Consider the following 144,179-nt stretch of genomic DNA (forward strand, 5'->3'; position numbering starts at 1 on the left):
AATTAACTTGGTCACCAAAATAAGCTACCAAGAGCTTATTTGAAAAAACTAAGGGATCAACTTATTGAGAATGCTACTAAAATAGCTTATAAACTCACTAGCATATAAACTCTTAAGGGTTTGTTCTTTTTGTTGTTTTCAATTTTTTAAAACGATGAAAACATGTTTATTTTACTGTTTTCAAAAACGCATTTTCGAAAACAAGAAAAAAATTTGTAAAGGAAATTCAAAATGCCAAAAAGTCATTTTGCTGTTTTGAGCAAAAACAAGTGCAAAATCTGAAAATGCGAAAAACAGTTGTTTTGAGGCTCAACCTTCTTTCTTATCTTCTCTTCTTCCTTCTCTCTTTTCTTCTCTTCTTTCTCAAGGCTCTGCCATCGACCATGCCCTTCACCACCATCACCATTGCGAGCCACCGTTGATTGGCATCACCTCTATAAATCATTGATTTTGTGTTTAGCTAGAGGTTTAAGTTTAGATCTATGGAGATTCATCAATTGGATCTTGCTAGTTTTTGGGTATGTTGGTCAATGGAAAAAAGGGTGTCAGATGATTGTATCTGATTCGTCGAATACCATTGGCCACGGTGGCTGGTGGAGACTGGCAGTGCGTTTACACTGGTGTTTGGTTTGGTCGAAAGTTTAAGATTAGATTTATGGAAATTTGACCGTTGGATGTTGTTGATTTTTTGGTATGTTGGTCGATGAGGATGAGGGTATTGGGTGGTTGTCTCTGATCGCTGAAAACAACCGGCCATAGTGGCTGATGATGACTGACAGTGCATTTTTCAATTTTGACCAAAAATTAAAAATTAAATCTATGAAAATTTAACTGTTAAATTTGACTTATTTTTGTGTACGTTGACCCCCTTGACTTGACATATCTAATGGTAAGCTCTAATTGTGGGAATCTTTGATTAACGGTAGTACGATTGTGGCTAGTTTAGGTTGTTCAATAGATAAAATATCATAAAATATTTTTTTTTTAAATTTTAAAATAAACTTATTTTTTTAATTTCTTTGTTTTAAGAAATAATTTTTCAAAATTACAAAAAAAAAACGTATTTTTCAAAAATTTTAAAATAGACACTTAAAACATAAATTTTAAAATTAAAATATAAAAAGAATATAACTTTAAATTTCAACAAATACCTAACAAAATAAATTATATAAATTATAAGCTAAAAGAATTAGCTAATAAGTGGTCAAACCGGGAAGCCAAACACCCTCTCAGTTCCTTGAACAGTGTACCTTTGCCCTGGACTTGCGAGTTGAGCCAGCCTCTCTCCCTTTCTCTCTCGCTCTCTCTTCCAGATCTGCCGTCGGCTGGGCCTGAGTATTGCTCTATTTCTGCAAATCTCAGGTGCGTTATGTTGATTTCAATCTGCAGTCCTAATTTCTTGGGCAATGATTCGGTGTTGAATCGGATTTGTTTATTCATTTATCTTTTTCTTTGGTACCACGAAGGTAGGGTTCGCCGTTCATCTCCCTGTAGTTTTAGGCATTTTGACGATGATTCTTGCTTTCTTATTTTTTATTGATTACATTCTTTATATTTTCTGTTAGCTACTTCCATGTTTATGTAACATATTGGAAATTAGGGCATAGGGGTACTATTCTACAATTCCCGCTCCCGGAATTTGGGTAAGGTTCTTCAAGAACGTGTCTTCGCGGAGATATTTGTTACTGTAGCATCATTTCCCTGCTTAAAACTGAATCATGCTTTGAACACTGATATCGGGTTTCTTACCGTTCATTGAATAACTGGATTTCCCGTAATGATGTGGCACTAGTAAGAATTTCGGGAGAATTTTGTATTATTCAAAAAGTAAAGATTGTCTCAATACTCCCCCTTTTTCTGCCTAAATGGCTTGTACTATTGCATTGAAAATGACGCTGTGAAAGTAATTTGATTAGTTGAACTACATTTAATCACGTCTCTACAGAGTTTTACATCAATAGAGATACTAGGAACTGTATAGTAGTAGTTGAATCCTTAACTTTCTTACAAAACAAATACAATTGCTATTAAGGAATAGAGACCTCAATTTGTTTGCTAATAAATGTATTGGGTTTGGTATGGGAGGTTAAACGACATACTGGAACAGGTATAGAAACGGGGAAAATGACGGGGATTTGGAAATAGGGAGGAGTTTTTTTTTTGGGGGGGGGGGGGGAGGTCCCCTCCCCATTCTTATCTCTACTCAAGAAGCAACGACACCATCTCAGGCAATCTCTATCCCATATCGTGTACTTGAGACCCTTCATCTTCTTTAGAAGCACTACAGATTAAAACAATTGGAGCACTATAATGGATCCCTTTGGTTCTTAAAAAAGAAACCTAAAGCCACATTGCATTTATCTTGCCAATGCTGGGAATGAAATATTGGAGTTGTAAAGTCAGGAATCCCTTCATTTTTTGTCAAAGCTGGGAGGTGCAACTATCAGATTTGCATCATTGATGTGATAGAGAAATGTTTGTTCACTTGGTTTTTGGATGCGAGTTATTTTAGTGGTACCTAATCATTTAATCATCTCCAATTTGCAGAAATATATAGGCAGTCATCATGTCTTCATCACATCTCCCAGCAACAACTGAGTCGCTTGATCAGGCTCAAGAAGCAAAAATACCATCTCAGGCAATTTCTATCCTGTATCGTGTACTTGAGAACCCTTCATCTTCTACGGAAGCACTACGGATTAAAGAAAAAGCTATCTCAAATCTGTCTGACCTTCTTAGAGAAGAGAACAGAGCAGAGGATCTTAGGAGACTTCTGACCCAACTAAGGCCTTTCTTTTCCTTGATCCCCAAAGCAAAAACTGCAAAAATTGTTCGTGGGATAATTGATTCAGTGGCTAAAATACCAAGAACGTCAGATCTCCAAATCTCTCTCTGCAGGGAAATGGTGCAGTGGACCCGTTCGGAGAAGCGAACGTTCCTTCGTCAACGAGTTGAGGCAAGGCTTGCGGCTCTTTTGATGGAAAACGAGGAGTATGCAGAGGCACTAACCCTCCTTTCTGGCCTAATCAAGGAAGTAAGGAGATTGGATGACAAGCTGCTGCTCGTAGACATAGAATTATTGGAGAGCAAGCTGCATTTCTCTCTAAGAAACCTTCCCAAAGCTAAAGCTTCTCTCACTGCAGCAAGAACAGCGGCCAATGCTATTTATGTGCCCCCAGACCAGCAGGGTACCATAGACTTGCAGAGTGGGATTCTTCATGCTGAAGAGAAAGACTATAAAACGGCTTACAGCTATTTCTACGAAGCATTTGAAGCTTTCAATGCTCTTGAAGATCCCCGGGCAATATACAGTCTCAAGTATATGCTGTTGTGCAAAATCATGGTTAACCAGGCGGATGATGTTGCAGGAATATTATCGTCAGCGAAGGTGGGACTGCAATATCAGGGGCCAGAAGTAGACGCGATGAAAGCCGTTGCCCAAGCTCATGCAAAACGCTCGCTGAAGCTCTTTGAGACTGCACTTAGGGATTTCAAGGCACAGCTGGAGGAGGACCCCATCGTCCACAGGCACCTGTCTTCTCTTTATGATACACTGCTGGAACAGAACCTTTGCCGGTTGATCGAGCCTTTCTCAAGGGTTGAGATTGGTCATATCGCTGAGCTGATTGAACTCCCCAAGGACCACGTGGAGAAAAAACTGTCGCAGATGATCCTTGACAAGAAGTTTGCAGGGACCTTGGATCAAGGTGCTGGATGTCTCATCATCTTTGATGATCCTAAGCCGGACGCAATCTACCCTGCGACACTGGAGACAATATCAAATATTGGGAAGGTTGTGGATAGCCTTTATGTTAGATCTGCAAAAATTATGGCATAGTGGGGGCTGAGGTCTTGTTTGGTGAGAATGAGAGATACCTACAACTAAAAATACATGTCTGGAAGTGCTGGTATCTTCTCTGTTTTCTTGGGCCGGTGGTGGGTGGGTTTCCAATTTGCGTTTTTACTCGAGGAAATGTCTTGCTTGACTTGACCTCCTAAACATTTTAAATCATGTCAGTCAGTGTCATGGTTAGCTGCTAACAATCAGAAACAATTTTCATGGGTAAGCAGCCATGCCGTACTGTGAAGACGAAAGAGGAAGAGGAGTGAATTGTATTGTTTGTTATGGAGTTGTGGGATGGGTTTGAAAATTGACAAAAACTCATTTATAATTCTATTCGATAGCATATTGGAATACAAATATATTGCATTATCATTTATGTTAATGTTTGGAGTTATCATATAAAAAATGTAAGTAGACATTTCTTTGAATGCCGTCCCGTATTCAATTTTTATTCTCAATAGAAAGCAAAAATTAAAAATAAACAAATAAAAACTCCACATGAATTTTACTTTCATTTTACCATCAACCATGCGCATCCACCTTATATTTTTGCCAAATAAAAGTATAAATAGTTACATATATAATAGTTCTAATTGTAAACATGACATGTTACAGAGATTACAATGATTTACTATTTTAGTTGACATTTTTATGTAACATTTTCCCAAGTTTTTCTCAAATAAAAAAAAAAAAAAAAAAAAGAATTGGCAATGGCATCCCAAACAAATAAAAAAAAAAATCCTATATTTTCTAGAATTTTGTTGTAATAAATAAATGTAATTTATGAGGCTCCGAGTTTTGACTAGTGATTCAGTCAGATTCCGAGAAAAATATCCGCGCCAACCCCCTCCCCTTCAGATTCACATTCCTTCTTCAGCTGAAAGCTTCCTTCCTTCTTCTTCCTCCTCTCTCTCCCTCTTTTGCTGCAGTTGCAGAGTCCTTCACGCACACAACTCTCTCTCTCTCTCTCTCTCTATATATATATATATATATAGATACAAACAGAGATAAAGCAACATACAAGTACGAAGCTAATTGACTCCAGAGTATTTATAAAGCCGGAATGGATTCTCTCTCATCTGTTTCGTCTTCAATCGTCCTGCCTCCGAGTAATTCTCACTTCCGGTGCCGCCACCGCCACCGCCACCGCCGTAGGCTGATCTCTGTGGCCGCTCAGCCTGTCCATCCCTCCCGTCTTTCTTCGTTTCTCTCCTCTTTCCTCACTAGCGTTCCCCGATCGCCTGATCCGTGTGGAAGGAGGTTTGCGCTGGAGATTTCCTGCAAATCCGCCGGTGGAGGGCCCGACGATGATGATGGTGAGGGCGAGGGTAAGTACGGGAGAGATGAGGAGGTGGAGCGGGCGCTTCGCTTGGACGGCACCATTCCTGGGACATCCAACGAGTTCGTAGAGCGAGTATCGTCGCGTGCATACGACATGCGGAGGAACCTGCAACAGACGTTTGATTCTAGCAGTTATGACGGTAAGTGCTTTGTTCTTGCCTTGAGTTGTGTTGCTTGGACAAAAGGAATTAAGCAAAAGAGATATGGAACAGAAAATACTTGGGATTCAAGCTTGAATTCGTGCGGGAAAGAACAAGAGGAAGAATACAGTTGATAGACCTGAAAATGGGAATTACAAAACGAACGAATTGAAAATAGATTCATTCATTCTCTTCAGTTGGATTAGAAAACGAGAATAAATGAATAAGGATGGAAACAAAAAGAAGGTATTGAATACAGATTCATTTATTCATTTCAGTTGGATTAGAAGCATCCACAATATACCAATCCCTAAACCTCATTAGCAGGGGTTGGCTGCAGGGATAGGAAAATGAGACCAAAATCAGCATGCATCTGAAACAATAAAGCTCGTTTTTAGCTTGGATATCCTAATTTTGTTTCCCATCCCCTTTAGTTTTCCTTGAGAAATCCTTATTTTGAACATTGTGTTAGTGATCTTTGCAACTACAGCCGGTTTTTGAAATTTTGGAATTTGTGTTTTGGGTTTGGCTCGTTGTTTTCTTTTTCTCCTTTGATGGATGGCTTCTTATGCTAGTCAATAGTTGCATTAATTGACAGTATTGGTTGTCAATCATAGCCATTTGAGGTCCATTTCCTGGCATGCTGTATTGTTACGACTATTATTGGCAAAACCGGTTAGGTGCAAGGTACTCTGCTTTCGCAAATGTTGTAGCAATTTGTTGATTCTTATGAATCTCCTCCTCTCTTCATGCTGATTATCTAAACTGGGGTTTGCATTTCTTCTTGTCTCTACACATCTTGAGAAGTTGAAATTTTGAACTCATCAGTTCTTTCAGAGTCCTGAAATTTGCCTTAAGTGTCTACTTTAGCATGTGCGTCATAAGTGGTCTATATCCAGATTTTTTTTTTTTTTTAGATTTCTTTTTGGTAGATCAAAGAAGCTAAATTCATGGGATCGCATCTTTTTGTCATTGACTAGAAGTGATCTAGACTTTTTGCCTTCCGCAAAGCCAATGCAACAGTAATTCCCTTATCTCACTGCAACAGGGGCTCTGGATAATGAAAACTAATTCTTCTTTTTTCTTTTTTTTCACTTTTTATATATTCATTTCAAACTGAAATTGGTTGGTACAGTTAAGAAGGCTTAACCTGTATTTTTGGTTTGCAAAGATTCAGGCTAGTCAGGAAAATGTCCTGATATATGCAGACTGTCCAGATTGACCATAGGGAGAATATTTAATCTTAATGATAACAAGAAAACATTCTGAATAACAATATTACTTGAAATGAAAAGAATAGTATGCCAAAATTCTTGATGAAGAGGCAAAGGAAGGGAAATTACACCTGGCTCTTGGATATAAGTGTCTTTAGCCTAGTCATCAAATAAAAGAACCACAACATGTATATGGCTTGCAAAACCAAATCTGAAATAAGTTGTTTCTGGATGTGGAATGCAGTGCTTCAACACACAATTTTTTTTTTTTATTATCTTGCATGTGCTGGAGTGTGTGTGTGTGTGTGTTTATTTTTTTTTTGGGGGGGGGGAGCAAATTGTGTGCATATTTAGTTGCCAAGATTAAATTGGTTATTCTTGTGTACTTAGCATTTATAAGATTCATTAGGAAATGTCTGAATTGGCGTGGTTGACATTCAGTTCCACTTTTGTTTGACCAGTCATTTAAGCATTATCCTCCCTGTATATAGATCTTACATAAAGTAGTTCCTTAGTTACATCTGTTAAATATTTTTTATCTAGCATTTTAACGGTGCATCTCTAGGAAGAGATACATCATGTCATGGTGCCGTTTAATTTTTTTTTTTGTTCACTATCTGGCTGGACTCTCTCTCTCTCTCTCTCTCTCTCTCTCTCTCACGCACACACAAATAGAGAGAATGTGTGTGTTCAAGGACAGTCCTATGTGGCTGGCAAAATTTAGTGATACTCTCGCTCATATATCATGATTGTCTATGCGTTTTGGTTTTTTTTTTTCTGTAAAAAAAAATGTGTTATTTAGTTTTGGTTTTAGTTTTTGTTTCCTATTCTTTTTCAGTATTGGAGAACAACCCATGGAGAGAAACTTCAAAGCCTGTATATGTACTAACCCAGAGGGAAAATCAGTTATGCACAATGAAAACTCGAAGGAATCGCAGGTCTGTTGTAGTTTTTTGCAATTTTTTCTTGCATAATTCTTAGCCCACTCAGCAACTGTCCTCTATGACAGTGAAGTTGAAAGGGAGCTGGGTTTGTTGTTTTCCAAAGGGGGAAAATGGAGGTCTGGAATAGCAAATCAGTCTAAGCAGTCAAGACCACACACAAAATTTCAGATGCTTGTGGAGGATATCAGAGAGGGAGTGCTTGTAAGTTAAATATCTATATTTAAATCTTTCAGTATCATTGCCCCTTAGTTGTTTTAATGTCATTCAATTACTAAAATTAATTAATCCTTCTTGGAGAAAAAAAAAATCTCCCAACTCACTTCTTTCTCTCTGCTTTGCAATCTGGGTACTTCCTACGTGAAAAATATCACTTTGATTTTGGCACTTTATTCAGCTGCGGTGAAGTGTGTGCCTTCATGTATGGTGTCAGGTTGGTTTTGAGTGGGTTGGGGGCAAAGAGGAAGAGATCGTTGGTGCTGATTGGGTAGAGAATTGGGAGAGGACAGGATTGTCAAGGTGGTTAGTGGGTGCAGGGGTTGAAAGATTGAATTGCGGTCAGTGGCTGTAGAGGGAAAAGATGGTGATAGTAGATGGAGGGGATGGTGACATCGTTAACGTAATGGTCTCAATGCACTCTGGCAGTGGTTAGAAAGATTTCTTCTTTTTCCTTGGCTTCTTAGATGCGTTAGTGATTGCACTCTATTTATCTGATAGTACATGTGTATCTGTATAGATTCTAGAAACAGCTAATGGATTGTATAAAAGTGAAACAGAAGAGAGGGGATGGGAAGAGAGAAAAAGGTGAACCCAACGCACGAGGGCCTCGCATTAGCCCTACCCTTGCTTAGCAAAGAGGTCGTTTCCTGATTTAAACCTGTGACCCCTAGATCACAATGGAGCAACCTGTTCCTTGCTCCAAGACAGGAAGAGAGAAATAGAAAATAAGGTTTAGGTTTGAAGAATTTGTGGAAGATGGGCCAGGAAGTAGTGGGAGACTTGGTCATGCAGGTCATGCAAAGGGGCATCCCCAATGCATAGGACTCCCTGCTTTGCGAGGGTCAAGAGAGGTTATATTTGTACCTAACCTTTTCTTTGTTTCTTGTATAATAATAATTTTTATCGTCTTATTTTGTGCTATTAATAAAGTTATTTTTGTGTAAATAAATTGGACAGAGAATTTTAATGTTGGAAATTTTATTGTCTAACCTATGCAAGAACGGTTAGTTAAGAGGGCGCTCTTTTCAATATTAGCATAATATAATATTAATGTTTATTGATTTTACTTATAAGGTTAATTGTAAGTTCACATCAATTTCCCCCTCGTTAAGCTTTATGGGATAATTTATTAATTTTTCTGTAACAAATAGACATTTTATATGTACCTTTTATGAATGAATAGATAACTTGTACCTGAAGCATGTCTTTCAAAAAAATGGGCAAAATATTTGTTTGACTACCTGAATTAACCTCGTCTTTAAACAAGCTCTACAAGAGAGATTGATGTTGTTTTCTATATGTCAAGGTATTTTGTGCGGCAATTTGAAACCAAAACCGTGGCTAGTGTTATTTACCCAGAAGCGAGAAAAAAAGCAAGAAATCTGTTTGGGTGCGTGAGTTTATCAAGTATTGACTTCATAAATACAATGAGAATATTTCCTGCTTAAAAAAAGTTTGAAATAAGCATCCGAAGAATCGAGGCTTCTTGACTTATGTTTGGTCACTATAGGGAAATGAATTGCTCCCTTCCATATGGCATTGCCTTTGAAAGTATTGATCCATAACCTGTCAAAAGATTTGAAGCAAGAAATTGAGTTGATGGGGAGGGCTAAGTCGAATAAGTCACAATTCCAGATATTTACCATCCCTCTCTGTTGACGGCTGCTATTTCCTGTTCCCATACCAGAAGGCCTTGTACAAAAATTATATTCTTAACGCACTGGGTAATAGTTAAGTTTGTTAAGGTCTCTCTAGCATGCTCAAGGGTGTCGTAAATGATTATCATAAACATGTTCGTGCTAAAATACCACTACCTTAGTCATGTTCAAACAGGTTGTTTCTTTGGAGAAATAAATTGTATCCTTCTCCAACATGGGTATTTTGATATCCTTTTAGTTTCTGGTTTCCGTTTCCGCTATAGGAACCGGGATATTATCTGGGAACCTGAAATGTGTTAAAAAATGCATCTGGATTTTTGTAACCATAGGCCGTATCCATTTTTGGATTCTTTTTATTTATTTATTTATTTTATGGGGTGGATAAATAAAGAATATACTGATCACTGCAGGTGTTCGAAGATGAGAATGAAGCTGCAAGATATTGCAACTTGCTGGAGGGAGGAGGCCAAGGTTGTGAAGGCGTTGCAGAGATAGAAGCCTCTTCAGTAAGAAATCCTGCACCAACCACGTCTACGGTTTACCTCATTGGACGCCGTTTTCTTACATCTTCATTTTTATCTTCCATTTTGTACAGGTGTTTGATCTTTGCCAGAAGATGAGAGCCCTAGCAGTTCTGTTCCGGAGAGGGAGGACACCTCCCCAACCAGAAAGCCTTATGCTCAACTTGAGGGCTCGGAAACGGTCCCTTGAAGACCAAGAGGATTGATCAACCAACCGCTGTAAAGTAGCTCTTTGTTGTGGGTGGTGGAGATGTTATAAGAATGTGAAGTCAAAGCCCAAATGATTCTTATACATAATATATTCATGGAAGATTACTTCTTCTTCTTCTTCTCCTGCTTCTTTTTGGTGATTTGCAATGAAGCAACGATGGTTAAAATCTTCATTGCCTAATTACTGAACTTGATGAGATAGCAATGATACTGCAATTAGTTTATGCATATATAGGTGGACCGAAACCTGACGCTCTCGTACATTCTGATGCTAGAGGGACTTCAAGTCATTTGATCCTTAAAATCATTGTGGTGTTGTCTTTGAGCCGCATATATATATATATATATATATATATAAAATATAAAGTTGTTGGGGTCAACTCAACCAACTTCAACAACTTTAGATAGCAACTTTTTGCCTAGTTTACTATTATTTCGTCTTTGAAATAGCAATTATTACTTATCATTCCTCATTCAAAAAACCCCTGTATTGACGATAGATGCTTTTGTTCTCATCTTCTTGATTATTATTTTTATTATTATTTACAATAATATAATTTATTTGTTGGAGAAGAATTGCCTTGAATCTTCAAACACTCTACAAGAAATAAAATCATCAAAAGTCACAAGATATTTCTTGTGTAAATACTTTAATGTTTAAGTTAAATTTGTCGAAAGAAAAATGAGTTATTAAATGGGTAAAAAGTGACTTACTTTGGGAAATAGATTCTCCTCTATTTATAGTTGAAATTAATAGGAATGATAACAATTTTTGATATTTCAAGATTAACATTGCTTTAAATGATCCTCATTAGTTACACAATTTTTAGTGGAGATTTTAAAGGTAATTGTTTGCACGTCTATCATGATAGTACTCTACAAGAGGGTTTTTGGGAGATCTTGCAGACTTTTTCAAAGACTCTTGGTCCTCCCGGAGTCTATTGAGAGATCCTTAGAGAGTCTCCCAATGACACTTTAACTGAAAGGATCTCTTAGCCCATTAGCGAGGCTTTAACATTTATGCTTTATTTTTAGCTTTTAGGCTTATCCTTCATGAGCTTTTGGAAATGGGTCTTAGTCCATATACACATCAATTATTTTTTATTTTTTCTTTTGAGTCTTCTAGAGGGGAGAGTATTATTTTTACTAAGTAACTTACTCATTCTCATGATTGGTTCCTTTTGGGGGACTTTTCTAGGGAAGGGCTTTTTTAGCCTTTTTTTTTATGGTGATTACTTTTGGATTTTATTCAAGGTGTGTATAGGATGGTTGTTGCCAATGCTCAAAGTTGGGCTTTCTGTTAATGCACCAAGAAAGAGATTGAGAGCTATTGAAGGGAGAGAACGGTGGGACCAAGAAGCCCAAAAATAGTAAGGTCTCTTATCATAGTTTGGAGATGGACTATGCGGCTCTCCACAAGTAGTTAGTGGATGTCAGTAGTGACTATGCCTAGCAGGTTAGTGCCTTCCAAGACGATGTCTGAGAGCTAAAGAGGGTGAACAAAGAGTAGAAGAAAATCATTAAGGATGTTATGAAGTCTTATTCTACCTTATTTAGGAGATGGATCAATATGCCAAAGAATTGTCCTCCAGTCACCTCCATGAGTTAAAGCTTCAAGAAGATCTTAAGAGTGTAGAGCGGTTATTGGAGGAATATTACTTGAGGCTTCGAGCCGAAGCCATTCGTGAATATCAGTTATCCCAAGATTATTACCAGAGGAATGAGAAGTACGCGAGTAGCTTTATCAAGTATGGATTTTATTTAACTTGCTTATTTCTCGATTTGAAGAGGTTCGAGTAGTTTGTTGATTAATTGGTCTATACTATGAAAGCTACGTGTTTTGAAGCTCTTGATTAGCATATCTATTGATGTGTTCAAAGTACAAAAGAAATACAAGCACCCCTTATTTGATCAGAAAATTTTTCACAAATAAGAAAATACTAGTTTTGATTTGCTACACTCAAAGATAGAAAAATGAAGACTGATAAGAATCAAGTAAATTCGTCACTAAATAAATGAATTACTTAGATAAGAATTATGTTAAAATCCTCTTTGCACTTTCTTGATAAAAATTTTCATTATGTAAAACATTATAAGATTACATATATAAATACTAATCTTGGAACATCCCTCCAACCATGGGTGACATAATAATTAAAGAAAAGTGTAAATTCAAATGTGGAAGACATAATAATCAAAGAAAAAAACATTCAAAGTCAAAGTCATAAATGTTTGGTGGACAAATATTCAAAAGATGCCCAAAAATTCGTAATTTCTGCTCCACCTATTGAGTACTGACAACCAAACTTGAAACGGTAATAAAATACAGTTAAAAAGTCAAAAAAATGCCTATGAATATAGAAAGTTGTAGTTGAGATCTTGAGCTTTCTGTTGACATATGGCACGTCTCATAATTCCAAGCCATTCAAAAGTTATGGGATTCCAAAATTACCCCTATGATCAGTTTTGTGACTGATCTTCCAAGCAAGTGAGCAATGTGATTAATTTGGATTTCAACTCCTTCACTTTGAACTCTTAACTCCTTCGAATGAGCTGAAGTCTTCCCAATAAATAACTCAAGTTCATTTTAAAATTATTTAGCCCTTGAACGAGTAATTGGTTCAAAACTTAGAATTACATGCTCTTGGATAGCTCTTGCTTTCGTATCTTTACCGTTCACATAATCTACGATCTAGATCTTGAGAGTTTGGATACCTATCTCAATTCTTACCCAATTGATAATTTTTAGAACTTCTCAGTCCCTAGGAGCTTCATTCGAGTAGCCAAGAGAACGCAAAGATGATTGAAGCTCTCGTGGATTTGGACATTATGACCTAAGATGTGGTGGAAGACCTTGTACTTGCTACTATGAAACCACCCTTGACCTCTCTTTGGGTCTCCAAATTTTAACCTTGTACCTATGTACATCATTACATGTCTTAATAACTCTTTGTGTTTTTATATTGCCTAGCATTAGAATAAGCTTGAAGCTCACTGCATGTCTTAATAGTTCTTCATCTCTGTGGGTGATGGACCCTAAATTATTCTTGCGCATTTTTCACTTCTAATACTAGGTTTTGTTTGTCCATTATTCACTTCTAATACTTTTTGGGACCTAGACATTTGAGTAAGGCCATGATAAATGATCTCTTATATAATATTCATTAATAAGAGTAAATCGTGCTCCCCAAACTTTCATTCATTTTGCCTCTATTGAATTAGTAGGGAATTCTCTCATTGTTAGGAATTTTCGAGTTGGGTTCTTCAATTAACAATAGTATCAATAGCGAGCATTTCTTTTTCTTTAATGCTTAGTTGCTGAAGGACTTCCGTGTGCATCACTCTTCTAGTTGTTCCTTTTGTTTGTGCTAGCTTCGATAAGGCATTAAGATGATTGTTTAAGAACATGTTGATTTGTAAGAGCTATAAGTTTTTGAATAGCTATGCTAATGCCTATATCTTCTTTAATTAAATATTGAGCAATCATTGGTTCTTTGGCTTCATATTAACCTTGAAATTGTTGAACTACAAATTGTGAGTCACGATGAGCCATTAATTTTTTTGTTTCTAGTTTCCTTGCTAAGTTCATTCTTGCAGTAAGAGCTTCGTATTCAGTAATATTATTTGAACTTGGGAAGGCAGATGAATATTCTAATATTTCTCTTTTGGGGGATATCAACACCATTTCGACTCTGTTCCTCTATGAGCTTAATGCCCCATATTTCCAATTTGGTTTGTCATTTATTGAGGTTTTTTCTTCATGTGTACATTCCACGGTAAAATTTGCCAAAGCTTGGCACTTTGATTGTTTGACATGGTTGGAGATAGATGTCATATTCACCAAACTTTATTGTTCTTTTAGCGAGTCATCTTAAGCATTTTGTCTTTTGCAATATTTTTTGGAAAGGTTGGTTTGTTAAAATCGTGTTGGACTGAGCTTGAAAATAAGATCGAAATTTTCTAGAGACCATAATTTGTGACAAGGCAACTCGTTCAATGTAAGGATATTGAGTTTCTACTCTTTGTAGCATCTTAATAAACAATTTGATCCACTTGGTTATCCTTTTTCAATAATATTGTGCTAGTGGTGTCACTCACTCATAAAACATATACACTGGCTCCTTAATCTATGGCCTAGTTAATAGTGGGACTTCTTTTAAATATTCTTTTAATGCCTCAAAAGTTTTTTAACATTCATTTGTCCATTTTAAATCTTTTCCAACCCTTAAAGTTTGGAAGAAAGGAACACTTATTTCTACCGACTTAGAGAGAAATTTATTTAGACCAACTATACTTCTAGTTAACTACTGGACATCTTTAATTGAATTAGATGACTTCATATCTAGGATAGCTTGTATCTTTTTAGGATTAACTTTTATTCTATGTTGTGTTATCATATAACCTTAGAAAATTTCCAAATTGTACTCCAGATGAACATTTGATAGGGGTTGAGTCTCGTATTGTATTTTTGAGCACTTTAAAGATTTAGATAAGTTTTGTTACGTGCGACTTAGTTTTTCTACTTTTAATGATCATGTCGTCGACATAAGTCTCAATAGTATTTCCAAACATAAATAATAGATTCTTGTCTATTTATAATTAAAATTGCTAGGAAGTGATAGTAGTTTTTAATATTTTATGATTATAATTGCTTTAGATAATCCTCAGTCCATTACGCGATTTTCAGAAAAAATTTTGAAGGTAACTATTTGCAAGTCTATAATGAGAATACCCTATGAGAGGGCCTCCATGAGACCTTAGGGAGTTTTTCATAGGCTTTTGGTCCTCCATTTATGATAATCTATCATGAGGGTCTCTTGGAGACCCTCTTAACTAGAGGATCTTGAGCTCTTTTATGCAACTTTAACTCATATATTTTATTTTTAACTTCTAAGATTACTTTTCATAGACTTTTAAAAATAAACATTATGCATATACACATTAATTAACATTGTAACTCTCTCTATCTCAAGTTTATTGAACATGACTCAAAAGAATGGAATATAGAATATGAATAATTCATTATTATTATTGCCATATTATCTCTTAGTTTTTAGAAATCAAAGCAAAATATGATATTGGGTTGCTCCTTTTTGTTTTCATTGATGGATTGCATTGCAATCTCCCATGTTTCATTCAAATCATTTGGGTTAGCTCTTTCTTTTCTTTTTTTTTTTTGTTTTCCTCACAATTAATAATGAATGGTAGTGTCTATCCTTTTAGTATAACAATTACAAAATAAATCAACTGTAATTTATTGTTAAATCCTAACTTTATTGACAATTCTTTATTTTTCATAAACATTTTTTCTCATAAATTTGTTATAAATACAAGCACATTTCAATCTCAATTCTACGATTGCTTGTTAATATAATTAATTAAAAAACTAAATATAATCATTAATTACAATTCATATACAACATATACAGAAATTTAAATGAAAAAACCCTAAGAAAATTCTGCATTAAAATTAATCCAACATAGACAAAAAAAAAAAAAGAAAATGAATAGCGAAGTTAAAACCCTTTTATATTAAGTTTTGACTTTTATAATAATATATTAATTTTTTATTTTTCATTTAAAATAAAAAAAAACTATTTGAACCATCAAATTTAATATTGTAAATATTTTTTTATATTATCCATATAACATAAAATATTAACAAAAGTGTCATTCAGACCAATCATGCGAACGCAAAGTAACGCCCCGTTTGGCCACTCCTTTTCAGTTTTCCCCAAAATGTCAAGTCGGTGATCTCCCGAATCCGACCATCGAAACACAGTCAAAACAATCATCAGGCAATTAAAGAAACGAAAGAAAGCTCTTCCCCCCGTACTTCCAAAATTGTCGCTCCGACCAAATCGCAATGAGCAGCAGCTCAGGAGGGTCCGGACCTTCGCCGACGGCGTCTACCTCGACGGAGAAGAAAAAGGACAAAGCGAGTGTGAGCAGGACGTCTCTGATACTGTGGCACGCCCACCAGAACGACGCCGCGGGGGTGCGGAAGTTGCTGGAGGAGGATCGCTCGCTCGTCCACGCTAGGGATTACGACAATCGCACTCCGCTCCACGTCGCGTCGCTTCACGGCTGGATAGACGTCGCCAAATGTTTAATCGAGTACGGGGCCGACGTCAACGCCCAGGATCGCTGGAAGAACACGGTAATTCATTCGCACTCGCGTATGAATATGTCCTCGCACGTTAGGCCTTTTGTTTCAATTGTATTGAATTGAAATTTTCCGTGCCTTCATTACCAGAGAAGCTCTGATAGTTTATGATTGGGACTTTACTGTGCTTCTAGAAATCAAATCTTCATTGCATCCCTCTGCCCTTCTCTCTCTCTCTCTCTCTCTACATGCTTACAGGTCTAGTGTTTTTAAGCTTTTGCAATTACCGAATAACAGAGCTTTTTAGCGAGTTGGTATAAACGGTTTTATTAGAAAAAATTATCAAAATTTATGCAAAATATGGTACACCATTCCAACTCACGATCCATGGGAAAGGGTGTTTTGCTAGCAGAAAATGTACCGAACAGAACGTTTATTCATTCTCTTAGGATTTGGTTTACATAATTGATTTGGAGAAAAAAAATGTGAACCCTTTGTCAGGATCCTGGATTTGACAGTGTAAATTCTCAGCCAACGGTGAGAATTAGGGCAGAAAGTGGCGAGAAGTAAGGCAGAAAATAGGGAGAATTTGAGAGGAAAATTGAGAGAGAGAGAAGAACAAAAAGATGTGTGTGTGTGTGTGTGAGAGAGAGAGAGAGAGAGAATTAGATAGAGAATTGAGAAACTGATGTTTTAGTAATTCATTGAATGCCTCCAACCATATTGATTAGCTTTATATATAGCTAATCAACTAACTGTTATGATTCAGTTACAAGTTGTAACTGCTCTCTACAGAATTAATATGCTACAACTGATATACAAATTAAATTGCTACATCCTACTGAAAAACAAGCTGCAGACAGTGCAAGATTGCAAGCGCTTACAGTAGAAGCTCTAATAAGATGAACATTATTCTGTATAAAGGAATTGAGTCAGGTGAAGCACAGATTGGTTGCCAGGAACTTATAAGGGAAAATTCTTGCCAAAACCTCCCTAAGATCCATCATCTTCCTATTAACCTAATATGACAAAAGTTGCTAGTTCAGAACAACGAAGGTAGCTGGGACTTTGTTATAAATGTGGAGAAAAATATTCTCTTGGACATCACCATAAAGAACAACTGTTGCAATTGGAAGGTAGAAATGAAGAAAAAGAATTAATAGAGGAAATAGAATCCACTTATGAGAATGAAGATGGGGAAATTTTATTGCATGCTTAAAAGGGGTATTCCTCTAATAAAATCATAAAGGTGGAGGGTATGTCAAAAGGTAAGAAGTTGGTGATATTGATTGATAGTGGCAATACACAGTTTTCTTGATGAAAACATTGCTAATCACTTGTGTTGTAAGTTGAAGAATACTTTCCCTTTGTTGGTCACTTTGGCAAATGGAAGTAAATGTACAATAAATACAAGTGTGTCGACTTTTGTTGGGAAATACAAGGACAGGAATTTATCACTGACGTGCGGTTATTAAAATTAGGTGGATGTGATATTATATTAGGAGTGGATTGGAGGAGAACATTTAGTCTAATCATATTTGACTTTAATAACTTGGAGGTTACTTTTGATAGGGAAGGAAAGAAGGTAATTGTCACTGGTAGCTTGGAGATGGGAGCTTGTAAATTGATTTTTGCAAAGAAATTACAAAAGTTCTTCAAGATTTCTCCATACAAGCTTTGGAAGGAAAGAAATAGAAAAGGTTGAGATTTGAAAGTTGTGGAGTCTAAAAGCTACTTACCACAATGATACTCAATCTTTAATTGAGGCTTTTATAGGAGATCTTCGTTTTTTCTTGAGGACAAGAAAATTTTGAAGGGCAGGAAAATGTCAGGTTCTTAGGTGGTGTTTTCTTCGTGTTTCAGTTTTGAGTTTTGAATTTTGAATTCATTTTCAGTTTTGTATTTTGAGTATTTGTTTTGAGATTTTTAAAAACGCCTTCTTTTTGTCATTTTGAAAAATAGTTTCTTAAAATAGAAAACTAGAAAACACGTTTGTTTTGAAATTTTGTGAAATGTTATTTTATGATACTTTATTTAAGAAATTTGATTATTAAATAATAAAATCAGCTCTTTTTAATATAACATTTTATATTAAATATTATTATACATAATATGTGTAATACACTTACTAATATACTATACCCAATATATATTTTTAATTATAATATATATACTACATTTTTAAAATTTTAAATAAATATATAATTTTATTTTCTAAATTTAAGAATAAATTTTTCTTTTTTTTCTTTTTCTATTCTTTCCAGCGCCTGCTTCTTCTCTGTTGTCGATGACTACCGCCGGTCGGAGATTCACACGATCAAAGCCTACCATTAGAAAGGCTAAGCCAAGAGGGTTAACATATACAAAAATGAGCCAGATTTAACGGCTAGATTTTGACACATCTGATTTTTAATTTTCGGCCAAACCTAAAAAACACAATCAGTAGCCACTGGCCACCGTGGCTGGTGGTTTCATGGCTATCGGCCGTCGTTTGGATGTTGCTTGGCCGGCTGATGGTCATTAAGCCATCATCGCCTGCTTGCTCTGCCATGGCCATCGTCTGCCAAGCCTCATCAAGCTACCATCAACATCATCAAGCCATCATTGCCAGCTTCATGTGGTCGTCAGCGATGGAGGATGAAGGAGGAAAGAGGAGGAGTCGGCGGTGGCGACGGTGAGCGAGGTCGACGGCAGTGGGAACAAAGGAGAATAGAAGAGAGGAGAGAGAGGGAGACGATGGGTTCTACAAGATTGGGTTTTGGGGTGGGAGGGGGGTGGGGGTGGTGTTTTCCGCGTTTTTTGTTTTCAGTTGGTTTTGACTAAAAACACCCAAAACAACAAAATACAAAATGTTGTTTTTGGGTTTTCTTTACAAATTTTTTTCTTATTTTCGAAAATGTGTTTTTGAAAATAGCAAAATAAACGCGTTTTCAGTATTTTTAAAAACTAAAAACTCAAAACAGGTTGAAAATAGTAAAGAGAACAAGACCTTAGGGTTTTAGTAGGATGTAGCAATTTAATTTGCATATCAGCTGTAGCATATTAATTTTGTAGAGAGCAGTTACAACTTGTAACTAAATTGTAATAGTTGATTGATTAGCTATATATAAAGCTAATCAACTTGTTTGGAGGCATTCAATGAATTACTAAATTTATGTTTCTCAAATCTCTCTCTCTATCTCTCAATCTTTCTCTTTGAGAATTCTCTGTCTTGCATATTTCTGTTCTTCTCTCTCTCTCAGTTTCCTCTTAAATTCTCCTTATTTTCTGCCTTTAACTCTCGTCATTTTCTGCCCTAATTCTCGCTATTGGCCGAGAATTCACACTATCAGGTCCAAGATCTTGACAAGAATCCACTCGAATTTGTAGATCTGAGACTGTTGCATTCATCTGTTACAACTGAGACTCAAACTGTTTCTTACAAGTTCCATCCGCCATGACTAATTTCTTGAAGGAGCTAATTCGTGTCACGTTCTTTGGCTATCAGGCCTTATGAATAAAGTAGTATATTGCATTGCTTGAGGAGTGTTCCAACATGGCAAGTGGTGCAAGTTGTATTAGATGGGCAAGTGGTGCAAGTTGTATTAGATGGGTAACCGCTTTGGCGCCTAATTTGTTGTTGAGGATCAGTATAAAATGATCTGACCTAGCCATACCAAAGCATGAAAGATCAATCGAAGAATTCAAATTCCCTCCTCAATTCTCTCTCTCTCACATCTTCCCTCTCAATTCTCTAATTCTACCCCTCTCCCTCTCATTTTCCCCACCAAATTCATTCTCAAATAACAGAGACTTCTTTTATTAGATCTCAGATATGACATTTTGGTATCAGAGCAAGTTCCTCGCTAGCGAACTCTCAAGCGATAATATCCCATGACTGATGGTACCCGCATGAAGCAAATGGAGTCACAGTTGCAACAAGTGACAACAATGGTGGTAGAGATGCAGAATTGAGTGGGATCCATGGAGGAGATGATCGGATTGGTAGTAGATAGGAAGTTGGAAGTAGTTACAGAGAGATTGTGAGAGGATATGTGCGATCACATACGGGAGGAAATGCGAGAGCAAGGTAACATATTGCACGATCAATTGCAACAATTCATGCTCATGTTTTCTAGCCAAAATCAGGTAAGAATCTCGTCTGATTTCCCCCCTAGAGATAGGCTGGAACCAATCCTACCTAGAATTGGAACTAATAACCGGAATGCTAGATCATTGGAATTTGAGGTGGATCTGACCATGGTGGGAGAAAACGTAGTTGAAGGGAGGCAGGAGACACAAATTACCACACATCAATTCGGTTTTCCAATGCCAAAACTAGAATTACTTGTATTCGAGGGACAGAAGCCTCGATGGTGGATAAGGCGATGTGAGAAATTATTTAGCATCCACCAAGTAGCTAAAAACTAGAGAGTGGCCCTGGTATTGGCCTATCTCAATGATGTTGGTGATGTGTGGTTCCAGGGATGGTCCAAGGTTAGGGATAACTATAATTGGGATGATTTTACCAAGGGGGTATGTGGAAGGTTTTGTGAAAGGGGCTTGATGGACATAGTGGAGGAATTTAACAGGTTGAAACAAGAGGGAACAATACAAGGATACCAACTGAAATTTGAAGAGTTGAAATCCTTTATGTTGTGTCGAAATCCTTATATGATAGAAGAGTACTTTGTATCAAATTTTGTAAGGGAATTGAGTGGTGAGCTTCGATCTACAGTAAAGATGTTGAAACCGAAGATTGTTTAAGAGGCAGCAGAGGGGGCTTCTTTGTAAGGAGTTAACAGTGGAGGCACTGATGAGGAAACAGAGGGGACATAATAAAGGAGGGAATCAACGGCTAATACAATCTGGTGGAAAGATACAAGGAAGGGAATTCCTGAAGGCAGGAATAGGAACTCGATACCAAGTAGCCTTATCATCCACCCCAACCTTGCAATAGAGGGACAAACTCATAGAGCAGAGGAGATAAATAGGATTGTGTTTCAGATGTGGGGATAAGTACTCTCCCAGACATCAATGCAGAAAGCAGTTGCTTCTATTGGAAGGGGAAGAAGATGAAGGTCTGGTAGTAGTAGAAGAATTGGAAGAAGAAGACAATGGAGCAATATCCTTACATGCGATAAAGGGAATGGCCAATAGTGGCCAGTAGTAAGATAATCAAAGTAGAGGGAAGAGTGCAGGATAGCACCCTAATGGTTTTGATTGACAGTGGGGGCACTCACAGTTTCATTGATGAAGGAACGACTAAGAAGATGAAGTGCCAGTTGGCGAGTTCACAACCACTATCAGTCACCATGGCCAATGGGAATAAGGTAGTGAGCAAATCCACTTGTTTGGGTTTCTGCTAGGAAATGCAGGGGGAAGTCTTCGAAGCTGATTTGCAGTTATTAAAAACTTGGAGGCTGCCACATAATATTGGGGGTCGGTTTGATGAAAGGAGTGAGCCCGGTTAGTTTTGATTTTAACAAGATGGAGGTATCTCTTGAAAAGGAAGGCAAGAGGGTGGTTCTCTAGGGAAATATAGAGATGGGAACTTGTAAGTTGATTAAAGAGAAGAAGTTGCAACAATTATTCAGGAAGAAAATATCCCAGGTGGCATAATTGTTTTGATGAGAATCATGGAGAGTCGACTAACAATGACGCAATCAGATCAGTCAACCCAATCAACCATGTCGGAATTGGAGGAATAATATGTGTTTTCCAAGAAGAAACGAGCCACTAGGCAAAACTCATGGGCTAAAGCCCTTGAGCCCACTAGTTTTGTGGCTAAATTCCATCATTTAGCATGTTAAATTGGCATTTTAATTATTCTGGGGGGAATTTGTTATTTTTGCTAGATTTTCGAATTTTTGATTGATTAGTTGATTGCAAGATTTGGGCGCATGGTTGATTGATTGATTGACAAAATTTTAGGCGCATAAAGGGAATGATTGAGTGATTGACCACTTCCCTTATTTGCTTTATCGGTTTAGGAAGGGAAATCAGGAGCATAAAGGGAATGATTGACCACTTCCCTTATTTTGTTTTCCTATTCTGTTTTCATTCCTTTTTATTTTGGATATTCTTGTTTCCTTATTATCAAATTATGCTATTTCCTTTTTATAATCTAAACAAAAACAAATATGACCTAAGCTTAACAGCCTTAGGTATGAAGGAGGATGGAATCAATCAAACTCAAAGTTTGTATTGAATGAAAGTCCTATATATACAGGTGTAAGACTATAGCTTTTACTCCTAATCCTATAAGATATGGGATACAAATTATAGTTTAAATAAGTTACAAATAAACTAGAATACAAAAGAGTTAATCTTTAAGCAAAACTTATCTTCTTCTTCTTCTTCTTCTTTATCTCCTTTAGATTTGTTAGGCCTATTATTCGGATGCTTTATCCTTCTTTTATTCAAACACCAACACTCCTTATCCATACCCTTTACTTGGATCTCCAACACCCCTCCAAGTTAGTGAATAGATATCTCTCATTCTCAGCTTGCCAATAAGTGACTTAAATCCGGGTCTTGACATGGCCTTTGTAAATATATTTGCCTCTTGACTTGCTATAGGTAGATAGGTTAGTTTTATGCCTCCTTGTTCGATCTCCCTTTGAATAAAACTTCTATCAATCCTATCATGTTGGATAGGATTATTAACGATACTTATAGTTGACTTGCTATCACTATAAAGTTTTGTTGGTAGGGTTAGAGGCATTCATAGGTCTTCCATCAGTCTTGCCAACCAAATCAGCTCACAAGTGCCTTGGGCAATTGCCCTAAACGTTGCTTCAGCACTACTCCTTGCCACGACTGACTATTTCTTGATTCTCCAAGTGACTAAGATCTCCCAAAGTTTAGTGCTAAACCTGGATGTTGATTTACTGTCCACTATGGATCCTACCCAATCAACATCAACAAATCCTTCAACTCCTCTATTATCATTCTTTTGAAACAATAGACCCTTTCTTGGTGCCCCCTTTAGGTATCTTAAGATATGGTAGATTGCATTCATATGTTGTTGAGTAGGTGAGTGCATAAATTGATTCACGATGCTCACAGTATATGCAATATCTGGACGAGTGAGTGACAAGTAGATTAACCTCCCAACTAACCTTTGATACCTTCCTTTATCAACAAGAGGATCCTTATCAGTTATTGCACATTTCCAATTTCTTTTAAGAGGTATGTAGGTGGGTTTGCTCCCCAACATACCAGTATCTCTTAAGAGATCAAGAGTATACTTCATTTGATAGATTAAAATACCTTGTTTGCTCCTTGCTACTTCCATCTCGAGGAAGTACTTCATTGTTCCCAAGTCATTAATCTCGAATTCCTCCCTTAATTTGTGTTTAAGTGCAGTAATCTCCTGAGTATCATCTCCAATGATAATAATATCATCTACATACACAATCAAAATAACTCTCTTTCCATTTGCTCCATGTTTAGTAAATAAAGTATGATCTGCTTCCCCTTACTTATACCCAAAGTTGATAAAAGTAGAACTAAATTTCTTAAACCATGCTTTTATAAATTGTTTTAATCCATAGAGTAATTGGTACAGTTAACAAACCTTGCTCACGTTCTCTCCTTCCTTAAATTCGGGTGGAATTTTCATATAAATTTCTTCTTCTAATTCCCCTTTCAGAAAGGCATTCTTTATATCTAACTAAAATAATTCCCAATCAAGATTAACAACAAGAGATAACAGTACTCTTATGGAATTTAGTTTTGCCACATGAGCAAATGTCTCCTCATAATCTATTCCTTAGGTTTGAGAGAACCCTTGTGCCACCAACCTTGCTTTATACCTGTCTATGCTTCCATTTGACCTATATTTGATAGAAAATACCCACTTACATCCAACAATCTTCTTATTCTTTGGAGTTTCAACAATATCCCATGTATGATTGCCAATGAGAGCCTTCATTTCTTCCATAACAACCTCCTTCGACCTGGGATCTTTCAAAGCCTCTTGAATATTTTGTGGGACTGCCACTTCATTAATTGTTGTGGTGAATGCCCTGAATTGGGGTGACAATCTAGAGTATGTTAAGTAGTTAGAGATAGGATATTTAACACAAGATCTTACCCCCTTTCGAATAGTAATAGGAACATCTAGCATGTTATTGTCAGCTTTGGTGCTCTCCTCACTTGTTGGACCATCCTTCGGTTCTAATAATTGGCTAAGTTGAGGAGTAGGACCTTTTGGTCTTCTAGAGTAGACTTTTATAGGTTTATCTAAGTGTGCTTCTCCTTTTGGATTAGAAACCATAGGTTCAGCTGGTTGAGTGATATGGTGGTCTGAAGGGTAATCAAGAGAAGAGGTAGGTTTGGGACTTTCCGACCTTGATTGTTCAGCTGTAACTGATTAAGGTGAATTAGTTACATTAAGTTGAGTTAGATCAGCACTAAGTAGGGGTGTGCAATCGATTATAATCGAATCAAACCGATCGAAAATCATGAACCAAACCGATCCAAATCGACCGACTAACCCCAACAAACCAAACTAACCGAAACCTAAACTGTGATAACCGAATCGAATCGAAAATAGAACTGGAACACAAAATAACAAAGAGATCAAACATTAGTTCGGCCTTGCTGTTGCCGCTAACCATCTAGCCAGTTGGTGATTCCGATGATCGAATTCCCCCAACCACGATGACCCACATACTCAAAAATCAAAAGCATCTAATAGTTTAATTTTAGTAGATCTAGGTTTCATTCAATGTAAAATAGAAGTACTCGGAAAACATACTGAAAAACCATTGGCATCGTCTTCGTCTTTGCCATCGGCGAGGGATTCTGGCCTTCGTCTTCATCTTTGCCATCAGCAAGGGATGGTGGAGGGAGAAAGAATGGACAAAGAGATGAGGAGATGAGGCAGTGCGACCAGTGGCTGATCTATGAAGAGAGGACGAAATGGCGAGAGAGAGAGAGAGAGAGTCAGAGAGAGAGGAGGGATGAAGAGAAGAGAAGACAAACATCGGGGAGGGGGGGTGGGTGCATGGTTTGGTTGGTTGGGGTGCTGCTCTCGAGTGTTTTTTTTTGGGGGGGGGGGGGGGGGTGTGCACGATTCGGTTTGGTTGGGGGGGCGGTTATGCCTACATAGTTCGGTTCGGTTTTTCGATTATTTATACCAAAATAATCGAACTGAACTGAATAACCAATTTTTAGGGAAAGAGATAATTGAACCGAACCGAATTTGTCGGTTCGGTTCGATTAGTTCTGTTTACCCGAACTCTTGCTCACCCCTAGCACTAAGGAGGGTAAAAGAGGAGAAGGAAAAGATATAGGCATAGAAATAGTGGGATCCCAATGGCCTTCTGTCACGAACCTAGGGTTCGTGATAGGTAAAAGAGGAATTGGGGAATGAAATTAGAATTGTAGGAAGGGGAAATGGGGCAGAAATGGGGGGAGAAATCTGTAGAAGGGGAGAGAGTAATAGAGAGAAATGAGAGGGAGAATTGGAGAGAAATGTAGAGAGGAAAATAGAGATTCAATATCAATTTTTCAGCATACCTCCCCTCCATTTACATCAGCCTTATATAGGCATATTTGTCCCTAACAGCCTTGCACATGCAGCCATGTGCACCTAACTAATTGCTAGAATATCCCTAACAAACTATTCTACTCTATTACAATAATACCCTTTTATTACTCATAGGGTCATGACAATTCCCCCCTCCATAAGAGAGTTCTTGTCCCCAAGAACTTGCTGCAAGTAGCCATTGCTCTTCATCCAATTCCAACCTTCTCTATGCGAATAATCCTCCTTTCTTTCTTTCTACTTCTAGGTCTCTTCTTCTTCATTCTTAGGTTTTCAAGAGCAATTCCAAGTATGAATTGGCCTAGAATTTCAATAGGGAAAACTTCATTACCCTCCAAAACAAGTAAGAAGGGCAGATCTTCAGCCATTATTGCTGTTACTCTATCCCCATTCAACCCACAGCCATGTTTTGTAGCAGAAATATCAACAGCAGCCTCAAAATGCAGCAATGGAGGTTTGTATTCTTTCCTTGAATACTCATACCAAGGCTGTTTGTGAGCATTAACATTAGGAGCTGCTGCAACTTCACTTCCAGCCAACGATTGCTCAATAATTGACACCTGGCCAAGTGTTTCAGCACTAGTAAGAGTGCTTGAGAGGCTGTCAATTGATTGAGTGTCATCCTCCAATCCCTTTTCCTCATTTTTTTCTTCCTCTTCCTCTTCCCCTTCTTCCTTAAAGTTGGACTGCTCTTGTTGCCAGTGTTCTAAAAATTGGGCTAGGCGCCCGCTGGCCGCCCCGAAATTGCCCTAGTCGGGCCTCCTAGGCGCCGGCCCGAGTAAACGTCCGGCTTGGGCGCCCAGGCGGCGCCTAATCGGCCAGCGTGCCTAGGGCTTTTTAGGGCTTTTTTTGCTAAATCATAAATCGAACCTGTTAGCGTCTCCCCCTCTTCACTCTTTTCTCACCTCAACGCTGTTGCCTCAACGTCGCCAAGCTTCATTGGCCCGCCAGTAGCTCACCGTCGTTGCTGCGTCTAGCTCCATCCTCGTCGCCAAGCTTCATCGTCACCGCCTCTTATCTGTCGCGTCCTCCTCGTCCTCGTTGCCTCAGCGTCGTCACCCCCACCCCCGTCCTCGCCGTCGAGCTCCATCTCCGCCGCAGCAAGCTCCATCTCCGTCTACTCGTAACCTCTCTCTCTCCCTCTCCCTCTCTCTCTCTCTCTGTGGGTTGTGCATTTTTGCTGCGTTTCTGGTTTGTTTTTTATGTTTTTTATTTTTTATTTTATTTCATTTTCTTTTCTATTTATATATAATTATTAGATTTATATTTAATTTTTATTATTAATTATATATATTCTATAATATTTGCAAAAAATCTGCCACTTGCTTATAGTATATTGATGTTTTTATTATTGGTTTATGTTGCATTATTAATGCTTTTCAATTTTGATTTAATTAAAAATAACATCAAATTACATTATAAAATTTAAAAAAAAAAAAAAATAACAGTTTTCTAGGCTCCGCCTAGGCGCCCTAGGCGCTAGGCCCCAGCTTGGCGCCCGACTAGCGCCTAGCGCTTTTTAGAACACTGTTTGTTGCAGAATCCCAAAAACATCATCATCGAGAACTTCTTTTCCAAAGGAATCGGTGTGTTCCTTTAATTCTCCTTTTGCCCACACACCTTGTACCGAACCCCTGCAAAGTCTACTATTGCTGCCAGCATTGTCATTATCGTCACCTTTCTTGTCCATTCCACCTAGGCCGACATACTTCTTCCACTCCGTATTGGAGGTAGGCAGTGAATCTGCTTCTTGCCTCCTAAATTTCTCTTTCGGCTGCTCCATTTTAAGGAATTCATCTTTGTTAAAACTGCCGTGATAATCATCAAAGTATTCCACCGGAAAGTTGTAATGATACTTCTTAATAAGTATCATCGCAAAATCTTGCAACTTCTCGCGAAACATTCGACCGAATTCCTTGCATTCTTCATCAAACCCACTACTGGTTCCTTTGTCCAATTGGTTGATCCCCTTCTTATGTTCCTTGTTGCTGCCAACTGAAAATGTAGCCTTCTTTGGCTGCCATTGAGGCTCCATTCCAGCTGAAAATGAAGCATTCTTTTGCTGCAATTTAGGGCTCATTTGCTCCATGTATGCACTGCTCCCCTTGGCTGCCTTTGTTTCCCTTTGCTCACAGCCTCTCCTAACTTCATGAGTAGGACACCCCACTGAAAATGCAGCCTTCTTTGGCTGCCATTGAGTCTCCCATGGCCTTATGTACGCACTGCCTGCCTTGGCAGAACTTTCACTAGCAAAACGAGACACAGGCCAAGAATTTGGTGCGCTGTCCACCCTGCTTCGCCCCCCAAATTCAAACGTTTGAACGAAGGGTTGCTCTCTCTCTTGGAATTTAATCATGTCAGCTGGCAATAGACTAAACAGATCAAACTTTACCTGGCTACGTTGCCGACGATGTCCGCCTCCCGAACTCCAACCCACAATGCTATGACAGTCGTCTATCAACCAGACATCGGAATCAATTTTCGGAAATCAGCCTATTTCTACTTCCATTATCCGTAGAAGTATATAATTGCCGGAGTTGAAATCACAACCAAAGCGACTCACGATCACTTATGTCCACGGTCACCGTCAAAATCGCCTTCAATTATGACTCAAAATTCCTCCAAGTCGGCTTGCCTCAAACGGAATCCGCAGAGATTTGGGTTGGCTTCGCCTCCCTTGCTCAATTGTGCTGCAACTAACAGAATTCTCCAGAATTGAGAATTTGATGGCTGCAGTATTTTATGAATTGGCTTCCAATTCCGCCAAATCTGCTTCAGCTTGCTGACCCACACTGCCCAGCCTTGGAAATAGCCGCAATCCACCTGCTCTTCTACTTCACAACAATCGCCCAAGACTAGCGATTGCCTCATCACAGCTAGCGATCTTCAGTCCTCTAGCAAAATGAACCGCTAAGCAACGGATCCGATTCCGCCTTCTTTTTCGCCTGTTGCAGAAGTCCCTACACTCGCCTCGCCTTGCCTCCTGATCGACTACAGCAACTCGGAAAACAATAGCGATTCACCCTACTGTTCCACTTTCAATAGTCGCTCCGATTCCGATCCAATACCTGTTGCACCACTCTGATTTGACTTCAGATTCAACTCGGTATCACCGTCGACACTCTCCTAGCTTGTGTCGTCTTCAATTCTGAGCAAGATTTATTAAAATTCGTTGTCGTTCGTCAACATCTTGCCTCGCCCATTCCGAATCTGTTGCTGGATCACCTTCGATGGACTCCGATTGCGAAGGCTCCTCAGTTCGCGTTGCCTCTGATGCTATCCACGTTGCCAACTTCAGCGGATCTCCTGTACGAGTCGTTCTCTCTAGTAGCGAATCCTCCTCTGGTTCTTCCTACCCATTGGTTGCGTTTGGTAATGGTCGCGACACCTTCCTCGCCCCTGTCGTCAACTCCAGCGGAGCTCCTGCAACCTGTCTTCCGCTTCAGTCGCACAAGCCTAGGCCGTCTGCTTCACCTAGCTGGTTAGCATTTTGGACTTTGAATCCAGCGACCTGGGTTCGACTTCCGGTGGGACCTCCAAATCAGATTGGACACTATTGAATTTACCAACTCATAGCCGAGGATGACTGCTCTGATACCATTTGTCACGAACCTAGGGTTCATGATAGGTAAAAGAGGAATTGGGGAATGAAATTAGAATTGTAGGAGGGGGAAATGGGGCAGAAATGGGGGGAGAAATCAATAGAAAGGGAGAGAGTAATAGAGAGAAATGAGAGGGAGAATTGGAGAGAAATGTAGAGAGGAAAATAGAGATTCAATATCAATTTTTCAGCATACCTCCCCTCCATTTACATCAGCCTTATATAGGCATATTTGTCCCTAACAGCCTTGCACATGTAGCCATGTGCACCTAACTAATTGCTAGAATATCCCTAACAAACTATTCTACCCTATTACAATAATACCCTTTTATTACTTATAGGGTCATGACACCTTCTTCCCCTGCTGTTTCCCTTTGAATGGAGGCACTTGAGTAATTGGATTTATGCTCAAGAAATGTTATATCACAAGAGATAAATAACTTTTGTGATAGTGGGCAATAGCATTTGTACCCCTTTTGGGTTAGAGAGTAACCAAGAAAGATAAATTTAATAGCTTTTGGTTCAAGTTTATGATGGTTAGGTCTGATGTGATGAACATATACAATGCAACCAAATACTTTTGGAGGAAGGGAGCTTAGGATTCGAGCATGAGGAAAGATGCTCAGCAGGTTGTGTAAAAGGGTTTGAAAATTGAGCACTTTAGATGGCAGCCGGTTTATCAAATAGGAAGTTGTTAGAATGGCTTCTCCCCAATGCCTATTAGGAAGGGAACTGAATATCAAGGAATGGACAACCTCAAGTAGATGGCTATTTTTCCTCTCAGCCACCCCATTTTGTTGAGGGGTATAGGGACATGTGCTTTGATGAAAAATCCCATGTGTGGTAAGGTATTGGGTAAACGGATGAGAAAAGTACTCTTGGCCATTGTTAGTCCTAAGGATGCAAATAGAGGATTGAAATACATTAAAGATTAGTTTGTGAAAGTTTTGAAACACAACACACATCTCAGATTTTTCTTTTATAAGATATTCCCAACAAACCTTACTGTGGTCGTCAATGAAAGTAGCAAACCATTGGGCATCAGACAAGTTTGGAACTCTTGTAGGTGCCCATGTCACTATGGATCAAATAAAGGGGTTTGGATGGTGTGTGTGGATGAGGTAGGTAAGTGCTATGTGTTTGTTTGGCAAGAAAACAATGTTCACATTGAAGCACTAACTCTTCTTTATTGATAAATAAACTTGGATACAAACGTCTTAGGTATGAAAAACATGGATGGCCAAGGCGTTTGTGCCATAACAAAATTTCAGAATTAGAACTAACAGTAGCAAAAGAAGACTTATGTAGCAACTAATCCATAGGAGAAGCCTTGTTCTCTAAAACCCAATAGAGCCCATCCTTTTCCTCAGCAGCCAATCACCTTCCTTGAAGACCGGTCCTGAAAAACATAATGAGAGGAGGAAAATATTATGTTGCAATCCATATCCTTGGTTAATTTGCTAACTGATAGCAAATTACACTTTAACTTTGGCACATATAGGACAGATTTAAGTTGCAAACCAGACACAGTTTCCCCCTAACTGAAGCTATAGTACCATCTGCCATTAGAACTTTCAACTCCTTATCATTGAGCTAGAGTTGATTGAATGTGGTTGTAGACCCGGTCATATGATTAGATGCACCTTGGTTGACAACCCAACAACTTCCCTTTAGTTTCTTAAACCATAAAGAGTATTTTAGATTACCTTTTTGAGTCACTGATGCTGTGGGATTGGTGGCTGAGGTATCTAACTCTTTTGCTAATTGGGAATTGCTCAGAAGATTCTACAAAAAAATCCACTTGTTTAGTAGTTAGGTTTAGATTTATACCTTTATTAATGTTAGGGGCTATTGCTGGGACATAAGCTGGTTTTTCTTTCTCCCTTTTACTCCTTGCCTTCCAGTTTACTGGCTTCCCATGCAGTTTCCAGCATGTATCTCTAGTGTGGTAGGGTTTATTGCAGTGTTCACACCAATGTTTTTCCTTAGGAAGATCTTCACGTTTGGTTGAAATCAGTGTAGAACTTGCCCCTGGTTCTACTGCTGCGCGGAGCATCACTCACTTCCTGCTTTCCTCCCTTCTAACTTTAGCAAACATTTCTCGGAGGGATGGAAGTGGTTTAGTACCAAGTAATTGGCCCTGGACCTCATCTAGATCAGGATTAAGGCCTTGGAGGAAGTCAAAAATCCTTTCTTTCTCCAACATCTTGCTGTACTTTAGGTTGTTTGTAGAACATGCCAAACTTGGATTATAGAAAAGATCCATCTTCAGCCATAATTCCATTAGTGCATTATAGTTTTCAGTAACCCCAAGAGTACCTTGTTTAGTGGTCCTTATGGCTGGTCTGATCTCAAAACACTGGGCTGTGTTTTCAAGATCTGAATAAATTTCTTGGACAACGTCCAATATTTCTTTAGCAGTCTTGTAGAATAGATAAGTGCGACCAATTTTTGGCTCCATTGAGTTTATAAGCCATGCCATGATTATCGAATTTTCTAGCTCCTATCTTTGATATTCAACCGTATCTTTTGGTGGAGGAGAAAACATCCCCTAATAGATAGCCAAACTTGCCCTTGCCTTTAATTACCAACATAATAGATTGAAACCATTCTCGGAAGTTTCTTCCATTCAATCTGTGTTATGTGATCTGCAGAGTGTGGCTATCGGTTGATAGAGGGATAGTTGAAATTGTTGCAGCTGGAACTGCTACCAGTTGATGGTTTGGAATGGAGGAGGATTTTGCAGTTGTATGAATTGCATCCTTAGGATTTGAAGAGGCCATAATATCTTGATTCTTGGCTAGGAACCGAGCTCTGATACCATGAACAAAAACAAATTTGACCTAAGCTTAACAGCCTAAGGTATGAAGGAGGATGGAATCAATAAAACTCAAAGTGTGTATTGAATGAAAGTCCTATATATACAGGTGCAAGGCTACGACTTTTACTCCTAATCCTATAAGATATAGGATACAAATTATAGTTTAAATAAGTTACAGATAAACTAGAATACAAAAGAGTTAATCTTCAAGCAAAACTTATCTTCTTCTTCTTTATCTCCTTTAGATTTATTAGGCCTGTTATTCGGCCGCTTTATGCTTCTTTTATTCAAACACCAACACTTCTTATCTATACCCTTTACCCAGATCTCCAACATAATCAATTCCTACTATGCCTAGGATTTGATTTATTTCTTTCCAGTTTAGGCTTTGGTGTTTGGCTATATAACCCAATGTAACCCTGAGGGGAAAGAGTTTTTTTTAAACAGATCATGAATTGAATGTGAGAGATTTCTTTTTTCTATCTTGTTCTTCAATGAACAAAACTTTGAACTTATCAAAGGATTGATTTCTTTGTGGCATTTAAAACCTGAACTTATAAAAGATTTGAGTAGTCTTTGTGACATTCAACAACACAATTCTCGGTTCTTGTTTCCGCATATCAATGGATTTAGATTTTAACATAGTTTAGGTTCTTGGTTCATGAATCAATGGGTCGGGAATTCTTTGCCTTATATCTGATTTTGGCTTTTCTGGGGTTCGTTTCAATCTTTTGTGGGTTCCTTTGGCTTCGTTCCATCATGGGTTCACATCATGTTCTTAATTGAAACCAAGGGGGAAATTGAGCACTAAGAGGAAGAAGAAGGGAAATACACTACAATTGGCCACAGATAGCAGCCGACCTCATGGCAGGTACATGAATTAGCCCTTCTTGATATATTATTAGTTGAATATCATGATGTTTTTGTAGAGCCTAAGTCACTACCCCCTGAGAGGTCTTTGGACCATTCCATACCCCTACAACCAAATGCTAATCCAATAAACATCCGATCCTACAGATACCCTCCTAAGCTTAAATATGAAATTGAAAAGCTTGTGAGAGACATGTTAAACCAATTTGTGATTAGGCCTAGCCATAGCCCTTTTGCCTCCCCTGTCCTTTTGATTAAAAAGAAATTTGTGTTGATTAAGAGACAACTCAATGCCATCACCATTAAAGACAAGTTTCCAATCCCTATCATCGAAAACTTGTTAGATGAGCTCAAACATGCATCCATATTTTCTAAATTGGACCTAAGGTTTGGCTATCATCAAATTTGGATGAACTCACTCGATATACCAAAAACAGCCTTAAAGACACACCATGGCCACTATGAATTCACCGCGATGCCCTTTGGCCTAACCAAGGCCCCAACCACATTCCAAGCTTTCATGAACCTTATATTTGAACCATACCTTAGAAAATTTGTACTAGTCTTTTTTGACCAACACCTCGAGCATCTTAGGACTACTTTTGAGATCTTGAGATTCAACCGGTTGTACATCAAACGATCAAAATGTGCCTTTGAACAGAAAAAAGTGGAATACCTTGGGGCACATTATTTCTAGTGCAAGAGTTGGAACAGATCCCAAGAAGATTGAGGCAATAATTGCATGGCCTAAGCCCACTAACATCAAGGCACTAAGGGGATTCTTGGGGCTCACCAGTTATTACAGAAAATTTATAAAGAATTATGGGTTGATTAGCAAGCCACTAACAAAACAATTGAAGAAGGATGGGTTCAAGTTGGACCACAAAGTAGAAGAGGCATTTGAACAACTTAAGAAGGCAATGAGTGAGGTGCCCATATTGGGATTACTAGACTTCAAGAAACCTTTCATGTTGGAGATAGATGCTAGCAACACAGGGGTAGGGGCAGCCCTATCATAGGATGGTAGGCCATTAGCTTTCCTTAGGCAGGCCCTAGCCCCAAGACACCAAGGGTTTAGCATCTATGATAAGAGTTGATGGCAGTCCTAATGGACGTGGAGAAATGGTATTACTTAGAGGGAGGGCAGTTCATCATCGAAACATATCACGAAAGCCTCAAGTTTCTACTGTAGTAGCGATTACATACCCACTTACAAAAGAAAGGGATGGCCAAATTAAAGGAATTAGATTATGTAATATAATTTAGGTGAGGGAAGGAAAATGTGGGAGCAGACACATTGTCTCGTTGCCAGGAAGAAGGAATGACAACTATAATTACAGTAGTAGTACCAGATTGGTTCTAGGAAGTGACAAATAGCTATCAAAAAGGGGTGTGGGCAAAGGAGTTATTGGAGCAGTTGGGCATTGATACTAGTAGTAGGCCAGACTATGCTTTGATCAATGGGTTCATAAGATACAAGGGCAGGCTGGTGATTGGGGATTGTGAGGTATTGAAGAACAAAATCCTTTAGTCATTGCATGGATCACCACTGGGAGGACACTCGGGCATACAAAATACTTATCAAAAGGTGAAGCAAGTTTTCTATTGGCCACAACTGAAGAAGTATGTGTGGGATTATATGATGAATTGTGACATTTACGACGCAACCATGAGATGGTGGCTTACCTAGGCCTCTTATAGCCCTTGGCCATTCCGAAGCATGCATGGACTAATGTGACCATGGATTTTATAGAGGGGTTACCAAGATCAGAAGGGAATGATTTTATTCTGGTGGTGGTTGATCGATTTACTAAGTTTAGCCATTTCCTTGGCCTATCTCATCCTTTTACAGCACAGGAAGTTGCTAGAGATATTCCCGATAATGTGGTGAAGTTGTATGGGGTACCACACTCCATAGTATTGTCACAACTCAAGGGTAGTTAGAAGGTTATTATTGTAATAAGGTTATAGTAGTTAGTAGGAGGTATTTTGTGAGTTGTTAGGAGCACATGGGTGCTATTTTCCAGATTTCATTTACTGTTGAATAGCCTATAAATAAACCCTAGTATGTAGAGAAAGGTAGGCTGAAAATAACATAGTGAATTCATATTTTCCCTCCATACTTTCTCCCTCTCATTCTTCCTAATTCTCTCATTTCTTTTGATTTCTACTGTATATCTCCCTCCAATTCTTCTCCGTTTCCCTCCTGAATCCTCCTCAATTCCTTCCTAGACCCTAGGTAAGCCCTAGGGTCGTGACAAATGGTATTAGAGCCAATCCTTCCTTGGCTGTGATTTCAATCAAACTCTGGTGAAGACGAGGCTAAGGTGATTTCGGAAATCTGTAATTCATGCACGCTCAAGCAACATTTGAGTCTGGAGAACTTGCATGCGATTGAGTTCGGAATTGAGATTTGGATATGTCTGATCTGAGAGGTGAGGCGGAATTTAGATTGATCCTAGAACGCGAATCTTAATGGCTGCGTCGGAATAGTTAAACGGAGGAGGGCGGCTCGAATTGGTGTTGAGATTCGGCAGATTCCGAGTGATTCGAGATCAAGCGAGTGACTCAGAATTGAGTTGTGTTGAATCACAGAAGAAGTGACGAAGTGTGGTGAAGCAAAATCGTATCCGATCAGGCAGCTTTCAGAATCGAGGATTCGTAGCAAGGTCTGACGGAGGTTGATGCTCGGAATTGAAAGACCATCTTTAGCTGCGGAATCAAAATTAGGAAGGCGTTGCAAGCTAAAAGAGTTCTGACCGGACATTGAATTAAATTTTCAAGCGAATTAGAGGGCGCAGCGGAAGTAGCACCGAAAACGAGAAGCTGGTCGGTGATTGGGTGTGGAATCGAACAAGTTACAGAAGGAGATTCAAGAAGCAGCAAACTCTGGGAAATTCTAGAGCCAATTGGACGGTGATTGGGTAGCAACTCCGCTGGGGGAATTTCATTCGCATCAATCGGGGTAGAAAGCGACTAGTTGCAAGGCGGAATTGAACTCGAATTTGAATGGAGAAGCCTAGCAAAGCAAACGTTGATCGGAAGTGAATCGGATTTGAAAGAGGAAGCTGAGGCGCAATTGAAGCAGAGGCGTGGGCGATTCAAGAATTCAGAAGAATTTTAAGTAGATGTCGATGATTAGGTGAGACTGGGCGATCCTTGAATCACTTTGATTCCGGCTCGCTGCATGTAGCTGAGGCAGAAGGCAGGCGCAGTCAGGAGCGGAAATTTAGGTCTAGGTCACTGCATGTGACTGAGTCGGGAAAGAAGGTGCGATCATAAACGGTACAGGGGTGAATCTCAGCGATCTAGAGGAATTACAGCGAGCGGAATGATACTTCTCTGCTATTAATTTCTAGCGGTGAGTTTTGTTTGAGATTTGGAGGCGACTTTGAAGTACTGCAATGGAACCGATCGTTCCTCGGCCGTGAGTCAGGCAGCTCCCAAAGCAATATTAGCAGTGATTAGTTGCAGTTGAGGCGAAGTAACGACCGGGGCAGAATAGGTTGTTCAATTCAGGTTCCAGTGAATTTAGCTTGGTTGAACGTGAAACTGCTAAGTTGCAGTGATCAATTATTAGTAGGTCTTGGTGATTTATCGAAGCAATTTCAGTGACTGAATTCCGTTGAGTTTGGAGTATCGAAATAAGTTTCCAGAGGGTCTTTGGAAGCTGATTAAGAGGCTGTTGCAGGGTGTAATTTCGGGGAAATGAACTGAGGAGATGGCTGAAGGACTAATTGCTGCAACAAAGGAAATTAAGGACCTCCGTAGGCAGCTGGATGATTTTTTGATCATGTGTTCACATAAATTTCAGACTGCTAATTGGACTTTGTCGACTTCAGTTCTAAGTGCCGATTTGCCCACTCTTGCTCCATTGGCTATTCTGGTGTTTGACAAGGATAGGCCAAAATGGTGGATCCGACAATGTGAACTGGTGTTCTACCAACACCGAGTAGCTGAAAAGGAGAAGGTAAAAATGGCTGCAACTAATCTGAGTGGAATTCCATATGTTTGGTTCCAGAATTGGAGCTGGGGAAGGGTGGAATTGAGCTGGTCGCAGTTTGTAATTGACTTGTGTAACCGGTTTGGAGAAAGGACCAAAACCTATATGATCAATGGAGCTTCTAAGGCTGTTAATCTAGAGATGCAAGAAGCTGATGAGGAAGAAAAAGAAGCAGTAGAAGGGATCAAAGAATTGGGGGATGGCAGTCCAACGGTTGGCAGCATCCCAAGCACTCTCACTGGTACTGGAAATCCAGCTGCTAAAACCCTCAATATAACACCGTTGGAGGAGGTAACTGTTGAGGATGAAGCTGAGATGTTTGCTAGCAATCCGGGAGCCAAAGATCTTGGAGTGGAAATAACCACAACAGCCTTAGATTGTGGAGATCTTAAATCTATTTCTCTTGAAGGAATAGGAATGGAAGGAGTTGCTAAATTACCTACTATGGATTAGGTAACTCCAATTGAGAAATCAGTCAATTGGGAGGAAACTTATGCCTTAATCGAAGTGGATAACCAATGGAGGGCAGTTCAAGAATGGTTAGAGGTTAAGGGAGGATGCTTGCATGATATTGATTACACTAAAATCTTTCAGCAATATGTTTCTGATTTGGAGCAATGGAGGAAGCAGAAGGATAAAGCGAAACAAGATGAAAGGAAAAAAAAGGAAAAATAAGATAAGAAAGAAAAACGAAGAAGAAACCAATGGGTGAAGATGGGCATTGGATAAAGAAACGATAGCTTGGTTGTAATAAGTTTCTTGGGGACAAGAAACCTTTCAAGGGGAGGGGAATGTCACAACTCAAGGGTAGTTAGAAGGGTATTATTGTAATAAGGTTGTAGTAGTTAGTAGGAAGTATTTTGTGAGTTGTTAGGAGCACATGAGTGCTATTTTCCAGATTTCATTTACTGTTGAATAGCCTATAAATAGGCCCTAGTATGTAGAGAAAGGTAGGCTGAAAATAACATAGTGAATTCATATTTTCCCTCCATACTTTCTCCCTCTCATTCTTCCTACTTCTCTCATTTCTTTTGATTTCTACTATATATCTCCCTCCAATTCTTCTCCGTTTCCTCCCGAATCCTCCCCAATTCCTTCCTAGACCCTAGGTAAACCCTAGGGTTGTGACAAGTATTTGACAGAGACAAGGTGTTTACCAGCCTATTTTCGAGAGAATTACTATGATCTATGGGTATGGGCACTAAATTACATATGTCCACCGCATATCACTTGGAGATGGATGGTCAATCGGAAAGGGTTAATCAGTACTTAGAGTCCTACCTGAGATGCGTATGTTTCCTACAGCCAAAGGGGTGGCATTAGTGGATATCAATGGCTCAATGGTGGTACAATTCAAGTTACCATAGTTCAATCAAAATGACTCCGTTTGAAGCCTTTTATGGATATAAACCAGCCCTCTTACCAGTTATTGGGGGGGCAATCCACAGTGGTTGTTGTTGGGGTATATATACAATAGAGGCAAGATGTTCTATGATTGTTGAAGACAGAATTACCTGAGGCACATAATAGGATGAAGCAAATGGTAGATAGAAGGCGAAGTGAATGGGAATTCTCAGTGGGGGAGGAAGTTTACTTGAAATTGAGCCACCCCCATCTTAGAGCCCTAACTCGCCAGCCAATATTTAAATTGAGTCCCGAATTTTATGGGCCCCTTTTCAGTTCTTGCAAAGATAGGACCAATGGCCTACCAATTACAATTACCTGAAGGATCGCAAATCCATCATGTATTTCACGTCTCCCTACTCAAGAAAGCAGCTACCGGAACACAAGTAGCCAGCCAAGCACTTCCTCCTATCCTTGGGGGGGAAATGGAACCAGTGACACCAACCACTATCCTTGACAAATGGGTTGTTTACAAGCAGGGAGCTCCTTTGACCCAAGTGCTTGTCAAATGGTCTTCCCTCCACTCGAACAACACCACTTGGGAATGCTTGCAAGATCCCTCAAGGCAGTTTCCCAACACTGCCAGCCTATTACACATTTCTTAAGGATAGGAAATGGCTAAAGGGGGGGGGGGGGGAAGTTGTCATGTACTTTGGCTATTAGGCCTTATGAATAAAGTAGTATATTGCATAGCTGGAGGAGTGTTCCAGCATGGAAAGTGGTGCAAGTTGTATTAGATGGGCAAGTGGTGCAAATTGTATTAGATGGGTAACCGCTTTGGTGCCCAATCTGTTGTTGAGGATCAGTATAAAATGATCTGACCTAGCCATACCAAAGCATGAGAGATCAATCAAAGAATTCAAATTCCCTCCTCAGTTCTCTCTCTCTCTCGAATCTTCCCACTCAATTCTCTAATTCTACTCCTTTTCCTCTCATTTTCCCCACCAAATTCATTATCAAATAACGGAGAATTCTCTTGTCTGATCTAGGATCTGACAATTCGGTGGCCAAGGAGCAGCTTTGATACCAATATGTCAGGATCTTGGACCTAACTGTGTAAATTCTCAGCCCATGGCAAGAATTAGGGCAGAAAGTGGCGAGACTTAAGGCAGAAAATAGGGAGAATTTGAGAGGAAAATTTAGAGAGAGAGAAGAGTAGAAGGATGCAAGAGAGAGAATGAGAGAGAAACAAAGAATTCTGAGAGAGAGACCAGGAGAGAGGGAATTAGATAGAGAATTGAGAAACTGAAATTTTAGTAATTCATTGAATGTCTCCAAATGGATTCATTAGCTTTATATATAGCTAATCAATCAACTGTTACAATTCAGTTACAAGTTGTAACTGCTCTCTATAGAATTAATATGCTATAGCTGATATGCAAATTAATTTGCTACATCCTACTGAAACCCTAGGAACCTGACACCCTTATATTTGTGAACTGTAATCTGCAAAAGTTTTAGATGAAATGTTATGATGTGATGATATGTCTGCTTTTTTCACCCGTGAAGGGTCCATTAATTTGGCGTCAGTCAGTTATGGAGCTGGGCATGCTTGTTTTGTGTAGATGCAACTGTAATGTGGGTTTACATTATATTAATTCCATTAGTTTTTGAAATTTTTATATTAAATTAATTCCATTAGTTTGTGTAATGTGGGTTTGAAGAACAGTCTTCCATAATCTCAACAGAATTTTTTATACTAATCAGTGTCTTTAACGCCCGCACTCAACCACAAAGACCACCTTCTAGAGCTTAAGCAGGAAGAACAAAGCACAAGCGCACACTCAATCAAAACAAAGCACTAATGTTAGAAAAAAAAAAAAATAAAGAGATAATATAATAACTGCAACCAAATTACTAGATAATACTGTCAAGACTAAAATTCATGCTAAAAGAGAACAAAACAGGGCCTTCTAATTAATTTCGATGATTTAGTCTAGATTAAGAAAGTCATCTTTGTCATTAGAGTTATAGTTCTCATCATCCAGTGCCATACTGCCATCTATTGACTTCTTCAACCAAAAATGGCCATGAACTAGATGTCCAAGTGGGTGTTCCAGTTGTTACATTGCCTTCTTAATTTGCCTCTAATTTTAAATCTAAACTCTTCAACTCTAGCTATGTTAGCAACAAGGGTGGAGCCACCTTTTGTTCAGGGGGTCAATTTACCCCACTGAACTTTTATCTTCCTTTGCTATATGTAACTAAAATTTGAGGTTCATTATAATTTGACTCCACTAAAAAATGAAAAATTTCATTGATCTCACTCATTAAAATATTACAAAAAATAATTAAATGTGAGGGGCATTTGACTGTTCTAACAAAAAAAATCAATGGTTAAATTTTGTGCTTATAAGTTTCTGACATTAAATTAATGTAACCATGTAATTTTAAAAGGTTAATATATACTTTGTAACTTTAATTTTGTGCACTTTAAAGGCAAGTACGACTCATATTCAAGGCAATTTTTTGTCTTCAACTTTTTGCCTATATTTTCTTCCAGGACACACAAGTCCCAAATTTTCTTTTGTAAGTACAATATTAGGGATCAATTATTGCAATATATGATTTGATTTTTGTTAAATTGATGTTGTTGAATGTCTATTACTAATTAGATATTTAAGCATATGCTCAATATTGTTGATAATGAAGTGATCTGTGTACACTTTCAGAGTATTAAGACTTGCCATGACCAATTATAGTAGTATCTTTTAACATTAAAAATGTTATTGTAAGTATACTTTTTTATTATTACTCTTTTAGGTAAATTATTGTTTTACATTGTTTGATATGTATTCTTAATTGACCCCACTGGCCAAAAATCCTGGCTCGCCAGTGGCTGTCTTAGATGGCTTCGTTACCAGTTGCCACTTTATTATATATTCTGAGCTCAAGAGAATCAAACTTACAATACTCAATTATTTTTTTATACATTATTGTTCTGCGTGTGCTTGTTGGTGGTCTTACATGCATTATTGTTCTGTGTTTTTTGGTATTTTCTACTAACTTGTTGGTCTCAATACTGTTTTGTAATCTAAATTAGATTGGGTGAGTTTGTTTTCTAAATCATGACAGCCTCTAGCTGATGCCGAAGGAGCTAAAAAGCATGAGATGATTGAGTTATTAAATTCATATGGTGGTCTTTCCTTTGTAAGTTTGATGCTTTCCCTAACACGTATTTTATTTATTGTTATTTAATACTTGGAAACTTTGACCTCTTATGCCATGTTGGCTTTATGCTTGCATTATTTTATTTTTCTTCTTCCCCATTTTCATCATCATTGTTTCAGTCTTCATTGTAAGCTATATATGTATTCAAAGTTGTGAATTCTTATTATTTCGTTTATTATTGATTTTCACTGTTTTTAATAAGTAAATATCATTACAAGAGAACAGCCAAAATGGGGATAAATGCTGTACAATAAGAAGAATAAAGCTAACAATCTTCAGCAGAACTCGTCGCTATTTGTCGTCAATTTCACAAGCTGCAATACGAGAATGGATCTCCATATTGCTAATAATTGCTTGTGATGACTCATGAAGCATATCTTTGTACTAGAATGCATCTCCATATTTCTAATAATTGCATATCATGAAGCATATCTTTTGAGTACGAAAAGCTTATGAACCTATGGTGCCAAGTACATTGGTTACGTTCTGTTGACTCTTTTCCTAAATTTCTTTTGGAAACATGAGCGACTCCTATGGTTCATTTCATTTACCACGTACCTAGTTGTGTATGTGCTTTACAAATAGTGTTCTTACAATTGTTTGAGTTTCATATATAGATGAAGAAGATAGAGTGGATCATTGGTCAAGTGGCTAACCATATTGAATGTGCATAGTCAAGGCCTGTTTCATTTTAGGATGGTTTGATCATCTGACCAACTGACTGACTATCAGGTGATCCAAACAAGTTTAAGCATGAATCGAACTGAAAGGATCTCATTTGATCAACTAGTTAGTCATTGATAATCAAAGTGATGCAAGTATGAGAAGAAGAATGATTCAAACTGCCCACTGACCAATCCTTGATGATATAACAAGGAGTGGACTTGAATCGTTATGGATTATAAGTGCATAAATTCTGGGAAGTGGTACAGATTTTAGGTCAACTTCAAAAATTAAACCATCCTAATGTAGATGGAATTGCAAGGCAAGCTAATGTAGATGTGCCAATTAGTGGTGCCTAGTTTTTTTCGAGAGTCTTCTTAAAAATAATGTTGTCCTTATAGAAGGTTGAATACTTTCCATTTTTGTGCCTATTCTTGGAGAACAACCAAGAACCTCTACAAATACCTTTTAAGGTTGATGAAATGGGTTGAGTAAATTTCAGAAAAATCAAGTTTGAATAGCTTGAGGCTATTTGTCTCTATTCTAACCCTATATCACTATGGTGGATTTCCTTAGTTTGGTGAATTATCCAATTGGAATTGCCCTGTATCTCTTTAGAGTGGTGAGCTGAGGTATCAGTTTCTTTATCTCTCTGAGTGGTGAGTAATAGTCCTTTTTAAATTTTTTGAGCACTTTCTCTTCTTCCTTTCTCAGCCCAGTGTCTTCTAAAAGCTTAAAGCTAGTACATAGAGGGTTAACTTATCATTTATATCTTAAGTTTTTAGATGGGATGATGGTTAACAATTAAATATGGTATTATAGTAAGCAAAGGTCTTGAACCTCAGCTAACCTGTTGGAAAGTCCGAATGTTAAGCTAGGTAAGCTAGCTTATGATAAAGGTATGGCAGCAAGAAGATTTATGATGAATGCTGCTGATTAAAATAAAAGATGAAGAAAAGTAGTGCTTAAAGATTGAAAGGATAAGGATGAAGAGGCTTCGAGATTATAGGAGATAATCTATTATCTCTATCTTAGTTCAAATTCTGTATATCTGTAACATATTCAAATTTAGATTGTATTCTATCTCTTGTAAATTAGGGTTAGCAACATAACATCATATCTGTATAAATATAGGTTCTTCAATCAATACAATTAACGAGTTATGATTTCTTCTTCAAACTCGGTTCATACCTAAGGGTTTCTACTTAGGTTGTCCTATTTTGTTCATGGTATTAGAGCTTTGCTTGAACCTAGCCAGAATATTCAAAGATCATGGCAGCCTCAAATTAGGAGAATGCAACTCACATTGTAGAATCCTCTCTTAGTCCGAGACCTCAAACTACAATGATTCCGATTGTTCCTCCATCATCAATAGCCACACCTTGCAGATTACACCAGTGTTTTAAAATGCGCTAGGCGTTAGTTGGGCGCCAAACTGGGGCCTAGCACCTAGGCGAGGTCTAGAAAAATTGTGTTTTTTTTTTTTAATTTTTTGATGTATCATGTAATTTGATATTATTTTCAGGTAAATTAAAGTTAGAAAGACAAGTGAAATAATGGAATTAAGTTTGTGAGAAAACAAATTGTTGTAGATTAGTTTTGGGTTCAGGAAGGCAGAAGCAGCAATAATGCAACATAAACTATATCCGAAGAATCTAACTATCTAATTGGACTTCTTCTTTTCCATATTCTTCCAACACACGATCTTTATCGGACTCAAAATCAAATTCATTGATTTCTTGTTCATCTTCTTCTTCTGGTTGGAGATTGCACAGTACAAGAAAATGATGACGAAGAGAACGACGACAGGAATGATTCGAAGAAGAAAATGACAACGGGTTGCAAACTTACTTGCAGTGGCGGCGACAGGGGAAAGAGATGACGGCTATAGGCTGTAGCGGCAACGACAAAGGGGGAAGAGTGAGGAGAATTAGGGATTTCTTTGAGGAGAAGGTTGTAGTATCACGCGAAGTAGGGAAGGGGGGATTTCTTTGGGGATCGGTGTTGTTTTTTGCTTTGGCCGCCTAGACGCCACCTGGGCCGCCTAGGCCTAATTAATCGGGCCTGTCGCCTAGGATGTTGACTTGCATGTATTTGCAGCGGCAAGGAGCCACCTAATGCCTAGGCGGTCACCTAGGCTGCATTTTAGAACACTGGATTACACAATATCGATTGAATGGAAGAAACTTTTGGGAATGGTTTCAATCAATTATGTTGGTAATTAAAGGCAAGAGTGCGTATGGCTACTTATCAGGAGCTGTCTCAACTCCACCAAAGGATACTACTGATTATCAAAGATAGGAGCCAGAAAACTCAATAATCATGGCTTGGCTTATCAACTCAACGGACTCAAAGATTAGTCGAACATATCTCTTCTACAAGACTACTAAGGAAGTGTGACATGTTGTCCAGGAGATATATTCTGATCTCGAAAACACACCACGTGGGAGTATCTACCGAAGCTGCTCACACAGTTTCCCCAAGTGATCAGACTATTGTAATTTCTTGAGGACAAGAAATGTTTTTAAGGAAGGGGGTATTATCACGCTCCTAGGGTAGAATTGTCTATTACTTTAAATTCTTGTAATTTCCATTATGCTGAGTAGGAGTACTAGAGCCGTTACAGGCTGCTGGGTAGAGGGATACCTTTTAGAAGGCCCTTAACCGCCTATATATGTAAGGGCCACACGCTCCCAAAAAGGCAATCAATGAGAATATTCTGATTTGCCCCTCTCTCTCTCTCTCGTTATTTTCTCTCTCTCTATTCTCTCTCCCTTTCTCTCTTTTCTTCTCACAACAACTACTAAATTCCTCATCGGAATTCTGCCATCACCCTTGTCAGTACATCCGGCACTAACAGAGACAAACCACTTAGCCCTAGAATAGCTAGGAATTTTAGAAGGCCCCCACACATCATAATGCACCAAAGAGAAGGGAAACCAGGATAGTTTATTACTGATAGCATAGGGAACTCTATGATGTTTAGATAATTCACACACCTCACAGTGTAATTCTTTAATATTCAAACTAGAAAACAAACTTGGAAACATTGTCTTTAATAAAGGGAAAGGAGGATGTCCTAGTCTAAGATGTTGAAGCCATACATTATTTTGGGTAGAGGTTGATTGGGAAGAACAAGCTAGAGTGGGTTGATCTCTTGCAGGTAATTCAAAGGCCTTTTGGAAGTAGTACAACCCTTTATGTGCTTTAGCAACATCAATCTTCCTTCCCGTGGCCAGATCCTGAAACACACAATCATGAGGAGAAAAGGTTACACAACAATTAAGATTTTGGGTAAGTTTGTGCACTGAAAGAAGATTGGTAGATAGGTTAGGCACATAGATCACATGTTGTATTTGAAAATAAGCATTTAAACACACTTTTCCTTGCCCAATTATAGGAACAGATTGGCCATTAGCAACTATAATTTTTTTGGAGCTATTTATGGGTTCATGGGTCTCAAAAGATTTTAGGTTAGGTGTCATATGGTCAGTAGCTTTAAAATCCAATATCCATAGTTCATTCCTAGTAGTTTTAGAGGCAATTGTGATTTCAAAATTAAAGCACATACCTGCTTGAGCTAGAGAATAGGATTCCCCTTGGAAAGTTTTAAGAAAGGTTTTCAACTTACTCATCTCCTCTGCATTTAACTCCCCCAGGTCTAGGATGAGAGTAGGCTCACTCTTTTCTGCAGATTCTTCTGCTTCTTTAGCTGACATGTAAACTCTTGTGGAGTTCTTAGGTGGCAGGTTCTTGAATCCCTCCATTTTGCTTAATACAACCTCCTTACCATGTAGTTTGAAGCATGTCTCTCTCGTGTGTCTTGGCTTCTTACAATAGGAGCACCATACTTCTTCTTTGTTTTGTTTAGGAACAACCTGATCCTTTCCTTGAAACGTTTTTAACCATGCACGCTGCATCTTATTAGAAATCATAGCATAACCTTCCAAATGATGGTCATTAAACATGGTTGTCCTCCTATGTTCCTCATTTCGAACTATAAAATAGACTTCATTTAAAGATGGCATTTTTTCACGACTAAGGATCTGTGCCCTGACCTGGTCAAATTCAGGATTGAGACTAGCAAAAAATTCTACTGTTCTATCTCTTTCTAGCATAGAGGTTAGAATAATAGCATCTTCACTACCATCTTGATATCCTGATAATGGTCGAACTCGAAACCAAAAACCATTCATCCTATTATAGTAATCAATCACAAACAAGGATTCTTGTTTTGTGCTACTGATTTTAGTCTTAATTTCATAAACAACCGAGGCATCTTGTATCTTTGAGTAAGTCCTCTTGACAGTCTCCCAAATATCCTTAGCTGTAGATAGGAACATGCAATGTTTGCTCACCTCGGGTTGCATCGAACGCTACAGCCATGACATCAACATTGAGTCTTCTATGTTGTTTGTTTGCATCGAGTTTAGCCCTTGAAGAAATCAGCGGAGTCCAAGTTAGTTTCAAGAAGCAGATTGGTTAGTTAGGGTGTGTTCTAATGGTAACTTGTGTATAAGGGTATATTAGGTATTGTAATGCCTTTTATATTCCTTGTACAGTTCGCCCCAAATGTCTATAAATATAAGGCATGGGGTAGTCGCTTGAGGTATCATTCTGATAGTATACGAGTGCTTGTGATTGAGAGGAAAGTCTAGAGAGAGATAGCCTTTGTAATCTCAGTTTTCATTTGTACTCGTGAGGGATTCTTGTACTGATTGATTTCAAGATTCATAGTGGATTGCTCTCGGGATCAAGAGGCTGGATGTAGGATCATCTTTGGATGATCTGAACCAGGATATATCATTGTGTCTTCTTGTGGTTTGTGTATCTTTACTTTGTCATTTAATTATGTTCTTATTCTGTTTTTGTTTTTTGATTCAATTCCATGTGTGTGTGTGATTGAATTCGGCTAAGATTGACTGCATTCTAGTGCTCCCAATTCAACAAATTGGTATCAGAGTATGGGTGATTCATCAAGAAAAGCTAAGATCCTTGGTTAACAATGTAATTGATTTGCGGTAATGGCTTCCACCACTTCTACCACTAGATATGACATCGAAAAGTTCGATGGGCAGAATGATTTTGGCCTCTGGAAGATGAAGATGGGGGCCTTATTAGGGAATATAGGACTGGAGGAGGCACTTAAAGGAGAGTCCAAAATGCCAACCACATATTAAAAGAAAAACGAAATAGGAAAGAAAGCCTTTAACACTGTTGAATTTAAGATCGACTTATAATCAAGAAAAACACCCTTTCTCACAGCTAGACCTCACCCGATAGAAAACAGTAATAGAGAAACAAATATTAGAGTAAATCAAAACAATAACAGAAAAGTAAAGAGGCAAGAACTTATCTTGGTTCAAGCATGAAATCCCTACATCCAGATTGCCGGTGACCAAGACAGAATCCACTAGAAAGCCAATAGGATACAACACTCCCTCTCGCACACTCTTAGCTATGAACAATAGCCTCCCTCCCAAGAATACAGGGACCGAGCAAAGAGCTCTCTCAATTCTCTCTAAAACCCGTGCAAGTTACTTTGAAAAGAATAAATGCTGAATGCCTACCCCTAAACCTATCCGCCTCTATTTATAACAGATAGAGGTGGTTACAACCAAGGACTTAGATGCAAATAAGAAAATAACAAGGACTTCCGGAAATAACTTAAAGGAGTTATTTCCGTTATATTTTAAACACATAAAATATAAACATACAAATTATTTCCCAGTTACATACAAAGCCCTCAACTGAGACTTGACAACTTAACTAATGCAAATCTTAACAAACACCTTAACACTAAGCCTAGGAGATAAAGTGCTGCGAGAAATCTCCAAAATGAAGACTGCAACCGAGTTATGGTTAAAATTGGAGAGTCTTTATCTGACAAAATCTTTGTCAAGTAGGCTGTACTTAAAGGCAAAATTTTTTACATTTAAGATGCATGAAGGGCAGAAACTGTAGGATCACATAGATGACTTTAATAAGTTGTGTCTTGATTTAGAGAACATAGAAGTCAAGAATGATGATGAAGACAAAGCCCTAGTGTTGCTGCATTCTTTACCAAAATCCTATGAAACCTTTGTTGTTATTCTTAAACACGGTAGGGACACCTTGACTCTTGATGATGTAATTGGAGCATTAAACTCCAAAGAGTTATAGTAGAAGGTAGAAGGCAAGAGCACTGTAGGAGATGTTCTTGCGGTTAAGATGAGACCAGATAGAAGAGACCCTAGGGGAAGGGGTAGATCTAGGTCAAGATCTAAGAATGGCAGGAAAATAATTAAGTGTTATCACTGCCATGAAGAGGGGCACATTAAAAAGAATTGCCCTAAGAGAAATAAGGAATTCCAAGATAAAGGAAACCTTGAAATTTCAACCTCTGTATGTGAATTTGACTATGATAGTGCTGATACCTTAGTTATATCTAATAAGGCAGATAAGGAGGTTTGGGTCTTGGATTTGAGTTGTTCCTTTCAAATGACACCCCATAGAGATTGGTTTCTAAATTATAGGGATATAGGTGGTGGTAAGGTATTGTTAGGAAACAACCAAGAATGTAATATTAAGGGAATTGGAGATATTAAAATTAAGATGCATGATGGAACCATAAGAACATTGACTTCTGTAAGATATGTTCCAGAATCGAAAAGGAACCTAATTTCACTTGGAGAGTTGGATAAAAATGGCTACTCCTATAGGGGAGATGGTGGAGTACTTAGGTAACTAGAGGCTCACTCATATGCATGAACGTAGTCCTTCAAAATGGTACATATGTGTTGCAAGCACTCAGATTATGTGGTGATGCAGAAGTAGGTGAAAACAAAACCTATGAACATACTAGACTATGGCATTTTAGGATGGCACATATTAGTGAGCAAGGACTTAGAGAACTGTCCAAGCAAGGGATTTTAGGTGCTAGAAATGTTTCAGAGTTGGATAAATGTGAATCATGCTTTTTTGGTAAATCTGTGAAGGTCAAATTCCCTAAGAAAGCTATCCATTCCTCAAAAGAATACATTCATTAAGATTTATGGGGCCCTAGTCAGACTTTATCACATTGGGGTGTTAGGTATTTCTTATCTATCATAGATGATTTCTCTAGGATGGTTTGGGTTTGTGTTAAAAGCAAAAGATCACACTTCTGAAGCGTTGAAAACCTGGAAAACCCTGATAGAAAATCAGAAAGGTATGAAAATTAAGATCATTAGGACTGATAATGGTCTAGAATTTTATAATAAGGATTTTAGCCATTTGTGTAATGAAAATGGCATCCTTAGACACCTAACTGCCCCTGGAAACCCTAAACAAAATGACTTACCAGAAAGGATGAATAGGACCCTACTTGAGAGGGTGAGATGCATGTTGTTTCATGCTAGATTGCCTAAAGCATTTTGGGGTGAAGTTGCAGTTATTGCAGCCTATGTAATAAATAGATCTCCATCGGCTGCAATAGGTTTTAAAACATTTTATGAAATGTGGACAGCTCATTGTGAAAGGAAATATTACATAAGCTGTGTTTGATGTTTCTGTTATTTAATTATATTGTGTATGTTGCTGTATGTTGTAGCAATTAGTTTTGAACTTGCGCTTATGACTGGTGTGTTTCATTATGTCGGTAGTTTAGGCTTTGGCTGAGTATATAATCAGCTTAGCCTTATTTTTCTGTAATTCATTCATTCTTCTTCTATCGAGAAATACAGAGCACTTTCCTCCTCATCATTTGTGTTCTACTTTCTGCCCTAATTCAATTATTACATGGTATCAGAGTGGCTCAAAACCTATAGTATGGAGTCATAACATGGCTGCAAAAAGTACTACTAAAAATCCGGTATTTCATTCTTGTACTAAACATATTGAGATTGATGTTCATTTTGTGCGAGAAAAGGTTGAAAATGGTGAGGTTGAAATTCTGTATGTGCCTACTTTACATCAGTTAGCTGATACTTTCACTAAGAGTTTGCCAAGAAGCAGGTTTCTGTTTTTGTGTGACAAAATCAGTCTAAAAGAATCACCTATTCAAGCAACCTCAGCTTCCCAAGGTGTTTCAGGAAAGCAGCTGGTTAGAAGGGAGTCTCAATTGAGGGGGAATGTGAAAGGAAATATTACATAAGCTGTGTTTGATGTTTCTGTTATTTAATTATATTGTGTGTGTTGCTGTATGTTGTAGCAATTAGTTTTGAACTTGCGCTTATGACTGGTGCGTTTCATTATGTCGGTAGTTTAGGCTTTGGCTGAGTATATAATCAGCTTAGCCTTATTTTTCTGTAATTCATTCATTGTTCTTCTATCGAGAAATACAGAGCACTTTCCTCCTTATCATTTGTGTTCTACTTTCTGCCCTAATTCAATTATTACACTCATAAGCCTAGCCTAGACCATTTAAGAATGTTTGGGTGTTTAGCTTATGCCCATGTGAAACCTAGAGCCAAGAGATACCTATTTATTGGTTATCCTTCTGGTGTTAAAGGGTACAAGTTATGGAATCTGGAACTAGGAATGCCAAGGGCAATGGTTAGTAGGGATGTAACCTTTGATGAGAATTTGTCCATAAGAGACATTAAGATAGAGGACCGAAAGGATGCAACAACACAACAACAACATATCCAGCCTTTATCCCACTATGTGGGGTCGGCTACATGAATTCTAGACTTCCATGTATTTCTGTCTTTTGTCATATCCTCATTTAGATCCATATATTTCATATCAAATTTTAATGTCTCTCCCAAAGTCTTCTTGGGTCTACCTCTACTTCTTTTTGTGACTAATTGTTCCATTTCATCAACTCTCCTCACATGAGCGTCTCTTAGTCTCCTTCTCACATGACCAAACCATCTTAGTCTAGTCTCTCTCATCTTCTCCTCGATTGGCACTACTCCTACCTTATGACGAATAACTTCATTTCTAATTTTATCCTTTCTTGTATGTCCGCACATCCATCTTAACATCCTCATCTCCGCTACACTCGTCTTTTGCTCATGCTGGTATTTGACTGCCCAACATTCTGAGCCATACAGCAAGACTGGTCTTATAGCTGTCCTATAAAATTTTCCTTTCAATTTTAATGGGATTTTACCATCACATAACACCCCCGATGCATTTCTCCATTTTAGCCAACCTGCCTTAATTCTATGTGCGACATCCTCGTGGATTTCTCCATCTTTTTGAATCACTGATCCCAAATATCGAAAATGGTCTTTTCTTTGTAAGATTTAGTCTTCTAATTTTATTATAACATCATCCACTCTTGCATTTTTACTAAATTTGCATTCCATATATTCTGTTTTCTTTCTACTTAATTTAAATCCCTTAGATTCTAAATTGTTTCTCCACAACTCAAGCTTAGTGTTCAATCCTTCTTTTGTTTCATCCACCAACATTATGTCGTCTACAAATAGCATACACCATGGCACATCTGTCTGAATATCTTTAGTGAGTTCATCCATTACTAGGGCAAATAAATATGGACTTAGTGCAGAACCTTGATGCAGTCCTATTGTAGTTGTAAATGGTTCAGTATCCCCTCCGTATGTTCTGACCCTTGTCTCTACACCATGATACATGTCCTTAAGGGCTTGTATATAGGCTATTTTGACTCCTTTCTTCTCTAAAACCCTCCATAATACTTCTCTAAGGACCCTATTATAGGCTTTTTCTAGATCTATAAACACCATATGTAGGTCCTTCTGATGATCTCAATACCTTTCCATTAGACGCCTCAGTAAATATATAGTTTCCATTGTTGACCTATCAGGCATGAAACCAAACTGATTTTCTGACACCTTTGTTTCCTTTCTGAGCCTCTGCTCTATTACTCTCTCCCAGAGTTTCATGGTATGACTCATTAACTTAATTCCTCTATAATTTTCACAATTTTGAACATCTCCTTTGTTCTTGTATATAGGAACCAAAGTACTCTTCCTCCACTCATCTGACATCTTTTTTTATTTAAGGATGGCGTTAAATAGTTGCGTTAGCCAGGAGATGCCCTCTTCTCCCATGCATTTCCATGCTTCTATTGGTATATTATCTGGTCCCACTGCCTTATGATTTTTCATCTTTTTTAATGTTTGCCTTATTTCATTTGAACTTATGCGTCGATAGAATGTGTAGCTCACATTCCCTTCGAAGTTACTAAGATGTCCCAACCTAACTCTTGTGTCACCACCATCATTGAATAATTTTGTGAAATACTCATTCCATCTCTCCTTAATCGCTCCCTCATTTACTAAAACATTTTGATTGTCATCTTTTATGCATTTCACTTTATTTAAATCCCGTATTTTTCTTTCTCTTGCTTTAGCTAATTTATATATATCCCTTTCTCCATCTTTTGTATCAAGTCGTTTATATAAATTCTCATATGCTTTTGACCTTGCTTCACTAACAGCTCTTTTTGCTGCTTTTTTTGCTTCTTTATAATTTTTTTGATTTTCTTCATTGTTGCATTGATATACCGCCTTATAACAAGTTTTCCTATTTTTAATTTTCAATTGTACCTCTTCATTCCACCACCAAGACTCCTTAAGGTTAGGGGCTCTACCATTTGTCTCTCCAAGGACTACCTTTGCCGTGCTTCTCAGAGCATTAGCCATTTCTTTCTACATTTGGTTTGTCTGTCTTTCTCCATTCCATTCCCTTCTACCCCTTAATTTTTCTTTGAAGATTAGTTGTTTCTCCCCTTTTAAATTCCACCACCTGATTCTTGGATTTTGTTTTATGTGATTTTTTCTCTTCCAATTTCTTACTTGGACGTCAAGTACTAGAAGTCTATGTTGAGTAGTCCTTATGATCAAGCATCTGATCAGCAAGAAGATAGTGCAGGTTCTTCTATCATAGATAGTGAACCTGATCTTGGGAGATATAATGTAGCTAGAGATAGGCAAAGGAGAATCAGCAGACCTCCTGTTAGGTATGAATTCTCAAATTTGGTGTCATATGCATTGTCAAATGCAATAGAGATTTCAAGAGAAGAGCCTCTCTCTTATGAAGAGGCAGTTAGCTCAAGAGACTCCAAGAAATGGCTTACTGCCATGGAATCAGAAATGGAATCTCTTAAGAAGAATGAAACTTAGACCTTGGTTGATAAACCCTTAGGTCAAAGGGTTGTGAGCTGTAAATGATTGTTCAAAATTAAAGAAGGGCCTGGAAATAATCAAAAACCTAGGTACAAAACTAGGTTGGTGGCAAGAGGGTTTACCCAAGTGCTCAGGATAGATTTTAATGAAGTTTTTTCACCCGTTGTGAGACATACTTCTATTAGAATCTTACTTGCTATGACTGCCCATTTAAACCAAAGCCTAGAGCAAATGGATGTGACCACCGCATTCTTGCATGGTGAATTAGAAGAGGATATTCTAGTGGAGCAACCAAAAGGATTTGAAGTTAGGGGCAAAAGGCTGAAAAAATCACTATATGGATTAAAACAATCCCCTAGGAAGTGGTATAAGAAATTCGATACATTCATGTTAAACCAAGGGTTCAAGAGAAGTTCATTTGATTGTTGTGTTTATCTTAGGCATATTTTTGCTAAATCTCTATATATCTCCTCCTTTATGTTGATAACATGCTGATTGCAAGCAAATCAGATGAGGAAATTCAAAGATTAAAGCTGAAGTTGAAATCAACCTTTGAAATGAAGGAGTTAAGAGAGGCTAAGAAGATTTTAGGAATAAAAATTTCCAGGAATAGGCAGCAAAGAATGCTCTCGTTATCCCGAAAGTCTTATCTGGAGAAGCTAATTAGGAAATTTCATATGCTTGATGCAAAGGAAGTGAATGTTCCTTTTGCTCAGCATCATGTGCAATCCCCAATTGAGGAAGAAAGCATTAAGGAAATGAGCAAGATCCTGTATTCAAGTGCTGTAGGAAGCCTTATGTATTGTATGGTATGCATAAGGCCAGATTTGACCCATGCCATGAGTGTTACAAGTAGGTTTATGGCTAATTCGGGAAATGATCATTGGGCTACTATAAAGTGGATATTTAGATACCTTAAAGGAACCATCAATATGGTATTAGTTTATGGTGGAGCAGGTTTAGAAGAAGCCTAACATTCTAGGATTCACCGATGTTGATTATGCTGCAGATTTAGATAAAAGGTCATCTATAGGGTATGTTTTCAAGCTATGGAACTCAACCATTAGCTAGAAAACTAATCTACAATTTGTGGTGGCCTTTTCAACCACAGAGGCTGAGTATATAGCAGTAGTTAAAGCTATAAAAGAGGCTTTATGGTTGAAAAGATTAGCAAGTGAATTGCTAGGGCTGCCCTAATGTGTGATAGCCAAAGTGTTATACACTTAGCTAAGAATCAAGCGCACTATGAGAGAACCAAATATATAAATATCAGGTATCATTTTATCAGAGAAGTTCTTGAAAAGAAAAAAATAGATCTGATTAAGGTTGTAGGGGAAGAAAATGTAGCTGATATGTTCGCTAAAGCAGTCTCTATATCCAAATTGCATCACTGTTTAAGGCTTTTGCAGGTATTTTGTATGTGAATGATCGGGTTTGAATGCAGGTCCTAAGGAGAGCAGATCATGGAACTCAAGTCTAGGCAACACTCATGCAAATGGTGGAGATTTGTTATTTGTTTGCATCGAGTTTAGCCCTTGAAGAAATCAGTGGAGTCCAAGTTAGTTTCAAGCGACAGATTAGTTAGTTAGGGTGTGTTCTAACGATAACTTGTGTATAAGGGCATATTAAGTATTGTAATGTCTTCTATATTTCTTGTATGGTCCACCCCAAATGTCTATAAATATAAGGTAGGGGGCAGTCGCTTGAGGTATCATTCTGATAGTATACGAGTGCTTGTGATTGAGAGGAAAGTCTAGGGAGAGATGGCATTTGTAATCTCAGTTTTCATTTGTACTCGTGAGGGATTCTTGTACTGATTGATTTCAAGATTCATAGTCAATTGTTCTCGGGATCAAGAGGCTGGATGTATGATCATCTTTAGATGATCTGAACCAGGATATATCGTTGTGTCTTCTTGTGGTTTGCGTGTCTTTACTCTTATCATTTAATTATGTTCTTATTATGTTTCTGTTTTTTGATTCAATTTCATGTGTGTGTGTGATTGAATTTGGCTAAGATTGAGTGCATTCCAGTGCTCCCAATTCAACATTCTATATCCTAGGCAGCAAACGTGGGATCCATGACTTTAGAGGCTGGTCCAGTGAGGTGAGAAATCTTCGCTCTACCCTTTAAAAAATTTCTTATTAGTTGAGACCATTGAAGGTAGTTACCTCCATCCAACTGGTATGAATGGTGCATACAGGGCTGCTCACCGGAAGAAGAACTTTTGGTTGATGGCTCTATTGGTATCTCTTCTCTTGTTGACATGGGAGAAGCAGTTTCTGAGATCTCAGATATTGTATGGAATGATGAAAAGAAAAGGTGAAGTGAGAAGCAATCGGATTATAGCGACAATGAAGGCCAGAAGAGAATGAGTCTCCTCAAGGCAACAATTGGCTCTGATACCATGTAGAATTAGGTACAGAAATATGATGGAAGAAGAAGACACTCGTAAATTTTCTTATTGAGTATTGATGCTAAGATACATTCCCTATTAATAGGGAAGAAGATTACAGAATAAGGAAATTACAGAAAAGGAAAACTTGCTATACACTATACAAGAAAGTAGGAAAGATGTAAATACAAGGATAGGAAATTACTAAAGCTGAAATACTTTCTAAACTTAGAAGATAATATCTATCTTGATTAGGAAGGTCAGCCCAAGACGTTATCTTCCAATCTCCTTTGGGAATCAATCAAATCAATCAACAAAAGGATAAGGAAGAAGAGGCTCTGAGATTATAGGAGATAATCTATTATCTCTATCTTTGTTCAAATTCTGTATATCTGTAACATATTCAAATTTAGATTGTATTCTATCTCTTGTAAATTAGGGTCAGCAACATAGCATCATACCTATATAAATATAGGTTCTTCAATCAATATAATTAACGAGTTATGATTTCTTCTTCAAACTCGGTTCATACCTAAGGGTTTCTACTTAGGTTATCCTATTTTGTTCATAACACAATATTTTAATAGTTGCATGTGTTTGGGCTAGTTATGCAAGGAAACCATGGCCACTTGTGAGGGGGCTTGTTGAGAGTAAAAATAGTAATACAAAAGAAAAGGTTAACCCTCTATCTACAGCTTAGGCTTTTATATTGAATGGTAGTTAACATTTCAACAGATTCCAAGATAGCAATTGAGAACCTTGGGTTCAGTTCATAATCTTAGTGGATTACTAAATAGCAGGTTGATTAGTCCGACTTACTGGGAAAGACCATCTGAGGATTCCCTATGTAGGCAATCTTGAATTTCCATATATTATTTATTTTTGGCTTAGAAGTTTAAGCAAATCTAAAGACCAAAGGCAACATCCCAAGGATGATGCTCATATAAAATCTATGAAGTAGAGTCTTGTGAAAGGAAGATGTAATTTTATGCTATGCAACATTTTATTTTACAGTCTGTTTGGATTGAGGACAGCGAAATTCAATGGAAGTAAGTGATTGTACAAATTGATAACAGTATCTTGTGACCTTAGTTTTGGAGGTGTCGAGAAGGCAGTTTAGTTTTCTCAATGATAACTGATTCAATATTGTCCCATAAAGAGTCTAAAGATACTTAGAAGGAGAAACAATGTATCAAATTGAAATAGAAATGATTTCTATTGGTACATAACATGAAGATGATAAAGGATTATACAAACTAAATTTTACCTATAAAAGTGGTTGTGCAAGTAAACCAACTCAGTAACCAACATTTTATCTTTTGGTGATGTCCATTATACTTATTAGTATAATGAACACAAAATTGAATCAAAATCCACCGACTTCCTTCAGTTATTTATATGCCCAACATAATTGGCTATACAGCTCCAGTTCTCCTTGATTTTGGACCTATCTATGAAATAATGAATATTAAAGAAGATGCTAATATATACCTTCTTGCTCTTAACTCTCTGCCCTTGTTTTGCTCTAATGTCTTATTTGTTCTATAGGGCCAAAATGGAAGCCATTTTGAACCAAAGCCTGTTCCACCACCTCTACCAAATAAGTGTGATTGGGAGGTTGATCCCTCTGAGCTGGACTTCTCAAGTTCAAGTGTCATTGGAAAGGTAAGCTTTTGTTTATGTAATTTTTACACACTATTTGAATTTTGAATCTAGAAGTGACTATGAGCTTAGGCTGCTATTCCTCTGGTAACATGAAGTGTGATTGGCTCATGATAGAATTTGGTAAAGAAATTTCTTTTTATAGATGTTTTTGGTATTGAGATTTGCTTAATGACTAACTGTGGCAATTGCCCAATACCCATAAGTGAAACTTGTTCCTTGTCTCATAACTAGCAGTTATAGAAGAATGGCCATGAGATTTTCTGTGCTACATAGTTTTGACTTTAGAAGCCTTATGCATTGGAGCTTTATCCCAAGCAAATGGAACTTTATTCTATCAGGCTTTGGATATCTTCTGTATATACCTATTTTTATGGATAGTTGAGGTGTGACTCATAATTTCTGAAAAGCTCCAGCAAGAGGTTAGGAGTGATTTAATAATTTTTTACTCTCTCTCTGGTGAACAGAGTATTGTAATCATAATTTTTGCTCTTTAATTACTGTTAAAGAGTAAAAATAATAATATAAAAGATAAATTTAACTTTATCTAATCGCTTAAGCTTTTAGATAAGTTGGTGGTTAATAATTCAACATGGTATCAAAGCAGGCAAATGTCTTGAGTTCAAATTTTACTGCTGACCAATATTTAAATTGTTGCATGTGTTTAGACAAATTATGCAGTGAAGTCTAGCTACACATGAGGAGGTGTGTTGAGAGAAAATAATAATATAAAAAGATAAAGTTAATTCTTTATTTAACAACTTAAGCTTTTAGATTAAATGGTGGTTGACAATTCGACAATTACGTTAAAGGTGTCACCTGGGGCAAACTTTGTACAGATTTAGCTGTTGAAAAGTTACTTCGATTTACAGAAAAAGAAAAAAAAAAAAAAAGAGAAGTCACTTCAAAGAGGAACTACTACATTGTCTTTCCTAGTTAAGAATATTCTAAAAGATGCTTAACTCATGACATATAAGGATAAGATTTTTAAACTAGCCTTGGTTTCTGTCAAGAATCTTCTGAACTGAAGTTCTCTAGCCTTTCTTATATGTGATTGTCCTGTAAATTGGTACCCTCTTGTTAGCTATTTGAAATCAAATCAATGAGGGATGCATGACTCTCAGCAAGGTAATACAACAACAATGTATCAAGGCTTTATCCCGCTATGTGGGGGACACTCACCAGGGTGAGATTAAAAAAAAAAAATTAGGAAATGGTCCAGTAGGGATGCATAGAATGTATATTAGATGTTCTATATGCTCATATGAAAGTAATTCACAATTTACATGGAAGAAAAATTATAATAAAAGTCTTCTATTTCTTTACAAACTCTATTCATAGATAAGTTGAAATTTTTGGATTTCAAAGTCTTTGAAGTAAACATGTTCACCAATTTGTTTGAATGATGCACACACAAGATTCCAGCATGGCATGGGTGTCCTAAAAGTGTTTAGTTGTGCAAAAGATAAAATGGTAAGACAACACATATTTTGTACTGGTGGACATGATATGTCACCTTCTTAAAATTCTTGTGCTTGTCAGGTCTATGAATGGTAATCTAAGTAGTAGGTTTATGACTTCATAAGAAAGTAACTTAATCTGTTTTACTGGAGGTTTATTGTATTCATTATGATAACATTGATATTTAGTGTGATATGGATCTTTTTATATGTTAGTCATTCTGCACATAAACATTGGCATGAAAATTTTTGCTAGAGTCAAGACAAAACTCTGAGGAAACAACTCTTGTAGGTTGGGAATGCATATGTGTTTATTTATGTGAGGCATCTGTAGTGGTCATATGTTCTGTGCTTGAAGTTGTAGTGATTCTGTTTGTGAATAGCCATAGATATGGCTATATATATAATTGTTTTTCACATTACCAGAGACATGTAGATATGCTATTAGTTTACCAGAGACCTGTAGGCATCATATTTCTGTGATATTTATAGTCATGGTTTCCTATCTGACTAATTTTTTGCAGAGTAGACCAGGTTTTACTTACTAAACTGTCTCTTTTATATCTTTCTGAATTCTGCACATCTACCCACTTCTCATGTCTGAAGCTTTTAGTTCCACGAATTCTGTTTATAGTTTGCCACATCAGCATGGAAGCTATTAGAATATTTTGACTTGTATCTGCTATCTACTCTTACTGGTTGGTGCTGATGCTGGTAGGGATCTTTTGGTGAGATTCTAAAAGCATCTTGGCGTGGAACACCAGTAGCTGTCAAACGCATTCTTCCAAAGCTTTCAGATGATAGATTGGTGATGTAAATCCCATTAATCTATTTCTTAATGATTTATCATCGACTTGATCTTTTAGTTTTGGTTAATGATTAATCTATAATTGCAGCTATTGGATTTGGGTTAAATTTGGTCTTTGAGTTGATCTGTCAATTTGTTAGTGTACCAAATTTGCTGAACTTTAATAATTTTGACATAGAAAAAGATAAAAACCTACAACATCAAAGCTTACATTTTTTGTTATTTGCCTAGGAAAAGAAAAGGCTTACAGTTTAACTCAATCAAGACTGCACGTGCTCTTCTTCCTTCATATAACAAGTATCCTTCTATAGAAATTGTGTTTGCCATCAAGTTTATGAAGGGATTTTATTGACACTTGTCCAATTTCATGGTGCCCTAGCAAGGAGATCAAATCTCCATAGAATTGCTTTTAAGCTACGTTTCCTATACACCCTTGACAGATCTTTTTTGACTGATGTACACGTGTCTAGGACCCTAAGTCCCAACCTTACTATATTTCAAGAGTAAGGGGATAATCATCTATTTGAATGGTAAGATAAAAGAATCACATTTTAGTAATCCCAATTATGATAATTCGGAAGTAGAAATTTTCATGTTATCATTTTAGTTCCTGAATTTATGCAGCTTGAGATTAGTCAAGCTTTCTGTTTCTGCATGGTAAATACTGCAAATGAGATATAGGATGCAGCAACTGGCACTTATTCACAAAAAGGAAATACAGCTCAATTTTATGACTTGGAACAAAGAATTCAAGGCATTACAGAAGACATTCGGCCAATGGCTACTTACTATCTTAGACAGAGAAGTTTATGGCTAGAAATAGACCATTACTAGAGTTTTGAGGCCGACTGTCCTGTTGATTCAGTAAAGCTTCAAAATTTGTTGAACGAGAGTGATCCTGTGAATTTCTTGGAGTACTTAAGTCAGAATATAACCAAGTATCTATTCTTGGAAAAGGGTCTCTCCACTCTCTTTGAAACATGGTTGCCTATATCCAAAATCAAGAAAGTCAAAGGCATGCCATGCTTTATATAGTTTTTCAAGATCAGTTGTTGTTATGAGCCTTACAGCAGTCAAGCCAGCAAAGCAGCCGATCTATGTGTACCAGTGGCATCCTAAAACCAAGAAGGACTAGTTTCGTTGAAGGACTCATTTCTTTATCTAGTTGATTTGCTGTTATTTGGTTATTCCGTAAAATTAAATAAGTTAATTTCCTATTAGTTGGTTCTCCTTATTTGGGTATTTCCTAAAAACTAAATAGGAATAGTTAGTTTCCTATTTAGTTTATTCTCCTTATTAGGTTTATTTCCTAAATCATTGTCTTAGGGTTATTATAAATACCCTCTAGTTTGTTAAAGTTTGGTAAGTAATAAGAATTATTTTCCAGCACTTGATGCAAGAGATCGTGGGGTTCTCTCTAAGGAGCCCTAAGTTTCACCATAGGTAGGAAGGGGAGAAGAACTACAAAGGCATCTCTTTCTTGCATGGAAATAGCTATTGCCCTCATTAATTGCCCTTGGACTCAATCCCTTAACAGTTGTCCTTTTTTTTGTATTGCTTATCATTATATTAAAGGAGATTCAAAGAATTAGGATAGCAACAAATGAACAAAATCAAGGCAAAGGAGAAAGATAAGCTTTTCTGTAACCACTATTTGGGCCATAGGCAACATTGGCATACTTGAGAAACATGTTGAGAGATCATGGTCACCTCAATGAGAAACCAAATTACCTCCAATTAGAACAAAGGCAGACCCTATCGGGCCATATCAACTTGACACAATACCTTGAAATAGATCATGAGAGTCCCCTATCTTCATAGATGATCATCTTGGCCTTATCCTTTGAACCACATTTTGACAGAGGCTACCCATGAGAGATAGTTGGCAAACACTATCAACTTGATAGTGGTGATGTTGGGTGTCCCAAGATTGGAGACACCAAAGATTTGAGAGGTAGTAGAGGCATCAAATGCTGGAACAGAAGCACCAGAGGCAGAGATGGTGTCGCTGATGTCAGACATGGTGAGGGTTTTGACAAAGGAAATAGGCTTAGGGGTTGCTGGAGGTCCAATCTAGAGTGGCCGAAGGAAAGACGACAACGGATGCACCTACACATGTCGGCGCATGGAGGCAGAAGCAGTTTGCGTGCGGTGGCACGTGTCTTTGCCGATGGCTGCACGGCTCTAGGGGTTGGCCAATTTGAAGTTTCCTAGGATGATGGTGTTGTGGTTTTTCGAAACAAATACCGAAAAACGTTCCAATAGGCTCATCTAGTTGCGGGTAGAGAGAAAGACTAGGGTATGAGTTCCGTTGGAAATAGAGACACAGTAGGGGACTTTTAGTGTTTTCTCAACACATGCTCTGATACCATGTGATAGTGATTGGGAGAGAAAACTTGAGAGATTAGTCTTTCAATTCTATTATTTATGGGCTAATTACAATAAATGAGTCCTAAATGATGGAGCTAATCATGGAGATAATTACAAATCAAGGAGAAATCATGGAGACTAATATAAATAATTACCCTAATTATTAGCTAATTATTAGTTGATTATATACACATTTTGTACATGGCAGGGAATAAATCTCACAGTTACTTTGTCTAGTTATACAATTGACTGACCTGATTTCAAAGTCTTGAGAGGTATTCTCTAAATTTGAATACATTTCTTGTACTGCATTCCAAATTTCCTTTGCAATGAAGAGATAGGTTCTACCAATCCTTGGTTCCATTGAGTTGATAAGCCATGCCACAATAATTGAATTTTATGCTTCCCTTGCATAATTTGCTGCTGTGTTTGGTGGGGTAGGAATAGCTCCTGTCAATTATTCGGCTCTTCCCTTCCCTTTGATCACCAGCAATATAGACTGAAACCATTCTCTAAAATTACTCCTATTCAATTTATGTTGAGTAATCTGTAGAGAACAGTTGTCAATAGGGTTTGTTGTAAAATTGGACTGAGAATGAGGGTTAGAATTGGAGTTAGTGGGTTTCCGGCCATGCTTTAATCAAACAAAGAGCCCAGACTTTAAGATCTAGGGTACCAGGACTTGGCTTCGATACCATGAAATAAGCTAAAAAACTTGGAAAGCTTACTTGAGTTTTATTGAATCCGAGTAGGGGGTATTTATACAAGGAAAAATATCTCTGCTGTCTCCTAGAAAACTGGAATAAATTTGAATTTAGACTTTAGAAGATAAATAACAGCAACTGATATTTAAAATTCAGAATTATCTTTCTTCTTCCAGCTGCATCATCCCTTTAAATTTGGTAGCTTATCTTATCTTCTAGGCTGCCTCATCCTTCCAATCTTGAAGTCTTATCTTATCTCCAACAATCCTATCTACCTTTAAAACTTGAGCATCCTATCTCATCGTCCAACAAAGGATAAAATTGATGTACTTTACAATTCAACACTTCCATTAAAATTCCTTATTTCCTAAGTTTTGCCTTGCTTTGATTTCCTAAAAATCCAAATCAATAGATTTTGGTGGCCCCATCAAGAAGTTCTCAGTTAGATGTCTAATTGTGACTAGGGTAATAGTTCTTCTTGTTCTACGGTAGAGCCTTCTACTCCTTAACCCAAAATGATATAGAAGTTTTTATTACACTATCATACATGGGGGAGACAATGTACTATATAACCTATTATTAGTTTTTCATTCTTACTAATGTTTATCGTTCTCCTTTTGTTATGTTGTTCCCTAGCTACCCCTTGTGTCTATTCTCAAAACTTAGTGATTCAAGGCAGACAAGCAATGTAAGAGAAGATGATGGCTTATCATAAATAATACAGGGGATTTGGTTAAATTACCTATTGCAAAAAAGGTAAGAAAATGTCATTGGGTGTTTACTATCAAGCTAATCTTGTCTGAAGCAGACATATGTAAGGCCTGATTGGTGGTGAAACTGTGAAACGATACACTCATATCCAGGGGATTAACTATGAAGAAAGATTTGCTTAAATTGCCAAATGAATTCTGTAAAGAGTTTTATTGTCATTGATTGCAAATTTTGGGCAATCACTTTTTACAGTTTGACATAAAAATATATTTCTTCACGTATATTTAGAGGAGAAAGTATACGCGAAAATTCCACCTGGCCTTAATGTTCTTGATTTTGAAGGCAAAGTATGTAAGTTAATGAAAGCACTGCATGGGCTGAAACAATCATCAGGAGCATAGTTTTAATAATTTTCAAAAGCTACCTGCGGATTTAGTTATAAATAAAGTCAAGCTAATCATAATTATTTATTAAACATCTTCTTCATCAGAACATAATTGCACTAAGAGTGTGTGCCAATGATATTTTTTTGATAAGAAATGATAGAGATACAAAAGTTGAGATGACATCTTGCATGAGAATGTGATATGAAAGACTCCGGAAGTTTGAATTATTTTCTTGGTACTGAAGTAGCAAGATGAAGGCATGTGATATTTATTTTCTAGTGGAAGTATGCCACAGGTCTTGTGAAAGAGACAGGAAAGTGTTATGATCCTCGGATCTGAATGTGGATTCTCAGCCAATGGCAAGAATTAGGGCTGAAAGTGGCGAGAGAGAAGGCAGAAAATGAGGAGAATTGAGAGGAGAATTAATAGAGAGAGAAGAACAGAAAGATGAGAGAGAGAGAGAGAGAGAACATTCTGGAGGGAGAGAAATTAAGAGAGAAACATAGAATTCTGAGAGAGAGAATTGGAGAGAGAAATTCAGAAATTGAAATTTAGTATTTTCATTGAATGACTACAAAACAGATGATTAGCTTTATATATAGCTAATCAATCAATCAGCTATTACAATTTCAGTTAAAAGTTGTAATGTCCTCAAGTAAAAAAAACAAAGAAGCTGAGCAGCAAGGGAAATTGATTGAGCAAATCTTGAAATTTCCAGCTGTAGTTAGTAGAGGTAAAATAGAACTGGAAGTAGCAACAGGACCAATGGTTTTCTATCTTTCCATGCAAGTTCCCATGATTTCACACCAAAGCGGAATAGATACTTCAATTCTCCCATGAAAAGGACAATGTTTGGATGCCACAGGCGTTTTATAATTGTGACCTCTCTCAAAAATTCCTTCAATCGCTCTGGATGGAAATCTTGATCCTAAAAATCTTTACAGCCACATCTGAGCCCTGCCAATCAACATGATGGACAACATCAAAGGAATCTGATCTGATTCTCTCTTTCAGAACCTGGTCACTCTCTGGAATATCTGAATCCTCCACCTCAAGTGAAAGTTCTTGAGTTGTTTTAGTTGGAACAATTTGACTTTCCTTGACAAACCTAAAATCACCTTGGACTGTAATGTTCTTTGTATCAAAAGTGCCTACAAATGGCTGGACTTCTCCCTGACCAAGTAGAGGGAGATGCTTTAAAGGAAGAGGATCTTTAACTGTGTTCATTGAGCTTGTGATGGGGGCAAGGTCACATGATTTGAAAAGATTCAAATCCCAATCATTGATATCTTTGTTGTTGTTTGAACTAGGCACCTTGTTGTGTTCATCCTCAGGTTGCTCAGAACATGTCATGTCAGCAGTATCACCATTAATTCCTTCCAAAATTTGATCAGTCTTCTCCTTTGACAGAAAGTCCTCCAGCAAGTTGGATGGCGGAATTCTATGAATCACTCCATTTCTTGGTGGGTGCAGATCTGATCTTTCCTTAGGAGGAAAATCAGAATAAGGTCACACGAAGATAGAGGCATCATCATGAATCCATCAAATTTCCTTGTTTGGGCTTCCATAGTTGCCTCCATTGCCCAAACTTCCAATCCAATGTCTCAAGCTTCTGATCCATTGTAATGATCGCCTCATGGTTTATGCTGAATCCAGCTTCCAGTGAATCAACGCGAGACTGCAAATTCGAGACTGTCACATTCACCTGCTGCAATTGTGACTCAAACTGCTTCATTCTTGTACTGTCAGCCATGGAAGAAATTTCACAAGTAGGAGAAGTCGAAGGCCAAGGGACAGCTTTGATACCAATTTGTTATGATCCTTGGATCTATATGTGGATTCTCAGCCAATGGCAAGAATTAGGGCTGAAAGTGGTGAGAGAAAAGGCAGAAAATAGAGAGAGAGAGAGAGAGAGAGAGAGAATTCAGAGAGAGAGACCGGGAGAGAGAAATTCGGAAACTGAAATTTAGTATTTTCATTGAATGACTCCAAAACAGATTGATTTGCTTTATATATAGCTAATCAATCAGCTGTCACAATTTCAGTTACAAGTTTTAGCTGTTCTCTAGAGAATTAATACTCCACAGCTGACATTCACATTAAATGGCTACAACCTACTGAAACCCTAGGAACCTGGCAGAAAGTTGGGTGTAAGCCGATTGATAGTCCTACGAAGCTAAATGTTTATCTAAGTGCAGATAGCAAGAGTCCTCCCATAGAGAAAGAAAAATATCTGTGGATAGTGATTCTATTACTCTAGTTATCACGCACTCTATTGGAGATTGCATATGTTGTAAGTGTTGTCATCCAGCTCATGCACTTGCCATGAGAGACACGTGGAAGCCATCTATAGAATGCTCTGCTACTTTAAGTCCTCATCAAGTAAGTGATTTGTATTCTCTAGATATGGTCACACAAAGAGGCATTTACAAATGCTAATTAGCATGTTCCTCCCCTGATAGGAGATCTATCTCAAGATATTGCACTTCTGTAGGAGGCAATCTAGTTACTTGGCAAAGCAAGAAGTAGTTAGTTACGAGATCTAGTACCAAAACTGAGTTTAGAGCTATGATCTGTTGTGTGAAACGTTATGGTTGAAAATCCTGTTAAAAGATTTGGATTTATGGATGAAGGACCTATTTGTTGGGTTTGTATAATCTAATTGCACCACACACCCAAGAAGGGGGGGGGGGGGGGGGGGGCGCGAATTAGGTGTTTATAATTTTTAAAATTTTGTAAGGTTTGCAAGAGAAATATGAAAACAGTGAATTATGAGCAAGAAGATGTAAATCAAAGTATGCAAGAGAAACAAAGAATTTAGAGTGGTTCGGCTCAACCCAGTCTACACCCACTACTCTAGCTCCCCACTAGAGATTTCGAATTCCACTAAAAACCTCCTACTTAAATCAAGTAGACCTTCTAGCAAACCGCTAGGAATATACAATCTTCTACTTATAATCAAGTAGGCCTTTAGCAAATCACTAGGAATATACAACCTCCTACTTATGATCAAGTAGGCCTTTAGCAAACCGCTAGGAAAGATACAAAAACAAGAGATAAATCTCTCAACACTATCTATCTAGAACAAGGCTTGAATAAGTCTCTTACAATGAATAAAACAACCTTGATAGAAAAATGAGAGTAAAAAATAAAGCATAATAAAACTTGAGAATGAGCAATGTAAAACTTTGTAAGCCCATTGTCTAATCTCCTCTCAAGCTTCAATTCTTCTTCTATTTATAGGCTTTTCCATTCCCTCTTGAAGATATAACTGTTAAGAGACAGAGATAGAGAAATCTCACCTGCAGAAATCAAGTACAGTTAGCTGTTGGAGTTTCTATGACAAAACCGATTGATTGTTTTGAAGAATTGGTTGATTGATTTTCAAAAGTCTAAAAGGAACAGTCGATAGATTGCAAAAGTCGATCAACAGTTATGAGAACGTTCTATTGGAAATGATGCAGTAACGGTCAATAGCAAACAACCAAGAGCATGTAAAATGAACTGTCGATTGTTTATAAGAACCGGTCGAAAGTTTGGACAACTATTTGACTCTTTGTAAAATTCGATCAACTGTTTTTACTCCAAAAATGAGTGTTTCATCCAAAGGTTTGTGAAACCAATTATCATCATCAAAATTAGTACAACACTATCAAATTGTTTTGTAATAATGAGGAAGGCATGAATATTGCTCACAATCCAATCTAGAATAATCGAACAAATCATGCCAAAATTGATAGTTTTCATTGGACAGAAAGTTAAACCAAGGAAGACTGGAGAATAGCTTGTTGATATTCTAACGAAAGGTGTTGGTGAATAGTACTTATTGCACAATAATGGATAAGTTGAACTTGCAAGCTATCTTCACCTTAGCTTGAGGGGAAGTGTTGACAAATGTGTAGCACAGGTCTAGGACCTTAAGTTTAGGATTTTGATTGCCTTGTGATTATAATTACCTTAAGTCTAGGATTGTGATTGACATATCTTGTTTCACATTATTTGTTCACTTAAATCCACCTATGCATGTATAGAAGGCCATTGAGTTAATTGAATAAAGCGATCAATTGTCTTCTTATCTCTTCATTCTTATGTTGATCATCTTTCTCTCTTTAAAATATGTTTTCCCAAAAATGAAAAAGATTGATCCCTTTATCATTTGCTTCTCTGATTCAGTCAGGACTTCAGGCATGAGGTAAATTTGTTGGTGAAGCTCCGCCATCCAAATATAGTCCAATTCCTTGGAGCTGTAACTGATAGAAAGCCTCTAATGTTAATCACTGAGTACCTACGTGGGGTAAATTAATCCATTAGTTTGTTATCACTTGTCTTTTTTCTTTTTATCTTTCTTTTGCTTCAAGTCAGAACTTTCTTTTTCCTCATAAAAGTAAATTTTCCTTGCTAAATTATGGATTTCATAAATGTCGTATTACAGGGTGACCTTCATCAGTACCTAAAGGACAAGGGTGCGCTTAATACACTAACAGCTATCAACTTTGCATTAGACATTGCCAGGTATTTTAATGATATTTCCTTGGACAACTTACATTAGAAAATGCATGACAGCCTTTATAACTGCAGTCAGTCCATATATATGTACATATATAAATTTGTATTATTACCTGAGCAACTTGGAGGAGACCGCAAAAGTATCACTTGATAAATGGTTAGTTCGTTGTATATTATTATTGCCGAAGCAACCGGGAGGAGAATGTATCAGAATTAAAGAAAATAGGGAAATTCAGAAAAACTAATAATAGTGGTTCTTAAAGTAAGAATGGTATTTGAATCTTCAGTTGCATTTTGAGACTGGAGGTTGCAAGTTTATACCTTGATGGCTGCATCTGTAACTTGTTTTGGCATACAACTTTTGTCAGTAGTATAACCTCAGTGGAGATGCAAATGTTTGACTCTGCTTGTAGAATACGAATCGGATTCTGGCAATGCTCTCTATTAACATCATTGCCATCATCATCACCAACTGCAGCTTATCCTAACCAAAGTTAGGGTTGGTGTTACAGCATTCATAATGTCAATTAACTTCTAAAAGTTAAATTTACAATACGATCCATGCAAAAGAACAATTTTTACACTAGATGCCCTTTCTGACGCTACCCTTTGGCAAGGGAATGATGAGATAAAAATCCAACACCATCTTCATATGGAAAAGTTTCATGAGATGGCGGTGAATGAATATAATTGATGTGGTTCGATTATAAGGCTTACATCTAACCAGAGGAAGATAATAACACTTCTATTTGACTCAGTTCAATTCAATGCAACACAACCAAATATATAGAACTCTAAGATATATATGATTATTTTTATACTTAATACGTCATGTATCTCTATCTCTTAATTTAATTTAACCTCTTAAGTTTTCAGATGTGTTGATGAGCAAGAATTTGATATAGTTCCACTGTAGTCAGAATGTCTCTATTCAAACCTCAACTTCCAACCTGGTATTTATATAGTTGAATGTGTTTGCACAATAATAGTAAAATCCGGTGATATATGAGGGGCCATATCAGGAGTATAAATCTTATCCATTTGATCTTTTAGATGAGTTGATGGTCAAAAACTTACTTGTGAGTGACCTTTAGTGGAACTTGATAATGATAATTTTTCTTTTCACCAAAACAAAACCAACTGTGATATATGTTGAGATGATGATGTTCTTTTTTAAGTTATGGTGCTCTGGAAAATAGAATGGTAAATTCCAGAATGCTTTCATTAACCTTGTTTGCAGCAGGATGATGTTTCTCACTGAAAGGAAAATAATTTTGTTCATCTTTTTGAAGCTCTGCTCTCTGAAACATGAACAGACAATAGAGGTCTTTTGTTTCTCACTATGCCATGTTTCTATACTTGCAGAGAAACCAAAAGGAGAAAAGCTGTAGTATTTTATGTTGATCTTCCAGTAGTTACTTCGAATTCCCAAATGAAGCTTTAATTTCAATGCCATACTAAGCCTAAACATTAATTTTATGTGGCCAGGGGTATGGCTTATCTTCATAATGAGCCAAATGTTATAATTCACAGAGACCTAAAGCCAAGGTGCGTTATTGTTTGTGCCAGATCTGAATGGACATGTACCTGTGTTGTCTTAATGAACTTTTAGTTCTGGATGTGAAGTACAAATTCTCTTTCTCTTGGTTTTGGGTGATTATTCAGTATGTGCTGGCTGAATGTGGTGATTATTTCAGGAATGTTCTTCTTGTCAACTCAAGTGCAGACCACTTAAAAGTTGGGGACTTTGGACTAAGCAAACTCATTAAGGTTCAAAATTCTCATGATGTCTACAAAATGACTGGAGAGACTGGAAGTTGTAAGTTATATGTAAAAATATATGTATATATGCATATAAGTATATATTTTTTTGACATTTTTAGATAGGATGTTTGGTTAGAGTTTCTTGTCATGCATGATAGATCGGTATATGGCTCCTGAAGTTTTCAGCCACCGGAAGTATGATAAGAAGGTTGATGTGTTCTCTTTTGCTATGATACTTTATGAGGTAATTTTGGTCCATAAGAATTTGTGTGCAAGACGTGAATTGATGGAAAGAAGATTAAGTTGGTATGTTTTTAATTGGGGCAGATGCTTGAAGGTGATCCACCATTCTCACACTTTGAACCTTATGAAGCAGCAAAACATGTGGCAGAAGGACAGAGGCCCACCTTCAGGGCCAGGGGATATATTTCTGAATTGAGGGTGTAAGTCAACTGCAATCTTCTGGTGTTCTGAAATATTTGGTTACCGTAAATCTGCATGGGACGTAAACTAAGTAAGATGTGTTAATTGGAAGCCTATATTCGTTATTGATACTTATGGACACATATTAAGAACTCATGCAAGTCATAATATATTTTTTTAGGAGTATCTTGGACAGTGGAGGGTAAATTGATGAAAAAACTCTCTACACCTACATCTGTGAGCTTAAGTATCCAAGCTTTCTGCCTTTTAGCTTTGAGTTCTGTATTCATCCTCACTTTGGTATGCACATATCATCCTAACATTCGGTCGACTTCATATACTGTTCAAAAATGTTTATTTATTAAAAAAAAAAATCAAAGTGGAAGTTATACCACTTGTTTTTTGCATTGTGTATTATTCTGCCTTATATGATGAAGATGAGCTGAATGCAAATAATATTATCTAAGGTTTTCAGCATAGAAGAAAAGTCTTATAGAAATACTTGGTGAAGAGGGTTGACAGTAACAGTTGAAACTCAGAAATGTTAGCAAAACTTGGCTCCACCACATTTGCACAAAGTCTGAGTATGGTCTCCAATTGCATCGTGTGGACTTTGCAGAGGGAGCACAATAAGAGGACATTTGAGGGGGTAGTGTAACACCATATGTCCTCACCAAAAAGTGCTAGTTGAGGGGTAGTGTAACACTATATGTCCTCACCAACACGCTGACCTTGGGGGTTAATTCCATGCAGGCGACATGCAGCTTGGACTTGTTGAATGATGTGGTGCCTGCATGGAAAAGACTATTCCAACACATTCCTGAATGTTCCAGGGTTATCCAAATAATTCTCAATGGCCCTTTTCTTTTCTAGATATTCTTTTTGTCTGCTTTTATGTTCTAGATTACTCTTCATAAATATGGTAGTTGGAAAGATGCATTAATGATGGAAGGTCCCTGGAATGTAGGTGGATGGCTATATATACCTCCACCCTTTCATTTTGTTCTCACTCCATTTCTATCAAAGAAAAACATTTCCAGAGCTTCTCTCTCTCTCTCTCTCTCTCTAAAGTAGCTAGCTTGTGGGGTTTGAAGGCTTGAGGGAAAGGCTTACTTAGCACCAAGGGGGTTTGGTGCAATGCTAAGTGTTGCATGCCAACTCAAGGGAGTAATCGGGGGTGTGAGATAATGGTGCCTTTTTGATGTGGGATCCCCCCCCCCCCCCCCCCCCCCCCCCCCCACACACACACACACACAAAATACATGGCACCCTCAATAGGCCAAAAATCTCATATTGATCAATTTGACCCAAGTCAAATTCAGAGCATTTTCCTAACCTGCACTCACATGGTAATGGTCTTGGGTTGACTCTGATACCACTTATAAAAGCAAGTCCTCACCCAAAAGTGCTACCTAAGGGTGACTTATAGATTCATGAGACCAAATTTTATATCCATGACCTCCCTAGTAGAGAACTGATGTGGGATTGGATTATGAGAATCTCTGCTTCTTTTAATTTTTAGCATCCTCACCATGCTAGAAATTCCATATCTCAATCTGATCCAAAGTCAGTCTCAGAACACTTTCTTAGGTTGCACCACATGGTAGCAATCATGGGTTGGTTTTGATACCACTTGTAACAACACGATTGTTCACCCAAGAGTGCTAGTTGAATATAACTTATGAGCTCATGGGACTGAGTATTATACCCAAGACCTACCTAATAAATTACTGATGCGGGGTTGAATTGCGACAAGATTACCCTTACCACCATTAGTACAATGCAAAATGACCACCACTAAACCCATCAAAAATCCATTAGCATCATCATTATCCCCTCAAACCACAACATCATCATGGATTCATCATTGGTACCATAAAAACTGCCATTGCCACCTCAAAGCCATTTTTTTTTTTGTTACCACTTCATTCAGTCCCCTTCTCTTTGCTTAACCCCAACCATCTCCTTTCTATTATTTTCGTGAAGAATGAACCTATCAAAACCCAAGACACCTGTAGGCAAATTTCCATCAAAATTCAGCCAGTCTGAAACCACCTGTCATCCTCAGCTATAGTATAAACTTGCACTGCACCATCATCCCTGGCCCTCTTGTCTGCCAGCCCTCTCATGGCTAATGTCCCATGACCAAATCGATCATCCCCCATCCACGACCACAACCAGAACTCTAGTTCCCCACGCACAACCCCTCTCTCTTCCTCATTTATATGCACTTTCCTACAAAATTATATAGGTATACACTAGTATTATAGCAAGAAATACATAAATATATATTTATATATAAAACATTGTGTTTGTGGATTGAGAAATCACCTTGATACTTCTAATGTTGAAAGTATTTCTCCTAGTTGCAATTGGTTCCAAGTCCAGATAAAGTGGAGGATTTGTGTTAAATAGTTGACAACCAGCATCAAAATCATCAAATCTTTTCTCATGAATTTTAGATCAAATGTGGAGGGCTAGAATTATGTTTCCAACCAACCTAGTGGGATTAAGACTTTCAATGCTGTTGTTGTAGATATAAAACATGTTTTATGTGATATCAATTAACCTTATATTGGGTTTACTTTTAAGTTAAACACAAATGTGTATTGATCTGACTTATTAATATTTATTGAGGAAGGGCATTTTGAGTACTTCTTTATCTTGTATGTTGTATGTGCAAGTAACATGAGCAAATTCCATTCATTTTAACATGATTGAGGGGTCTAAGAGTATGGCTTTTAGTGGGGAAAGGGGGGTTAAGTGAAAACTGGTGAAGTGATAGTTAATCTTACTCAACCAGTTATAATTAAAGGTTTATTGAGATCAGTTTTATATTTTCTGCTTTGCTCGAACATTATTAGTTCATTTATTCTCAGCACAAGAATATTGAGTTATTTGAATTTGCAAATCTACAAATGCCGGGACATGCTTAATACCAGTTATTGCTCAATTGAATAGAGATTTCACTAATCCACTGCTTTTTATCAGTCTGTATTTCTTGTGTTCATCTCTTTTGGGGCATTTATTCCGGTCATCATCTCCTCGGAGCATTTCTTTCTCTTTTATTTTCTTTTCTTCTCCTCTCCATCAAGTAATCTGCTAAAGTTTTTGCTAAAAGAGGAAAAAGGCATGAAAAGGAATATAGTTCATCATCCCTCCTAATTTGTAGCGAGACAGGTTTCATCTTATGGTATAAGACCTAAAATATTGAGATGCTAATTTTTTTTTTTTTTTTTTGACGGACTTTTTAGGTTAATAGAGCGGTGCTGGGCTGCAGACATGAATCGAAGACCCTCTTTTTTGGAAATTCTTGCCAGGCTCGAAAAGATCAAGGAGACTGTATCATCAGATCATCACTGGCACATCTTTACTTCTTGACTCAATAGAGCCGAGCATGAGTGCAGCTATAGAAGTGTTATTCCTGTATCTGTTTGTGTGAAGGGGTTTAAATGGACTCAATTAGGTGATTTTTTCAAGGCTGCAGTTTAACCTGACCTTGCAATCAGGTGGCTGTTATTAATGGTGCTCAACAGTCGAGTCTTCTATCCCTTGAGACTCCACCTGGATCTATGAATAGATGGGTCAACTTTTAACATTTCAAAAATGTTCATTCTCTGACCCTACTAGTTCCCTTCCCCACTTTTGCCACTGTAATTTGTTTCAAGTGAGTGCTAATATTCTGAATTATTAACTGCCCAGTTGTTTTTCCCGGCAGAAACACCAGACCTGATCTCCTACTGTGAGACGGCCTTTATATCTTTACTTTGCCATCTCTGTACAGTTTTATGGCGTGTGATTACTATTGGTTGATTTGTGTGAAATATTCCTGGAAGCTATTTTCTTAATTGCCGTCTCTTCGTTAGGTCTGTTCCTTACACTCTGGAACAACTGATATTGAGACTTAATTAGCAAACCTGTTATGTTATCTGGGGTTTGTCCGCCATCCTTTCTTAGTGTGTCTATCCATGCTCTCTTCATTATCCTCTGAAGGATTTGATTTTGATGTTTGTTCCGGTTCTAATGTTTTTTTTCGTGTTACGATCATCTTTTTAATAATAATGATTAATAAATAAAGAACCCCAAACGTATTAGTTGGAAATTTTAACCTATATTTTTTTGTAGAAGGACCCAAGTATTCGTACCAAAATGCCGTTAAAATAAAAAGAGACTTAGTTGGACGAATACGAAGACAAATAGAACTAAAAAGAACTATTTATGAAAAAGAATTACAAACCAGACTTATTCCTTATCGTTCAATGCAGCAGAAAAATCTCAAATATTGGACGGAATGGCGAAACTGCTAACGTGGATTTTAACATTAGCTTATATATAAGTTATGAGAGCAGAGAGAATTGGTAGAAAGGGGTGGGTTGTTTCTATTTGGTCTCCCAAAATATAATGTCACCTTGCTCCCCAACCAGGCCAAGATCCTTGAGCCTCCTTTCTTGATAGTATTCCAGCCCGTCCAATTCTTGTTCCCTCTCCTTGAAGATTACTTCTATTTGCTGTAGCACCTTCTTCTCCCCTGCTCTCACCCCTACTGCTATCTCAACTCTCCCATCAACATTCCCACCTTCCATCAGCTTCTCATCCTGCAATGCCAATGCGATTATCATCACTACTTATTTTCCTTTTCCATCATTCATTACAAATCCAAAACAATCATTTCCCAATTTTCAACTATGAATGGATGATTCAATACCTCTTCAATGGTGGTATGATACTCAGAGAGTGCAGACTTGCAAGCTCCCCGGACTACTTGGCATATAAGCTCCTCATTGGCACGGCTAACCGGCAGTTCAAGGTGGCCCCAAACAGAGTTTCTGAATATGGACTCCAGGAGGAAAGCATCCTCTCCTCCCAGTGCTACCAACCGCAGATATGGAAGCATAGCAGGTGGAAGAGTACTGCCCAGGTTGATGTCAAAGTATGCAGTTTCGCCCAGACCATTTGATTCTGCGATGTCCAGCTTGTCTGCGAAGAACTCATCCAATTCAGATATTTGTAGCGTTAAGGTATAAGCATTTCGCTCTGGCCTTGATTCTATGAATCCATAATCCAGAGCTAACTCGGCATTGCTCTTGTCCATGTCGTATTGTATCAATACCTATCAAGTAATACTCTCCCGTTAGTTACATAACACACCTGCTATTATAGAAGATCTAGCCGTTTAACAAACTAGTTTATATTATCTATTGTGTAGTATCACAAGTAGGAAAATTTTACCTGTTCACCAGCCTTGACGGGTATTGGGGACCGTAAAGAAAACAGAAGGTCCCTAGAGAAAAGACCAGCTCCTTTGATCTCCCATGCATATTCCTCTGTGGTAATGCTTGGGCTGTGGTTGATCTGATCCAAAAGCCAGTTTTGCAAGATGTGAAGTTTTCATCAGGCAGTTAAATAACATCAGAGCAAAATGTTTACTCTATTGCAGTGTACAGTCAAAGATATATCAGTTGTTTCTTTACGTTGCATGTGCGTCTTGAATTGCACCACCCAAGCCACAAATGTTGACATTGATACAAATATGGAAGCCAACAAGAAATCTGGGGGCAGATTGCCAAAGGAAATCTAGTGAATTTATTAACAAGAGACAAATTTGGAAGTCTATTAATATGGATGTAGTTCATAGGTTGAGTGTGAAGAAAGAAGACGAAAGCCGAGAGCTTGAGAGGTGTGAGTTGTCTAAATCTCCTAAAGTTCTCGTGAAGCTTTTCTGATCATTTTCTTCCTATGGATATAGGCTACAAGCCGAACCACGCAAATCCTTGTGCCTTTTGTGTGTTGCGTGTTTATTTATGGGTGTGTGATTATGGGGGAAATCATAAAATCTGCAACACTGTAATAACTAGTAATCTACCCAATCAATGATACACATTGAAATCTACATAATCAATGAACTATGCTTTTAATTATCATGTGTACTGATTTACCCATCATGTATTTATATAGAACAAATAATACAACCATAACAATTCATATATGTATATGAGGTTGAAGATGAGAAGAAACAGATATTTTAGTGGGTGATTGTGCAAAATCCGCTGCTAACAGCTGCAGCCTGAAATGTTTACCCGAATCAATTCTCAAACTTCAAGCCATCAAGGAAACCAAGCTGACATGTAAGCATGACTTTAGATTGAAGCATATCAGTCTCTTCACAATCCTGTGACAACCCATCTTCAATTTAACAGTTGATACAGAATTTTTCCATAGACTAAAGGGTTTATTAACACTACATCAGGATTTACTCAGCTTCTAATTGGCTTTTTTGTAGGATTGTGTTTTTTGTACGTAAATAATGGATATGGTGTGTATGCACGACTTTGATACGTGCAAACATAGGAATGTTTAAGATTTTCTGTACTTTATAGCAGTTAAAATGTAATGTTTTGTAATCTAGTCTTGGTCTAGTGATTATTTGATATATAATAATGCATTTATGTATATTATCTTCACATGACATTTTTACTTATCTATACAAGCTTCTATTGCTACCGAATTAGCTATGGCCAGTATCAAATAATTGTTTCTGAAAGACTGATTCAGTGAGAAAATGAAAAATAAGAAAGAAAAACATACCAGGTCTGCAACGGGGATCAAAACAAGATTCTGTCCACGAAGGCGAGAGAATGCTCTTGATCTGAGTATTCCAAAAGCCCACAGAAAATCATCAAATGTTACAGGGAAAGGGAAAAGCTGCTTATTAGGAAGTATGACTTCCTCTTCCACTCTCTCAAATTCACTCTGGACATATTCTTTCACTCCCAGTGTCGTGCTTAATAGTTGGGTCCCTGCAAATATTTAGCCTCATCATGAACAAGAAATGTAGGCAAAATGGTTTATTAACTATTCGAAACACTGTAAAACTGTTTTTTCTCTCGGCCCCTTCATGAACAAGAGAGAAAAACTTTTCAAATGAAGTCAATCAACAACATAACAAGCACTATCCCACTATTCAGGGTCGACTATATGAATTCTAGCTCTACAAGAAAACTTGTCCAAATGAAGCCAATCAATCAATAACATAACAAACCTTTATCCTACTATTTAAGGTCCACTACAAGAATTCTAAATGAACTTGCCTATCCATTATCCTAAAATAAACTCGAAACCCCAACATTCATATAAACCGAACCCAATCAATAAACAACAGCCCAAAAATCACAGGAAAACTGAGGGAAGTAAACTAACCTTGAATCTCAGAGAGCTCCTTTTCTGACCTGCACTGGATACACGAAAACAAACACTTGTCAGCCCACAAATTCAGTTCAAACCCACAAAGAAAAAACAAGAAACGCCCTCAATTTCAAACGAACCCAAAACGCACCAATATATGGTAGAATCAGTGTACTCGGGAAGAATACGAAGATAATATCGCCAGGGTGAGTCATCCAGCAGCTTCTTCTCTCTGATCAGAAACAGAGCAACTGAGATCCAAGGCTTGAGGCCGCCGCAAACACTTGCAATCTCTGAAGACAAGACTGTCTCCGGATTGATCCAGAACTTCTTGGGCACCTCCAAAACGACCTCGTTTCGAGATATGTCTCTCTTAGCAACCAGTCCTAGCCCTTCGGGTACTACCCCGGGCTTCACCGGACACTTGGCCGAGATGACGCCTTCGTCGGAGAGCCATTGCCAGAAGGTCTGCACCTCCGGCGTCTTGGGCGGGTCGGATTGGGGTGACAGTAGAAGAGAGGTTGTAGCGAGAGGCCTTCGGAAATGGAGGGTCGGTTTGGGTCTGAGGGAAGATGATGGGTGTTTGAAGATGGGTTTTGGAGGTGGAAGAAAAGCAGAGGAAGAAGATGGAGACGGAGAAGGAGAGAGAGAGAAGAGAGTTGCCATTGTCGTTCTCAGAAGGGTCTTAGCTGAGTGGCGATCATGGCGCTGCTCGTTCGTTCGTCCGTTCGTTCCCCGTTAAGTGGTTGAATTGTGGATAAGTGTTTTTTTTATTTTTGCATAATTATAAAAGAAGTCATCTCTTTCTTCTTATTATGTAAATATTTTTGAATCATATTATTTATATTTCATTTATGTATATTTTAAACTACATAATATATGTAAATGACATAAATAACTCTTACCTAACTGATTTGAGTGAGAGCATTTTTAGGCATTAATATATCATTATATAGCTCAAGTGTACATGATATATCAACCGTATTTTTTAATATTTTTAAAAATATAATTATTATATCAAAAAATGTGCAATTAGAATCCAAAGAAAAAAGAAAAAAATTAAAATGTAATCCTAAATCTGAAATTTGAAATCTTATTATAGTGTTTGTTAACTAATATATATAGATTAAAAAAATATAAGATAGGTAAAGTATTTTAAATTTTTGTCATTTTTAATGTATTTGTTAAATTTATTTGTTGACTCTTGAAAAAAAAGTTATGTAACTTCTTATTTAATATTTTTCGTATGTGCTTATCTCTTTCCCTCGAGATAAGTATATTTTAATCTTATAAATAAGAAAAAAATATACATATATCTTCTAATGCATTCTAAAAAATTAAATAAATAATTAATAAAAATATTAAAATACTTTTCAAACTTATCTTAATCATTCTATATCTTAATTTGAAAAATATTCAAAATTTATCTTGATATAAACTCATCTTATTTATTTTAACAAACGCTAATTTAGAATAAAACACTAGTTTAATCCTAAGGTTATTGGTAAATATAAAATTTTATCATTTTATACTTTATTATAACCTTAAATGAAAAACAAAGACCCAAAGATAGATAAATAAATTTATCTATCTATCTCAAGTTGAATTAAAAACTTGATATATATTATTATTACTATTACTATTTAAGGTATAAAATTATTTTTATTTAAAAAAGTAGAGACAGGTTGAATTAATTTCTTTGATCCATAAGCTTTAAAATGCTCCTATCTTTGCTAATAATTGTCATTACTGGTAATTTGCCTTTTCATTTGGACATAATTTAATAATTCATTTTTAAAAACAAAAATGCTTTGATTATTTATAACCTAATTGATAAGTTAAGCCTGTTGATAAGTTAAAGTTTAACTAAAAAATAAATATTCTAGTTTGAATTATATAACTAACTAAATAAATAAAACCCAATAAACCAAACAAGCAAAAAAAAATGAAGCTAATAAACCTTAACTCTAATCTCAAACATTATAATTTAACAACTCCAATTTCTTACCAGATTTACTCCAACCAATTAAAAAATTATATGTAGAATATTTATTAATAAATTATAGAGATAAAATTTACTTAAATATTTGCTAAAAAAATCATTTTTAAAGAATTTATATTGGAGCGATATAAATATAAGATATATTTTAAATATCTCCTAAATAAGTAGACAATTAAATAAATGAATGATTCATTACCATACTAAACATATAAATTATCATTATTGAATAGGCATGGAGAATTAGTTGTCTTCACAAACTAATTTGAAATAATTTCTGGGTACATCTAAATTAATAAAATAAAAAAAATTATGGTATACAAAAAAAATATGGTATACAGTTAATATCATAAAAATAATATAAAGATAATAACATTTTCAAAAATTTCCCTAATATTTGGCATAATTAGTGCATTCTAAACCAGAGCCATGAACAAGTCAGTGGTGCAAATTTTGGGCCTTATTTTCTTCCTTTAGTCCGTTTCACATAACATCTATATAATCAAAGGTTTGATGAATCATAACTTATTAATTATTTTTATTTTGTCTTCAATTTTAAAAATTACTTTAGTTAGTTCCTTAATCGACAATAATTGTAAAAAGTTTTGTCCAGCATGTGATCAACCTATTTGTGTTTATTATAGCAAATTGTGATAAACCCATATAGGTTCATCACCTATATTCATGTTGAACCTAGATTTAGGTTTGAAAATGAAAGAAAAAGAGAAAGAAATGTACCATTGTGCCCTCGACATTATGCTTCCAACAATTGACCAACGACGAAGAGGGTGGGTGATGATGGTGAAAGAAAGGAGAAGAGGAAAAAACACTAAATCGAATGATGGTGGGTGATGATGGTGAAAGGTCAACGGTGACCAACGACGAAGAGGGAAGTAGTGAAAAGAGCATTCATGAGGGTGCGAGAAAGCGGTGACCAACGACAAAACGGGAAGTAGTGAAAAGAGCATTCATGAGGGGGAGGGGGGGAGGGTTTATGTATAAGGTATTTTGTTTAATTTCTAATGTTTAACTAGGGTTAACAGACAACTAAAAGCAAATTGCAACATAACATTAATCCTTGGGGGTACTTGTATTTTCTCAAACATTACGGGTCACTTTTGCAATTATCCTAAACTTCACGAGTGCAGTCTTGTAATTTTCCCTTTATTGAATGTTGCTGCCCAGCATCAACAAAGTACGCAAATAACTGATATGAAAATGTTATGACAAATGTGTGGCTGTACAAGAATGAAAAAACTAGATATGAAACGGTAAGGTCCAAGTAACATTGAGAAGTGATTAAGATAGTTTATATTGATGGCTGTACAAGAATGAAAAAACTAGATATGAACTATCTACAGTTATATTGATGGCTGTACAAGTGACAAATGTGTGCCAACATTGAGGATACAATGCTTGAGAAGCGATTAAGATAGTCTAGTTGCATGAGAAAACAATCCATCAATATAACTGTGTGAAGAATGAATAGATAGGGAAAAAATGTAGGAAAATAATAAAGAGGAATATTAAGAAAAACCTGATTAAAGAATCTAATGCATCATATAGGTTATAATGATCTTAGAAAAGATCTGATCATAGATAGAGAGCTTGAATCCATATTGCTGACCGACCTAATACAATCCATTCAGATGCAGAAAGTGGCTTGGTTTAGCAGGCAAACAATTCTCACACAAAAGGCTAACAATCACAAGCCTAAATGGCTAATTTAACTACAACCCATGAGATTTTCCTGCAGATCGCTGGGAAACTCTTCAAGTTTGTGATTTATTACCTCAAAATCATCATGGCATAGCAAACTTTTGGTTGTGTACCACACAAGTTATTGTTTGTTTTGTCTTAGAAGCATGCACAGGCGTGATTGTATGATTTTGTCCCCAAAAGGCCCTAGCGGAGGAGGTGACCCTTGACTAGCACCTGATGTAAGACTCTCCATCCTCAACACAAGCCCTCCATTTAAGGGTGAACTACACGTACAAAGGATCTAGATGTGGTCAATACCGTGCAGCCATCCCCAACTGTGAGCACTTATAAACCGGATCAAACAAAACCTCATTTAGGACGTAGTAAAACTTTGATCACATCACTTCTAGATTGGAAGATAACCCATGTAATGAAGTGCATAAGCAAAAATTACACGAGACCAACAAAGACATCTGTTTTATTCCACTGGATGTACTGGGCTCCATCCCAAATGCTAATACTCTAGTTTCCATAATAAGATTAGAACATAGACAGCCTAATGGTGCTATCGTTACTTGGAAAAATAAATATATATATATATATAGTGGCATTGTTTAAGAAAATAGAAGCCCAGGCAAAGATCATGTACAAGAAAATCAACGTACAGGGCACTTTGGATCTTGCTTTGTTACACTTAAATTGGCAAAATTGAATGTCGAACTATCATGGATTAAGTTCTAAGGGGTAATGAGATCACACTCAACTTTTTTTTTAATTGTTATTCAGAAGTTAAACAAGTCAGTGACCAATATTTGACCTTCTATAGCTAGAAAGGTTTTCCATGGTAGCATAAGCTAGCCTTCAAGGCATGCTCCCCTGCAAAGACAATATAGATTCTCCAACTTCGGAAATTATGTTCTTATGAATAAAAATTCTAGTTACCATTTCTCTAAATTAGAAAGAGAGAGCTTCAGAAAAATAAGGTACAACCAGTACACTTTCCTGAATTGTTGCCTGATTAAGTAAACAACAAAAGATAGCATTAGCTGACTACATTGTAAGTGATATAACTCAGAGACAACCCCAAGGAGGAATGAAGACAAAGAGCCACAAGGGTCAGACAGGCTGATAATTAGAAGGCATTGAAATTGGATGCTGATAAACCAGATCAAGCCCCATGAGCTCGATAATGTACCAGCTAAGTTCAAATATGAAAGTTGCAATGGAGGAAACTTCTAATGTTCCCAATATCAATTCTATTTGAAAATTTTGTTCCTATCACATTGCATAAGCTTAGATTCCATTAACCATTGGTCTTGAAGGTACAGGGAAATAAGCTGAAATACATCATATCTTACGTCTCCAAAACCAAAATCAGATTCAAATACGACTCTTACTTGTGTCTCTAGCACAAATAATATTCATCCCACAAATAAAAATCTTTGTCACCAAAGACAGTTCACATCACAAATTAGCTACAACCACATCACAAGCCTTACTCTGACTAGGAAAGATTGGCTACATAATTCAAGCTTTCCAACCATCTCTATATATGGCCATGTCTTCGGTAAACCATTATACCCAATGTTATACAAGTGTTCTTCACTAAGTTTTCATTTGTCTTTCTCTAGCTACTTTGCTACAAACTTGTTCCATTCCATCCGGGTCGTCCCAGCATCACAGATTTAGCTATCAGAACATAATCCTAACATATTGTAGTTAAGATCACTCATATCATACCCAAGATCACTTATTTACTTTTTCCAAGTTAAAAGAACAATTGAACAAAAAACATAGACATGGGGTAGAAAGCAAGTATTTTAGCTATAAGGAGGAGCAATCTGCATTCGTTTACACAATCAATATCCACTTATTCTCAATACACAAAAATTGCCATGAGATCTCTCAGTTTCTCATAATACTGACCTCAAAAAAATCTTCCGCATTTCGCGTATTGTTCAAAAAAAAGCTCTGCGATTAACCCTAATCAAACCAAAAATCAAGAACCCTCGTTTACAGCATCCCTGGCTTTCTCCTTCTGCAATTCCTTCACCGCCTCGGCTTCGGCGGCCTTCTCTGCCTGGAGGATGGGGGCGTAATAGTCGGAATGGGCCTCCATGCATTTCTTCAGGGCAGCGGTAACCTCAAAGCATTTGTCGACTATATCCTCCTGGCTCTTCTCGGCCTCCTCGATGCAATTCTCCCAAGAGATGAAGCTCTCTCTGCACCCGCCTCCCTTCATGAACAGGCAAAAGCCGCACTCTCCTTCTTCTTCCTCTTCTCCTTCTCCTTCTTCGCCTTCCCTGGATTCTAGGGCTCCGGGATCGTCCATTGGCGGTTGGTCCGAGGGTTTCTGTGCTGGACTTTGTTCACCTGTGGGTTCTGATTCAGGAACTTGCGAAGACATGGTGGACAGATTTAGGGTTTGGTCATTTGCAGAGTTTGATTCCGGAATGTGCGAAGACATGGTGGACTGATTTTAGGGTTTGTTTGATTCGTATTAGGGTTTCTTGGATGTAAAGACAAAATTGGCTCCCATAGCCGAACCTTAAGACCTTCCATCCTTAAACCCTAAACTCTCTCTTTTTCTCTCTGGAAAATTTTACTTTTTCAACTCAACAATTAGTATTTTAAAAATACTAAAAACAAATTTAAAATCACATTTAAATTATTGGATTCAAAAGTTATTTTCTTATCTTAAAAGCTAAAAAAATGGATTGGAAATATCCATAAAAAAAAAAAAAATTGGAGTGATTATAGAACATGTGTTCGATTATTCATAATTATAATATCGTATTATTATATTATGAAACTAATATTATGTTCATAAGATTTCTAATATTATAATTTTAATGGTACTTATTTATTATTATTAATATTATTATATTAAATTGTGAATAAATTAGATATAGATGATGTTATGAAAATAATAATATTTTCATTTTCTGTTATTCTACTTATACTAAATTAAGGATAATTTATTCATTTCACTAAATCTTAGCTTTGTCTTATATTCATGATTTTTTTTAAATATTTTTATATCTTGTATGGAAATTAGTAATTTTTTTTCTTTTGAGACAAAAAATAGCATTTTACAGTAAGATTTGAAAAAATATTTGAAAAAGTATGTTTAATATGATGGTTGAGTCATTATAATTAAATATTTAAAATTTATAAAGAGTCTTTGGCTTCGTTTGTAATCGTTTAGATTAAAAAAATTATTCAAAAATTTTAAAAATATATTCTTTTAATTTTTTTAGTAACGTATTTTTTATTTTTATCTTAATACACACGTATAAATGTCAAGCTATTTTAACTCGTGATCGGGATAAATGAGCTAAATATCGATCGCTCAATAACTATTATATAAAAGTATAATTTATAATTCATTCTCTTTTAGGTAAATAGAAACGACCGAAGCAATTAAATCAAATTCTGTGTCCCACTGGTCATACCCATCCAGTAAGAGCTAGAGTCTGAACTGAACACTAGAAGTCTCTCGTATATAAATGCAAGGACTGAATCTATAACTGATTGCTGGGCGCAGAAGTTCCAAATAGTACTAATGATGCACTAATCATCATCATCATCCTCAACATCATCATCATCATCATCATAGTAGTTGAAAGGGAGTGGCATCGACTTCAACGCTCGATATCTCCCAACATTGTTCAAGTGCTCGTTCTCCAAGCTGATAAACCAAATCTTCAAAATAAGCCCTCTAATTACAATTTCAATCTATATTACAGAAACAGTGAGTAGCTACTACTCTCTAAAACCCAGAAATTTTTCAAAATGAATGAAAGGTTCGATCACTATGCCTCTTTTAATGAAAGTTTTTATCACCTTACCAGAAGAAGTTAAGAGATTCCGCGACGAATGATTTCTAGGCAGGAGAATGTGCTTAATACTGCCTTTCCACCCAGGGAGCGGAAGTTAAACTTCAACAGCAGTTGCACCCAAGCAAATCTCAGTACAATATCAATCACCTGCCATTAAAAAGATAAATTTAATGACAGGGATTGGCCATGTGAATGAATTCAGTCATAGTGTTAGTTACCATGGCTGCAAAATATACACTTTTGTGGGAAACCAAGAGTTTCTCTCCCAGACCAAAATTCCTTGATTTCCTTTGTAGAAGCCCCCAGTCCATTACGATATCCCAATAAGTATTACCCACAGTTGCTACAGCTGAGCTGACCACAGCTAACACCATCCAAATTCTTCCCTCCCTTAGTTCAAAAGCTGTTCTAATGACGATGGCAACGATCGTTAAGAAGTATCTCAAGCCGTTATATCTATGTATCTCATCTTTATCTTCAAACAACCGCCGGAGGCACTACAAAGAAAGTTTCTACAGTTGGTTAGTACATTCTCTGCGGTGGTGAACAGAGAGAAAGCCGTCCTATTGACAACAGCACATGAAGAAATGTGTTGAAACCTGTAAGAAGCGAATCTAGTATGGTACAACTGCCACGATGAAATAGAAAACATTGTAGGCGTCATTTGTGTGGCATTTGTTTGTTCTTCGGTAGAATTCGCCCAATCCATGGTAACAAATGTAGAATTCAAAGCTTCTTAGAGCTTGATACTGAGGCCAATCAAGAGGCAACACTCACTATGAGAACCTGAAACTGTAACCTGCGGCTATTTGAAAAAAAAAAAGAGTTGATTTGAGGCAAGATTGGGACCTGACTAGTAAGCTGGTCTGCCAAGAAAAAATCTGGAAATGTAACCTGCAGAGAAAGAAAATTTAGAATTAAGAAGCCATTTTAATTAGCAAAATTACAAAATTAGGTTGCTATCCATCTCAATCAGAATTACCTTGTAGAAAGGAGCACAAAGACAGTGAAACAAACAGCGGATTAGGAAGAAACGACTAGACCGGTATAACATGTTCAAGGGGCAGAAGGTTATCATAAGAATGACCTGCAAATAGGAAAAGGTCAGGAATAACAGTGATCATCAGAAAAGTTCGCTTTCTTAGAAAAGGGAAAAAAGTAGCACCATAGTTTAGAACCTCACAGTTACTAAGCCCAAAGGAACAAGTTCGGTATATTTTTGGTAACTTTTTGCGTGTAAGTCCATTTTCAGGTGCAAGTGTGCAAGAAAAGTAGTAAGCGCAAGCATTGCAAGGCGGCCAAGGAGAAAGACTTCCCGGTAGACCAACTCAGTTCCCTGCTTGAAACCAAATATAAATGGATAGTTGATCCGGTACTGCCTCCAGAGGTATATGTCTGCGGCATACAAGAGTATATGGAGCACAATACATACATGAAAACTACAAGAAAGTTCAAGTCATTGTTAGGGCAGAGAGGGGAGAAGAGCTACGGACACGAGCCTGTGGCTGTGTGAATGTCCTTGTTACCTGAAAAGTGGGAAAATGTTTTCCATGTATAATGTGACCTCCTTCCTATCCATTAACTTTCTAGATCGTATAAGTAGAACAATAGCAACCAATAAAGCAATTGAGCAACCAGAAAAGAAACCTGCAGCAGTAATGAATTAAAAAAAAAAGAAAGTTAAACCAGTGGGGGCCTCAAACCATGTCAAAATAATACTTCCTCTAAAAACCAATTTGTCTCTTTCCCAATTACTTAACAAAGATAAAGTTTCAGAGGTGGGAAATCCATCTTAAGTCAATACTGATACAGTTTTGCATTTAAAATTAAAAGGCTTAATACATAGAGTGATTCCTCAATAATTAAAAAATACGATGTTTAGTCCCTGATGTACAAAACATCAAGATTCCGTATCTCAATTACTAAAAATTATTGCTTTAAGTTCTTACCTTGACTTAGAGTAAATAGAGTCGTTATTTATGCCACATATGACATACAAATAGAAAAGAGAGAGTGCTATGTCATAAAAAAGTCATGTTAGCGAGACACATTATATTAAAATTTACCTTGATAGGGAAAAGACCAAATTATCCATAGCTTAAAAAAATCCTAAATTCCAAATAAATAAATCCCAAACACCTAAATCTCTGAATCACCAACCCAAAAAACGCTACTTTCTTCTATTCTCAATCACAAAATATGACAGAACTAATCTCCATCATTTCTCTTTGTTGAACTTTGTTACATACTCTCTTATTTATAATACAATTTTTAATAGTTGAGATATAGAATTTTGATATTTTGCACATCAAGGACCAAAAGCCATATTTTTTAATTAGTGAGGGAGCACAACAAATCAGTCAATCTATTCAACTATTGCCAACTAGTCATCTACATGGTGTGTCACTTATGGAAACAGACATGTTCATACACACGCTAACGTTTAGTTATGGTAAGGATGTATAGCAACAACTTTTAATAATTAAGATATAGAATCTTGAAGTTTTGCACATCAAGAACCAAATGCCATATTTTTTAATTGTTGAGGAAGCAATATATGTATTAAGACAAATTAAAATCAATCTTCTAATATTAATTAGTTGTATACGTAAAAAGGTGCATCCTTGATGCAAAAGACTCCCTATTTTTCAAAGGATGGGGAAGGGGCAATTTTGTGTACAGCCTTACCTGGATTTGCAAGAGGTTGTTTCCATGACTCAACCACAAAAACTTTCCACTCAGAAAGGTAGCAACTGTAAGCAACCTTATAGTTGCTACCGAGGCTTGCCTTCAACTACTAGTATACATACCTGAAATGAATGTTACACCATGCTTTTCTTTCTTCTGCTTTGGCCTGAGTGATTTCATCCCTTCTTGACGGTTAGAGTTTGAGAAGTGCTTGATAAAAGTAGCCTCCACCTTTTGCGGGAGAGCAGTAACCTAAGATTACAAGAAAGAAGTGAATGACCTTGTCTAGTTGAAAATGAGATAGATAATTTTGTTTCCTTATTTTTCTACACATGCACTTGCTTGCATTGGCATCTTTTGGAGTCATAAATTCACATGATAATTAGGTACTCTACTTCCCACTTAATAATTTTACTTTATCCAAACAAGTTGTTTTCCACCATCAAACAGGTATCTCTAGTTGAATGTATTGAGTTATTAAAAACATCTTTCCAACCTATTTGGATGATGTCATTTTCTTTTTGGTGGCTTTGAACTCTGATATACCCTGCAGATATATATACATTTTCTGGTTCATTTGGCATCTAGAAAGATCAGTGAGGAATTTCACTCATTCTTCCCAAATTATATATTCACACTAGATGTGAGAGGGAGAGATGGTTATAAGGATGCTAAGAGGAGATCCCAGATGGCCTTTTCCATAACTTCTATTACAGTTCCAACCACCTCCCCTGCCATTTCAGCATTGCAAGAACAGCATGATTACTTAACAGAAAGCAGATGCTCGGTATTGAATCACTATTGCACATAAACTGCCTACACTTTTTCCTGACAAAGACTAGAGAATTCCAGCTAATGCCCGCATCATTTTCTGATGTTGGGAACAGAAATGAAACAACTTAACAAACCTCATCAGAACTGCCAAGGTATGAGTTGTCAACTATTTTCATGTACGACCTTGCTGTATTTCTTGATGTGATCTGCATGAACACAAGAATAAAGTTAAACAGAGTAGTTCACATGAATTTATGGAAGAAATTAAAAATTCTAAGACTTGCTTCAGAATGCCATTTTCTTAATAATATAATGAAAATGCAAATAAAGACCAGTTTAGGCCATTCAACAGGGTCTGACCTTCTCATATTTTTTCATGATCTTGGCAAGTGCTGAGAGATTCATGAAGCTGTGTCATTCATTTACAAAGCAATAAGAATATTGCCACTGACAGTTCAAAGGAGTGGAATGAGGAAACAAAAAAGGAAAAAGAAGAAGAAAGAAAACTTAAGGAGCCAGGTCAAACAACCCCTGTTCCACTGTCTACCTGTAATGCTTTAGAAGATAAAGCTTCTGATAGAATTCAATAAAGACTAGTCTCAACCTTCTTCAACATCTCAAAGCCCCTCTTTCTTAAACCTCAAGTCCCTTTCCTTGGAATCCATCAGAACACCTTTTATAGTTGATATTGGATTTTCAAGCGTGTTGTTAATCTTCACATGATCAAGGATATCTAGGGGATTTTGTTTGTCATTGCTGCCTTTCACTTCCTCCCTGCACACAATACTAGAATCAGGGGAATTGATCTCTGGATCAGTACACTCTTCTTCTTGACAACTATGATTGGTACTTCCATGTGTCAAATCCACATGCTCCCATCCTGCATATGAAATATGCAATCATGAAAGGAAAAATTAAATTTTTGAGTGAAAAAAGTTTAGTACGGCTTGAAAAAAGTTATGTAAGGATGGTTTCTAATCATTCTTTAATATCTGCTGATGTCTTTTCTCTTCTTCACCCACAATCTGAGTACGATTCATTTCATATGGTCTCAGAAACCTGCAAGCCTTACAAACTTAAATGAATTAAGCATGCAACAAAACACAATGAAATGTACAACTCGTATACTTGCCTGTGTCAGAACTCGTGAGAGTTTGCCTCAGAAGTTTGAAAAAGTCCATATTTGACTTAGTCTTTGTTACTGTTTCAGATTCTTGCTCCATATTTTTCTATTTTCAAGTAGCAAAAGTAGGGCCAATAAAATCAGATTCTAGTTGAGATTTTTTAGCACTTTCAGATTGGTTGTAAGCCTATAAATAGGCATTCTCATTTATGAAATTTGTAGAGCCTTTTTCTTCATTTTTACTCAAAATTCTCTCTGCAAGTTCTGTTTTTTAATTTAGTTTATATTTTCAACAGTGGTATCAGAGCTCACTTTCTACGGGCTGTGAGGCAAAGTTTTTGGAGTGCAAACACTGGTGAGGTTGAGTGATTTTTTGGTACGAATATGCCTACCTCCAGCAGTACTTCATCTGTAATTCCAATGTTTAATGGTGAATACTATCACCTTTGGGCTGTCAAGATGAAGTTTTACTTAAAGTCTCAAGGTTTGTGGAATGTTGTGATGTCTGAAGCTGATCCACCACCATTGAGAGAAAATCCTACAATTGCTCAGATGAGAGCACATGAGGAGGAAAAGCTCAAGAAAGACAAAGCCATCACCTGCCTACACTCAGCTCTTTCAGATCACATCTTCACCAAAATCATGGACTTGGAAACACCTAAACAAGTATGAGACAAGCTCCAAGGTGAATTTGAGGGCAGTGACAGAGTCAAAACTTTCAGGCTCCTCACATTGAAGAGAGAATTTGAGTTGATGAAGATGAAAGACAATGAATCTGTCAAAGATTATTCTGGCAGGTTAATGGATGTCGTAAATCAAATGAGGCTTCTTGGTGAGGCATTTTCAGATCAAAAGGTGGTAGAAAAGATCATGGTGTCAGTACCTCAAAAGTTTGAAGCCAAGATATCTGCAATTGAAGAATCTTGTGACTTGCAAAGTCTCACGATTGTAGAGTTAACCAGCAAGCTTCATGCACAGGAGCAAAGGGTCTCAATGAGAGGTGATGAAGCTACCGAAGGTGCTTTTCAAGCAAAGTACAAGGGAAAGAGTTCTGGAAACCTGCAAGGAAAGAAGTTCTTCAAGAACAACAAAGGGAAAGTTGAAGGATCCTCAAGAAAAGGAAATTTTTCGCCTTGCTCTCATTGTAGAAGAACCAACCATGCTGAGAAAGATTGTTAGTACAAAGATAAACCTCTTTTTCACTGTAACTTCTGCAATAAACTTGGCCACAGTGAGAAGTATTTCAGAAACAAGAAAAAACAACTTCAGCAGCAGACACAGCAACATGCAAATGTGACTGAAGAAGACAAAAATGATGATGAGCATTTATTTATGGCATCACCAGCACTCGGTTCTTCTGAACTGAATACTTGGCTCATTGACAGTGGCTGCACCAGTCACATGACCAAATATTTGTCGTTTTTTACCTCCATTGACAAATTAGTTCAACCAAAGATCAAGCTGGGAAATGGTGAAGTTGTGCAGGCCAAAGGAAAAGGGACAATTGCAATCAAAACCAAGAGAGGTACGAAACTTGTCACTAACCTTCTTTACATTCCAGAACTAGATCAAAATCTACTTAGTGTTGCACAAATGGTTAGAAATGGATATGCAGTTTCTTTCAAAGAGAATTTTTGTTTTATCTCTGATGAACATGGAACAGAGATAGCAAAAATTTAAATGAATGGAAATAGTTTTTACATGAAGTTGGATTTAGTTGAAGGGCATGTCTTTACTGCCAAGATTGATGAGAGTGTTATTTGGCACAAAAGATTTGGTCATTTCAATTTCAAGCCACTAAAGTTCATGCAGGAAGCTGGTATGGTTGAAGACATGCCAGAAATTATAGTTAATGCTCAAATTTGTGAAAGTTGTGAGCTAGGGAAGCAGCATCGACAGTCATTCTCTAAAAATATGACCAAGAGAACTACTCACAAGCTGGAATTAGTTCACTCAGATATTTGTGGACCAATGAGCACAGCCACATTGAGCAACAATGTGTATTTTGCACTATTTATTGATGATTTCAGTAGAATGACTTGGGTTTATTTTTTAAAAACCAAGTCACAAGTGCTGTCTGTGTTCAAAAGCTTCAAAAAAATGGCCGAAACTCAAACTGGCCAGAAGATTAAGGTGCTCAGAACTGATAATGGAGGTGAGTATACTTCAAAAGAGTTCAATTTTTTTGCCAAGAAGCTGGAATTGTACACCAGCTGACAGTTCCATATACACCGCAACAAAATGGAGTCTCTGAAAAGAGAAACAGAATTGTATGGAAATGGCAAGGTGCATGCTATTTGAAAACAAGCTACCAAAGTTTCTATGGGCTGAAGCAGTCAACACCTCGGTTTATTTGCTGAACAGACTACCAACAAAATCTGTTCAAGACAAAACACCAATAGAGGCATGGTCTGGTGTAAAACCTTCTGTGAAGCATCTGAAAGTATTTGGCTCATTGTGCTACTTTCATGTGCCATCTGTCAAGAGAGGCAAGCTTGATGAAAGGGCTGAGAAAGGTGTCTTTGTTGGGTATGCAGCAGAATCAAAAGGTTACAGAATCTTTAGTTTGAGTGGGATGAAAATTGTGATAAGTAGAGATATACACTTTGATGAAAATGCTTACTGGAATTGGGACATGAAGAAAGTCCACAAATGTGAGCAAACCACTCCATCTATTCTTGAACCAGCAATAGAAAGTACAATTATTGAAGATTCACTAGATGTTGAAGCTACCTTAGACACACCAGTGCTTAAGGTGAGGCCTTTATCTGAAGTATACGAGAGGTGTAATCTTATACATGCAGAGCCTACATGTTACACAGAAGCTGCAAGATTTCCAAAATGGATTGAGGCCATGAAAACTGAAATTGATGCTATTGAAAGAAATGGAACCTGGAAGTTGACAGAACTACCTGAAGCTAAGAAGGCAATTGGTGTAAAATGGGTTTTCAAAACTAAATTCAATTCAGATGGCTCAATCTTCAAGCACAAGGCTAGATTGGTTGTGAAGGGCTTTGCTCAAGTTGCTGGAGTGGACTATGGTGACACATTTGCCCCAGTGGCCAGACATGACACTATTAGGCTACTACTTGCACGTGCTGGTCAAATGGGATGGAAAGTGTATCATTTAGATGTTAAGTCAGCTTTTCTAAATGGTATACTTCTAGAAGAAATTTATGTTCAACAACCAGAAGGCTTTGAGGTTGATGGCCATGAACACAAAGTGTACAAGTTGCACAAGGCTCTCTATGGTTTGAAGCAAGCACCAAGGGCCTGGTATAGTAGGATTGATTCTCATATGATCCAACTTGATTTCAGGAGGAGTGAAAATGAAGCCACATTGTACTTGAAACAGAATGATGGTGGTTTGCAACTGGCAGTATCACTCTATGTTGATGACATGCTAGTGACTGGAAGCAATGTAAAATTGCTGGATAAGTTCAAAATGGAAATGCAAGATGTATTTGAGATGACTGATCTTGGCATCATGAATTACTTCCTTGGAATGGAAATTTTCCAGTGCAGCTCTGGTATCTTCTTATCACAGAGAAATATGCTATTAATATTCTCAAGAAATTCAAGCTTGAATCATGCAAAGAAACAGCAACTCCGCTGGCACAAAATGAGAAGATTTCTGAGAATGATGGTGAGAAACTTGAGGAACCCTCTGCATATAGAAGCTTGGTAGGCAGCTTACTATACTTAACAACAACCAGACCTGACTTGATGTTTCCAGCTAGTTTACTTTCAAGGTTCATGAGTTCACCTAGCAATGTTCACATGGGAATTGCCAAAAGGGTGCTGAAGTATGTTAGAGGTACAACAAACCTTGGTATCTGGTACTTAAAGACAGGAGGAGTTAAGCTAGAAGGCTATGCTGACAGTGATTGGGCAGGAAGTGTTGATGACATGAAGAGCACTTCAGGTTATGTATTTACAATTGGTTCGGGTGCTGTTTGCTGGAATGCAAAAAAGCAAGAAGTAGTAGCTCAATCAACTGCAGAAGCTGAGTATATCTCCCTAGCAGCTGCTGCAAATCAAGTAATATGGTTAAGAAAATTACTTGCTGATCTAGACCAGGAACAAAACTCACCAACTAAGCTTTACTGTGACAACAAGTCAGCCATTGCCATTGCACAAAATCCTGTCCATCATGGCAGGACCAAGCACATCAATGTAAAATTTCATTCCGTAAGAGAAGCTGAAAAGAATTCCCTTATCAAGTTGCATCATTGCTCAACTGATGTGCAACTTGCTGATATAATGACTAAGGCGCTTCCAAAATCAAGGCTGGAATTCCTAAGGATGAAGCTTGGCATGTCCCAGGCAAATCTCAAGGAGGAGTGTCAGAACTCGTGAGAGTTTGCCTCAGAAGTTTGAAAAAGTCCATATTTGACTTAGTCTTTGTTACTGTTTCAGATTCTTGCTCCATATTTTTCTATTTTCAAGTAGCAAAAGTAGGGCCAATAAAATCGGATTCTAGTTGAGATTTTTTAGCACTTTCAGATTGGTTGTAAGCCTATAAATAGGCATTCTCATTTATGAAAATTGTAGAGCCTTTTTCTTCATTTTTACTCAAAATTCTCTCTGCAAGTTCTGTTTTTTAATTTAGTTTATATTTTCAACAGCCTGGAGTCCGTTCTCTGCCAGGAGAAGTGATCCTTGTTTGTGTTCTACTGGAAATATCCATAAAAATAGATCTGATAGAACTACAGCCGTCAAAATCAGGCCTTTGCACTTTGATTCTTAGTGCTATGAGAGCATCCATTTGTTTGTCCAGAGTACTTGCTTCACTTAATGCTTCTTCCACCTTATTCTTGTAGAAGATATTGACTTTGTTGAGCTCGTCATCAAGTTTTTGGAAGAACATAACTTCTTTCTCACTTTGTTGAAAAGTGCTATATTTGCTGCTAAAGATCAGAAGTTGAAGAAGTCAAACAGTTGAAATTGTTGAGGATTTGGTGGAATAACAGAAGCTAAAAAATTGCTGAGTTTTTGAATTTGATTATAAATTTCAGTTGCTTGTTTATTTTAGGGATTTCTTATTGAGTTTGTTACATTTTTTTCTGTATAAATACATTCATAAGTTAATGAATGAACCATCAGTTTTTGCAGTCTATTACCTCTGTTACTTATTTTCTGTAGTATTTCCAACAAATTGGTATCAGAGCCTTATTGATCTTAAGGGTTTGTGTTTGAGAGTGAGTGAATCCAGTGAGGAACCTTCTTTTTTTACAAAAAACCAAACACCTAGCCTTCAAGCCAGATTACAGCTATGGCAGGAAACAATTTCATGTCAGCACCCCCAATGTTTACAGGTGAAAATTATCAGATTTGGGCAGTGAAGATGGAGTCATACTTGCAGGCAAGTGATTTATGGGATGTGGTAACAACTGAAATACCAACATTACCTGAGGATCCAACCATTGCCCAAATCACAGAAAATAGGGCAGCAACAAGAAAAGGGTATAAGGCCAAGACCTGTATTCACTCAGCCGTATCAGAAATGATTTTTACAAAGATCATGACTTGTGAAACAGCAAAACAAGCATGGGATCTTCTCAAGGAGGAGTACCAGGGTAATCAGAGGACAAAGCAGATGCAAATTCTGAATCTTAGGAGAGAATTTGAGATGAAAAAAATGAAGGAAGCTGAGAGCTTCAAGGAATATGTTGACAAACTGATGGCCATTGTCAACAAGATCAGGATGCTTGGTGAAGCACTTCCTGATAGCAGAGTTGTTGAAAAGATACTGGTAACACTTCCTGAAAGGTTTGAGGCTAAGATTTCCTCTCTTGAGGAGTCAAGAGACCTGTCAACTATTGCATTGGGAGAGTTGATCAATGCGATGCAAGCTCAGGAGCAGAGAAGAGCTTATAGACAGGAGGAGGGAGTAGAAGGGGCTTTTCAGGCAAAGTACACAGCCACTAGTGAAAGCAAGGGAAAGAAGATTTGGAATAGAGGAGGAGAAGACAATGTTGGCAAGGGCACACGAAATCCTCCTAAATTTCCTCCTTGCCAACACTGCAGCAAAACCAATCATCATCCAACTAAATGTTGGAAAATTCTGGAATGCAGATCATGCAAGAAAAAGGGGCACATTGCTAAATTCTGCAGGAACAAATAGCAAACCCAGGCACAGACTGTGCAACAACCTAATGAAGAACAATTATTTGTTGCAACTTGTTTTGCAGGAAATAACTCCACAAGTGAGGCCTGGTTAATAGACAGTGGATGTACCAACCACATGACATACGATGACTCCATCTTTCAAGACCTTGATAGGTCTGCCGAATCCAAAGTCAGAATTGGCAATGGTCAGTTGATCGAGGTAAAAGGAAAGGGAACTGTTGCTATAACAGGTTCTGAAGGTAAAAAAGTAATTACTGATGTACTTTTTGTACCAGAAATAGACCAAAATCTGCTGAGCGTTGGGCAACTGCTTGAAAGGGGTTATTCTGTATTTTTTAAAAATAAAACATGTGAAATTAATGACTCAAGTGGTGAAGTTTTGTTCTCAGTTGACATGAAAAGCAAGAGTTTCAGTCTGGAGTTAGCAAAAAATGAATCGTGTGCATACTCTTGCTCAAAGGTTGATGTATGGCACCGAAGAATGGGACATTTTCATAATTCTGCATTGGAATTTATGCAAAAAAAGGAAGTTGTGAAGGGAATGACATTCACTGGAGAAGAAATCAAAGTGTGTGAAGCATGCCAGCTGGGAAAACAAGCCAGACAGCCATTCCCAATTAACAAAGCCTGGAGAGCAACTGAAAGACTATAGCTAATCCACACTGATGTGTGTGGACCAATGAGGACAGAGTCTCTTAATGGGAGCAGGTATTTCATCCTTTTCATTGATGATTTTAGTAGGATATGTTGGGTGTATTTCATGAAGCACAAATCAGAAGTTACAGCAATTTTTTGGAAATTCAAAGCTTGGATTGAAAATCAGAGTAGCTGTAAAATCAAAGTAATAAGGTCTGACAATGGGACCGAATACACAGCCCATATGTTTGCAAAATTTTGTGAAGATGCAGGGATTGAGCATCAATTTTCTGCTACAAATACACCTCAGCAGAATGGTGTGAGTGAAAGAAAAAACAGAACAATAATGGAGATGGCTAGATGCTTGCTATTTGAGAAGCATATGCCGAAAAATTTTTGGGCAGAAGAAGTTAATACTGCTGTATTTTTGCTGAACAGGCTTACAACAAAAGCCTTAAAGGGAAAAACACCTTTTAAAGCATGGTATGATACTAAACCCTATGTGTCAAATTTAAAAATTTTTGGCTGTTTGTGCTTCACTCACATTCCAGATGCAAAGAGAGGAAAGCTAGATGAAAAGGCAGAATATGGAGTTCTGGTGGGGTACAGCACAGTCACAAAAGGATACAGAATTTTCCAACCACTAACTGGAAAATTCATCATTAGTAGGGATGTGACATTTGATGAAGATGCAGAATGGAATTGGGAAAAGGCTGAACCAAAAAGACAGACAACAGAAAAAAAGGAAGTAGTTGAGCTTGATGAAGACAACGATGATGAACTACCCATAAGAGGGACAAGGTCCCTTGCTGAAATTTATCAAAAATGTAGTGTAGCAGTTCTGGAACCTGCTGGTTATGAAGAAGCAGCAAAGGATCCTAAATGGATCAATGCAATGCAGGAGGAAATGTGAATGATTCATAAGAATCAGACTTGGGAGCTTGTGGACAGGCCTTTACACAAAAAAACAATAGGAGTCAAGTGGGTTTACAGGACCAAGCTGAGGGCAGATGGGACCGTGAACAAACACAAAGCTAGACTAGTGGTAAAGGGCTACGCACAACAGTTTGGAGTGGATTTTTCAGAAACCTTTGCACCAGTGGCAAGGTTGGACACAATAAGGCTACTCCTGGCAATTGCAGCACAACAACAATGGAAAATTTATCAGCTTGACGTCAAATCCGCCTTCCTAAATGGTTATCTGCATGAAGAAATTTTTGTTGAACAACCTGAGGGATTTACAACTGATCATAGTAAGGTTTATTTACTTAAGAAGGCTCTATATGGGCTAAAACAAGCCCCAAGAGCTTGGTATGGCAGAATTGATGAGCACTTGATAAGCATTGGCTTCAACAGAAGCCTGAGTGAGAATACTTTATATGCTAAAATAGAAAAATATGAAATTATTATTATCTCACTATATGTAGATGATTTGCTAGTGACAGGGAGTAATGAAGAGCTTGTCAAGGTGTTTAAGGAGCAAATGATGGATGCATTTGAGATGATAGACCTTGGTGAGATGGCTTTCTTCCTTGGAATGGAAATCCAACAATCAAAAGGTGAGATTTTTATTGGTCAAAAGAAGTATGCTAAGGAAGTGTTAAGAAAATTCAAAATGGAGGAATGTAAGCCTGTGGATACTCCACTAGCGCAAAATGAGAAATTTTGTCCAGAAGAAGCAGCTGAAATGGTTGATGAAGGTTTTTATAGAAGCTTGATTGGTTGCTTAATGTACTTGACAGCCACAAGGCCCGATGTAATGCACTCTGTCAGCTTACTTTCAAGGTTCATGCACTGTGCCAAGAAAGTGCATCTTATAGCTGCTAAAAGAGTGCTAAGATATATAAAAGGGACATTGGACTTGGGAGTTAAATTTAGAAAAAAAGATGAGTTAGTCCTACATGGATATGCAGATAGTGATTGGGCTGGAGCTTGCGAAGACATGAAGAGCACCTCGGGTTACCTATTTAGCTTGGGTTCAGGGTGTTTTTGTTGGAGTTCAAGAAAACAGGAAGTTGTTGCTCAGTCAACTGCAGAAGCTGAGTATGTGGCAGCAGCTGCTACAGTTAATCAAGCTCTATGGTTAAGAAAGATCATGATTGATCTAAGGCTGGCACAAGAAGAAGCAACTGAAGTATTTGTGGATAATCAGGCTGCGATAGCAATTTCGAACAACCCAGTGTTCCATGGAAGAACCAAACACTTCAAGGTGAAGTACTACTTTATCAGGGAAGTGCAGAAAAATGGTGAGGTGAAGTTGGTATATTGCAACACAAGTATTCAACTTGCAGACATTCTAACAAAGGGTTTGTCCAAGGCAAGGTTTGAATTTTTGAGAGAAAAAATAGGGGTATGCAGCAAAATTAGCAAGGAGGAGTGTTGAAAAGTGCTATATTTGCTGCTAAAGATCAGAAGTTGAAGAAGTCAAACAGTTGAAATTGTTGAGGATTTGGTGGAATAACAGAAGCTAAAAAATTGCTGAGTTTTTGAATTTGATTATGAATTTCAGTTGCTTGTTTATTTTAGGGATTTCTTATTGAGTTTGTTACATTTTTTTCTGTATAAATACATTCATAAGTTAATGAATGAACCATCAGTTTTTGCAGTCTATTACCTCTGTTACTTATTTTCTGTAGTATTTCCAACACACTTCCTTCTCCAGCCGACTTAAGGAACTTTGTATTGTGTAGTTTTCTCGAACCCTCTTGTTGCATTGTATCAATGTTGATGACTTGGCTGTCAGTTTCCCCTTGGCTCTTGAAATTGTTAGGGCGTGAGGTTAGACCACTGAATGTTCTATGCATCTTTGGTTTTTGTTCTAAGGCTCTCATGGGCGTGGGGGGCTGATTACTTTGCTTGAAATGTCAGATCTCATGCAGTACTCTCTTAAGTCCATTATAGTCCATATAGGCTTCAGTCCATTCAGGAACCATCTGTTTCTTAAACTCTTGCCCGCACTTCATCGTTATGCTATCCAAGTGTACTATGCTAGTGGTCCAAATTTGGCTTTTGTACGACAGTAATTCTCTCCTGAAAAGCCAGGAGAAGGTCAAGATAAGCAACAAAGAATAAAAGAAGCTCAAACATAGTGTGTTCATTGTCTTGTGTTTGATGATAGCCTTTATCATCAATGACCAGACAAATTAAATGAAAGGAAATCACCCATAACGAGCTCATTGAAGCAAATAAGCTAGGGATATCACCATATTCTCCATATTAGCCAGCTTGATTATACTGTTGGCTCATTTCATAAGAGCTTGAGTATTTGCGATAATTGATGATTTCACATGATATAAGAGATCTGGTTCTATATTGTTGGTTGAGTAGTAATTGTTTTCGGCATAACAATTAATAATACTTAAACAAGAAAGTCATCTGCTAGCATTTGAGAGATATATAGCTCAAGCTTGCTAAAAATAATCCTCCAGTACTACGGATCATAAATTTGCGTATCACACTGATATTCAGAGGACTGTGCAAAAAATTCAATTAAACAGATACAACATATATATTACTGCTAGTATCAGTGAATATACCCCATAGAATCTCCAAGTATGATCAAAACAGCAGCCATCTACGTATATAATATTCCTAAGCATTCGACCACAAGCTGAAGCGATTGATGTAAATTTATCACAAGGAAATCGAGTTCATGACGGATATGAAAAAAGGCAAAGTAGCTATATTGAATTGAGTGAAAGCAAAGTCTTAGTGCTCGTCCTAGTGAATACAAACCTCGGAATATCATAGAATAATCAGTATTATATTATTGCAGCCACTGCTATCAGCTACTACATATAGGCGTACGGCTCCTAATCATTCCATCGAACAGAAGAAACTCCAGCAAATTTATCACAACCAACTTCATCCTCTGATTAGTATACATGTGTCTCCATATATATATGTATGTATGTATCTCCGCTGTACCATATGCAAACTTTTATGCAGAAACAGAAGACCGAGAGAGAGAGAGAGAGAGAGTACCTTGCCGAGAGATAGACAGCATGGGAGCTACTTTGCGCAAGTTTCCAAAAAACTCAGATTTATATGACACGCACACACACACGCACATATGTATGTATGTATGTATGTATATATATAGGTTTCGGTTAGTTCGGCCTAAGAAAAGAAGAGCTTCTGGAGCTGTCTTATTAAATTTTTAATAATCCCGTGACAATTATTAATTAATATTTTTTCACTAATTTATTAGTGATCTTTTTAAATCTTTGAATTATGATACATCAAGTAATTGAGTCACAATAAATTAAGATTTATACTAATAAATTGTAGGTTTGATTTCTTGTCTTAGAGAGTTAAGCAAAATTTTTATTTGTAATTTATTTTTTCTATCGAAATTAAAAATTACGAGCGATGAAGAATTATAAAAGAAAAAATAATTTCAAAGACAAATTAATTAATAAGTTCCTCACAAGTCAAAACAGAAACAGGGCATGCTTTGATAACTTGAGCAAATGAATTATGAAGTTGACATTGCCGATGAGGTGGAGAGTAGTGACAGCATCAGCTACGACGGCGGGGCGATAAGTGGCAGCAGCTGAGAGAGCACCGTATCATATTTTCTCTTGCCAAACAAAACTAACTACTCGGCTCCATCTCCACCGCCAATGTTCTTCATCTAAAATTTAAAAGTTACTATTATTTATTTGGATAAATTGCACCCAAATTAAACACTTTGAAGTTCTTCGTACAGAGAATTGGTTTCATAGGAGTTTATCAATGTTCTAAGTTTTAATTTTTATAAAAGAATTTCGTCCAGTATCGTTAAAACCAAACGGTGGGCCGTTACCAGAGCAGTCATAAACTACTATTATAATTAAAAAAAAGTACATTAAACTTCATTAAAGTAACTGCATTTTTACTATAACAACACATTAGAAGGCAACTTCATGAAGAACAAGGGCACCATTTATAGGATAAGAGGATATGTTCAACAAAGTCTACAGCCCTAGATGGAACTCAGAGCTTGGATACTTGGTTGATCTTATGAACTTCTTACAGAAGAAGATGAGACCTAAGTATGGACTTCCTTCTATTTCAATCTGTGAGCTGGAATTATAAGGCGAGGGAACAGACTTGATCAACCGGATGAACTGCTCCTTTCACCAGTATTTCCTCTATCTCCACTGCAACAAAAGAAGTGTGGCAGCTTGACACGTCCGCAACTCCTGAAAATATATACAACATAAGGTCATGCAAGGTGAGTTATAATGGGACGGAGCAAATGCAAGTTAGTGGCTTTTGATGGTAAGCCCACTCATAAAATAGCATGCATCCATAGTGCATTTATTTGCTTGGTTATGTTACGGGAGCTACTTAGAGCATAAACCATGTGCCCCAATAAGTGACTTGCACTACTCTCATTCATATAACTCGATAGAAACATCACAGAATACACTAGGACAATTCGGTAAATTAAACTACAGATACAGATAATTGCATATTCAATCAGTGCTCTATTTTGCATTTGCCAACATCTCTTGCTCCGAATACAAAAGATAACGTGCAGAAAACCTCACAATAACTCAATTGCCCAACCTATCATAAGTCATGGTCGAGAGAGTGACTCGCACCCAAACAAGTTATAAAAACTCTATCCCAAACCTCCTTGTGCATTATGCAATAATTTTGAATAAACCAAGTTACAGTTATTATCTTTTTGTTTTTTTGTTTTCTGTTTTTTGATAGAAAGGTGGAAAGATAGTAATTAAGCCTCACAAGCAGAGCAATACAATAAGACCAACTAAATAAAATAGAGCACTGCCCGGAGACTACACAGCTACAGAACAACTCCCAAGCACCCAAAAAGACGAAAACATGAGAACCAACAAATTCAATTGAAACTCTATTTCTCAATCTGCTATTCTCATTTCCTATAGACAACTTTTGTGAAACACACTTGCAGCACCTTCAATTTAACCTTCTCGATAAATGTACACATCAGTGGCAAAATGCAAAGACAAACCTACTGCCATTAAGGCAATAGATGGTAACAAACTCCAAACTATAACGAAAGCCCTAACTCCCTTGTCAAGAAATACTGTTCAGATGATTCTTAATTGCCTTTGAAATTATTGTTTATTTATGCTTTAAGACCAGATTAATTAAGTACTTAGTTGTTTCATTATACCATATAAAACCTTAAAAAGATGGTTGGAGCCATTTGCCATTATCTAACCTACTACGGTAGTTAAGTAACATTAACTTTTACCGCTTGAGTAGCCTACATTGGTCGTCATGCTCTGTCCCAACACCACAATTACCTGCAGCTTGCGCGTCTGCATGTAGTGGTGGGTGCTATTATTTTTTCTTCTTCTTCTTTTTTCTTATTTTCCTTTTCTCAAGCTTGGGGAGCAAGAAGAAAATTCAAATGCTTTACTGATTATCAATGGTCTAACATTATATTACAGATCAGTAAATGTGGTGCTTGCATCTTGATTATGATATAAAAAATTCAGAAGTTCACAGAACTCCTTAAAAACATTCAGGCTAGCTTAGCCACCTACAGGATCGTCTCATTTCAATATCCACTGCTTACAGTCCAGTTGATGAAAAAAGGAATGACACATGCTATGGATGGTGTCAAGGGAAGAATGTTTTTCCAATTTCTCTTTCAATTGATGTCTTAACATAAATGAGATGCATCCTTTCACTCGGATGTATCTGGAAAACAAGGTCCCCCAAAATGTGGCCTTTTTAATTTTGCAATCGGAGAGACCATGCATAAAAACTGATAATCTAGGATGTGAAATTGATTTTGGCTTGGAGTTATAAGGGCAGGTTCAATGGAAACTCTTGTGGTTAGAGATGAGTGGAGGGTGTTCTTTTCAGTTTTTGGTTAACAATAACACATGCCTTCAACTGTGAATATACAATGGCAAAGGGGATAATTCTTGCTTTCCTTGGGCTACATACTTCTACATGCAAGGAGATATATAGGCTCCTCTTACAAAACCATGCCCCCTTCATCTACATTTTTGGTCTAATAGATGGAATCTTTCAAGAAAGAAAAGATATCTTTATTTTATACAGGGAAAAAGTGTCACATAGATGGAGCCAATGGTGGATAAGACCAATCAACATTATTGCACTTGTAAGTTTCAAAAAATTTCAAGTCAACCCATATCTGCCATACATCTATAACTGCCAAATAGGAAACATAAAATGTAAAATACTAATAGCAAGAGCCAACCCTTACTTGCAGCGGATGATAACTGGAATAGGCTTCAAAGCCCTTGGTCCATTCCTTATGCCTCTCTTATGTGGACTAACCTGCATGATCAAGAACATTCTATCATTAGCCCCATGTTGTACGACAACAGTTATTACTTTGCAGAAACATTCTAGATCCAGAAACAACTCCCTTACACCAACGAAAAAATGACATTCAAAGGTCAAAGTTTAACCGACTAATTAGCATTGCAGAGTAAGATAATTCCTTCAGATTTTTTTTTATTTTTTAACTTTACACAAATATTCTACAACCAGAAAACAACTCCAATGAACAATTGATGCAAGGATGAAAGTTAACCAACCATATTAGCATCAGACTTCTAATTAACAAATGAAAACGAAGATGAGAAGAGATACCACAAAAGGCACAACTTTATTTAATTGGCAGGAAGAAAGAAAGGAATAGTTAGAAATGACTAGGGAGTCACAACCTAGAACTCATATGGCTAGCCCACATAGTCCAATAAAGGATGAAGGCCTAATATGATGTTATCCTCATTGTTGTTTGGGGAAACATGCACAGTGAACATAAATAAAAGGAATAAGAGTATAGTTTAAAGACAAGACAAGGAAAATCTGAGTATTATCTGAAGAGGGATATTCCTATTTTCAAGAAACTGAACCAACTAATTCACAGTTTTCCATGAAAGGTCGTACAATAAAACTGTCATCAAAGGTGAAAAGCTATGCAGCAAGCAATAGGCTGTTGGCAAATGTGATAGCCTTCATGATATCGAAGTAATTAGGAAAAAAAAAATTCAAAAGAAGGAAAAGATAAAACTAGACATCATGTTGAAAAAGGTAGAAATAGGTGCAATCTAAGATTAAATTCATAATGAATCACAGGACAAATACAGCATCATCCAAGCCAGTAGGTCCTCGTGCAACATGAGAGAATGGTGTCAAGCTCAACAATACAAAAACATGGACCAAACTTCCAAAATAAGCAAACCAAATTTAGCGCAATGCCTTCAAAGCAAAATGAAAATGCACACAAATTAATTTGGAACGAAAGCCACCATTGCAAACTTTTCTGCACCCCACATGAAGGAAGATGCATAAGTCAGCAATATAGGTAAGACAAGAATCAGCAGGATCCAAAGGTAATGTACTATGGCAGAAAACCATGCCTAGTTAGAGAGTAAACCAAGTTCTTGAAGATCAAGTAAATAATACCCAAACATCAAAAGACAACTGTGCCAAAAACACCTGAAATTTCCAAAGCATGACAAAACGGAGTCAAACTTACCTCACATCCAACTCAAATCCTAACATCAATTGAAAAAAGTAAAGAAAGAAATATAGATATAGGTGACCAAGAAACTTGGCATATATGGATTTTGATAAAATAAATGCAGTGACTTTTTGAGACACAAGTCAAAAACTAGCTGAATGTGAAAAACAAGTTAGTTTAAGTCCATGGGATCCATAATAAACTCTTAATCAAGTGTTCGAAATGCCAGAGTATCTTTGCTTCCTGTACAACCACAAAACCTAAAACCCTAAATCCAAAAACAAGCATACCCAACAAAGATTAAACAAAAAACCAGGATAAAAAATTCAAACAATAACAAAGCCATTTTAAAAATATATCTATACAAGACAATGAATAGATCAAGAAACAAGTAAAGGGAGAGAGATTGAGAACCCACCTTCTTCTTGGGGACGGCCATGAGCTCCATGGATCCGCCTCCACAACCCAAAGAAAAACTCGGGAATTGGAACGAGACGTCGCTCTCGTAGTTCTTGTTGGTAATGGAGTCTCGATGAAATTCAGGCAAAACCAACGGCGTGGACAAGGGGGGGTGACTGATCGAAGCATCAATTGGGGCAGGTTGAGCGATGGCGTGGGCCCACCTTCTGAGACCTAATGCATAGGCCATGTCCTCCATGGCGCCTTTTAGCATTGCCATCCTCAGAGCCATTGTGGCTGCGTACGTTAAGCAGAGGTCGATTGGGAGAGGAGAGAAGAGGGCGAAACTTGAATATCGGAATGTGGAGAAGTGGTTTGGGCTTGGGAAGTGATTGTGAAATGAAGACAAACGACGCCGTTTAAGTGCAGTAAATTTATATTATATATTAGTACTCTTGAGAAATTTTTAACATCAATTCAACAGAATAAATTTCGATATAATTTTTAAAATGTGAAAAATATATATTATAATGACACTTCACGTGTAAATATTAAATATTATAAATAATTTTTTTTTAAATATATAAATGTGCTACATATATTGAAACGTGGCAAAAGTGTAACTTAAATTATTTGTAAATTTGTAACACACTTATAAATGAGACTAAGTTAAGGCCAAAACACTCTTAGAGCATAAGTCAAACGATCAGATAAGTAATATATCGGTGTCAATCTAATATTTATGTCGGTGTCAATCTAATGAATTGCAAGTTCGATTCTCGTCGTGTGCTAGAATTAAAGTCTTAATTTGCGATCTACTTCCCTTAATATAATTGAAGGCACGAATACCGAAGATCGTGTAAGGATAACCATCCCAAGTTATGGACAAAGTCGATATGAAATGAAAAAATATAATCTCTCATAGATAAATTATGAATGTTATGTAACCAATAGTATTAAATTAAATGAAGCATCGTTTTATTGGAAAATATTAAGTCTTCATTTCAATTTAATGCAATTGAGTTTCAGTTCAATTTAATGCATAAGTTGGTTGTCAAGAAGTTCATGCCACGGCTTGATTCAGATGTCAGTAGTCGTCAGTTATCGACCACTCTTTTCTAAAACGAATGCTACCCTCCCGACATGTATTTGATGAAATGTCTCTGTGCTGTATGTATAGTGCAGGAATTGAGGTTCTCTGCAACTCTCCCACCATATATTTGATGAAATGTTTCTTGGCTGTACAGTGCAAGAATTGGGGCTCTCTCCTACCCTCCCAAGGTGTTTGATGAAATGCCTCTACGTTGTTTGATGAGGCCTAGATGGGTTGTGGAGACTTGTTCAATTGTGTGGCCTGTTTTGATAGTGATCTCACTGATTTATTGTAAAAGGGTAGTGGATCAAGAAGGTGGTTTGGGACTTATGATACCTGCCCAGAAAGGTTAGTAACAATTTCATAATCTCCAACATCACCTCTTAGGCCAGCCTTTATTGGGGAGCAACCCCTTGGCTTAATCCTTTTGTCTTGATCCTGTTTTTTAACATATATTATGAAATTTTTATAAGTAGTATATTATATTATAGAAAACCTAGAATCGTTTTGATCCCTGGGCCCTTTTGGGTCCCTGTCCCTGCCCCCTTTCTTCTCCTCTCCCTTTTCCTTTCCTGCAACGGCCAACGGACCGAGGAAGGTGTAGGGTCTCGCCGGCGACCGATAAGGCGAAGTGTTGCGCCGTCCCCCGTCGGATCTGCAGACTCGCGGTGGCCTCGCCGTCGATGCTTCCCGTCGCCTCGCCTCTGTTTGGTTGCCATTAGATCTGCCGCCTCGCTGTTGATGCTTCCCATCGCCTCTTTAAAATGCTTCCCCTCGATCTGCCTCGCCGTTCGTCCTTCGCCTCGCGTCGCCGGTGAATGTCGGTCTGTAGAAGAGGGAACAAAGGAGAAAAAGGAAGAGGAGAGGAGAAGAAAACGGAAAGAGAAGAGACTGAGGAGAGGCAAAGAAAAGCGGGAGAACCGGCGAGTAACTGCGAAGACTTGGTATCAAAACGGCGTTGTTTTGATCCCCCAATGAACAAAACGACGCCGTTTTGGCCCCTTTTGATCTTCCACCTATATATATATATGTATTAACATTACTAAGTATAATATAATATATGATTTACAAAATATATAATTTTTACTTGCACGTAGGGGCCACCCCTCTAGTTATGTTACAAGTTAAGATCGGACTCATCTGAGCTTGCTAGGCTTCATGGATTGGAATTTCCTCTATTGCCAGATTGCGTTGATGATGAGAAGCACATGCTGCAACAATTTCTTCTTTTTCTTTTTGCCCTCTGTTTGAAGAATAACAATAAGCACAACCAAATGAATAGGAAGGGAAGACAGGGAAGGCGCTTACGTTACAATTGAAGAAGTCCTCTTTCTGTCATCTCTATAAGATGGAAACAGAAACCATGTGAAAATTTATTTTCACAACAACTGTGTCAATCCTCTCCTGTAAACCCCAATCTTTTTAATTTTCTCTTTCTTTGGATTTTATAGGTTCAGAAGATGATTCCATTACTAGATTTGAAACGCCCAAAGACAAATTGCTTGGTGGGCTTGTGGCTGCCGGTTTCAACGAAGAATCTTGCGTGAGCAGGCACCAGTCCCTCCTATATGGCAAAGCTTCACCATACAACCCGTCTTCCTATCTCATCTTTAGACTCCGAGGATATGAAACTCTCCACAAACGCTGCGGTCCTCATACAGAATCCTATAACAAAAGTGTGAAACAGCTGCAATCTGATCATGGCAATGGCATGGACTGCAAGTATATTGTACATTTGTGGATGCCACACAGTGGTTTGGGAAACCGATTACTGGGCCTTGCTTCGTCATTTCTCTATGCCCTCCTCACCAACCGAGTGCTGCTCATTGGGCAAGAGCTCAAAATGGCCGACCTCCTCTGCGAACCATTCCCTGAGACAACGTGGGCATTGCCTTCCGACTTCCCTATCAAAGATCAGTTTGAAAGCTTCAACCAGGAATCTCACCAATGTTACGGGAACATGCTCAAGAGCAAAAGCACATGCACTTCAGCCGCACAATCGTTTATGTATCTCCATCTAATTTATGATTACAATGACTACGACAAGCATTTTTTCTGCGATCAAGATCAAAATGGCATGAAGAAAGTCCCATGGTTGATACTGAGATCAGATCAGTACTTCATCCCATCCCTCTTCTTGATCCCGTCATTCGAGGAGGAGCTGAGCAAGCTGTTTCCCCAAAGAGAAGCTGTCTTTCACCACTTGAGTAGGTACCTCTTCCACCCCTCAAATCATGTATGGGGGCTAGTCACCAGGTATTATCAGGCTTACTTGGCCAAAGCCGACGAGAGAATTGGAATCCAGATAAGAGACTACAGCACCACTTCTTTGCCATTTAAGAGTTTGAAGGGTCATATAGCTACCTATTACCTACCTCACTTGGCAGTAAATGAATCAACTTTCAGTCAGATAAACCATTCTTATGATGTAACCAGACCTCTCACTCACATGATGGACCGAATACTCGAGTGTTCTGTGGAGAACAATTTGCTTCCCAAAGTGATCAAGGATCAAGGATCAATTGTCAGCTCACCAAAGATTCCAAAATCGAAAGCTGTTCTAGTGACATCTCTGAATTCCAGGTACTTCGAGGAAATAAGGAACATGTACTGGGAGCATCCAACTGCTACAGGGGAGGTAGTTGGCGTATACCAACCAAGCCATGAAGAGATCCAGCAGATTGTAAACCCCACACACAACATGAAGGCATTGGCAGAGATTTATCTTCTTAGTTTGATGGATGTGTTGATAACAACCCCTTGGTCAACCTTTGGCTATGTAGCTCAGGGCCTTGGTGCTTTGAAGCCATGGATTCTCAACAGTCCCCAGAAACAACTGGCTTCAGATCCACCTTGTCAGCAAGCCACATCCCCTGAACCTTGCTTTCATTATCCACCTTTCTATGACTGTGAAGCAAAAACAAGAACGGATACCGGAACAAAGGTTGCATACGTTCGACATTGTGAGGATACAAGCTGGGGGCTTAAGTTGTTTGATGATCATGAACTATAGTATAGCTGCAGCCACCATTGTTGTTGATTCCAGGGTCACGTACTGCAATGTGCAGTGGAAATGGCTTAAGGAAATGAGGTCTTTCAGGAGGCAGTGACTCAAAAGGCTGGTGATGCTCCTTGAGTCCCATTCGAGAAACTTGGTTTTGCAATTGGAATCTCCTCCTTTGTTGGTTTTGTCCAATTGCTAGCTGTGAAGTTTCTTCAGAATTATTAAAGAAATTAGTTACTTTTAGTCTTGAAAATTGTAAATAATATAGATCAAATAAAAACTATTCTTACAAGCATAATAAAATAGAAAAATATATTTCTGCAAATTTACCATATATAAACAACGACAACATATCCAGCCTTTATCCCACTATGTGGGGTCGACTACATGAATTCTAGACTTCCATGTATTTCTGTCTTTTGTCATATCCTCATTTAGATCTATATATTTCATATCAAATTTTAATGTCTCTCCCAAAGTCTTCTTGGGTCTACCTCTACCTCTTTTTGTGACTAATTATTCCATTTCATCAACTCTCCTCACAGGAGCGTCTCTTAGTCTCCTTCTCACATGACCAAACCATTTTAGTCTAGTCTCTCTCATCTTCTCCTCGATTGGCACTACTCCTACCTTATTACGAATAACTTCATTTCTAATTTTATCCTTTCTTGTATGTCCGCACATCCATCTTAACATCCTCATCTCCACTACACTCATCTTTTGCTCATGCTAGTATTTGACTGCCCAACATTCTGAGCCATACAGCAAAGCTGGTCTTATAGCTGTCCTATAAAATTTTCTTTTCAATTTTAATGGGATTTTACCATCACATAACACCCCCGATGCATTTCTCCATTTTAGCCAACCTGCCTTAATTCTATGTGCAACATCCTCGTGGATTTCTCCATCTTTTTGAATCACTTATCCCAAATATCGAAAATGGTCTTTTCTTTGTAAGATTTGGTCTTCTAATTTTATTATAACATCATCCACTCTTGCATTTTTACTAAATTTGCATTCCATATATTTTGTTTTCTTTTTACTTAATTTAAATCCCTTAGATTCTAAATTGTTTCTCCACAACTCAAGCTTAGTGTTCACTCCTTCTTTTGTTTCATCCACCAACACTATGTCGTCTGCAAATAGCATACACCATGGCACATCTGTCTGAATATCTTTAGTGAGTTCATCCATTACTAGGGCAAATAAGTATGGACTTAGTGCAGAACCTTGATGCAGTCCTATTGTAGTTGTAAATGGTTCAGTATCCCCTCCGCATGTTCTGACCCTTGTCTCTACACCATGATACATGTCCTTAAGGGCTTGTATATAGGCTATTTTGACTCATTTCTTCTCTAAAACCCTCCATAATACTTCTCTAAGGACCATATCATAAGCCTTTTCTAGATCTATAAACACCATACGTAGGTCTTTCTGATGATCTCGATACCTTTCCATTAGACGCCTCAGTAAATATATAGCTTCCATTGTTGACCTACCAGGCATGAAACTAAACTGATTTTCTGACACCTTTGTTTCCTTTCTGAGCCTCTGCTCTATTACTCTCTCCCAGAGTTTCATGGTATGACTCATTAACTTAATTTCTCTATAATTTTCATAGTTTTGAACATCTCCTTTGTTCTTATATATAGGAACCAAAGTACTCTTCCTCCACTCATCTGGCATCTTTTTTGATTTAAGGATGGCGTTAAATAGTTGCGTTAGCCAGGAGATGCCCTCTTCTCCCATGCATTTTCATGCTTCTATTGGTATATTATCTGGTCCCACTGCCTTATGATTTTTCATCTTTTTTAATGCTTGCCTTATTTCATTTGAACTTATGCGTCGATAGAATGTGTAGCTCACATTCCCTTCGGAGTTACTAAGATGTCCCAACCTAACTCTTGTGTCACCACCATCATTGAATAATTTTGTGAAATACTCATTCCATCTCTCCTTAATCGCTCCCTCATTTACTAAAACATTTTGATTGTCATCTTTTATGCATTTCACTTGATTTAAATCCCGTATTTTTCTTTCTCTTGCTTTAGCTAATTTATATATATCTCTTTCTCCATCTTTTGTATCAAGTCATTTATATAGATTCTCATATACTTTTGACCTTATTTTTCATTCCATATATATTAATTTAAAATGGAATGAAAAAAACATTTTGTTCCAAAGATTTTTATGTCTTTGTAAAATAATAAAGTCTCATAAAAGATTAAAATAATAATTAAATTCATTTTTAAAACATTAATATTTATCGATTAAAATTCCCCCAATTTCTGTCTCTTGGTCCGAAGTCCAATCTCATCTTCATTTCTCTCTCTCTCTCTCTCTCTCTCTCTGCTGCTTGTGTTCTCTTTTGAGGATCAAGGTCTGATCCTCCAATTTCGCTGTTTTCAACTCAAAAAGGTAATCTATACATGAAATTCTTCGCAGGATTCATACATAGATATTTAAACGTATCATTTGTAGATTATATGTGTATCATAGCTTTCTACTTTTGTTAGAAATGGTTGTTGGGATAGTGTTTGTAAATTAAGATATAAATTAAAAAAAAAAGATATGATATAAAAAATATTTTAGATTTTTGTCCTTTTTAATGTGTTTGTTAAATTTATTTGAGGATCATTAAAAAAGAAGTTACGTAACTTTTTATCTGATTTTTTTCAAATATGCTTATCTTTTCTTCTTTCAAGATAAATATATTTTAGCCTTTACAAATAAGAAAAAATAATGTTTGTATCCTACAATGTATCCTAAAAAATTTAACAAACAGTTTAATAAAAATTTTGAAATATTTTTCAATCTTATCTTGATCATTTTATATTTTGATTCGAAAAGCATTCTAACTTTATCTTACTCATTTTAACAAACTTTACCTAGCTAGATTAATTGCAGTTTGCTAAACCTTCCTGAGCAATGCAAATAATTGATTTTGTCTCTGCTCACGCACGTTTCTTGGTTGATCTAAACTTTTCTCTCTTTTTGTTTTTTCTTTGAGTTACTTTGCAAACGCAAGTAGTTAGAGGAATTGCTCTAGTGTTTCTAGAATTGCCCTTCAATGCTTAAGTTAAATCAAATAGAGTCTGTGAAAGGCGAAATAGAATAGAACATCTTATTGTTATTAAAATTATTCTTATACATCCATTTCACATAAGTCACCCCTTATTTTTTTGTTACTTTACATAACCCTTGGTTGATGTGAAAAGTGTTTTACTCCTGCCCTCATCGGGGCTCCCTTACTTTCGAAATTTAAAATTTGAACAAAGAAAGTAAAGAGTTTTGAGGTTAACCTTTTCCCTACCTAAACCTTGGTACATTCAATTATTACCGCTCCTAATTTTAAATTCTACAATTACGGCTATATTCTCCCATAAGTCTCATTATTGTTAACTATTTTAATGCTACCCAATCATGTTCTTCTTTATGTTTTCCTTCGCATGCACGTCTCCACTGCATTTGCTGACGCCTTTGTCTTCTGCATTTACCTATGCATACTTATATTAAGGGCATTGTTTTTTTTTCCTTCATTCTCACTTTCGCCTTTTCTCATCAATCCATCTGTTTCGCTCCTACACCCAGACTTTATGCAATTCAATCAATGGCATCTTTCAAAGCTTTACCCACCTTTCTTTATATGATAGATTTTTCTAGTCACTTGGCTAATTCTACTGCTTCTCACTCTCTTTCTTAGGAAGAACACCAAAAATTTATCTTTAACTACTACATTCTTTCTAGGTGGGTAGTTAACTTTAATTCTACACATCACCTTGCAGCCTAATTGAAGCAAAGATGTGTTCGTTCTTGTCAACATTCGAAATCAGTCGACTGTGATTCGTAGGTCCGCAATGAGATAATGAGCACAAATGCAAAGAGGTGGAACAAATGATAAGATATACATGGGAAGTTTTTACATGATTCGGTCAGAATGATGCCTACTCTACAACTATTCTCTGATTATTCCAGCACAGTAACAATATATGATTGTTGTTCATCCCCCCTTTTACAATGGTGTTCTTGACCCCTATTTTATAGTATGGGGTGTTTACAATTTTCACAAAATCCATAAATGGAAGGATAATGTCATGGGGGACAAAGTGTCCTTATCAATTCTATAAAATTGAGAGTGAGTTCCATATTACCAGGGATCTGGTTTGTCTCAGATAAAGTAGGTGGGTCCCTGCCTCTGATTGTTTCGCGGTCTTTATTGTTATGCGAACTAAACAATTAGGCCAACGAGCTGAAAGTATCGCTGAGAGCTCACTTAGTTAAGCTAGCGAGCTGGGAGCATCGTTGGGAGCTCGCTCGATTCTGTGATCTGAGCTCGGGTCTCAGCGACGTATGATCTTATTATAATGAGCTCGACCTTGGGCTTATTGGGCTTCAGGAGATTGGGTCGGCCTACTGGGTCAATCTCAACCCACAAGAGGTGGACTGGGAAATACCCATAATAGTTCCATTGTGCCTTTGAATATGGTTTATGCCTTCCTCGGCCAGAGGTACTAAATATTCTTTAGTTCTACGATTTATACATATCTTAGCTTTCCCGCAACACCTAGAGATATCTTTTTGCCTTTCTTATGCTATGTTATGAAGTTGGAGTTAAGCCCCACCCCAACTTATTCTACTACTTCTTCATTACCTGCAACAATGGCTGGTACGCTTTCTCACCTCACTATAAACTAATTCCTTCGACTAAAGGTGAGAAGCATACCAGTAAGAGCGATCATTTGTGGTACTCCAAATATGTTTTTGTTCACCATTATTTTGAAAGAGAATGCAAAATATGAGCAGCTAAAAATGAGTGGAAAGTGCCCTAGTCCCAACCTCCAATCAATATGAAGAAAATCCCCAAATCTCATCAACTCCTGGAGAATTTCTTTCTTTAGTAAACCTACCATCAATGCCAAATCCAATTCTACTATGGTAGGATTGTTCTCTATAGTTAGGGCCAAAAAGGGGGAGAAATGGATTTCTAGAAAAGCATTCAATTTCACTCCTTGCTTGTTTAAAAGAATTGGACCAACTGATTGAGCCTCGAATTTTAGAGCTTTTCCTAGGAGACGAATTAAGGGGATCTTAGACAAGGGTCTTTCCTCTGAATCTAAAAAGGATTCTTTAAGAATTCCAAGAGCTTCAAAGCAAGGTCCTGCCTTGGTAGAGGCGAGGGTAGCCTTGGTATGAATTGTTAAAACTTTAGAAGGAGATTTATTAGTCTGAGAAGAAGGCTTGTTGGTTTAAGGAGGGGTTTTCTAGGAGGAAAATAATGTTTAGTGGTTTGTTAGTTTGAGGATGTTCTTTTTTGAGGAGGTTTAATATGTTTAGGTTGAGCATGGGTGGACAATTGGATGTTGGGAGCATGCTTCATATTGAAAGAAATAAAGACTAGAGCAGCGATACATAAAAAAAAGAGATGCAATGAAATATATGAAGAAGAGGCACAGATAGTAGAAATTAAGGATTAAGGAAGCAACAGAACAAACCTTTAGCGCCACTAAATTGGGTCTCCACTAGTTTAGCTTCGCAAAACCATTCACTGGAGAAATTCTTAGAGACATTCTCTAATAGTTGATGAGATTTGGAGATTTTCTTATTTTCAATTGAAGGTCAGGGTTGGGGCATTTTCCACTCGTTTTTAGTTGCCCAAATTTTGCATTTTCTCTTGGACAAATGGTGAACAAAAACATACTCGAAGTACCACAGATGACTTCTCTTACTAGTATACTTCTCAGCTTCAGTCGAAGGAATTAGTTTATGGCCAGGAGAAAAAGCATACTAGCCACCGTTGCAAGTAATAAAGAAGTAGTAGTTGAATACGTTGAGGTGGGGCTTAACTTCGACTTCATGACATAGGAGGACAAAGGAAAAAAGATATCTCCAAGCGTTGGGGGAAGTTGAAAATGTGGATAAACCATAGAACTAAAGAATATTTAGTACCTTTGGCAAAGAAAGGAGACGAAAACCATATTCAAAGGCGTAATGGAATAAACACATCTTTCCTTCAATTGAGCTACAAGGGTGATGTGTAGAATTGAAGTCGATTACCCACCCAGTGAGAATGTGGTAATTTGAGATAAATTTGTGGTGTTCTTTCTGAGAAATATAGAGAGGAGCAATAGCACTAGCAGGGTGATCGGGAAAATATATCATAGAACTAGTGATGGGTAAAGCTTTGAAAAATGCCATTGATTACATCATATAAAGTTTGGGTGTAGGAGCAAAGCAGGCCAATTGATGAGAAAAGTGAAAGTGAAAATGGAGGAAAAGAAGACAATACCCTCAATATAAGTATATATAGGTATGATGGGCACTAAATGCGAAAGATATAAAAGAGTTAGCGAATGTAGTGGAGGAGTGCATGTGTGGGGAAACGTGTAGATGAACATGATTGGCTAGCATTAAAATGGTTAATAATAAACAGAGTTATGGGGGAATATAGTTGTAACTATGGAATTTAAAATTAAGAGCAATAATAATTTGGCGTCACAAGGTTTAAGTAGGGGAAATGTTAACCTCAAAACTCTTTACTTTCTCTATTCAAATTTTGAACTTCAAAAGTGGGGGACCCCTAATAAGGGCAAGAGTAAATCAATTGTCACATTAATTAGTCGGGGGTTATGTAAAGTAACAAAGAACAAGGGGTGGAATTGTAAAAGGAAGTATTACTGCCTTATATGAAAAGCATATATAAGGATAATTTCACCAATAATAGGATGTTCTATTCTATTCCATCTCTCACAATTAAAAAAAAAAAAAAAAAACTCTCTTTGATTTGACTTAAGCATATGAGGGCAACACCAGGAGTGCCCTGCATAGTTCCTCTAATTGTTGATATTAGTGCCTTAATGTTATATTTAGATAACATCTAGTATGAGTATTCACTACAAAAAAATCGATATTTTGCGGCGGTTTTAAAAACTATCGCAAAATTTAAAAATTTTAAGTTTTAAAATTAAATTTTGAGGTGGTTTTCAAAAAATCATCGTTAAATTTACAAAATAATTTAATAATTAAATTAAATTAACATTTGGACCGTTTTGAAGAACCGTAGCAAAATTCATTAAAAAATTAACTGCCTCAAAATTTAGAAAATATTTTAATAATTAAAAAAATATAAATATAATTTTTTTTGATAATTTATAAAAAGAAATTTTAAAAAAATATGTTAACTCTTCATTTTATTTTTTAATCAATTAATTTATTTATTTAATTTATATTAAAAAAATATAAAATATAATTCTAGAAAATAGTGGTTAGATTAGTATATAATTAATATGCGCATGTACATAACAAAAAGGCTTTGGAGATCAGTTGACTTCACGCGCACATGCGCGTACAAGAGGTCCTGGAATCCAAACAAGGCAGCAGCTAGAATAAAATTTTAGCATTGCCATGTGGCGCGCAGGGCGGCAAGGTGCGCAAGCACGTGGGCGACTAAACGAGTAACATGGCCCTTATGCGCAAGCGTGCGACAAGGCATGACCGAAAGCCATGCGTATGCGCGTGTAGAAAACAACAACGATTTCAAAACCGTCGCTAAAGTTCAATGATTTTAGCATTTTTTAGTGACGGTTCTAAAACCGCTACTAAATGTTACCAACCACCGCAAAATCTATTATTTCATGACGGTTCTTAAATCACCTCAAAAAATGACATTTTTTTTGCGGCGGGTGCTGAAAATTGTTAGTAAATGCTCTGCGACAGCTGTATTTGTCACGATTTTCAAAATCACAGCAAAATGCAAAAAAAAAAAAAATGATGCTAAAATCCGATTTTTTTTATAGTGATTGTGTAATATTCAAGAACTTTGGGTTGTTATTTTAAAGGAAAAATGGAAATTCAGGGAAAATAGGTATCTGAAAAGCCCGAAAAATTTACCGAATCAGCTGAAGGGAGAACCCTGAAGCTTAAATGTCTAAGGAAAAGGGAACACCTTTAACGAGTATATCAAGGCAGGATTTTTAAGACCAAAAGAAATCGAATCAAAAACTATTTTCGGTACAGCTATGGATCGGGCTAAAAAATCGAATTATCGTAGGAGACTCTTGAGAAGGTATCGAAAGCCTTGGGAAGCTCCGGTTCATCGAGTAGGACAACCCTTCTAAAGTTTCTGGAAGAAACCAAGAGGTTTAAAATCAAAACGAAAATTTGGGCTAAGTGTAATTTTTCAAAATTGTCGGTAGGGGTCAAAATGACATTTTTCGAAAGTTTCAAGGGAGAAATGGAAAGATTAGAATTTGAGGGACCTAAGGGAAATATTCAAAAGTTGAGGGGCTTTTGTGAAGAAAATCCAAAATAGAAAAAAAACCAAAGTAGTGGGGCAAAAGTGCAAAAAAATGAAAATCTTGGCTATGGAATCCGACCAAGCCACGAGGGGGCGCTGAAAGTTTCTGGGGTTGCATGGTCAATGGTTAGCGAGGGCCAAGGAGTGATGATGAGCCGACAATAGCCACTGGAGTGGCTGAATTTTTGAAAAAATCGACCAAAAAAGCTGGCCGAAAAGTCGAGCCCTGCAACTAGCTTTTGTAGTTGATTATTGATGCTTTTAGGTCGATCTAGGGGCGGTGAAGACGCTTAAGGAAATGGGCAAGGCAGCCAAGGCTATTTGGAGCTTCAACATCGCCTATAAATAGAGCACATTGATGGCAGAAAATTTCAAAGATTGGAGGCTCAAATTGAAGGTGTTTTTGAACGAATTGAGAGGCAAGAATAGAAGGCTTTTGTTGCCCATAGGTTTAAGATCATATCTGGAGCATTTGGTGAGCAACGGAATAGAAACGAAGGAGAATAGAAGTTTCGCTGGAACCCTAGGCGGTCCGCCTGGCCGAGAATTCGAGCTTCAAGTTAAGGCACTTTCGGACCTCCTTTTGAGCCATCTTAGGTACCATTAGGATAGATTCATCATAGGCTTCGTCGTGGTATAAAAATCCAGGTTTTTCGGCAAGCCGTCGCCTGAGAAGATAACCGGCGCGTGGGCTCCACGCGCTAGTCTCAAACGCCCTACCACGAGCCGGCGCGTGCGGCCTTGTATTTTTCTGTAATTTTTTTTTAAATGTTTAGAAAATTATTTGGTGATTTTTCATGTAAAAATATTTGGAGAAAAATAGGTGTAGTTATTTATTTTGAAATATTAGTAAGGAAAAATTGAAGAAAAATAGAGAAAATTGCAAGAAAATTGAGGAAAAATAGTGTTTATTGATTATTTAAATAAATATCTTGCCTAGGGTGCTTTTGGACCTGAGGTGAAACATTTGGTGCGAATTTCAAAGTTGGCACGCAAATTGAGGCAGTTTGCACGCTTTTCGAGGTATCTCAATTTTGTGTGAAATGTGAGTGGCTTGTCCTTATAATCCGTACATAACATGAATACCTTTCTATGCATGATATTTATGTATGTTATGATCATCTTCGTCATATTTTTTTATATTCTAATTGCATGGAAAATTGTGATACTCACATGGCACAATATTATTATCATATTGAAACTCGTGCATGTGATTGGGATGTCGCCCTAAGAGTGTAGCCGTAATTTCCCAAGGGCAATTGGCACAATATTATTATTATATTAAAACTCGTGCATGGGATTGGGATGTCGCCCTAAGAGTGTAGCTGTAATTCCCCAAGGGCAATTGGTGGAACAACGTTAGGATTGTCCTGCAGAGGTTCGGGATTTTACTTAGGGTTCCGTGCCAGACTAGTAGGCCAGGAAAGTTACACTAAGGGTATCTGTTTATAAATGTCCATGCATCATTTATTCATTCATGCTTATCTAACCCTCACTTAGAAGATTTCATCTTCTAATATTGGACTATATCCCTCGAATATTCCACATTCTAGACAAGGTAAGCGACCGGAATGGCAAGGAGGTGATCGAGGCATAATCGCGACGAAAATTTTGTGGGTCTCATGTGGGGCTATGACCATATATTTCATTCGGCTGTATTATTTAGATTTTAAATAAATGTGTTGGGTAAATGATGTTTATGAACCCAAATTATGTTTTTGAGGTTTCATGCGGGTTCTGATCTTGCTTTCGCTTATGTTTAAATTGTATCATTCCTTTGCTATGGTTGAGAGTGTTATATATAAAGGTTATGTTGAGGATTTATTATTAATTTATGTTGGTGTAAAAAAAAAAATCCTAACATATATTTTAATGCCCTGGAAAGCAGGGTGTTACAGATTAGGCCTAATGATATAATCCTTCTTGTTATTTAAATTGTCATATCTTTATTCATAGCTCTCTATTTATATATGAATGAATCTCTAGATATCCTAATGATCTTCATTCTTAAGTTGTTAAGAATATGTGGCAAAGATCTATAACACATGATTTCTTAAAAGTATTTCTAGTCCTAATATTTCTCTGAAGAGGACTAAGATTAATCGATTACGGAGTAGCACATGGACTACTATCTTTGATTAATATGAGATGTTAATAATAAAAAATGGTGAGTCACATGCCATATTGCATGAAATGAAGATAGTAGACATGTGGGTAGGTGTTAGTTGAAGATCTACTAAATGTAACACCTATAACATATCATATGGTTGAGAGGATTAATGATTTGTTACTAGTTTTCGATTGTCAATTTGGTCCTTTGACCAGAAGCGATGGAGTTGTCTTGTACACTAATGTCAAGAAATTACTATTAAGTAGAACCATCTAGAGTGAGAGGTAGAGATGCTCTGTGTGTGATCTTTGTGCAGTGGTATATAAAGGCAGATACTCGCTGATGGGATCTATTGTTCTCCATCAGATAAGAGTGAACATACTATGTGATCTCGGTCAGTAAATGATTGTCAGAATTCTTATCCAAGGCATGCATGATCAGAAAGAGTTTTTTGATATCAAAAGAAGTTCTAATGTATCATCTCGATCACCTCAGACTGGATCTTGCATAATTTTCAAATTTTATGAGTTTAATCAGTTAATGGCTCTCATTCGATCAGGATATTAAAAGGTCACACCCTAAATAAGTAACACGTTGGATTAATGAATTTAAGCTGGTAGACTGTTCTTTCACCATTAAGAATTAATGGGGATTAAATTATCATAGTTAATGGTTGATAAAAACATCATTAAGAGATAATGAGATTTTAATGAGATATTAAATATGAGAAATGCTCTCACTATAATTAATTTTTGTATAATATTAATGTATATATAATTATTATATACAAATTATGTTATAAAAACTAATTAATTAAAAATGGGTGATTTGGCTTTGAAAAGTAAAAATCCATCTCAAATTGAAAAAGCAAATTGTGAAGGGACACTTGAATACGGTGGGGGCAGTGGGCTGTTGCAGTGGCCTACAAGAAGAAAAGTTCTCTCCCCCACCTTGGTTGCCGATCGGGACATATATATATATATATATATTATAAGTATAAGATTATTATTAAGAAGATAGCAACAGCCTCTCTCGTTGCCCACCCATTTTCTTGAGAAAATGCTATTGGTACATTCATTTTATATATTTTGAGCTATATAAGGGGGTATTATGACAAAAATACCCCTTATGAGACGCATAGAAGCGCGTGAGACGTATATGAGACGCAGGATATTTTGGTCATAATACCTCCTTATGTAATTCAAGATGTACAAAATGGATGTACATCTAATATGATTCTTTTTCTTGTCTCTTGCCTTCTTCACCTATCCATCCAGCAGCACAACAACCCATTTTTCCTTGATTAAGAGGGTGTTGCCTACCGATTTGACCACTTATAAGCTGCTCTTAAGATGTTTATTAATTAAAATATGAGATTGAAAAATTAATATATGAGATATATTTTAAATTTTTATTATTTTTAATATTTTTATTAAACTTATCTGATTATTCTTAAAAAAATCATCACATAACTTCTTATCTTACTTTTTATAGGTAAATTTATCTCGTCTCCATACCATCCAAGTAAATTTATCTGATATTTTATGAATAAATGAAAATCATACATATGCCCTTATATAAAGCCTTTATCTGTGAAACATCCTTTACCTGCTTTATCTTCTTTTCTTTTGTTTTCATTGCTGTTCATCATCTTTCTTTCATCTTCTTTTCCTGTACATATTCCTTTCTTTCATCTTCTTTTCCTGTATATCTTCATTTCCTATTCATCTTCTTTTTCTGTAAATCTTTTTCTATTTTCTCCGATCGTCGCCTTCGCCGCAACTAACTTCGCCTCCGATCATTGCCTCTGCCGCAGCCTATTTCACCTATCGTGGTCGCCTCCGCCGAGGCCTTTGTTCTTTTCTATTTGTTCAAATATTTCTCAAAGTGGTCGCCTCCGCCGTGGCATTATCGTTGCTGTTATGTCCTTCAACAAAGGGTTTGAGTCTGTGTGTTCATCATATCTTTTTAGTTTTTGTAAGTTTATGATCTTAGATCAATGCAGGAGATTGGGCTGTTTGCTAGTGTACTGGAAAATGTTTCATTTTCTTATTGCAAAAACGTAAGAAGTTTATATGTTAGTCTTAGTTTTTCAACCAAAAATGAAGATTTATCACTGTTGAAAATATATATGAAGCTCCGTTTGTTTTCACATGAAATACTTTTAGGTAAAAAACATTGAATTGGGATATGAACTGTTTGGCAAAGTTAGGTAATGACTATTTTGATTTATTGTTAAATATTGATTTTTTTATAAAAAAATATATTTTATATTTCAATTTTATTTGCTTATTGTTGATTTTGTTACATTCTTATAATAGAGTATGATATTTATTCTTGGGAAAAATTTTAGTTTGCCAATTGTGTAGTTAATTTTAATCATAAACTTGTTGATGTTAACAAATAGTTTTGAATGAATTTGGTAATAGGGATATTTTGATAAAAAAATTCTTAGTGCTTATCATATTCTTGGGATATGTTAGTGCTTATCATATGCATTAATAAACATATGAAAAGAAAAAATGCAGTTATCATTAGATTCCAAAAAATTTAACATATAGTCTGATAGAAACATTTGAATGTTTGCTAGTCTTATCTTGATAATTCTATATCTTAGTTTGGAAAGCATTATAACCTTATCATGATACAACTTTATCTTGCTCATTTTAACAAACGCAATCTTAGCTTATAAGTTACTTGGCTTATTTTGTTACGCACTTGTTAAAATTTAAGAGTTTAAACGTTACCCAACTTTTAAACTATTTTAGCAGCTTATTCAAAAAGCTCTCATTCCCTTAACTTTTCCAAACAAGCTCTTAGCAGCTTATTGCGTTGACCAAGCAAATGACGAATTTACCCTCAAACATTCTATATATTTAAACACTCTATCCCTTCTCCTCTCTTTGCCTTTTCTCGGTCCAGACCCATCCCCAGCTTTTTCGTCACTGTCAGTGCCTCCATCTCCTCCATGGCAGCCGCTGGTTGTCGCCTCCAGCCCTATCCCCATCTATTGCTACCTCCAAACCCATTCCCAGCGACCGTCATCTCCAGCCTCTATCGCTGTCTTTTTCATGTTCGTCCCCGTCATCCGTTGCCGGCACCTCCATCATCGACGTCCTCCCTCATTGTTGTGTGTATATGTATATATATATAACAACCACTATATTTAACATATATATTGTATTAATATAGTTTTTAATAATTGTGTATAATTTATCAACATCTAATGGTAAAATTTTATCAGTTAGACATCAATTTATTATTTATTTTTATTAAAAATTAGTATTTTATACATTTTATTTGTATTATTCAATAACATATCTATTTTAGTTTTTTTATCAAGTTCTAGTAGCTTATCATTTTTTTCAAACCAAATACAAAATTACATAAATGACAGCTTAAAGTACATTTATCCAAACACGTTATTAGTTTAAACGCTACATAGCTTTTAAACTTTACATAACTTAAAAGTTAAACAACTTATAAGTTAGTTTTAAAAAGGGTAAGCCAAACAACCTCTAACTTCTGTCTTGGCTTCTAATAATACATATATATGATATATGTTAAGATAGTGTTTGTTAATCAAGATATGGAATGAAAAATGTCATATACGGGAAGCATTCTGAATGCTTGTCCTTTCTAACATGTTTGTTAAACTTATTTGACCTTTTCTGAAAAAATTCTCACGTGACTTCTTATTTGACTTTTCTACAAATAAATTTATCTAATATTTTATAAATAAGCCTAAATTACTCATATACCCCTCGTATGATAATTAATGTCATTTAATACATTTTTAAAATTTAAATTTCTCTCTCTCTCTATATATATATATATTATCTAATATAAATTCCTTTCACTAATTTTTTAAATTATTATATTCAATTTTATATTTTATTATCTATTATGAAAATATATTTTGACAATTTTTAATTATCTAAGTGGAATTATTGCAATTCTACCAATAATTTTTTTACTTTCAGAGTCTTTTTAGAATTTATTTTTGAACATAGATTTAGAAAATAAAATATTATTTTTAATTTTAATTTTTTAACAATTCACATTAACCATAAAACACTATTTTAATCATAAATTTGTTGTTGATGTTAACATATAGTTTTGAATGAATTTGGTAATAGGGATATTTTGATAAAAACAAAAAATCCTTATCTCAGTACTTATCATATGCATTTAACAAACATATAGAAAAAAAAATACAATTCTCAATAGATTCCAAAAAATTTAACAAATAGTCTGATAGAAATTTAGAAATATTTTCCAGCCTTATCTTGATCATTCCATATATTGGTCTGAAAAATATTATAACCTTATCTTACTCATTTTAACAAACGTTGCCTAAATCGAAAGATAGTGGGAGCTCCTTGTTTCTCCATTTTCTTGGCTTCATCTGTTGCGTGCACACACATATATATATATATATGCGATATATTATATTTAACTGCAATAGGTGTTCAAAGATTCTGTGAGAAAAAGATGAGATTGCAAGGAGTTGCAATCGTATGGCTGTGTGTGTCACACAGAGCTTTTTGGAGAAACGTTAATGGACGAAAACATCTTGAGAAATTAATAGCCGAAAGAATGGACAATAGTATGCAGATCCGATGAAGGAGTTTGTTGTGGCTGTTGCAAATGACTAATATGGGTAGTTGGAAAACAGCTCTCTAGCGTCGGCAAGTGTTGTCAGCAACTGGTAGTGGGTTGTTGTGGGCAGGCAGTGACGGTCGTGGTTCATTCTCTAGCGGTTCCAGCAGCTGTGTTGGCAAGAGTTGTCAATGGTGACAACGATTGTGATTTTCGACAAGTTTTCAGTGGATTTACAACTGCAGCCCTTGTTATATCCCGCTTCAGGTCCATGAGATGGACAACCAATTAGAAGAACAATCCCAACTCCTTTTCACCTTCATTTGAGATGGTCTTAGCACAAGTCCCACGAAGGATTCCAATGTGGCCTATAGGTGGATTGACTTGGTCCCCTATGCTTGTAGGGGTGGCTTGGTTAGCCAAGGACATGTATCAAAGCTGGTTTGAGAAGTTGGTTCGTGAGCTAGTACGTAATGGGATTTCAGGAGCTCAACTGAGAGGCCGAAGTATTCTGGTTAAACCCGCAACAGTAGCAATTGGCATGTTCTTTGAGCCTGAGGTAAAAGTTACCATTTATTATATTTCCATATTATATGGTTATGTTTTATTATATGCATATGGATGCTATCACTGTGTCATGCAAGAAACGATCCATTTTCGCTGCTTATTTGTTTAGTTTTTTAAACAGTTTTAAAAATTAGTTCTATATTCTTTCATCTGTCACTAAGCGTTAGTGTGCACAATCATTGCCTTTCACTAACTACTTGTAATTGTGAGTAACTTAAAGAAAAAGCAAAAGGAGAGATGAGCTCAGATCAATCGTTGTACCATACACCTTCAACAAATTTTATTGGTGCAAATTCACTAACTACATCACCAACGATAGTTAATCTTTTTCAAATTTCAAAAATACCCAATTTCTCTCTCTACATTGTAATTATAAACAAAAAAAAAAAACACAAGCAATACATTTTCACATTAGAATGGGCTCGTTGGTTGCTGCCACCATACTACCAATTGCAATTGATAACCGATAAGGGCTTATTTGATTTCATGAGAGAAAAAGAGAGATCTTGTTGGTCGATGGTAATAATAGGGTTTTTTCTTTTTGGAAGAGAAAAAGAAAAAGAGAGGGAGGGAGATCTTATTGTTCAATGGCAATAGTAGGGTTTTTTTTCATCGTATAAGAGAGAGAGAGAGAGATAAAGACTTACCATCATTGTGAAATATCGCTATTACTGTCCATTTTTGTTGCCTCGCCATAGCTAAACCACCACCCTCTCCTTTGTGTCATCCCTTATTTTCTCTCTTAAAGGCTAAAAACCAGTACCAATGGGGTTTCTTCCTCATCGTGATGGAGTTCCAAATCACTGCGATAGGGTTTCTTTTATTAGTGTTAGTGTTTTTAATGTTAGATTTACATTACATGTGATGTATGTGTTTGGTATTGATGATGTAATCTTGTAACATATGTAATATTATATATGAGGTCATATCTTCATTCATATTATCCGTTTTCATTTATGAATGAGTCCATAAATTTTCTAGTAGAGATCTGATTCTTAAGTGTTAAGAATGACATGATACATATTTCTAATTCAGGTTGTCTTAAATGAATTCTCAATCCTGAGATTTTTCAAAAGGAGAATATGATTAATCCATTATGGACCACCGTGTGTGCTACTACCATTATTTAGCATGAGATGCTAATGAGTATGGGTGGTGAATCATATGTCATCTTGCATGAGATGCAAATAGTAGACATGTATGTGGGTGTTAGTCAAATATCTATTGAATGTGACGCTTGCGACGGATCACATGGGTTTAAGGATTAATGATCTGTCGCTGGTTCTCAATTATGTATTTAGTCATCTGATTGGAGGTGATAGAGTCGTCTTGTGCATTGGTGTCGGAGATTTTCCATCGAGTGGAACCATCCTAAGTAAGATGTGAGAATGCTTTCTGTGTGATATTTGGGCAATAGTGTATGGAGGCAGATGTTCGCTAATAGGATCCATTGCCCTCCATCAATTGGGGGTGAACATCCTATGTGGTCTTAGGTTGTTGTGGTTAGTAAACCTCTGAGTAGGGTGAGCATGATTGGTAAAGTGTTACTGATGTCGGAAGTTGTTCTGAGATGCTACCTCGATCATACCATATTAGATCTGACATAGTTATCGAGTTCTGTGAGTTTAATCAATCCAAGACTCTCACTCAGTCGAGATGCTAGATAATGGAAGGATTATAGAACACGGTAATTGAAGAACCTTAATAGGTTCATCTGAAGTTCAGACATTCGTTTCTTTTAAGATCATCCTAAGTCCTGACTAGGGGATATTTAGGATCTTTCAAGATGTTATGGGGATTTGGAGAGATTTTCTTAGTAGATTGAAGCGTTTAACCGGCATTAAAGGGTTGACGTGTCTTGTCTGCTATATGGCTATGAACCTAGAAAGTCACACACACACCGAGTGTTGTGCCGATTAGTGATCTATCGTTGTAAACATGTTCCTCTTCATTAACGTGTTTAATGATGTCGATTGGGTTAAGCGTTAACTTGTTAGATCTAACGATATGGGAGACTGCTAAATGTTAGCAAGACACTCCTTTAAGAATTAATGGGGCTTTGGTTTCATTAAGTGTTAGTGAAAAAGGCTATTATTGGATAATAATGGGGCAAAGTGTAATATATATAGTTTTAAAGGTGGCTGTTGGCACAACCTGTTGACTGGTTATTAAGAGGTTGTCGACCGTTTCTAATCCAATGTCAACCATTTATGTTGGTCACAACTTCCCATGAAGTACACAGGGCCGGACCTTTCATGAGGCCCATGAGGCAGTTGCCTCAGGGCCCATGAAAATTTGGCTATTTAGGGGGCCCATAAATTGGAAACCCCTCTTTTGGAAAGGGCCCAGCCGCCCACGATCTACCCTTTCCCTCTGCAAGCTTTGCTTTCACCCTGCCCTTCTCCCTCTTTCGCTTTCGCTTTTCCTGCCCTCTCTCGCTCTCTGTCACTCCCTTCGTCGCCCTCATCCTTGCCGACTCGCCCTCGCCATCGATGGCTCGCCCTCGCTCTTGCCTTCAACTAGTCCATCGCTCGCGCCTCTCTGTTCCGTCAGCCTTCGCCCTCGCTGGGCTCGCCTCTTGCTGCTGTGTTCAGTCGATGGTCGCTCAACGCTCGCCCTCGTGGCCGGTCAGCGGTGGCTCGCTCACGCTGCCCTGCCTCGCTCTCCGTCGCTCATTGCCTTAGATTCAATCTTTGTCTTTGAAGCAAATCTGCTTCTCAAAAGCCCTAACTTCAGTATCTAAATCTGCTTAGCTTCATTCAACTTTTAGCGGTTAGTTTCTCTTTCATTTCATTTCGTTTATGAAAGAAAATTATGATACATTCGGAGATTTGGATTATTTGATAGCTTGCCTATGTCTATTTTATTGATGTTGGCTGAATCTGGCAAAAGAAAATTTAATTTTATTGATATCTTCATTTTGTTTATATACATGATAACTGTTTGTTTTCTTCTTAGAAAATAGAACTAGAGTCTAGAGATGCCTTGTTCATTTTTTTTTTTTTTTATTATTACAAGTCTAGATATAGAAATTAAGTTTAAGATTATTATTGCTTAATATTGCTTAAGTGTGTATTGGATTGGCTATGTTGTCTATTGAAAAAAAAATGCTCGAACAACTTGATTATGTAAACTTGATTGAATTTTTTGCTTCTAAAACTGTGTAGTTTTTAATTGATAATTTAGAAAAAATTTAATTTTATTCTTTAATATGATATAAATATTTATTTATTTTAACTTATTATAAAAAAATAAAATTTAAAAGTACTTTACGATTCAGGTACCTATTTTTATATTTCGCCTCAGCCCCAAATCTCAGTCACTAGAAGTACATATATATATATATATATATATATATATTTGAGTGGAGATGGTTGAGCTTCCACTAGGACGTCCGGAAGAACTGAGAAGCTTGGAGAGATTTCCAGTTCCCTCTCGGCCGCTTCTTTTTCTTCCTTGGTTGCTCCCTTTCGATTTTTCATGGTTGCAAACTCTTGGATTAGTTCTTCCTCCTAGCCTTGCTGTTTGCTTCTCTTGTTTTGGTTCTTTGCTGTTGGACAGCTTCTTGCAATCCTTGGAACCGCTCCAGCCTTGTGTCACATTCACCAAGAAGGTGCTAGCCGTGCTCTGGTGAAGGGTTTGGTGGTAGCTTGGGCGTGGACGAACTAGGTCCTAGGTCCTCTTTGTTTGCAGAGGCAGGTTGGTTACCCGGTTTGTAGGTACGTGGAGATCCTTTGGAGCAGCTTTCGTGGGCATCCGACAGTAACAAATCATCCTAGAGGTATTTCTACGAAATCCCCTATGGATGGTTTTGTTTTTAGCGCATGTGGATGACTTATATTGGGTCTTGCAAGGGCCGTTGTGCGTTTGTTCTGAAAATGTTTTAAAAACCTCATGTTCCTTGTCTTGATCCACCAAGTGTTGGTTTTTCAGGCCTTACCCTTTTATCTTCCCCATCATGATGATCTGGAACTCCATCTCCAACTTGCTCTATTGAAAGAAATCCCTAATTGGTGACGAAATATCAACGTGAAAGTAAGATGAGAGAGAAAAATACACGAGAGGAATTGAGAGATGAGGAGAGAGAAAGAGGAACTAGATAGGAATGGTTTAAAAAGAGGGACAATTCTGCAAAAGACAAGGGAGGTCAGTGCTAGTTTTAAAAACATAAGGGTATTCAATGCAATATAGGCAAACCTTAGGGTGGTTTGTGAAATTTACCCTTGTAATTAATGAATGAGAGTAAAATATTTTATAATTAATATGTAATTAAATATTTTAGTCCAAATGACACCCCTTGTGGAGTCATTTGAAATCCTACCATTTGGACCCAATCGAAATCCTTCCTATAAAATGTTAGCCAAACATTTGATTTGGAATTTCAAATCCCAAGTCCCAAATGATGGTTTCAAATGAGCCATCCAAACACAACCAAGGAATTTTCAAAACTAAAATTGCCAAAATATTTGCTATTAGAATTTGTATTAAATAGACAGGAAGGCCTTTATTTACACTTACTTTCTCAATATGAAAAATGTTTTGTATTTGATTTAGTAAAGTGTAAATTTTATCTTTTTAAATGAAGATGTAATTAATTATTACTGTTTGGATGGCTATCTATAAAAATATGTATCGTTTTTCATCATATCATGTCTTCTTCCTTGTTTCATCTCTAGTTGCATCTGACTTTCTCTGTCTATGACTCTATATCTAGCCTGACTCAATAGAGATTCCATTTTGCTCACTCTCATTCTCCCTCACTGGATGGTTCATAATGCATCATTATATATATGTTATTATCTTGAGAAGAAAAGAGGAATTTTGGATTTGATGAATTTATGCACTCATACCTCATAGCACATGATCAAGATCATTGTGACCTTTCTCAATCATTAAATTAAACTCTTGCATTTTGAATATATTTCTTATTATAAGCTTGTATTTTAGTGTAGAGTATCCACAGGACTTAAATGTGGTTATAACTATGACGTTTTGCGTTTCTGTTCGGGTGGTTCTATGAGTCACATGTGTAACAGTCTACACTCTCAAAAGATGTTGGAGGATGCATATGTCATGTAGGGAGTCTTTATTGAATAATACTGAGATGTTGCATAAATCTTGATGTTATGAGCACTTACAGATCAATGTTTCCTTAAGAGCAGATAAATCATAAGGATGTTATGAGACATCTTGACTGGTTGCTTTTGTTCCCTTTTTAAAAAAAAAAAAAAAAAAAAAATCTGTGTGTCTAGTGAGGGTAAGTTTTGGTAGCAAAGATAAGGTTATTCCTTCATGACTGGAAAGTCAAAGTAAGGGTAAATTTGTGTATAAAGATGACTCTCCCCCAACCATCACATAGTGGAAAGTCTCATGCACTCGGCTGCCTTTTTTTCTTTGTTTGTTGTTGATCAGTCTTTTTGCCCAAAAACAAAAAATAAGGGGATTGCATATAAATATGACCCTCCCCTTACCTCGCAAAGCAGGGAACTTCGTCCACAGGGGATGCCTTTGTTGATCAGTCTCTATTGTCAATATTGATTTGAAAGTTTTGTATCAGAATTTGTTTTCATCTAGTAAAACTGTCCATGAAGTGGTTTTAATTAAATGAAGTCTTCCTTCTTGGCCAAAGGAATGCTTGGAGGCGGGCCTGCAATAGCAAGGGACGGGCTCTGGCGATCGGTCTGTCGGGGGTGGCTGGCACCTGCAAGCACTTCAACACTCAAGTGAGTAAGGGAGTAAAATGACAAAGTATCAGTATGCTAGAAAGAGAACATACTTTGACTCTGGGGAGAGTTGGTTTATATAAAAGAAGGGGAGGCCCTCTTGCATGCATACGTCGTGTGCTTGTAAGGTGATAGGACTGAACGTCTGGTGCCGGAGCCTCTTGGTGGCGGCATGGTGCCGATGAGACTACTATTAATGTAGATGAGATTTGTCATTAATGAGGATGAGATCTGTCATAAATGAGGATGGGATCTTGAGCGGGCGCGGGAATATCCAACGTGCAAGTGTAATGATATTGTTACAAACTGATGCAGGATCGGGATCGGGCCTTGGGCTGGGGGTCGGGACTAGGCCATGGGCCAAGGGTAGAGATTGGGCCAGGGGTTGGGGGCCGAGACTGGGCTGTTGGCCAAGGGTCGATATCGGGCCGGTACGGTCCATGAAGAAAAGGAGAGCTTCAATATTCAGAACAAGAAAGGAAAAAGAATTGAAGTTAACTGATGTTGTCATATTATTACTGCCTATTATTCACGGTTTCAGAACGCAGTTGTTGTGTGCCATCCGGCTTAGGTATTTCTTTCTATTTTTCTATCTCCTCTTCTTGCAAGTTTGAACTCATGAAAAGAGTATATCTCATTTCTTTAATTTTAAGGGTTGACATGGTAACTAAAATATAAACAAGACATTGCATTCGGAAGCTGCATTTACAAATCATAGAGCCATGCCATTTATGCGGGGTGATTTGCTTAAGAAAGGCTGCCACGCTTTACTTATTTCTAAAATACCTTTCAATATTGTTGAGAGTAAAACAAGTAATATAAAAGATAAAGTTAACTCTATCTAACAACATAAGGTTTTAGATTAGATGGTAATTGACAATTCAACAAATATCTTACTTAAAAAAATAAAACTTAATTGTGTTAACAAGATTTGAACTTATGACATCTCTAAATTATAGCAAATCTGTGAACAAATTTACCACTGCTCTAAGATTTATTTGGATAAAATCTTGCCTAAAAATAAAAATTAAACTGTAATTGTCAAGCACCAGTCAATGAATCTTTATTTAAAACTTTTTATTTATTTATTGGACATGAATAACACAAGCCACCCCTCTAGTATACAGATTTATGTGCACCAGGGGGTTAGAATTTGTTGAAAGATTGTGGCTCAAATTTATTTGTTGCAACAGCCTGAAAAACTATGTTTTTTGCAATGATTTCTTTTATTGAGTTGTCCACTGACATTTTCTATGGTTGGATTATGAGTTATAATGCAAGACATTTAGGTACTGGTTGCTATCTATGTTGTCATTCAGGGCCCCACTTGTGACATTTTCTCGTGCTGCTAGCAAGGTTAATAGATCACTCTCCCTGAGGATGTGTGCAAAAAGAAGTTCTTGCAGAAGCATCCAGATTCTAAGCATTAAGATGCTATAAGCAACTTTTTTGTCCCTTAAAATTCTCCTGATTCTAAGCAAACTTCTGAAATGTGATTTTTCTATTTTTGTTTCTGTTTGTAAAGATAGTATGCCAATGTATGGAGGAATATGAAAAGTTGATATTCAGAGTTTACAAGCTTTAAAAGTTGATAGCCAGAGTTTAGAAGCTTTTGCAAGGATTTGGGGTAAACACTCTTACTGTAATACTCATTTCATGAGGGTGAGCCGTGATAGAAAAGGCAAGAAAGTTCCTCCTTTTTGACTTGCAAGTCACAAGTTTGGGTTGTAGAAATAATCTCTTTGCAAACAAAAGGTAAGATTATATACAAAAATGACCCTCCTCTGACCTTTACAAAGGGGGAGCCTCGTGGATTGGGACGTCCTCTTTTATTACTAGTTGTTTCACATTGTCAATCATTATATATTGGGATTGATCATTTTAAAATGTATTGAGGTGGACGTGCATCTCTAAAGTTCAATAGGTTGTTGTTCTTAGTCAGCTATCTGCGAATACATGAAATTTAGTGTTGCTTTTGCTGATTATGAGTTTTGTCTATACATAAATCTAGTTTTGCATACAGAGAGAAATTTTATGCATTTGAAGAGTCCAAGGAAACCAATTCCAAATGTTATCCGTCTTTTATCTGTTGGTTAACACTCAAAATGAGAAACTTTTGATGCATTAATTTGTTCTTTGATGGTATTTCCAGCTGTCATTTGGGCTAAACCCATTTGTTTGTTAGATCTTTATTCTCTAATGTTACTTGGAAACCGTTGAGTTAATTATGGACCTTAGGCCAGAGAAGAAACTGATGATGTCATGGATAAACTGGTTGGAAAAGTAAACTGGAGGTGGCTCAAAATTTTTTCCTATTTCTTCTGTTTCCAAAAAAGGAATTATATTGGGCAAGAGATAAAGAACAAAGGAAGAAAATCCGCCCTGAGGTGTAAAAATGAAACATAGCAGTAGCAGGCAATACAACCTCAATCAGGACAATTGGAAGTTCGATTCTTAATCTTCTTGATCTTGGTTATGGAGTTTCATTACATTGCTTTTGGAGAATGCAGATTGATGATTTTTAAGTTATTTTTTCATCTATATTTATCAATATTAACCTTGTATATGACCTTGACTAAATGAAGCTGATTTTGGTTGTTCAGATAAATTCGCAAACCTGGCTGCGTAATCTCACATAAACGTTTAGCAAACTGTAATGTACTCAAGTTATAGTGATGTTGACAGTTCTTAAAAGTTTAAAGAGTGTCAGATCATGATCTTCTGGCACAAAATGTACTTAATTCTCCATTCAAATTATTAACCTTTGCATTTTGTTGACAGGATCTGTGGATTTGATCCCCCTCCAGCCCGTGTATTTGGTTGCCGGTTCTTGAGTTGAAGGAACAAGGAGTGAGTAAGGAGGAAGCTATGGCCTGGCTGGTAAACCAAACCTGTTGCTGTTTGTGAAATTGAGTTCTAATAAAATTTTGACGTGAATTCGCTGTCACTATCAAATTCTTTCCTCTCCAATGTTGGCTCATTTTTATTCCAGGATTATTGTTGGTAGAAGTACCAAAGCAAGTGGGTTAGAAATAGTTTTAGCTTGACTGCATGTGAACTAGAATTGAAATTTTCTTGTCATACTTGGCAAAGATAATGTTGCTTAGAGCTCTTCCATTCGATGGGACCATTTATACTGATGTTAATGGCTTTATAAAACTGCTGAGGTACAGGCTGTTGGATGGTTCAGATTTGTGAGATTTACTGTGATAAGAAGTTTGAGTTTGTAAGAAGTTGAGAGTTCTCCCCTCTTTGTGTGTGTGTGTGTGTGTCTAGAGGGAGAGAGAGAGAGAGAGAGAGAGAAGAGAGAGACAGAGTTTTGAATGAAAATGGATAGACTAATTTCATTATTATTGCCTCTTCCAATTGAGAAGAACAATAATCTGTTCATTTCCATTCTATCCTATGCCCCTCACAAATGCACTTATTAAAGGATTTAGTGTCTTCATTTTTTTATGTTATGTTTTTCCTCTCAAAATGTATGATCCAATTCCAAGAGGCAAAGACTTTGTAGTTATCTTTAAAATAAGAAAAGAAAAACAAAGCTTTCTTGTGTTTTAGAAAGTATTGCTGCAGTGTGTGAAATTGAGAACAATGTATTTTGAAGCAAAAAAATTGAATACCTTTTTAACTTAAAAAATATTACAATTTATAGCTTGATTAATAACTACCCACTAAAATCATGGTCCTAAGATTACCCCATGATCACAAACATGAATAACAAAGAAAATAACCAACACCGAAAAAAAGGAACAATTTTGAAACATTCAATTAAACAATGTTTATTACTCCAGCCTTAAACACGTCTTCTAACACTCCTCCTTGTTTTAGGAGCTCCAAATGCCAAGTTTTGTCCTTAGAAATTTGAATTTGCTAACTAGCAATGGTTGGTGAAAACATCTGCAACCTGTTCTTTTATTTTGCAGTAGACAAGAACAACAGCTCCATCTTTCTGTACTTCCCTTAAGAAAAATAACTTAAATGTTAAAATGTTTAAGCCCTATTCTTTTTACTATTTTTAGTTCGTTTTGAGTTTTCAGTTTTTCAAAATATTGAAAATACGTTTATTTTGCTATTTTCAAAAACGCATTTTCGAAAATAAGAAAAAATTTATAAAAAAAAAACCCAAAACAACATTTGTGCTTTTAGCCAAAACTAACTAAAAACATCAAAATGCAAAAAACAATCCCCCCAAACCCAATCTCGCAGAACCCATCGTTTTTCTCTCTCTCTCTCTCCTCTCTTTTTTCCATTCTCCTTTCCTCCCTTCCTTCTCAAGCTGCCGTCAATCTCGCCCGCCACCATTGCTCCTGACAACTCCTCTTTTCTCCTTCATCCTCCATCGTTGACGGCCACATGAAGCCGGCGATGATGGCTTGATGATGCCAATGGTCAAGTAACATCCAAACAACGGCCATGGTAGAGCAATAAAGACCAATGGGTTCTGTGTGCCAGCCGACCAAGCAACATCCAAACGACGGTGGACCAACCAAACAACATCCAAATAATGGCCAGTGGTGATTGACTACATTTTTTAGTTTTGGTTGAAAATTAAAAATCATATCTATGAAAATCTAGCTATTAAATCTGGCTCATTTTTGTATATGTTAACCCCCTTGGCTTGGCTTTTCTAATGGTAGGCTCTAATCATGTGAATTTTCGGCCAGCGGTGGTTGCCAACAATGGAGAAGATGCAGGCGGTGGAGAGAAAAGAAGAAAAAAAAAAGAAAAATTTATTCTTAAATTTAGAAAATAAAATTATATATTTATTTAAAATTTTAAAAATGCAGTATATATATTATAAATAAAAATATATGGTAACATATAGTATATTATTAAGTATATTACACATATTATGTATAATAATATTTGTTGTTGCCAAAATACAACAATTAAAATTTGTGATGTGGGGTCCACTCGAGCTTATTGTCGGGTGAGATTAGGTTGCCGTAAAAGATGTCGCTTCAAGGGAGTTTATTGCTAGGATGCTCGCCGCAAGGATTCGCTACTAGCTCTTGCCACAAGCTCTTCCCACTAGCTCTCGTCACTAGCTCTCGTCACTAGCTCTTGCCACTAGTTCTTCCCACTAGCTCTTGCCGCTAGCTCTTGCCACAAGCTTTTTTGCCTTCGCCACTAGGTCTCGCCGCAAGCTTTTTACCTTCACCGCTAGGTCTCACCGCAAGCTTTTTCCTTTGCCACGAGATCTCGCCACAAGCTTTTTCCTTTACCGTTAGGTTCGCAGCAAGGATTTGACCTTGTTGATACTCAAAAAATGGGTTAGAGGGCTCATGAGAATCTTCTCCCGCGAAGACCCTCCGATGCCAAAGTCAGTCTCGGATCCCAATGACTATTAGCGAAAATAGTAAAAGTGTATTCAAAGTAACAAGATTTACCCAAGTTGGAAGTCCTCATTAATGTCCTGTAGCTGGGTATTTATAGGACACGATTCTCAAGGGTGTTTGGTGTCAACACGTGGTGGTTGCTGAATGGGTTAGAACCAAGCCAAAAAAGTTGGGGGGGTTGCTACGATACAGCCGCGGGGCAGCTAAGCCTCGCGGCAGATAGCCGCGAGGCTATTGTTCCTCGCGGCATGCAGCCGCGAGGCTGCGTGAGCTGCGAGGCAGCTGTGCCTCGCGGCATGCAGCCGTGAGGTTTCACCTCGCAGCTGCTGCTCCTTGCAGCTGCGAGGCAGCCACAAGGTTGCCAACTGGCGGCAATTGTTGCCGCCATCTTTCTTCAATTTTTTCAATCCTCTCTTTTCTTTTTTCTTTTTGATTTATTTTTATCCCCTCTTTTTTCCTGGCACAACAATATTTAATATAAAATGTTAGATTAAAAGAGTTAATTTTATTATTTAATAATCAAATTTATTAAATAAAATATCATAAAATATTTTTTCAAAATTTCAAAGCAAAAGCATTTTTTAGTTTTCTGCTTTAAGAAACAATTTTTCAGAATGATAAAAAGAACACGTTTTTAAAAATCTCAAAACAGACACTCAAAACACAAAACTAAAAATGAATTCAAAACTAAAAACTAAAAACTGAAACACGAAGAGAACACCCACCTTAGTTTTCTCATACAACACAAGATTATGAGAAATAGCAATAGCAACTTAGTTGTCAACAAGAATCTCCGTGCTTTCCTTATGCTCCAAGTTAAGATCGATTAAAATCTTCCTCATCCACAAAGCTTGATTAACAGCAGTTGTTGCAGCAGCAAACTCTGCTTCAGCAGTGGATTGAGCTACAATTTTTTATTCTTTTTTAGCTCCATGAGAAAACACCAGAATCAAGTGTGAAACAGTAGCCTAAAATGCTCCTCATATTGTCAATGAAACCTCCTCAATCACTATCTAAGAAGCCAACTAGTTTGAACTCTTTGCTCCTTGTGAATTTAATGCCAAAATCACATGTGCATTTGACATATTGACATATCTAATCACCCTCTTTGCAGCCTTAAGATGCCATTCACTTGCACAATTCATAAACCGAGACAAAATGCTTACAACATTCAAAATGTCAGGCTAAGTTGCTGTGAGATAAATCAAGCAACCAATCAGACTTCTGAAATATGCTTGATCAATCTTGTCTATTCCATCTTCTTTATGGAGTTTTTCCTTTTGGTTCATAAGAGTGCTCATTTCTTTGCATTCTTCAAGTTTAAACTTCTTTAGAATCTCTTTGGCGTATTTCTTCTGACAGATGAAGACTTCATGTTCATTTTGTTTAATTTCCATTCCAAGAAATAAGGTTATTAAATTGAGATTTGTCATCTCAAAAACCTCCATCATCTCTTGCTTAAAATTTTCCACAAGACTTGTGTTATTTCCTATCATGAGCAGATCATCCACATATAGTGAGATGATAAGGATGTCAGCTTCATTGTGCTTGACATACAATGTTGATTCAAATAGGCTTTTAAAAAATCCCAAGTTCTGCAAATGTTCATCAATTCTACTGTACCTAGCTCTTGGAGCTTGCTTCAATCCATAGAGTGCCTTTTTAAGAAGATAAACTTTGTCTTCTTCTCCTTTCTTTACATATATAGCCTTTCGATTGCTCTACATAAACCTCTTATTGTAGAAAACCATTCAAGAATGTTGACTTGACATCTAATTGGTACATCTTCCAATTCTTTTGTGCTGCAACGACGAGTAAGAGCCTAATGGTATCGAGTCTAGCTACTAGTGCGAAGGTATCTGGGTAGTCCACACTGAGTATTTGAGCATATCCTTTGACCATGAGTCTAGCTTTATGCTTTTTGATTGAGCCATCAACATTAAGCTTGATTCTATACACCAACTTGACTCCAATTACCTTTTTTGTTTTGGGGTGGATCAACAAACTCCCATGTTTTGTTCCTTTCAATCATGAACATGTCCTCATTCATTACATCAATCCAATTTTGATCCATCTTGGCTTCTTCATAATCTGCAAGTTCACACACAAAAATGTTGCATCTTTGAAACACATCAAAAGTAGTCTTGTGCCTCTAACATGAATGTCATCCACCATGTCATTATGCCAGTCTCCTATGTTTTGTTTTGTTGTGTTCGTAACAGGAAACTTGAGATTTGGCTCTTTTGAGGTTGGATCCATCTTCTTTGCATCATCCTATTTCTACTCTTCATCTTCCATAAAGGGCACATCCCTGCTTATAACAATTTTTCCAGTTTGTGGCTGGAAAACTTTATAAGCTTTTGTAACCGACCTATAGCCAATGAAGATGCATGGAAGTACTCTTTTATCTAGTTTATTTCTTTTGATATGTGGAACATGAGTGAAGCACAAACATCCAAATATTTTAAGGAAATTCATAGATGGTTTATAACCATACCATGCCTCAAAAGGTGTTTGATTCTTTACTGCTCTTGTGAGAAGCCTGCTTTGCAAAAAAAGTAGTAGTGTTTTCTGCTTTTGGTAAGTTCTTCTCATGTAGCATACATCGTGTCATCTCCAATATGAATTTGTTTCGTCTCTCACTTACTCCATTTTTTATAGAGTGTATAGAGGGGTTAATTGAGGTTAAATGCCTTCTTTCTCACAAAATCAATTAAATGTTTCAAAGGTCTGCTCCTTGCCATTGTCCGATCTAAAAGTTTGAATTCTACAGTCACTTTCATTCTCAACTCTGGCTTTAAAGTTCCAGAAGACTTTAGGCACCTCTAACTTGTGTTTTAAAAAGAAAATCCAACACATACGAGTGAAATCATCAATGACTGCAACATAATAGTGATTGCCTTTCAGAGAAGGTGTTCTTTGTGGGCCTGCAATGTCCGTATGAATCAATTCCAACTTCTTTGATGTTCTCCATGTTGCCTTAGGAAATGGTTTCCTATTTTGCTTTCCAAACTAACATGTGGCTGCACTCTCACCCTGCAATTAAAACACAATAAAAACACATTAAAATTTTTATATTTTTTTCTTTATTTTGGTGAGAGGTTTATACTCGTTAGTGTACGAGTGCAGTTGTAGTCCAAATTTAAATTTGTATTTTTCTGGATGAGTCCAGATCATCCACTGAGAGATTTATTTATGGCAAAAGAAAAAGAATGTCACACACACGCACACGCATTTGGACGAATTGGCAATAAGAGTTTTTATGAATTTTTAAATAATAGATGCTAGAAAATAAAGCAAAACATAAGTTGAAATAAACGCTAAAAGTGTGAATATGAAATTGGATAGCACTTGAGTTAAGACAATTTCAGCGCCAACCCGTTTATTCCCAAATTTTAGCAAACAATGTTAGTAACATTAATTTAATTTCAGATATAAGGGTTTGTTATTAAAGACAATTAGAGATGATGATAGTTCTAATTTAAGCAATCCCCATACATGATATGCGAGATTCTAATTTAAGAAACTACCATAAATTCAATTGCAATTAATACACAAAACAACTAAATTAATCATCCGAGTTTGGATATGATAGCGTTTCCAGTTCTAGTAACTCTCATCCGTAACATGAAAACTCTAGTTAGGCTTACGCTCCAATCCAAACTTAGTGATTTCTCAATAATTAAGACACACTCATACTGAAATTTAAATTAATGTTACTTATTTAAAGCGCGACTTTCTTTGGGAATCATTAGCGTTAGGCACTGTTTTTACCTTAACCCAAGATTAGATTTAGCTACTCATCTCCATCTGAAAGTTAATTGATAGGAATTTAAATGACGTAATTTAAATAACAAAATTTAAATGACAGGAATTAAAATAGCAGAAACTAACCGACTATTTAGGCGATGGATAATTAAAAGACAAGAATTAAAATTACAGAAATTTAAAGGCATAAATTAACCGGCCATTTAAGCGATGGATAATAAAGTAACAATAAATGACATAAGAATTTAAAAGAAGAAAGAAATGAAGTAAGATCACAAGAGAAAACAATAAAGAAAATAAGAGAGAACAAAAGCAATTCTCAAAGAGATAATTCTAAGAATACAACTAAACTTTTATTCAAGAATAATAATCACCCTTACAAATGCAATCAAGTGAACTATTTATAGTCTACAAGATGCAATACAAACTATACAATTTCAATTATTCAACTAGACATAATTATATCTAATGGGCACTCACACACTTAAAATTAAATGGATTTTAACTATAATACACACTTAAAGTTAAATGGATTTTAGCTAAAATACACACCTAATAAAGCACTCATAAAGTTAAATGAATTTTAGCTATAATACACACCTAATAGTTAAATGGATTTTAGCTAAAAAATACACCTAATAAAGCCCTCATAAAATAAATATTTAAAAATAAAAAAAAATAAATTTCTACAATTAGGTTTTTGGTCTTCATTAAGATTAAAAAAAATGCTTGGGCCTTCTCCAAATAATGTCTTCCATAAGCTTGCTCAAGTTGGGCCTTAAACATGTGTTGGGCCTTGGGCCTTCAATTTAATGGGTATGTGTTGGGTTTTAATTCTTCATCGGTTGGATTTGAATTCTTCATTCTTTAATCTAATTTGAGTCTCCAATGCCACATTCTTCATGTCTACAAGTAAGCAATTGAGTGTTATTAAATTATATATTATGTATATATTTATATGATATATTGTATGGTATATTATATACTTATATATTATATAGATGCTCCATGAATGCACTCTATTGAGTATATGTATTATGTTATAATATATATATTATATTTACATGTTTATTATAATATATTATATATATATATAACACATAACTATTCAATTAAATCAATTTAAAATCAAAACGAGAATTATAATTATAACAAAATTTTACAAAATTAACCACTAATCAACATGCTTTACAATTTGGAATGTGATAATCAAGTTCTAAAAGATCATTTACTATCATCTTGGAATTCATTCGCAACAACCCCTGACAATGATAGTGCCCAAGCCTTATGTTCCATACCTCGCTGATATTTTCTTTGATTGGGAAAGTAGTTTGCTCATCTTCCAATGGATTTAGAGCAAAGCTTTTCCCCTTCATTTTTATTTTGTGTTTAGCCAATTTGCCCATATTAATTAAGTTTTGATGATTAACAAAAAAAAAAAATTTATGATATAAATATTTTCTTTTACTCATGTAAAAAGTAAATTTATTTTGAATTAAAAGAAAATTATTTTTAGACATATTTTATTATTTTAATCATTTATGTTTCAAAAACTTATATTTGATGTCGACGTCTGATTTCGGCCGACCGTGATTCGTTTTGGGCCGCGGTGAGTCAATCCAAAAAAAATACCGAGAAGGAAGGACCCCCCCCCCAAAGTTCCAAGCGTGTACACCAGAATCTTTTACGTGGTTCGGCCAGAACGATGCCTAGTCCACGGCCGCCATCTGATTATTCTCCCAGAGTGGCGGTATCTGATTATTCTCTTCTCTCCATCCTCTTTGCTCCTCATGGCCTCCTTTATTTCCATTTTCCTTGAGGGACTTTTACAATCTAGATAATATATAAAAATACAGTGTTTGTATAATGGGGGACAAATAGTTCTTACCGCCTTCGCAAGACCGGGAGTGGGATCCTCATTACGAGGGGCATGGGCTGTTACAGATAAAGTGATCGGACCCTACCTCTGACTTCTCAGCAACTTTGCCGCTCATGCGAGCTGGAGGTTTTAGGCGAGCGACCTGGATGGTCCAGCGATCTGGAGGATATTTCAGGAGCTCGTTAGTCGGTTGCTCCGAGCTCGTTGGGGGATTACCGGGAGCTCGCCATACGCTCGCTTTACGAGTTCCGGATCTTTGATGGAGGCTGGACCTTCCTTGACGAGGTCGTCCGGGCCTTCTTGGCCTTGGGTAATTGGGCCGGTCTATCGGACCGAGTCTGGCCCATGCGGGGTGATGCGGGAAATACATATAACATAAGCCCCCCAGTTCGTGGCACGATCTTCGTGCTGGGAACTGACGCGTGCCAGCTGTTCTTCCATCCCTCCAACTTCTGTCCAATCACCTTAAGTCTCGTCGTTCCACGCAGCACGCTTTGTCGGCAGCGCATTTAATGCGCGCCCCCTCCCCATTTCTGCGCATGATTAAACTCGTGGGACCCACAAGCTGTTGTGCGGCCGCTGGATGCCGAGCATGTGATAAGTCGTCATTCGATCCGACGGTTGGGATGGATCAGGCCGTCAGTATAAATAGTGGGGAGTGTCCACCCGCTTCTTCTTTCACGCTATTTTGAAACTCCCTCAAACCTTTGCCTCCCTGCTTTCTCGTTTTTTCTCTCTCGAGGCCTCCGTTATCGCCGTGCTTTCAGACGTCTGCCGTTCTCGTCCGGTGCTTGGTACGAGTCCCCATTCAGTCGTCAAGCGCAGTTTTAGGTAAGTTTGTCGTGACTTTCTTCTTCTTCTTGTGAGGCCGTCCACTGTTGGTTAGCCGTCGGTGGTTTCTCTGGCTTCGTCGATCGATGTCGTTCTCATTTTTGGAGAAACGGCACGATTCGGTTTGTCGTTTGCTGGGCCTTTGGGTCCAATGACCTTAGGATTAGCTTTTCATGGAACACCGGGCTTGCGCCTGCAGCCCCTCCGCCCTAGGCGGTACCCCTTTTGCGAAGCGCTCGGCCTGGAAGACCTAGGGGACGTTTTAGGGTTTTTCTTCTAGTTTCTTGAGGTCTGGTTCGCGACTTGCGACCTGACTGTTCTCTCTTTTCCTTTGTAGATGTCCGACCAACACCGTGGAAATTCAGGTCAAAAGCGCTGCAATTATATCGTAGGAGAAAACGACACTTCGAGCTCCGAAGATTGTCTCATTATGGAGGGCCAAAATCTTGGGGGTGCGAGCTCGGGGTGCAGGGAGGTCGCCGTCCCGACCTCTCGGGAAACCGAGCTGAAGGTTCAAGATCAAATCACTGCTGATCTTGCGGTCTTCAAGAGATTCTCGTCCAAGGCCAAGCTTCACGAGGTGATGACTTATGCTCAGGAGTTTCGTCTCCCCAGGACCTGCCGAGTATACATCCCTGCATCGAGCTCCCATGCAGTCTACCCGCCAGCCAATTTCGTAGCTATTAGCCCCCAACACCTCGAGTCTGGCTTTAGGTTCCCAATAGCCCCGTACCTTATCGCCCTCTTGAACGACGTCAAGCTCGCCCCCTTCCAACTAACACCGAATTCGTATGCCCAACTTACTTCTTTGGTCGTTTTATTCCTTATAAAGAAACTTCCTCTCCCTTCCCCAAAACTGATAAGATTTTTATTTTCTTTCAAAAATGCCAAGGACGGGCTGTATTACCTGGCGGCCCGTCCTTCTCCGTACAAGGCCGCCCTTCCTCAGGGTAAAGCAAAGGGGAAGTCCAACGTGGGCGATTACAAGTCCAGTTGGTTCTTCGTGTCTTGCCCTTCCCTTTCTCTACTTAGGAATTGTAGCTTCGCACTGACCCCTGGTAAGAGAAGATGAGCTCTCACGAATCTTTCCTTTGTTCCGAGAGTGCTTGTTTTAACTTGCTTATGTTTTGATGCAGATTTTGGGGGGAAGAAACCGATTTTATCGGCCGAGGAGACTGATATCCTTGGCAAACTTGTGGCTGCGGAGTCGAGCTCGGAGATTCTTGAACTTTCGGACGAGCTACTTCGCGAATACGAGCTCGCCCCTCCTCTTGGCACCGAGACTGTCGAGGGAGATCATTTCAGGGACTTGGGTGCGGAGGTTCTCTCTTCCGGCTTACAGCTCGCTGAGACGAACAGTTCAAGAGGGGAAGCCGACCAAGACGATAATATGGTTGATCTCGAGCTCCTCCAACCGAAGCGTCATAGGGCGAGGTCGAGCACTACGTCTTCCATAAACCCGAGCTATAGCTCG

The 144,179-nt window shown here is 37.2% G+C and overlaps 7 protein-coding genes, 1 long non-coding RNA gene and 1 pseudogene across 10 annotated transcripts; 5 read left to right on the forward strand and 4 right to left on the reverse strand.

Moving 5' to 3' along the window:
- The first annotated feature begins 1,215 nt into the window (after nucleotides 1-1,215).
- On the forward strand, nucleotides 1,216-4,224 carry LOC127797538 (26S proteasome non-ATPase regulatory subunit 11 homolog). Its single transcript, XM_052330527.1, has 2 exons — nucleotides 1,216-1,362; nucleotides 2,548-4,224. The coding sequence occupies exon 2, from the start codon at nucleotides 2,567-2,569 to the stop codon at nucleotides 3,836-3,838; it is 1,272 nt and encodes a 423-aa protein (XP_052186487.1). The 5' UTR covers nucleotides 1,216-1,362; nucleotides 2,548-2,566; the 3' UTR covers nucleotides 3,839-4,224.
- A 446-nt stretch (nucleotides 4,225-4,670) lies between these two features.
- Nucleotides 4,671-10,318, forward strand: LOC127797539 (uncharacterized). The gene is made up of 5 exons (XM_052330528.1): nucleotides 4,671-5,325; nucleotides 7,378-7,477; nucleotides 7,549-7,684; nucleotides 9,768-9,863; nucleotides 9,953-10,318. The coding sequence occupies exons 1-5, from the start codon at nucleotides 4,908-4,910 to the stop codon at nucleotides 10,082-10,084; spliced, it is 882 nt and encodes a 293-aa protein (XP_052186488.1). The 5' UTR covers nucleotides 4,671-4,907; the 3' UTR covers nucleotides 10,085-10,318.
- Nucleotides 10,319-15,797: 5,479 nt separating this feature from the next.
- On the forward strand, nucleotides 15,798-74,380 carry LOC127798201 (integrin-linked protein kinase 1). 3 transcript variants are annotated; one of them, XR_008022351.1, is made up of 12 exons: nucleotides 15,798-16,248; nucleotides 41,507-41,581; nucleotides 57,287-57,403; nucleotides 59,579-59,673; nucleotides 68,013-68,133; nucleotides 68,272-68,351; nucleotides 69,834-69,893; nucleotides 70,043-70,164; nucleotides 70,268-70,353; nucleotides 70,437-70,552; nucleotides 70,714-70,832; nucleotides 73,787-74,380. XR_008022351.1 is itself a non-coding variant. In XM_052331586.1 (11 exons), the coding sequence occupies exons 1-11, from the start codon at nucleotides 15,955-15,957 to the stop codon at nucleotides 73,911-73,913; spliced, it is 1,293 nt and encodes a 430-aa protein (XP_052187546.1). In that variant the 5' UTR covers nucleotides 15,801-15,954; the 3' UTR covers nucleotides 73,914-74,380. The 3 variants fall into 3 exon arrangements, 2 of the variants coding, with proteins under 2 accessions (XP_052187547.1, XP_052187546.1); XM_052331586.1 differs by lacking the exon at nucleotides 70,714-70,832 and having other exon boundaries at nucleotides 15,801-16,248; XM_052331587.1 differs by lacking the exons at nucleotides 41,507-41,581; nucleotides 70,714-70,832 and having other exon boundaries at nucleotides 15,800-16,248.
- A 349-nt stretch (nucleotides 74,381-74,729) lies between these two features.
- LOC127798200 (ribulose-1,5 bisphosphate carboxylase/oxygenase large subunit N-methyltransferase, chloroplastic) lies at nucleotides 74,730-78,467 on the reverse strand. Its single transcript, XM_052331585.1, has 6 exons — nucleotides 77,866-78,467; nucleotides 77,730-77,758; nucleotides 77,118-77,329; nucleotides 75,762-75,884; nucleotides 75,238-75,642; nucleotides 74,730-75,127 (listed from the first exon to the last, which is right to left on the reverse strand). Exons 1-6 carry the CDS (start codon nucleotides 78,378-78,380, stop codon nucleotides 74,912-74,914), a joined length of 1,500 nt encoding a protein of 499 aa, XP_052187545.1. The 5' UTR covers nucleotides 78,381-78,467; the 3' UTR covers nucleotides 74,730-74,911.
- Nucleotides 78,468-83,189: 4,722 nt separating this feature from the next.
- LOC127797817 (uncharacterized) lies at nucleotides 83,190-83,995 on the reverse strand. Its single transcript, XM_052330974.1, has one exon. It carries the CDS (start codon nucleotides 83,879-83,881, stop codon nucleotides 83,414-83,416), a length of 468 nt encoding a protein of 155 aa, XP_052186934.1. The 5' UTR covers nucleotides 83,882-83,995; the 3' UTR covers nucleotides 83,190-83,413.
- A 751-nt stretch (nucleotides 83,996-84,746) lies between these two features.
- Nucleotides 84,747-99,572, reverse strand: LOC127796878 (phosphate transporter PHO1 homolog 10-like; annotated as a pseudogene).
- Nucleotides 99,573-101,445: 1,873 nt separating this feature from the next.
- LOC127796435 (uncharacterized) lies at nucleotides 101,446-105,869 on the reverse strand. The gene is made up of 3 exons (XM_052328584.1): nucleotides 105,513-105,869; nucleotides 103,826-103,899; nucleotides 101,446-101,795 (listed from the first exon to the last, which is right to left on the reverse strand). Exons 1-3 carry the CDS (start codon nucleotides 105,783-105,785, stop codon nucleotides 101,708-101,710), a joined length of 435 nt encoding a protein of 144 aa, XP_052184544.1. The 5' UTR covers nucleotides 105,786-105,869; the 3' UTR covers nucleotides 101,446-101,707.
- A 701-nt stretch (nucleotides 105,870-106,570) lies between these two features.
- Nucleotides 106,571-109,874, forward strand: LOC127797811 (galactoside 2-alpha-L-fucosyltransferase-like). Its single transcript, XM_052330968.1, has 2 exons — nucleotides 106,571-106,934; nucleotides 108,038-109,874. The coding sequence occupies exons 1-2, from the start codon at nucleotides 106,787-106,789 to the stop codon at nucleotides 109,597-109,599; spliced, it is 1,710 nt and encodes a 569-aa protein (XP_052186928.1). The 5' UTR covers nucleotides 106,571-106,786; the 3' UTR covers nucleotides 109,600-109,874.
- An 18,668-nt stretch (nucleotides 109,875-128,542) lies between these two features.
- On the forward strand, nucleotides 128,543-134,161 carry LOC127797928 (uncharacterized). Its single transcript, XR_008022304.1, has 3 exons — nucleotides 128,543-128,943; nucleotides 130,792-131,456; nucleotides 133,667-134,161. It is a non-coding gene; the product is annotated as an uncharacterized LOC127797928 (long non-coding RNA).
- Nucleotides 134,162-144,179: the final 10,018 nt, after the last annotated feature.

Source organism: Diospyros lotus, chromosome 3, assembly GCF_014633365.1.
Source record: "Diospyros lotus cultivar Yz01 chromosome 3, ASM1463336v1, whole genome shotgun sequence".
Classification (NCBI taxonomy): Eukaryota; Viridiplantae; Streptophyta; class Magnoliopsida; order Ericales; family Ebenaceae; genus Diospyros; species Diospyros lotus.

Coding starts and splice junctions, on each gene's coding strand:
- LOC127797538 (XM_052330527.1), top strand. CDS start 2,567: ATGTCTTCATCACATCTCCCAGCAACAACTGAGTCGCTTGATCAGGCT.
- LOC127797539 (XM_052330528.1), top strand. CDS start 4,908: ATGGATTCTCTCTCATCTGTTTCGTCTTCAATCGTCCTGCCTCCGAGT. Junction 5,326..7,377: donor TGATTCTAGCAGTTATGACG/GTAAGTGCTTTG, acceptor ATTCTTTTTCAG/TATTGGAGAACAACCCATGG. Junction 7,685..9,767: donor ATATCAGAGAGGGAGTGCTT/GTAAGTTAAATA, acceptor TGATCACTGCAG/GTGTTCGAAGATGAGAATGA.
- LOC127798201 (XM_052331586.1), top strand. CDS start 15,955: ATGAGCAGCAGCTCAGGAGGGTCCGGACCTTCGCCGACGGCGTCTACC. Junction 70,165..70,267: donor GACTGGAGAGACTGGAAGTT/GTAAGTTATATG, acceptor CATGCATGATAG/ATCGGTATATGGCTCCTGAA. Junction 70,553..73,786: donor TATATTTCTGAATTGAGGGT/GTAAGTCAACTG, acceptor CGGACTTTTTAG/GTTAATAGAGCGGTGCTGGG.
- LOC127798200 (XM_052331585.1), bottom strand. CDS start 78,380: ATGGCAACTCTCTTCTCTCTCTCTCCTTCTCCGTCTCCATCTTCTTCC. Junction 77,330..77,729: donor GGAGCTCTCTGAGATTCAAG/GTTAGTTTACTT, acceptor AAATATTTGCAG/GGACCCAACTATTAAGCACG. Junction 75,643..75,761: donor CCGTCAAGGCTGGTGAACAG/GTAAAATTTTCC, acceptor ATTACTTGATAG/GTATTGATACAATACGACAT.
- LOC127797817 (XM_052330974.1), bottom strand. CDS start 83,881: ATGTCTTCGCACATTCCGGAATCAAACTCTGCAAATGACCAAACCCTA.
- LOC127796435 (XM_052328584.1), bottom strand. CDS start 105,785: ATGGCTCTGAGGATGGCAATGCTAAAAGGCGCCATGGAGGACATGGCC. Junction 103,900..105,512: donor TGGCCGTCCCCAAGAAGAAG/GTGGGTTCTCAA, acceptor TTGATCATGCAG/GTTAGTCCACATAAGAGAGG. Junction 101,796..103,825: donor CCAGTTATCATCCGCTGCAA/GTAAGGGTTGGC, acceptor ATATATTTTCAG/GAGTTGCGGACGTGTCAAGC.
- LOC127797811 (XM_052330968.1), top strand. CDS start 106,787: ATGCCTCTACGTTGTTTGATGAGGCCTAGATGGGTTGTGGAGACTTGT. Junction 106,935..108,037: donor TATGATACCTGCCCAGAAAG/GTTAGTAACAAT, acceptor TGGATTTTATAG/GTTCAGAAGATGATTCCATT.